We start from the raw sequence: 144,179 nt of genomic DNA on the forward strand, positions 1-144,179 counted from the left end.
CAGACACATAGACCAATCGAATAGAATAGAGAACCCAGAATTGGACCCACTAATGTATGGCCGACTAATCTTTGACAAAGCAGGAAAGAGCATCCAATGGAAAAGACAGTCTCTTTAGCAAATGGTGCTGAGAGAACTGGGCAGCAACATTCAGAAGAATGAAACTAGATCGCTTTCTTAAACCATACAAAAAATACTTAAAATGGATGAAAGACCTAAATTTGAGACCATCAAACCCTAGAGGAGAAAGCAGGCAAAAACCTCTTTGACCTCAGCCACAGCAATTTCTTGCTCAACACATCTACAAAAGCAAAGGAATTAAAAGCAAAAAGGAGCTATTGGGACCTCATCAAGATAAGAAGCTTATGCACTGCAATGAAAGCAATCAACAAAATTAAAAGGCAACCAATGGAATGGGAAAGATATTTGCAAATGACATATCAGATAAAGGGTTAGTAACCAAAATCTATAAAGAACTTACCAAACTCAACACCCAAAAGCAAATAATCCAGTGAAGAAATGGGCAGAAGGCATGAATAGACACTTTCCAAAGAAGACATCCAGATGGCCAAGAGACACATGAAAAGATGCTCAATATCACTCATCATCAGGGAAATAAAAATCAAAGCCACACTGAGATATCACCTCACACTGGTCAGTGTGGCTAAAATTAACAACCCAGGAAACAATAGATGCTCATGAAGATGTGGAGAGATGGAAACCCTCATGCACTGTTGGTGGGAATGCAAACTGGTGCAGCCACTCTGGAAAACAGTGTGGAGGTTTCTCAAAAATTTAAAAAGTAGAACGACCCTATGACCCAGCAATAGCACTCCTGGGAATTTATTCAAAGGTTACAGGAGTGCTGATTCATAGGGGCACATGTACCCCAATATTTACAGCAGCACTTTCAACAATAACCAAATTATGGAAAGAGCCTAAATGTTCGCCAACTGATGAATGGAAAAAGAGGATGTGGTTTATATATACAATGGAATACTACCTGGCAATAAGAAAGAATGAAATCATGACATTTGCAACAGCATGGATGGAAGTGGAAGGTATTATGCTAAGTGAAATAAGTCAGAGAAAGAGATCATATGTTTTCACTCATATGTGGAACTTGAGAAACTTAACAGAAGACCTCGGGGGAAGGGAAAAAATGGTTAAAAACAGACAGGGTGAGAGGAAAACCATCAGAGAGTCTTAAATACAGATAACAGACTGAGGGTTGATGGGGGGATGGGAGAGAGGAGAAAATGGGTGATGAAAATTGAGGAGGGCACTTGTTAGGATGAGCACTGGATGTTGTATGTAAGTGATGAACCACAGGAGTCTACCCCCAGAACCAAGAGCACATTGTATGCACTATATGTTAGCCAATTTGACAATAAATTATATTTAAAAAAATAATAAAATAAATAAATAAATGAATAAATAATAAAATAAAATAAAATAAAATAAAATATACAAAGTCATCTTCATATTTAGTGCAATCCCTATCAAAATACCAAGATCATTTTCTACAGAATTAGTACAAATAATGCTAAAATTTGTGTGGAGCCACAAAAGACTGAATCACTACCTAATCTTGTAAAAGAAGAACAGAACTGGAGGTATCACAATCCCAGATTTCAACATATACCACGAAGCTATAGTAATGAAAACAGTGTGGTACTGGCACAAAACCAACATGTAGATAAATTCAACAGAATTGAGAGACAAGAAATAAACCCATGATTTTATGGCCAAATAATCTATGACAAAGGAGGCAAGATTATGCAATGGGAAAAAGACAGTATCTTTAAGAAATGATGTTGGGAATACTGGACAGCCATATTCAGAAGAATTAAATTGGACCACATTCTTGCATGATACACAAAAATAAACTCAAAATGGATTAAAGCCCTAAGTGGGATACCTGAAACCATAACATTTCTAGAAGAACACATGGGCAGTATTCTCTTTGACATCAGCCATAAAAACATTTTTCTAGATATGCTTCCTTTGGCAAGGAAAACAAAAGCAAAATTAAGTTATTGGGACTATAGCAAAATAAAAGGCTTTTGCATTATGAAGAAAACTATCAAAAAAAAAAAAAAACAAAAACAAAAACAAAAGACAACCTACCAAATGGGAGAAGATAATTGCAAATGATACATCTGGTAAGAGGTTAATATCCAAAATATATAAGAATTTATACAACTCAACACCCAAAAAACAAATACTCCAATTAAAAAATAGACACGGGACATGAATATTCTCCAAAGACAATTCTCCAAAGACATATAAATGGCCAACAGACACATGAAAAGACATATAAATGGCCAATACTCAATGTCACCATTTACCAGAGAAATGCAAACTAAACCTCAGTAATGTCACCTCACAGCCATCAGAATTGTTAAAATCAAAAAGACAACAAAATAAAAAGTGTTGGCATGGATAGTGAGGGGGAACACTTGTGCACTATTGGTGGGAATGTAGGCTGATGTAAGCACTGTGGAAAACAGTATGGAGGTTCCCCTAAAAATTAAAAATAGAATTATCATATGACCTATCTATTCCACTATCAGTTATTTACACAAAGAAAACAAAAACACTAACTTGAAAAGATGCATCCACCCCTATATTTATTGAAGCATTAATTACAACAGACAAATTATGGAAGCAAACTAAGTGTCTATTGACAGATGAATAGAGAAAGAAGTGGTGGGTGTATGTACAATGGAGTATTACTCAGCCATAAAAAAGAATAAAATCTTGATATTTGCAACAACATTGATAGAGTTAGAGTATATAGGCTGAATAAGTCTGACAGAGAAAAATAAATACCATGATTTTACTCTTTTGAGGAATTTAAGAAACAAAAAAAAACTAACAAAGAAACAAAGACAAGCAAAAAACCAGACTCTTAATTGTAGAGAACAAATTGGTGGTTGCTGATGGGAAGGTTTGAAGAGATGGGTGAAACAGGTGAAGAATACACTTATGATGATGAGCACTAAGTAATGTATAGAATTTCTGAATCATTTTATTGTGCACCTAAAAACTAATATAGCAATTTATGTTAATTATACTTCAATAAAGAAGTTAGCAAATAAAACTCAACAATACATTAAAAAAGGTCATACACAATGATCAAGTAAAACCTATTTCAGAGATATAGGAATGGTTCAACTTCCCAAAATCAATCAATGGGATATACCACATTAACAAAATGAAGGATAATAATCATATGGCCATCTCAATAGATACAGAAAAGTCATGGACAAAATTCAATATCCATTTATGATAGAAAGTGGTCCTAGGGGGAATATAATAATAATGACTATAATGACAATCTCACAGCTAACATCACACTCTAAGATTAAGAGAAGGCAAGGATGTATACTTCTGCCTCTTTATTCAACATAGCATTAGACACCCTAGCCAGAGCATTTAAGCAAGAAAAAAAAAAAAGACATCCTAATTGAAAAGGTAGAGGTAAAACCATCACTCTTTGCTAAACACGTTATACATCCAAAAACCCACAAGATTTCACTAAAAAAAAGTTAGAACTATTAAATAAATTCATTAAATGCAGGATACAAAATAAATATACAAAAATATGTTGTGTTTATGCACACCAATAATTATCTGTAAGAGATAATATGAAACAATTATAATTACAATTCCATCAAAAATAACAAAATGTCTAGGAATAAATTTAGCTAAGCAGATGAAAGACCTATATGCTAGAAATCATAAGACATTAGGGAAAGAAATGGAAGAAGACATGAATCAATAGAAAGATATTCCATACTCATGATTGAAATAATTACTATTGTTAAAATTTCCATATTATATATAAAATGTCCATATAATCTAGATTCAATGCAGTCCCCATCACAACACCATCAACATTTTTCATAGAAATAGCATCTGAAATTGTGAGGAACCACAAAATCCTCCAAATAGCAAAATAATTTTGAGAATAAAGACAAAGCAGGATGATCATGCTGCCAGATTTCAAACTATATTACAAAGCTGTAATAACCAAAAGAGTATGGTATTGGCATAAAAACAGATGCACAGATCAATAGAACAAAATAGAGACCCCAGATGATGCAAACATGTTTGATTAATGTACAACAAAGTTGCCATTATACAGTATTTTACACCATACATAAAAATTCACTCAAAATGGATTAAAAACTTGAACATAAGACCTGAAACCATAAAACTCCAAGAATAAAACAGGTAATAAGCTACTTGACATCACTCTTGACGATGATTTTTTGGATCTGACATGTAAAGGAAAAACAACAATGGCAAAAATAAACAAGTGAGACTATATCAAAATAAAAAGTTTCTGCACAGAAGAGGAAACAAACAAATTAAAAGGCAATCCAATGAATGGGAGAAAATATTTGAAATCAGGTATTTTATAATGGTTAATATTCAAAAGATATAAAGAACTTATACAACTCAACAGAAAAGAAATAATTCCATTAAAAATGGGTAGAATATTTGAAAGACAATTTTCCAAAGAAAACATGGCAAACAGACATGTGAAAAGATATTTAAAGTCTCTAATCTGATCAGAGAAGTACAAATCAAAACTACAACAGGATATGACATCACACCTGTTAAAATGGCCTTATTAAAAAGACAACAAATAAGTGTTGGCCAAAAATGTGGAGAAAAGGGAGCACTTGTGCACTTTTGGTGGAAATGTAAATAAATGCAAGTCACTATGAAAAACAGAATGGAATTTCCAAAAATTTTAGAAATGGAACTACCATATGATCCAGCAATTCCATTTATGGGTGTTTGTTTGAAGAAAATGAAAACACTAACTCAAAAAGATGCACAACTCACATGCTAACTGCAACAATACTTACAATAGCCAAGATATGGAAACTATCTAAGTGTCCATCAATATATGAATGGGGGAAAAACGTTTTGCATGTGACACAACTTTTTTTGTATATACACACACACACAGACACATGTATACACACACACACACACACACACACACACACAATAGAATATTATTTAACCATAAAAAATGAAATATTGCCATTTGTGACACCACAGTTGGAACTTGAGGACATTATGTTTAGTGAGATAAATCAGAAAAAGATAAATGCTCTAGGATTTCACTTCCATGTGTAATCTAGAAAATTAAAACAAGGCTCATAGATAGAATGAGCTTATTGGTGGTTGCTAGAGACAGGGGATGGGAGTGAGTAAAATGGATAAAGGGTTTAAAAAGAAAAAAAACTTCCAGGTATAAAATAAATTAAGTCATAAGGTTGTTATATACAGCACAATATCTATAGTTAATAATACTGTATTGCATATTTGAAAATTGCTAGAAGAGTAAATCCTAAAAGTTCCAGTCACAAGAAAAAATAGTGTACCTCTGTATGGTGATGGGTACTAACTAGACTTATTGTGGTGATCATATTACAATATATGCAAATATCAAATTATTATGATTTACATCTAAAACAATTATAATGCTATATGTGAATTATACCTCAATAAAATGTTAACAACAATGTCTGGTATCTAGCCAAAATGTAAGAAGCATAAAAAGTCAAGAAAATATGATTCATAACTACAGGAAAAACCTATCAATATTAGTAGAAACAAATTATAGAAATGATAAAATTAGCAGATAAGGAGTATAAGACCACTATTATAAACTTTATAAATATGCTCGAGGAGAAATGAACCTCAAAAAAAAATTAAAAATTATGAGAAAAGGGGTACCTGAGTGGCTCAGTCCATTAAGAATCTGACTCTTGATTTTGGCCCAGGTCATGATCTCATGGTAGGTAGGATTGAGCCCTGTATCTGGGTCTGCATTGTGCAGTGCAGAGCCTGCTTGGGATTCTTTGTCTCCCTATCTCTCTGCCCCTCCCCCACTTGTTCTCAAAGAAATTTTTTTAAATGATTAGAAAACATTCTTAAAAATCAATATCAGACTTGGATTTACAGAACAGACATAGAAGAAAAGACCAGAGACCTTGAAGACATAGCAATGACTTAAAAAATATAAAGGAAAGACAAAATTGATAGAATAAAGTAACAAATGAAGCAATATTAAGTGGTATAATATACATTTAATTGAAATATGAAAAAGAGGAGTGGGAGAAACAAAAACTTATAGAAACAATGGAAAATATTTTCCAAATTTGATAAAAATGATAAACTCACAGATCCAAGAAATTCTTATGTATTTAAACAGAAGAAATATAAAGAAAAACACACTAAGACACACATAATAACCAAATTGTCAAAATCCAACAATAAAGATGAAAATCTCAAAAGAACCATAGGAGAAAAAGATATATACAGAACAATAAAAAAAAATGACAATAGATTCTCATCTAAAATTCTCCTGACCAAGACACAAGGGGAAAAAAACCTATGGAGTGTGCACATCCATCCATAGTTAGCAAAAATTTGTTTCAAAAAGCTTAATAAAATCAAGATACTTTTCAGACCAGTAGAAACTCAAAGAATTCATCACTAGGAGGAATAAATTATAAAATATTTTAAAGAAAGTTATTTAGCTAGAGGAATAATTATACTAGGTAAAAATCAATTTATGCAACAGATTATATACTGACCAAAAATAGTACTATGAGCAATTTTTTACTCAGCTAATATATTTTAAAAATAAGCTTATATTTTAATAATAAGCTTAGCATAACATATAGAGTTGTCAAACCAGTATTTTGTACACCTGAACTAAGGTAATATTCTCTATCAACTATATTTCAATTAAATACATAATAATCAATAGTGGAGATAAAATGGAATCTTAAACAAAATGAAATTTATCCAAACGAAGACAAGCAACGAGAGAAGGGGAAACAAAATATAAAATACATAGCAAAATGTTGATTGAAATTAATCATAGTAGTTATATTAATGTAAATTGACTAAATATTACATTAACAGAAAGATATTATCAGGTAGGAAATCTACTTCAAATATAAAGAAACGTTAAAAATAAAAAGATAATAAAAAGTATACAAAAACTAAACATAAGACAACCAGAATGACATCATTCATTTCAGAAATTTACTTTAAGTTAAAGAATATTAACAGTCATAAAGAGAAAGTTTCCATAATGATATAATGGTTGTTTTATAAAGAAGACATAATAATTATAAATATGAATGCATGTAATAACAGAGCTATAAAATGTATAAATTATAAATACTATATAACTGAAAGGGGAAATCCAGCAATGCAGAATCATAGTTGGAGGTTTTAATACTCCTCTCTCCATGAGGTAGAGAAAAAGTAGACTTAAAAAAAAATTAAGTAATGAGACCAAAAATTACTTAAAAACCTTATCAACTGACTTGACCTTAGTGACATTTATATAGTACATGTTCCTTTCTAGAGCACATATATTCAACAAGATAGACATTATTATAATCCATAAAATGAGTCTCAATATATTTAAATGATTTAAATGATATAAAACACAGGCATACCTTGGGGGATATTATGGGTTTGATTCAGACCATCATAAACAAGCAAATATCTCAAAAAAGCAAGTCAAATGATTTTTTGTGTTTTCCCAATGAATATAAGAGCTATTTTTACACTGTATTGCAATTGAATAAGTGTGAAACTTTATTATGTCTGAAAATACAATGTACATACCTTAATTAAAAATTACTTTCTTGCTAAACAATGCTAACCATCATCTGTGCTTTTAGCAAGTCATAGTCTTCATACTGATGGAAGGTTTTGCCTCAATGTTGATGGCTGCTGGCTGATTAGAGTTGAGTTGCTCAAGTTGGGGTGGCTGTGACAATTTATTAAAATAAGACAACAATGTAGTTTGTTGAATTAATTAACTCTTCCTTTCATGAATGATTCTCTGTAGCATGCAATGCCAATTAATGGTGTTTTATCCATAGTAGAACTTCTCTAAATATTGGAGGCAATCCTCTCAAACCCTGCTTCTATTTTATCAGCTAAGTTTATGCAATTTTCTAAATCTTTTATTGTCATTTCAACAATCTTCACAAAATCTTCACCGGGAATAGATTCCATCTCAAGAAACTGCTGTCTTTGCCCATCCATAAATAGGAACTCCTTGTTCATTCAAGTTTTATTATGACATTGCAGCAACTCAGTACCATTTTCAGGCTCCATGTCTATCTAATTCTAGTTCTCTTGACATTTATACAACACCTGAGTTACTTCAGTACTGAAGTATTAAATCCCTCACAGTCATCCATGAGGGTTGGAATCAACTTTTTCCAAATTCTTATTAATGTTTATATTTGGACTTCTTCCCATGAAAAACACATGTACTTTTTTTTTTTTTTTGAGAGAGAGAGAGAGCACAAGCAGGAAAGAGACAGAGAGAGAAGGAGAGAAAGGATACCAAGCAGGCTCCATGCTGCCAGCGCAGAGCCCAACATGGGGCTCGAACCCACAAACCATGAGATCATGACCTGAACTGAAATCAAGAGTCAGATACTTTACCAAACGAGCCACCCAGGCACCCTAAGTCACACATGTTCTGAATGGTCTCTAGAATGGTGAATCCTTTCTAGAAGTTTTCCAAAATGCTTTGCCCAGATCCATCAGAGGAATCATCTATGGCAGCTAGAGCCTTACAAAATGTGTTTCTTTTTTTTTTTTAATTTTTTTTAATGTTTATTTTTGAGACAGAGAGAGACAGAACATGAACGGGGGAGGGGCAGAGAGAGAGGGAGACACAGAATCGGAAGCAGGCTCCAGGCTCTGAGCCATCAGCCCAGAGCCCGATGCGGGGCTCGAACTCACGGACTGCGAGATCGTGACCTGAGCTGAAGTCAGACGCTTAACCGACTGAGCCACCCAGGTGCCCCAAAATGTGTTTCTTAAATAATGACTTGAGAGTTGAAATTACCTCTTGATCCATGGCTGCAGAATGAATGTTGTGTTAGCAGGCATGAAAACAACATTCATCTCATTATATCTCTAACAGAGCTCTTGGGTACTAGGTTCATGGTCAGCGAACAATAGAATTTTGAAATAAATCTTTTTTTTCTGAGTAGTAGATCTCAATTGTGGGCTTAAAATATTCAGTAAACCATATTGTAAATGGATGTGCTGTCATCCAGACTTTATAGTTCCATTTATTGAGCACAGGCAGAGTAGATTTAGCATAATTCTTAAGAGCCCTACGACTTTCAGAATGGTAAATGATCAGTCTTCAACTTAAAGTCACCAGCCGCATTATCCCCTAACAAGCAAATCAGCCTGTCCCTTGAAGCTCTGAAGCCAGACAGTGAATTTTCCTCCCTAGCTATGAAAGCCCTAGATGGCATCTCCTTCTAAGGAAAACTGTTTCATCTACATTGAAAATATGTTGTTTAGTGTAGCCATTTTCATTAATTATCTTAACTAGGTCTGGATAACTTACTGCAGCTTCTACATCCGTACTCGCTGCTTCACTTTGAACTTCTGTATTATGGAGATGGCTTTTTTTTCTTAAACTTCATGAACAAACCTCTGCCAGTTGCAAACATTTCTTCTACACCTACCTTACCTCTTTCAAGTTTTGCAGAACTGAAGAGAGTTACGTTGTTATCTGGTTTAGACCATGGCTTAAGGGAGTTTTGTGGCTGGTTTGATCTTCTATCCAATCTTCTAAAAGTTTCTTCCTATCAATAATAAGACTATTTTGCTTTCTTGTCACTTATTTGTTCACTGGAATAACACTTTTAATTTACTTCAAGAACTTTTTCTTTGCATTTCCAATTTGGCTAACTGGTGCAAGAGGACTGGCTTTTGGATGACCTTCCTTACTAAGCTTAATTATTTCTAGCTTTGGCTTGAAGTGAGAGATGTGAGACTCATCTTTTCACTTGAACACTGAGAGTCCATTGTAGACTTATTAATGGGCGTAATTCCAATACTGATATGTATCATGGAATAGAGAGGCCCAAAGAGAAGAGAAATGGGGGAAAGGCTGGTCGGTGGAATATTCAGAACACACACATTTATCAACTAAGCTAACTGTCTCATATGGGTATAGTTGTGGGGTCTCAAAACACAATAATCACATCCAGGATCACCAATTGTAAGTAAGCATAATAAATATAATAATAATGAAAAGTAAACTATTGCATAATTTACCAAAATGTGATACAGAGACACAAAGTGATCAACTACTTTTGGAAAAATGATGCCGATAGACTTGCTTGACACACAGTTGCCATAAACTTTCAATTTTTAAAAAATTAGTATCTTCAAAGCTCAATAAAGTAAAATAGAATAAAATGAAGTAACCCCGCATTAAAGTATAAATCAAAACCAGAAATATATATGGAAAATACGTATGGAAAACAAATATTTGCAATTTAAATAACATACCTCTAAATAATTTGTTTCCAAAAAAGTCTAAGGAAATTTAGAAGATATTTTAAAATAAGTTAAAATAAAGATAGAACATATCAAAAGGTGGGTGAATAAATAATCATGCTTAGAGAAATCTATACCAATTAATACTTATATTAAAAAACAAGAAAGCTAAAACTCAATGATCTCAATATCTACCTTGAAAAACTAGAAAAAGAAGAGCAATTATACAAAAAGTGAACAGATGGAAGGAAATAATAAAATAAGGAGCAGAAATTAGTGGAATAGAGAAAAATCAATGGAGAAAATTCAATGAAACTGAAAGCTATTTGTTTGAAAAGATTAGTAAAATTGATAAGCTTCTAGACAGTCTTATCAAACATACAAAAGTTTTCCCAGTAGTGTCACCTGAATGTAGTTAGTTGACTGAAGGTCATATATGTTATTTGATTTTACATAAATTGACAAGGTAACTTATTAAGTACATCTTTCATCCAGCATATCACATTTTGTGAAGGAAATGTCAAGAACAGGTTTGAGGAGATATAAAATCCAGCAACAACCAAATAGTTGCTGAAATTGGTGGTTTTGAGCATTACAAACAACAGGTGTTGGGTGGAAATAGTAGTCCTCCCTAGACACATTCAAGCTGGCTGAGTTGCAGATGTATTAGACCTGCTGTATGACTACTGAGAGCATGAATAATACAAGTGCATGAAAACTGGGTGTTGTATGTAAGTGATGAATCACTGAACTCTACTCCTGAGACCAATATTGTACTGTATGTTAACTAATTAAATAAATTTAAATAAAAAAACAAGTGCATAAAAACTAGAAAGAACAAATATGAGCCCCCAAATAAGAGAATTCAGAGTCTTCTGAATTCTTATTGCACACTATTTGATAGTCTTTTGTGGTAGTATTGCACTTACAGCACAATAGCTTGTATACATAACATCATCGTGAGGGGAGAACAATTATTTATTTTATATTTCCCAGAGCATCCATATCTAACAAAGGTTTACAGTTTGTTACTAAAGATTTATTAAACAATGAATCATTATTAGAAGGAAAAAAAGAGAGGTAAGAAGAGAAATAACGAGAACAGGAGAAAGGGAAGGAAGAAAAAAATAGGATAATTTGACGGTTAGTTATCCTCAACAGAAAAGCTCAGGCAAAGCTGGATGATGTTTCTTTTGATTTGTCATTAAGGTCATAGAAGGAGTGAATGGAATGTTACAAGACTATGGTTCACAAATTGTACTGTGGAAAGTGTTGCTACTTAAAAACTGACCCTTGCAACATTGCCAGTTGACACCTGTGTGTTTTTGGAATATGATGAGATGAAGTTCAAAAAAGGAGAGTAAGCATGTAGGAATATTGATATTAATTGAGTAGGTTAATTTTATGTCTTTTGAATCTAAATATAAAAACTGGGAACCAGGTTCCTGGGTGGCTCAGTCTGTTAAGCGTCCAACTTGATTCTAGCTGAAGTTAAGATCTCACGGTTATTGACATTGAGCCCCATGTGGAGCTCTGCACTGACAGTGCAGAGCCTACTTGGAATTTTTTCTTTCTCCCTCTCTCTCTGCCCCTCCCCCTGCTCGCTCGCTCTCTCTCTCTCTCTCTCTCTCAAAATAAACTTTTAAACAAATTCTGAACTCATATTTTATATGTCTTTATTTATATTGTATTTTACGAGAGTATCAGTTTATACAAAATAGATTTTTTTCTGTTATTATAGAAATAATAGTCTCCCCAAAATATTTTGTCCTGTAAGTATTCCATGATAAAATGAGTTTAGGAAATATTTCGTTGTATTTTTCTTACATTTTTACAGGGCACTTTGAAAGGTTAAAACCTATAAAAAATAAAGCTGCCTCTTTAGTTTTGTCAACCCATTATTTTTTAAGTCTTTTTGAACTCAGAATTATTTTCATAATAGTACTATTGAGGTCCTGGGGAAAGAGGGCTTTGAGAAAGACACTGAGAATTATATGATATGAGAGCTATGAGGAAGTTTCCAAATTTGTGACATTTTAATGATCATGTCGAAATGTTAACTTCCAAATTTCTAACCACACTGAAAAAAGTTTCAGTTATTTATGAGAACTCAGTTGATGTGTAATTAACTGGTGATTTTATCAAATTTTCTATTGCCAGAAATCAAGTGATTCTCCTTTCAAACAATAAAGTCGCATATCATATATAGTTAAATTACATGTCATACATTTTGAATGACAAGTGTAAAGTGAAGTAATAGGTTTAAATAATAATCACCTTAAAAATTAAAAATTGAAAATGAAGTTGATGCCTGAATAGCACCAGAGTTTGGAGTGTCTAACACTAATTCATGTGTAACATTTGACTCCCCAAAAATTTAACTGCTAATAGCCTACTGTGGACTGGAATCCTTACCAATAACATAAACAGTCATTTTAACACGTCTTGTGTCTTACTTGTATTAAATACTATATTCTAACAATAAAGTAAGCTAGAGAAAAGTAAATGTTATTAGGAAAATCATAAAGAAGAGAAAATACATTTACAGTACTATACTGTATTTATTGAAAAAAATCCACATATATGTGGATCTGTGTAGTTCAAACCCATGTTGTTCAAGGATCAGCTATAGCTTATTGACTTTTTTTTTTCTCTTTTTGAGAGAGAGAAAGAGAGAGACAGAGAGCAAGGGAGCATGAATAGGGGAGGGACAGAGAGAGAGGAGAGAGAGAGAATCTTACGCAGGCTCCATGCCTAGTGGGGAGCTTGATGTAGCGCTCAATCTCAGGAGATCATGACCTGAGCTGAAATCAAGAGTCAGACGCTTAACCAACTAAGCAATGCAGGTGCCCCAGTTATTGCTTCTTAAATAAATTTTTATCTGGATAATAAGTTTAAAATACAAACTTTCTACTAATAATCTGTATTCTATCATTTATAATTTAAAATATAATTTTATTTATTCATATTTAAATATTTTATTATATTTTATATTTTAAAATAATTTTAAATAGTCATCACTCAGCTTTCATCTGAAATAATTTTTTTAATTTCCTTTGAACAAACCATTTTAAGATCCTTAATACCTACGCTAGCAATAATTAACATCCCTGAGGATAGCATCTTTATTTATTTGATGATTTTTACCCTATATGTTCCAGACAGTTAATTACTAGAAAATCATTTCAATGCCCATTTTCTTTTTAGATCAAATATATATACAGTTAGAGAGGAGTAAATTTAGTCAAAGGTATGACATAATCTTCCATAACTTCTGAAACATCCAAAATGTAGAACTATCAGAAATCTTTTTTACCCTCACAATTTTCTTTTCTTTCATGAGATAAACTTTAAAATAAGAGTTATAACGCCTGTTGGAAAATTGCCAAATACAATTAATTAGCAATGGTAGATGTCACATAATTGAAAACAATATTTTAATTTGACCCACTAACCAAACAAAAATCAGTTTCTTCCTCTCATTTTTTTATTTTATCCATATGATTATTATCCTTTGTGGAGAGATTTTATTTCTTTTCATATTTGCTTGAATTTGGTAATGGCATTAGAAAAGAGAACTCACTCTCATCATAAAATGTGTTATGTTTATAAAATATTCTGTGGTCATTTATGAATTTTAAGATCCATTAAAGTCAGCTTAGGTTCCTGTATATGATATTCCAATTTCAGATACAATGACTTATGCCTAAATGGATTAAGCAATTCTGGTAAAATTTTGAAATTTGCCCAAGGAACGGAAAGATTTCAGAAACTTGGGAGTAAAAATAGCTTTAACATTATCAATTCAGTCTTTTGAAGAAGAAAAAGTAAAAATAAGAATTATTCTCCTTACTACCTTCTTTGGCCACCCTTGAAAGAGGATACTGACAAATAGGCAGATGTCTATGTAGTATCCAAGTGCAAGAACAAGAAAAAGCAGACACAATTGTTTTCAAATATTTGAAGTGTTAGATTTATCCTATATAGTTATAAATCTAAGACCAATGAATACATACTAAAGAATAGATCCCATGATTTTATTAAATACTGTCAAAGCTCTAATAAATTCTTGAGAATTGGAAGTGTTTTTCACATCATAATAGAAAATGTAATATCTAAGTAAATTGATACCTACAGTCAATCTGGCAACAAATAACTCAAATGTACATTTTATGTTCTTAATTTATTAAAAGCAAAATTTTCTTACAAACCTATAGTAAAAAAAAAAAAAAAGAATTTTTGCAACTACTTCCAGTTCTTTTTTTTTTTAATTTTTTTTTAACGTTTATTTATTTTTGAGACAGAGAGAGACAGAGCATGAACGGGGGAGGGGCAGAGAGAGAGGGAGACACAGAATCGGAAGCAGGCTCCAGGCTCTGAGCCATCAGCCCAGAGCCCGACGCGGGGCTCGAACTCACGGACTCACGGACTCACAGACCGTGAGATCATGACCTGAGCTGAAGTCGGATGCTTAACTGACTGAGCCACCCAGGCGCCCCAACTACTTCCAGTTCTTAAGGAGCTGTTTATTTAAGTCATTATTCTTTGGCCTCTGGATTTGATAGAAGAGATGCTATCAGAGATTTGATATTCTGAAAGACTGATTGACTATAATGTATATATTATTGCTTCATAATTGAAGGAAAGGTTTTTTTTTTTCCTTTTCCCTGGGATCCAAATTACCAAAAGTAGTGTTTTCCCCCACTTCTGCAGTAGAAACATAGTTTTGCCTGTGAGAAATACAAGATGTGGATACATTTTTTTTCTTTTTCAAATCTCAGAAAACAAATTCCATTTTATATAATTATGTCATGAGCCACAATTTGCATTAATATATATTTAGAAACTGTAGGCCATGATGACATGTGCAGAATTTGGACTAAGACTTAATCAAATCCTGGTTCCATGAGCCATTATTAAAAGTGTTAAAGTCATATACAATAATTATACATAGAAATTACAAAGTTCATACCAGTTACAGATATTTGACATCTTTATTGACAATCCTAATATGGAGATCAAGTAAGATAATGTATAACAAAACTGTACAAATCATAGTGTATTATATGAAGTTTTTTGTACTATTGTTTTGCCATTAATATTGCCAATATTTATCAATGTTGTGCTAAAGGCCTTATATGTGCTTATCATTTCAGCACCTTGTTATTTTACACAGAATTTCCATATTATGTGATATATATACATACATATGTAATCTTGTTATCTCTTATATAGAAGAATGCATTTGAGGATTGAGGGCCTGCTGCATTTTAATATTAATTATTTTGCTTTATTTGCATTTCCCATAGTTGTATACTGCTGGGCTTGAAATAGAGTTAATTCAATATTAGCTATTGTTTCAATAAAGAATTGTTTTAATAAAGAATATTTAATAAAGTATTGAGTATAAAGTGTAAGTATGTAAGTATTGAGTATAATGTGACAACTATCAAGTTGATTAACACATCCATCACTTCAAATAGTTACCATGTGTGTGTTTACATGTGTGTGCTGAGAAAGATCTACTTTTAGCAAGTTTCTTGTATACAGTATTATTAACTATAATCACCACTCTGCTCTAATAGAGCCCCAGAAGTTACTCATTTTACAGCTGAAATTTGTACCCTTTGGCAAACATATCCTCAACCCCAACTCTGGGCAACTACTATTCTATTATCTGATTCTATAAATTTTACTTTTTTAGATTCTACATATAAATGACCATTTACATATGAGTATTTGTTTTTCTCTGTTTGGTATATTTCACTTAATATAATATCCTCTAGGTTCAATGGAAATGGCAGAATTTCCTTCCTTTTTAACACTGAATAATATTCCATCATATATGACATTGTCTTATCCATTCATTTATCAATGAACATTTAGGTTGTTTCCATATCTTGGCTACTGTGAATAATGCTGTAAGGTATATGGGAATACAGACTTTTTTGATACTGATTTCACTTTCTTTGTATATACCCGCAAGTGGGATTGTTGGAAATATATGGGAGTTTTATTTTTAATTTTTTGATGAATCTCCATACATTTCCATAATGGCTGTACCCATTTACATTTCCACCAATAGTGTACAAGAGTTTTCTTTTTCAGTGGAGAAGCTTTTTAGTTTAATGTGTTCCCACTTGTTTATTTTTATTTTTGTTGCTTTATGCTTTGGGTGTCAAATTCAATAACTGCCAAAACTAATGTCAAGGAGTTTTTCCCCTATGTTTTCTTCTAGAAGTTTTAGGGCTTCAGGTCTTACATTTAAGCCTTTAATCCATTTTGAGTATGGTATAATTCATTTTTTGTATGGAATAAGGTATTTAATTTCATTCTCTGCACGTGGATATTCAGTTATCCTTGAACCATTTATTGAAGAGACTATCATTGCTTTATTGGGTATTCTTAGCATCCTTTTCAAAGATTAACTGAATATGAATAGATTTATTTCTGGGTTCTTAATTCTGTTTCCCTGATCTCTATGTGTCTGTTTTTATGCCAGTACCATGCAGTTTTGACTACTATAGCTTTGTAATAGTTTGAAAATCAGGAAGTATAATGTCTCCAGTTTTTTTCATGTTTATCAAGATTGCTTTGGCTACTTGAGATTTTTTTGTGTGTGTGGTTCCATATTGATTTTAGGATTTTTTTCTATTTACATGAAAAATGCCATTTAAATTTTGATAGGGATTGCATTGAATGTGTAGATTGCTTTGGGTCGTGTGAATGTTTTACCAACACTAATACTTTCAATCCATGAACACAGAATATTTTCTCATTTGTTTGAGTCTTTCAACTTGTTTCATCAATATTTAAAAATTTTCAGTGAAGAGATCTTTCACATTCTTGGTTAAATCTCTCCCTCAGTATTTTATTATTTTTAGTGCAATTGTAAAAGGGGTTATTTTCCTAATTTCTTTTTTAATTGTTCGTTGTATATAGAAATGCAACTGATTTTATATATTGATTTTATATCCTGAAACTTTGACAAATTTATTTTCATTTTGACCATTCTTTAGTGGTGCCTTTAGTGTTTTTTATATATGAGAACATATCATCTACAAAAGGAGACAAATTTAACTTCTTCCTTTCTAATTAGGTACCTTTTATTTCTTTTCTTGTGAAATTTCTCTGGCTATGACTTCCAAATTTCTATTGAATGGAAATGGTGAAATTAGGCACCTTTGTCTTGTTCTTGATCTTACAGGAAAAACTTTCAGCTTTTTACCATTGATTATGATGTTAGCTGTGGGTTCATCATATATAGAATTGATTATGTTGAGGTACATCCCTTATATACTAATTTGTTTACAGTTTTTATCATGAGTGGATATTGATTTTTGTGAAATGTTTTTTTTTCTGTATCTATTGAGATGACTATATGTTTTTATCCTTTATTCCGTTAATGTGGCACATCATGTTTATTGTTTTGTATATATTTAACCATCCTTGCATCCCAGGGATAAATCCTATTTGATCACTGTGTATGATTCGTTTAATATGCTGTTGAATTTGGTTTAATAGCATTTTGTTGAGAATTTTTTTTATCTGCGTTCACCAGTGATACTAGCCTGTAATGTCCTTTTTTTTTTTTTTTTTTTTTTTTTGCAATACCCTTCTCTGGCTTTCATATGAGGGTAATGCTGGCCTGATAAAATGAATTTTTGAGTATTTATACATCTTCAATTTTTTTGGAAAAGTTTGAAAAGTATAGACAAATTTTCTTTAAGTGATTAGGGGAACTCACTCAAGAAGGCAACTTGTTCTGGGTTTTTCTTTGTTGGGAGGTTTTTGATTACTGCTTCAATATTCTTACTCATTACTGGTCTGTTAAGGTTTTCTATTTCTTCATGATTCAGTTATAGAAGGTTGTAGGTTTCTGGGAATGCATCAATATCTTTTAGGTTTTCTAATTTGTTGGCATATAATTGTCATAGTAGTCTCTTATAATCCTTTGTATTTCTGTAGTTTCAGTTACAATATCTCCTCTCTCATTTATCATCCTGTCCTTTTATTTGTTGTAAGTCTTGCTAAAGATCTGTTGATATGTTTATGTTTTCAAGCAACCAATTCTGAATTTTGTTCATCTTTTCTACTGTCTTGCTAGTATCTATTTCATATATTTATGCTCTAATTTTTGCATTTCTTCCTTCTGCTAAGTTTGGGCTTAGTGTGTTATTCTTTTCTAGATCCTTGGGATGAGTTAGTTTTTTTATTTGAGGTTTTTCATTTTTGTTAATATAGGCATTTATCACTATAAAGTTCCTTCATAAATCTGCTTTTTTCTGAATCATAAGATCTGGTGTTTGTATTTTTATTTTTGTTTACCTCAAAACTTTTTATTTCCCTTTGGATTTCTTCCTTGATACATTGGTTATTTAGAAGTGTGGTGTTCAATTTGCCCTTATTTGTGAATTTTCCTGTTACTGATTTATAGCTTTATACCATAGTGGACAGAGAAGATACTTGTATGATTTCCAACTTAAATTTGTTAAGACTTTTTCTATGGCCCAATATATAGTCTATCTTGCAGGATGTTTGGTATGTACTTGAGAAGAATGTGTAGTCCACTGTGTTGAATAGACTGTTCTGTATATGTCTGATAGGTCCATTTGGTCTGTAGAGTCATTGAAGTCCAATGTTTCCTTACTGATTTTCTGTTGGGAAGATCCAATCATTTATGAAAGTGGGATATTGAAGGTACCTCTTATTGTACTGCAATATATTTCTCTCTTTAGTTCTCATAATGGTTTAATATATTTAGGTGCTTTAATGGTGTATGCATCTATATTTATAATTGTTCTATCCCCTTGATAAATTAATCTATTTATCATTATATAATTACCTTCTTTGTCTTATTAATTTTGACTGAACATCTATTTCATTTGATATAAGTGTAGCCACCCTTGCTCTCTTTTCATTACCATATTCATCCCTTGATTTTCAGCCTATACATGTTCTTAAAGTTTATATGAGTCTCTTGTATTGTTGTAACAAAAAGAAATTGTAACAAAAGAATATTGTTATATACGTTTTTTTAATCCATTAATCCAATCTGTGGATTTTAATAGCCTGCATGTAACCAGATTTGCCAGTTAGGTGTGGCTCTCCCTAGGTCCCTAGAAGAGCTCAAAACTGGGGGAAAACTGGATAGGCAGCATTAATCCCAGACTGCAGTTTAGAGGGGCTAGAACCAAGTCACAGGGCTGCTTTATAATCTGCATTCAGACCCAAGCCAGCAGTCCTACCTCCAAAGGCTCAGATGAGTGTGTCTCCTTGTGAATTTCTGACTAGGCAAGACCACTTCAGAACTACAACTGGGTGGGAATAGAGCTGAGTTACAGGCCCACTTCAGAATCTGCAATTGGATTGAACCAAGGTCAGAGGCTTGCCTCAGAGCTTGGATAGGTGTGTCTCCTGCCTGGACTTGGACTGGCAGAACCAGAAGTTAAGAACGGTTGGAGCTGGGTAACAGGTCAGCTTAGGGTCCACAGCCAAGAACCAGATCTTGGCCTGTTACCCAGGGCATGGGTGGACGCTTCCTCAGTCCCTTGGTGAACGGCACCAGTGGCAGGACCAAAGCCAAATGGGGCTGTAGCCTAGTCCACAGAGTGACAGAGCTGTGTCTGTATCTGGGCCTACAGTCAGTGTGTCTGTCACCTGGGCACAGGTCTCCTTCCTCAAAATACTGCCACTTCACTGTTGTCACTGTCTCAAATGTTTTCTAAGTATTGTCTTCAAGCTTATAATAAAAACTAGAAAAATTTACAGTGTAATCTAAGCCAATACGTAATAAGTTCCAAATGTCTGCAGTTATAATTAATTAGGTTTTAGGGTTATTTTTTTTAATTTTTTTAATGTTTATTTATTTTTGAGACAGAGAGAGACAGACTGCGAGCTGGGAGGGGCAGAGAAAGAGGGAGACATGAATCTGAAGCAGGCTCCAGGCTGTGAGCTGTCAGCACAGAGCCCGATGTCAGTCTCAAACTCACAAACCACGAGATCATGACCTGAGCTGATGTTGGCTACTCAACTGACTGAACCATCCAGGTGCCCTAGTTTTAAGTAAGTAAAATATTCATGGACAAAATGGAACTTTACTCTCTGAATGAAATATTTAGTTTGTATAATGAAATTCCTTTTCTTTTTTATTTCTCATCTTATTCTTATAGTCTCTTTAGATAACTAAAATTATGTCAGCAGCAGATATAAATTTTAGCCATAAAATCAGATTTTTTTTTTTGCAAAAGGTAAACAGATATTTCAAATTTGTGGCTTTAGCAGCCACACATAGCATTCAAAAAATCTGTGTTCTTTAGATGTGAACAGATTCAAGTAAGCATATGCTTCCCTGAATAGCCCTGCGAGGGAGTCTGGGTCTTCTACTAAAATGGGATTACCATTTGGAGCAGGTGGAGACTGCTATCATTTTAGGCTCCTTTCCTTTCCAGCACCTTTCAGTAATAAGAAATAGGTGAGACCAATATACCTTCCTTATATAAGCGTCTCAATTCTAATTTGAAGGTCCTTGACCAAGTAAGACAAACCATCTTAATATGTGCTCATTTCTTAGAGAACGTCCTTAATCTGCATTTTCAATGAAATGAAAACATCTACTAAAAAATAACCAGCCATCGAGGGAGGGGTCTAAGATGGTGCAGTAGGTAGACCCTGAACTTACCTCCTTCTATGGACATACCAAATCTATGCCTACACACAGAGCAATTCCTCCTGAATTAGAACTTGGGGATGATTGAATGCCTTCTGTTTAACAAAGGATACGGGGACCACACAGAACAGCAGGAGAGATGGAGACACAGTAACAATAGAAACCCCAACCCAATGCTGCAAATGCAGTAGGGAGAGTTATCACTGAGTGTTATCTAGGCAGATTTGCCTGCCTTGAGGCACAGGAAAGGAAAAAAAAAGGAGCCAGAGTTTAAAAGGAAACTAAACTATAAGTGAACTAACCCTAAAGCATCCACCAAACAGTTTCATGTTTGACACCTGGAACTCTCTCCAAAGTCAAAAGTGTTGGTGAATATTATTGTTTACATCTCCTCTATACCTTGATAGTACAGATGGAAGCAGGATCTGGTGCTCTAGCTGGTCTATTGCCTCAGCAAGCCTTGGGTCCCTAGCCTATACTAGCTTCAGCTATCCACCCAAAGAAGCACATCTGTCCACACCCACCTTAGCTGGAGCCATCCCACCAGGCAGCCCAAATGTGGTGCACACAAGGACACACCAAAGCCTATGCCAACTACAAATCCAGCCATCTAACCAAGGTTGCTGAGGCCAAAAGCACCCATGACACCCCCGCTGTACCCACTTCTGCTCCAGCTGTCTTGCTAGGGAACTGCTGCACAGAGAGCCCCAGGAGCACCTGGCTGGGTCCTGCCACTCTACCATGGTGCTACCTGTGTGAAGTGCCCCAGAACCCTAATCCCATGTAAGCAAGCCTCAGATGGCCAACTAAATCTATCAGGTATACACAGTCTACATAGAGGATGTTCATACAAAATGCTACTCCTTCAAAACTAGGAGAATACTCATGGTAACAGACACAGAAATCAAAAAAAGTGAGAAGACAAGAATATGCTTTAAATAAAAGAAAAAACAAACATCAGAAAAGGAAGTAAATAACATGGAGATAAGCATTATACCTGATAAAGAGTTCAAAGTAATGTGAAAAAGATGCCCATTGGACTAGAAAGAAAAATGAATAAAATCAGTGAGGACTTCAACAAAAACACAGAAAGCATAAAAAAGAGCCAATCAGTTTTGAATAATACAATAGCTGGAAAGGAAGAATACACTACAGGGAATCAACAGCAGATTAGAGGATGTAGAAGGAAGGATAACCAATCTAGAAGATAGGGTAATGGAAATCACCTAACTGAACAGCAAAATAATAATAAAAATAATAATAATAATAATAAACAATTTTTTAAATATGAAGATAGATTAAGGAACCACTGATAAATAAATAATACTAACATTTGAACTGTGGGGGTCCCAGAAGGAAAAGAGATAAAGGGTAGAAAACTTATTTGAGGAAATAACAGCTGAAAACTTCCCTAGCCTTAGGAAAGAAGCAGACAACTGGGTCCAGGAATCACAGATATACCCAAACAAGATAAATCCAAGGTCTACACAAAGACAAATAGTAATTAAAATGTCAAAATTAAAGGTAAAGGGAGAAATTCAAAAGTAGCAAGAGAAAAGCAACTAAATTGCAAGACCAGTAGCTGATTTTTCAGCAAATTTTTCAGGCCAGAAAGGAGTAAAATGATATATTCAAAGTATTAAAAAGAAAAAATTGCAACCAAGAATACTCTACCCAGCAAAGTCATCGTGCAGAATTGAATGAGAGAGAGTTCACCTGACAAAATATAAAGCAGTTTATCACCCCTAAACTGGCCATATAAAAAATATAAAAGGGACTTACTGAAATAGAAAAATAAAAGGCCATACCAGAAGAAAATTATGAAAGAAAAATATTTCATGGGTAAAAGCAAACATATAGTAAAGGTAATATATCAATCACTTTAAAAGATAATATGAAGGTTAAAAGACAAAAGTAAAATAAAAAATGTTAAAAATTAGAGAACTTACAAATAAAGAGACTAAAACACATTACATCATATATACATATACATATAACTTAGGCGGGGGAGTAAAAAGGTAGTGCTTTTAGAATGTATCTGAACTTAAGTGACTGTCAACTTAATATAGACTCCTATATTCTTAGGATGTTTTATGTGAACCTCATGGCAACCACAAACCAAAGAGCTTTAATAGATACACACACAAAAAATAAATAAAGAGAAAAGAATCCAAGAATAACACTAAAGAAAATTATCAAACCACATAGGAATGGAACAAGAAAAGAATAAACCAAGACAAACCACAAAAACAACCAGGAAACAACAAAATGGCAAGAAGTACATACCTATCAATAATTAGTTTAAATGTAAGTAGTCTTTGTTCCAATCAAAAGACTTAGGATGACTGAATGGATAAAAAGAAGACCCATCTTTACAACCTAACAGAGACCTAAGTTCAGACATAAAGATACATACAGATTAGAAAATGAAGTGATAAAAAATCATTCCATGCAAATAGAAATGGAAAATAAAAGCTGGCAAAGAATTACTTATATCAAACAACATAGATGTTAAAACAAAGATTATAGCGAGAGCCAAAAAAGTGCACTATATAATGATCAAAGTATCAATTCAGTAAGAGGATAAAGCAATTTCAAATATCTATGCACCCAACAGGGAAGTACTTAGATATATAAAGCAAATATTAAGAAACATAAAGGGAGAAAATGACTTTGATACAATAATAGGGGATTTTAACACTCCACTTGTATCAAGCAAATGATTCTCCAGACAAAAAATTCAATAAGGAAACATTGGCCTTAAATGACACATTAAACCAGATGAACATAACAGATATATACAGAACTTTCCATGCAAAACAGAAGAACCCACATTCTTCTCAAGTACACATGGAACATTCTCTAGGATAGGTCACATGTTAATTCACAAAACAAATCTCACCAAATTTAAGAAGACTGAAAGCATATCAAGCATAATTCCTTACCACAACAAAGAAAGATAGAAAGAAAGAAAGAAAGAAAGAAAGAAAGAAAGAAAGAAAACATACACAAATATGTGAGAAGTTAAACAATATGTTACTAAATGACTAAAGTGTCAATGAAGAAGGCAAAGAGGAAATCAAAATACTTGGAGAAATATGAAAGTGGAAAAACATTGGCTTAAAATTGGGAGGACACAGGAAAAAAAGTTCTAAGAGGGAAGTTTATAGTGATACACACCTACCTCAAGAGACAAAAAAAGTCAGATAAATAATCTAATTCTAAACCTAAAGGAAGTAGATAAGAACAATCAAAGCCCAAAGCTAATAGAGGAAGGATAATAGTAAAAGTCAGAGTGGAACTAAATGGAATAGAGAAAGAATAAGAGAAAAAAATTCAATGAAACCAAAAACTGCCACTCTGAAGAAAAACAAAATTGGTAAATCTTTACCTAGACTCATGAAGGGAAAAAAATACACAAATAAATAAGGTCAGAAATAAAACAGAAGTAATAACTGACATCACAGAAATAGAAAAAATTATAAGAGTCTCACATGAGTAATTATATGCCAACAAATTAGACAACCTAAAAGAATGGATAAACTCTTAGAAACATAATTTTCCAAAACTTAGTCAGGAAGAAATAGAAAATTTGAATGGATGGGTTACTAGTAATTAAACTGAATTGACAATCAAAAAATTCCCAGCAATCAAAAGTCCAGGCCCACATGGCTTCACAGGTGAATTATACAAAACATTTAAGAAGAACAAGTATCTACCCTTCTCGAATTATTCTTATAATAAAAGAGGAAGGAAAGCTTTCAAACTCATTCTACAAAACCCAGTATTACCCTGTTACCAAAGTCAGACAAAGTCACTACAAAAAGAAAATTACCAGCCAATATCTCTACTGATTATAGACAGTAAAAATCCTCAACAAAATATTAGCAAACTAATTTAACAATATATTAAAATGTTCATTCATTATAATCAAGTGGGATTTATTCCAGGATGCAAGGATAGTTCAATAACCACAAATCAGTCAATGTGATAAGCCACATTGACAAAATGAATGTTAAAAACCATATGTTCATTTCAATAGATTCAGAAAAAGCATTTGACAAAATACAACATCTATTTATGATTTTAAAAATCTCAACAAGAAACAGACACCTTCTTGTACTGTTGGTGGGAATGCCAACTGGTGCAGCTGCTCTGGAAAACAGTGTGGAGTTTCCTCAAAAAATTAAGAATAGAATTACCCTATGACCAAGCAATACACTACTAGGAATTTATCCAATGGATACAGGAGTGCTGATTCATAGGGGCATATGTACCCCAATGTTTATAACAGCACTATCAATAATAACCAAATTATGGAAAGCCCAAATGTCCATCAACTGATAAATGGAAAAAGAAGACATCATTTATATATACAATGAAAAACTACTTGGCAATGAGAAAGAATGAAATCTTGCCATTTGCAACAACATGGATGGAACTGGAGCATATTATGCTAAGTGAAGTAAGTCAGTCAGAGAAAGACAGATTTCATATGTTTTCACTTACAGTGGGAACTAGAGAAACTTAACAGAAGACCATGGAGGAAGGGAAGGAGAAAAAATAGTTTCAGAGAGGGAGACAAACCATAAGAAACTCTTAAATATAGAGAACAAACTGATGGTTAAAGGAAGGGGGGGGGGGGGGGGGGGGAAATGGGTGATGAGCATTGAGGAGGGCACTAGTTGGGATGAACATATGTTGTATGTAAGTGATGAATCACGGGAATCTACTCCTGAAGCCAAGAGCACACTGTATACACTGTATGTTAGCTAACTTAACAACAAATTATATAATAAATAAATAAATAAATAAATAAATAAATAAATAAAAAACAGAATATTGGAGTATGGGGAAAAATTAATAAAATATAATAAAATAAAATAAAATAAAAATCTCAAAGTGGATTTAGAGAAATCATACCTAAGAATAATAAAGGCCAAATATGAGAAACCCACAACTAATATCAGACTCAAAAGTGGAAAACTGAAAGCTCCTCCTCTAAATTCAGGAGAAAGACAAGGATGTCCACTTGAGCCACTTTTATTCGACATAATTCCAGAAGTTCCAGCCTCAGCAATCAGACAAGAAATAAAAGGCATCCATATTGGTAAATAAGAAGTAAAACTGTCACTATTTGAAGGTTACATAATAAAAAACCTGTTAGAACTAATAAATGAGTTCAGTAAAGTTGGAGGATACAAAATTAACATACAGAAATCCATTGCATTTGTACATTAATAAAATAACAGAAAAAGAAATTAAGAAAATCTCATTAACAATTGCATCAAAAGGAGGCATAAGTCTTATACTCTGAAACTGTTAAACTTTAAGAAATTGAAGATAACACAAACAAATGGAAAGATATACCATACTCATGAAGAATATTGTTAAAATATGCATACTTTCCAAAACAACCTACAGATTCAGTGTAACCCTTATGAAAATACCAATGGCATTTTTCATAGAACTAGAACAAATAAGCCTAAAATTTGTATGGAACTACAAAAGACCCCAAATAGCCAAAGCAATCTTGAGAAAGAAAAAGAAAGGTGGAGGTATCACAATCCCCAATTTCAAATATATTACAAAGCTATAGTAATGAAAACTATATGGTACTGTTACAAAAATAGACTCATAGATAATTAGAACAGGATAGAGAGCCAAGAAATAAACACCTACATGGTTAATTAATCTATGACAAAGGAGGCAAGAATGTACAATAAGGAAAAGATAATCTCTTCAACAAACAGTGCTGGGAAAATTGGACAGTTACATGCATGAGAACAAAATTGGACCACTTTCTTATGTCATAGACAAAAATAAGTTTAAATTGGATTAAAGACCTAAGTTTGAGACCTGAAACCGTAAAATTCCTAGAAGAAAACATAGGCAGTAATCTCTTAGACACTAACTTTAGCAATACTTCTGGTATGTCTACTCAGGCAAAGCCAACAAAAGCAAAAATAAACAACTGGAACTATATCAGACTGAAAAGCTTTTGCATAGTAAAGAAAACCATCAACAAAACAAAAAGACAACCTGCTAAATGGGAGAAGATATTTGCAAATGATAACAGATAAAGAATTAATATCCAAAGTATATAAAGAATTCATACAACCTAACACTCAAAAAAACTCAAGTAATCTAATTAAAAATGGGCAGAGGACCTGAATAGATATTTTTCCAAAGAAGACATACAGATGACCAACAGACACATGAAAAGACGCTCAACATCGCTTATCAGTGGGGAAATGCAAATCAATACCATAGTGAAATATCACCTCACATCAGTTATAATGACTAGTGTCAAAAGAAAAGAAATAACAAGAATTTAAAAAAAAAAAAAGAAATAAGATTTAGCAATGATGTGGAGAAAAGGGAACCTTCATATGCTGTTGGTAAAATGTAAATCGGTACAGCTACTATGGAAAAGAACATGAAAGCACCACAAAGAATTAAAAATGGAAATACTATATTAATCGGTCATTTTACTGCTGGGTTCTTATCTGAAGAAAATAAAAAAAAATAATTCTAAACTATATGTGGACTCCTATGATTATTGCAACATAATTAACAATAGCCAAGATACATTGGTGACCTAAGTGTCTATTGATAGATGAATGGATAAGTCAGGATGTGTATGCATGATAAATTTTACTCAGCCACAAAGAAAAGAATGAACTTTTGCCATTTATGACAATATGGATGGACCTACAGATTATTATGCTAAGTGAAATAAGTCAGAGAAGGACAAATATCGCATGATTTAACTTACTTTTTGGATAAAAGCAACCAAACAGAAATAGACTAATAAATACAGAGATCAAAACTAGTAGTGGTGGTTGGGATCTGTGAAATAGATGAAGGGTATTAAGAGGTGCAAACTTTCAGTTATAAAATAAGTAAGTCATGCCGATGAATATATAGCATAGGAAACATAGTTAGTAATATGTTAATAAGAGTACAGAGTGACAGAGAGTAACTACACTTATCATGGTGAGCATGCCTAATGTGCAGAATTATCAAATCACTATCTTGTACTCCTGAAACAAACATTGTATATCAATGATACATCAATAAGATAAAAATTAAAAATCATGCAAACAGTATTTAAAAATAAAAAAACAGCCACAGCTAAAATAAAAACTGGAATAGAACTCTGCACAGACAGAAAATATCTGAAATATCTGCTTATTCTTAGAACAAACTGTTCATTTTTTCTTAAGAGGGATGTTAGTAATGCAGATAACTAGCTAGATAAGTTATGGGTTGTCTGTAGCATTTGTCAGTGGCCCCTTTAATGGTCACTGTAGATGAATTCAGTCACATGGCTACAGAACACAACATTAATTTCTGCTGCCTTGAGGGTCAGCTTCAGATAAAGTTACAAAATTGGTAGTTTATCTTTAGCCCCTGTGCATGTAAGTGCCTCTTTTTTCCCTTCCGTTATTCTGGAAGATCTCCCTATTCCTTTCCTATGTACTCTTACACATAATTTTCAGTAACTACTAAAAAGTAAACAAAACAAATAATTTCTGCCAACGTAATCATCGATGAGGCTTATGTTCCTATCCCTTTCAAAGTGTATTTGTTTATTACTTGTAAAATGTAAGTAAAATACTTTTTAAGACTAAAGTCTATTTCTTTCAAATAAATATATTAATAACATTTTTATTATCAATTTCTGAGATTTGAGGAAACAGTTTTGGGCACAAAAACATTCTGAATATGCACAAAACCACACTCCATATTTCTTCTATTCATAAATCAAGGCCTAACTATAAATTGCTCTCTATGTCTCCAAACAGACTATTTATAGTTTAAAAAAAATTCAAATTCAGAGGATATGGAATCCCCTAAATGGTAAACATCTTTTAAAATTGGTATCTTTGTGAACAAATTATTTTCCTTTGTAATTTATATTTCGTAATACACACCTCATACAACTGGAGGAGATTAGGGTGACTTACAGACTGAGCTAAGTCCATGAGCTGACGTGAGAAAGGAATGATACCGGAAATTGACATATGTTAGTGAAGTCCAAGAGGCATTTAGCTTTCAGAGCATTCTGGAAGTGGTTAGCAGAGACTGAGCATAGGACCATCGACTAGACAAAAAGCAGTCTCCTTCCTATCTCTGAAGTAGTTAGAGTACAAAGGAGGAACTTTGGCCTGAAGGGACAGAACTGAAATTAGCTGAGGGATAGAGTATGGGCTTGTTCATAAGAAATAAGGTAAGAGCCAAATACTAAGAACTTTGGTCAGAATCAATAGGTTCTAAATTTCCACTCCTGTCCATGATGTGATGCTGGGGAGCCAGATTTACGTTTCAGTCTTAAACAATAATATATAGGACGAATATAGGAAGCAACAGCTTTCAGATATTAGACAAGTAGCACAAGAAAATTGTCCCTGAGAGAAGCTGCAGGGCTTGATGTCTCATGATTCACTAATTTCTGTTCACTTATATGTGTGCTTTAATATATTTATGTTTTATGTTTAAAGTCTGTTGTTTGCTATAGTAATCTCTTTTGTGGTATTTTAGCTGCTGATAGTCCCACCCAGTATATTTTACATCTAATGCAGTGTACTGGGCATCTCTAGAAGTTTAATTTGAGCCTTTCTTCTATCTTCCATATATATTTGTCATGCTTAAGATTTATGCTTCCTTCTTGATATAAGGATATTCATACATATTTAACATCCATGTGTACTAATCCTATCAAGTGTGTTATTCTGGGTCTGTTTTTATTATATATCTTCCTCTTTGTTGTGTGTTATATTTTCCTCCTTTCTTGAACGTCTATAATTTTGTATTGCCTGTCAGACATTGCAATTATTATACTTCTGAGTGATAGACTATTTAATTTTGGAAAAAAATAAGTTGGAGGAATTATAATAACGAATTTTAAGATAATATAAAAGTACAATACTCAACAGAATACAGTATTTGTTTAAAAATAGACATATAGAGGGGCTCCTGGGTGGCTCAGTAGGTTAAGCATCTGACTTCAGTTCAGGTCATGATCTTGTGGTTTGTGAGTTCAAGCCCATCATCAGGTTTTGTGCTGACAGCTGAGAGCCTGAAGCCTGCTTCATGTTCTGTGTCTGCCTCTCTCTCTACTCCTCCCCCACTCGTGCTCTGTCACTGTCTCGCTCAAAAATAAATAAACCTCAAAAAAATAGACATACAGAAAAATGGGACAAGATCACAAGTCTGAAAATTGATACATAGACAACTGGTACAATAACTTTTTAAAGGTAGCAAAGACAAATTTTAATAAATTATGTCCAAAAAGGACCATATTATAAGAAAAAGAGGGAAATTGGAAATCTAATGTTAAACAAAGAACCTCAACTCTTTACTTACATATTGTGTAATAAACTTCTTATGTATCACAGACTTAATATAAGTGCTAAAACTATTAAACTTCTAAAAGAAAATATGAAAAAACTTGGTGATTTTAGGCAAACATTTCTTTTTTCTTAAATTTTTTAATGTTTATTCATTTTGAGAGAGAGAGAGAAAGAGAGAGAGAGAGAAACAGAGCATGAGTGGAGAACGGGCAGAGAGAGGGAGACACAGAATATAAAGCAGGCCACAGCCTCTCTACTGTCAGCACAGAGCCTGACGCAGGCCCAAACTCATGAACCACAAGATCATGACCTGAGCTGAAGCTGGATGCTCAACCAACTGAGCCACCTAGGTGCCCCTAGGCAAAACATTTCTGATACAATAGCACATATATAAAGCACAAAAGGAAATTTTATGAACTGATCTTGATCAAAATTAAAAATTTCTGCTCTTCAAATGCTAAGTTAATGAAAAATAAAAGTTAAAACATAAAATTAGACAAAATATTTTCAAGACCTATCTGATAAACAACTTATATCCTGAATATAAAGAAGGCTTATAACTCAGTTATCAAATGACAGCCTAATTTCAAAATGAACAAAAGATTTGAAAAAAAAATTCCCAAAGATCTGAGGATGGCAAGTATGCAAATGGAGAGAGCTACTCACCATTTGTCATTAGGGAAATAAAAATAAAATGCAAATGAGGACTACAATGAAAAGCCACCGTATACCCACCAGAATGCATAAATTTCAAAGATTGACCGTGCAAAGTGCTGACAAAGAGGTGGAGGAACTGAAACTGTCATAGAGGAAATATAATATGTTACAATCCCCTTGAAAAAATTTAATAGTTTCTTTAAACATTACCACATGAGGAAAAAAGTAACTGTGTAGTACAGGAACCTGACAAACACTGCCTCAGTCATTTGACCAAACTTAACATTATTAGTGCTAAAGTGAATTGAGAGCTGATATGAATATGATGAGAATGGACCTTTAGTGATGTGGTATTTTACCCAAGCCATAGCTCCTGTGTAATCACAAGCAAAACACTAGACAAATCCAAATTAAAAGACATTCTACAAAATACCTGACCAATAAGCCTCAAGACTGTGAAGAACATGAAAAACAAAAAGTCCAAAAAACTGTCACATTCTAGAAAAGATTAAGGAGAGTGATAACTAAATGTAATGTGGTAGCCTGGATAGAATTCTGGAACAGAATAAGACATTAGATAAAAACCAAGGAAATTAGAGTAAAGCCTTTACTTTAGTAAATAACAACATATATTCCTTTTCATTCTTTGTGACAAGTGTACCATAGTTATGTATTACATGAGCAATAAAGAAAACTAAATCAAGTGAACACAGGAATCCTCTCTACTTTGTCATATTTTCCAGAAATCTAAACTATTCTAAAATAAAAACTATTAAATATAAAAGTTAGTATATGACCTAGCATATGACTCCTAGGTAGTTACCCAAGAGAAATAAAAGCATATATCTAAGGAATGCCATTAGGTGAATATTCATAGCATCCTTACTTCCAATAGGCAAAAATTGGAAACAAACCAAATATTAATTTAAAAATGAAATATAAAAATATTGTTTTATGTTTATATAATAGAATACTACTCAGTGATACAAAGGAATGAAACATTGATATACACAACATGAATCCAGATCTTCCAAAAAAGAACATGCATTGCATAATTCCATTTTTTAAAAATTCTGGAAAATTCAAAATAATCTATAATGACATCAAACTATTCAATTTGAACAGGGCATGTCGGATACATTACACAAGGGAAACAACAAAACTTTTCAGGGTGATGCAAATGTTTATTGCCTTGATAGTGGTAATGTTTTCATTGATGTATAAATATGTCAAAACTCATCAAACTATATACAATATATGAGCAGATTATATTTCAATTATACCTCCATAAAGATATGAACAATAAAAGACACAATAAGTGTTCTTTATTTTATCCAGGTCTTTTACACTCATTCTTTGGCCATTTGTGGCAGACTAATGACTCCCCAAATGATATTAAGTCCTGGAAATGTTAGTTTATTTGTAAAAGTGTCTTTGCAGATGTTAAGGTCTACTATCTTAAGATGGGAAGTTATCTTGTTTTATTATTTTGAGCCCTAAATACAATCATATATACCCATCTGTAAGGGAGGCAGAGGGAGATTTGAGAGAGACAAAAAAAGATGAGGCAATGTGACCATGGAGGCAGACATCTAAATGATGGAGCCTCAGGCAAAGCATGAGAAGCTGAAAGAAACAAGGAACGAAGCATCCACTAGCCTCCAGAGAGAAAGCTTGCTCTGATATAGATTCAGAAACTGATGTTGGAATTCTGGTATCCAGAACTGTGAGAGAATAATTTTCTGTTATTTAAAGCCATCAAGTTTGTGATAATATATTACAGCAGCCACAGGAAACACATATAGTTAAACATTTTCAAAGATTTCGATACGCTTTATGTTCAGAAATGTTTATTGCTTCTGTTATTTTTTCTTGTCGGTTCTTTTTAAAAAGTCACCTTCCCAGCCTTCTCTTTTGAATTTAAACTTTGAAATTTAAACTATGAAGCCTACTGCCCCACAGTTTTCCCATCTCAGTTGATACCAAATCCGTCAATACAATTACTTATGCCAAAATTTTACCAGCATCCTACGCTCTTCTCTTCTCCTCACAACCAACACCCAGTGTGTAGGGGAATCTAGTTAGCTCTACCTTCAAAGTATAACCACAATCCAACCATATATTACTATATCTACCACTACTATAGATAGAACTATATCTACCACTGTATCTACTGAAACTAATTCTGGTCTCAGTAGAATTATAAAATAACCTCCAGCTTTTCTTTCTTCTATCCTTACTCTTCTCTAGTAAGCCAGAAATAATTATTATCTTCTTAAAACATGAGCAAGATCAGGGGCACCTGGGTGGCTCAGTCAGTTAAACATCCAACTTCAGCTCAGGTCATGATCTCACAGTTTGTGGGTTCAAGCCCCACGTTGGGCTCTGTGCTGACAGCTCAGAGCCTGGAGCCTGCTTCAGATTCTGGGTCTCCCTCTCTCTCCGCCCCTTCCCCACTCATGCTCTGTCTCTCTCTGTGTCAAAAATAAATGAAGCATTAAAAAATAAAAAATACAAAACCATGAACAAGATCAAGTCAGTCATTTGCTTAAAATGTTTCTCAATTTCCCTTAAAGTAAAAGCAATGTCTTTAACATGGCTTACCTAGAAGGCCCTATTTGATCTGGCTTTCCTTTCTTTTTTCTAACCTCCTCCCTATTGTTCTTCCATCCCTCCTTTATTAAATCCCAGCCACAATGATCACCTAGCTGAACTAAAATACCCTGCTTGATGCTTTTGCTCTATTTTGTTGTTGTTGTTTTTAAATTTTTTTTAATTTTTATTCATTTTTGAGAGACAGAGCATGAGCAGGGGAGGGGCAGAGAGATACAGAATCCGAAGCAGGCTCAAGTCTCCAAGTTGTTGGGGAGACACAGAATCCAAAGCAGGCTTAAGGCTCCAGGCTGTCAGCACAGAGCCCAACACGGGGATAGAACCCACGATCCAAGAGATCATGACCTGAGCCAAAGTTGGGTGCTTAACTGACTGAGCCATCCAGGCACTACTCTATTTGTTTTATCTGGAATGCTCTGGGCCTTCATGGAGTTCCAAGTTTGTGCTAAAGTTTCAAATTTACAATGCAGTCTATCCAGACCACTCTATTTAATAAAACAAACATCCCCACAGCTGCCATGCCTTATTCCCCTTACCTTACTCTTCTTGTTCTTTTCCCATAACACTTAGAACCTTTTTATAAGTTTCCTAATTTTACTTATTCAGTACATGTATTGCTCATTCTCACTGATACTGGAAGGTAAGATCCTTGAATATAACATTTTTTGGTCTCTTTTTCACTGATGTATCTCAAGTGTGCAGAACAATGAATGCATCAGAATGGGCACTCAAATACTTATTGGGTAGCTTAACAAATATGTTAATTACCATTAAAGTTAAACTGGTTTGCCGTAATTTATTCTCCTTTGAATAAAGTATTATGACAAATGAAGGATCTGACAATATTTCTTGAGTGTGAATTTGTAAAAAATTAATTTTCCTATAGTTCTGGTCAATTTATATACAAATGAACTATCTTATTACTGAACACAATGCTATTTGTATGGATGTCATTTCAAATTATGTGAAAGAAGAAAAGATTTCGTTATTCTGTTGTTTGAATATTTGAACCCAAATTCTCTTCAAACTTTCTAAAATATGTCACATTAGCAAAATTGTTCATACTTTCAAGTCGAAGGACTAGAGCAGCAACTTGCTAAACAATAGTGTGAAGATGTGAAACAACCAATAAACTTCCAAAAAGTTTTTCTTCACTAAAGGAAATATCCTAAAATATTGGAAAACCTGCTGACCTCACTTTCTTACACTATTTACAAAAATGAATTCAAAGTGGATTAAGGACCCGAATGTGAGACCTGAAACCACAAAAATCCAGAAGAAAGCACAGAAAGTAAATAATTTCTCTGATACTGGCCATTGTAATATTTTTCTTGATGTGTCTTCTGAGGCAAGAGAAACAAAGGAAAAATAAACTATTGGGACTACATCAAAATTAAAAGTTACTGCACAGAAAAGCAAATAATCAACAAAAAAAAGGCAACCGACAGAATGGCAGAAGATATTTACAAATGACACATCACATGGACATCTATAAAGAACTTGTAAAACTCAACACACAAAAACAAACCATTCAGTTAAGAAATGGGCAGAAGACATGAATAGACATTTTTCCAAAGAAGACACACAGATGACTAATGAACACATGAAAGATGCTCAACACCACTCATCATCAGGGAGATACAAATCAAAACCATGATGAGATACCAACTCACACCTGTCAGAATGGCTAAAATTAACAATATAGGAAACAACAGATGTTGGCAAGGATGCTTACACTTTTGGTGGGAATAAAATCTGGTATAGCCACTCCAAAAAACAGTAAGGAGGTTACTCAAAAGGTAAAAATAGAACTACTCTAAACCAGCAATTACACTGCTAGGCATTTACCCAAAGGATACAAAAATATTGACTAAGAAGAATACAAGCACCCTGATATTTATAACAGCATTACCAACAATAGCCATATTATAAAAAGAGCCAAAACATCCATGGACTGATGAATGGATAAATAAGATGTGGTGTATATATCTACTATGGAATATTTTTCAGCCATCAAAAAGAACAAAATCTTGCCATTTGCAACAACATAGATCGAGCTAGACTGTATTATGATAAAATAAGTCAGAGAAAGACAAATACCTGATGGTTTCACTCATGTGGAATTTAAGAAACAAAACAGATGAACACAGGGGGAGGGAAAAAAAAGAGAGGGAAGAAAACCATAAGAGACTTTTAACTATAGAGAATAAACTAAGGGTTCCTGGAGAGGAGATGGACATTAAGGAGGGCACTGGTTGTGATATGCAGTGGGTGTTAACTGTAAGTGATGAATCACTAAATTCTACTCTTGAAACCAATATTACACTATATGTTAATTAACTAGGATTTAAATAAAAACGTAATATTTATATACATATATAAATAACTTATATAAATAAACACACAAAAAAATAATCCAATTAAAAAATGGGCAGAAGACATAAACATACATTTCTCTAAAGACAGATGGTCAATAACACATGGAAAGATTCTTAAAAATACTAATCTTCACGGGAAAGCAAATTAAAAACACAATAAGCTATCACCTCACACCTGTCAGAATGGCTAAAATAAAAAACACAAGAAACGATAGGTGTTGGCACGATATGGAGAAAACGGAATTCTCGTGCACTGTTGGTGGGAATGCAAACTGGTGCAACCACTGTGGAAAACAAGTATAGAGTTTCCTCAAAAAGTTAAAAATAGAGGGGCACCTGGGTGGCTCAGTCAGTTAAGTGTTCGACTTCGGCTCAGGTCATGATCTCATGGTTTGTGAGTTGGAGCCCTGCATCAGGCTCTGTGCTGACAGCTCGGATTTTCTGTCTCCTTTGCCCTCTGCCCCTCCCCCATGCATTCTCTCTCTCTCTCTCTCTCTCTCTCTCTCTCTCTCTCTCAAAAATAAACATTTATTTTTTTAAAAAAGTTAAAAATAGAATTACCATTGCCCTACTGAGTATTTACCCAAAGAATACAAAAACACTAATTCAAAAAATATATGCAGCCCTATGTTTAGGCAGCATTAATTACAATAGCCAAATTCTGGAAGCATCCCAAGTATCCATCAATAGATGAATGGCTAAAGAAGATGTGACACACACACACACACACACACACACACACACACTGAAACATTTCTTGGCCATAAAAAAATAATGAAATTTTGCCATTTGCAACAACATAGATGGATCTAGATAGTATAATGCTAAGTGAAAAAAGTTAATCATAGAAAGAAAAATACAATATGATTTAACTCATATGTGGCATTTAAAAAACAAATGAACAAAGAAGAAAAGAGACAAACCTACAACAGACTCTTAACTCTAGAGATCAAACTGACGGTTACCAGAGGGAGGTCAGTGGAGGAATGGATGAAGTAAGTGATGGAGATTAAGACTACACTTATGACGATGAGCACTGAGTAACCTATAGAATTGCTGAATCACTATATTGTACACCTGAAGCTAATATAACACTATAGGTTAACTATACTGGAATTAACATAAAATAAAAATTTTTAATTAAAAAAATAAAATAAAGGAAATCTGCTGACCTCTTAAACAATTGCATGACCACTTAGTTGACACAAATACAGACTGAAATTTAAACTCCCCCAGGGAGAACTATTGGAATTAAACAGCAAGTGTATTTTCATGACAGTGAGAAATTGCTCTCAACGTTCTGACAAGTATATTTGGAACAAAGACAGAAGAACACAGTACAGTGCACTTCAAAATTTTATAGTAATTCAATATGAAATTATTAGGCATTTATAAATATTATTCTGCTTGTGAACTAACAGACCTAATTAAAAGTTGTGGGATTGAATGACATGCTACTTTCCATTGAGTTTTTATATTTTAGGTTTTCATATACAATTCATAAGGTATGATTTTAAAATGTTTCAAAAAGGACTATGGAGGCATTATAATCCTTTATAAGTCAGGTTGCTATCACTGGAAATTCCAGGCTACAAAAGTTTCCTCAAGGTTTTGGACTGGAAATATAAATCATATTTTTACTTCCTTCTGTACTGCATAGTACCTATATGGAGCCAAATATATAGTTGATACTTAATAAATATTTATTAAATAATGAAAGAGTAATGATAGTTACCTTGACATATAACTGAATTTCTTAACCTTAATAATACCTTGCATGAATTCTTGAAAAATGAGATTTTTTTTCCAAATAGCTGCTTTTTAAGTGCCTATTGCTTTAGGGCAGTTCTACTTAAGCTACCATTCACATCAGCACACTGATTAATCCCATTAACACTCCATCTATCCTTTTGCTGAAATGGTATTTCTCTTTTATCAAACATATAAAGGCAATTACAGTAAATGGCTCTATCCATTTATATCAGTGATTTTACACATTGTTCAAACCGTATTAAATAAGGTGCCATCTCAATATTTAACATTTCAATAAATTTTAGGACAAATAGACTTACTGTAACTTGAAAGCAGAGGTGAAATCTCTTGATATTTAATCTTCAATGTCTTTTTCCTAAGAATGAGAGTTATAAAAAAAATGATAAACATTGTTTAGTGCTGGATTGAGCCATATGCACCAAAACTTCATATTTTTCCTGGAATCTCAGAATAAAACCTTATTGGAAATCAAGCCATTGCATATGTAATTATTTCAGTTAACATGAGGTTTCTACTGGAGTAAGGTGGGCCATTACCAATATGACTGCTGTCTGCTATTGTTCTAAGGAGAAAAAAGACACAAAGACACATGCACAATGGAGACAACTATGTGAAGACAGAGGGAGTGTGGAGTGATGCATCTACAAGCCAAAAAAAGAGCAAGAATTGCCTGCAACTATCAGAAGGTAGGATGAGACAAGAAATCATCCTCCTCCAAAGCTTCAGAAAGTGACAGCACCTTCATTCTGGACTTTCAGCCTCCAGAACCAAGAGAATAAATTTCCTTTGTTCTAAACAAACCCAGTTTGTGGTACTTTGTTAGGGAAACCCCAGGAGACTAACACACTTAGTTTTTGCTTAATCAATTTATGTGCAATATAAAAATCTATAATTTACATGACCACCTCACCCCCTCCTACAACCCCCAAGTCAATGAGAGACTGGATGTTTTAACTCTCTCTATTTCAAGAAACATGGCATACATTTTGGAAATGTCTGTGACTACATTTCAGTGATTAGTCACTTCAAATCTGTGACACTAAGGAAATTTATTTTATTTAAGAAAACAGATAATCTTTAAATGTTTGTATAGAAATGCTTTCATATAAGAATATTCATATATATAAAACAATTCAAATTTTAATTAAAAAATATTTGAAAAACTTTTCCTTTTAGCATTTATTAGTCACAGAGACTGAGACACTCTGAAGGTAATGAATTGTCAATAAGTGGCTTAAAAATTGAAAATTCCAATTCTGGATTTAGGGTTTTAATGCAATATTTTACACAATAGGCTCTTATGTTAAGAAGTGGGCATATATCTGTACACTATTTTCATATTTTTCTAATATTTATTTCATCCCTCCCCAAATAATGTAGTCATCCCACCTATAAGTCACTTTCCTCCCCTCAAAAACTATGTTTCAGCCTAGAAAGCTAGCTTTGAAAAAAATGGATAAAATATGTTGCCAGACATTATCCTAGTCATGAAAATGTCTTTTTTAATATATCCTAGTCATGAAAATGTCTTTTTTTTATGGAGTGAGTAACTCCATAAAAATAGAGAGAAAATGAATTCTACTTTAATAAGATAAACTGGTTGTGTGTGTGTGTGTGTGTGTGTGTGTGTGTTTAAGAAACACTGAACAAAAGAGTTTGCTCCCTGCTCTGAACAGAACAGAAATATTGATTTTCCATCACTCAACCCAGAAGATCCAACAGTGCTGGAGAATTTATAGGCTATAGAGGGGAAACTAGATGATTATAGCTATACTACAACTTGCATTGTGTTATTAACTAGTAATTACTAATTTTCCAGTAATGTACAAATCTGGGGATTTGTACATTAAAACATCATCTATGTGTCCTTATGTTTATTTTTGTCCTATCAATACACATCTCTGCTACTTCTCAAAGTCTGGACAAAAGAGGCAGTACAATATGCTAAGAAATATGATGAGAGAGTGAATTAGTGAGGACTGGAACTAGAATCCCTGTGGGCTTAAAGACGAAAAACATCCAGGTTGTCATCTTGTAGTCATTTTTCTTTTTTATATTTTATCCATGGATAGTATTCATCCAATACTCCAAAAAGTTTAAAAAACTTTATTATAGTGTTTAAAAAACACTATAATACGTTATTTCTGTTCACAATCTTATATCCTTAACTCATTTTTAAGCAATTTTAAATCAGGTTGAGTAACAAGTTATACTTAGCTACATATTTGGTTGTTCATATTTGGCACAATGACTTTAGACAAGTAGTGAGGAACTCAGAGTCACATAATTCATGCTTTTCTAGTTTATCTCTGATTGATTATGACTTGTACTTTTCTTGGATCTCTTTTAAAATAACACTGAAATTAAACTAATGCTGTGTACAATTCCTTCCCTTAGGATACTATCTATAACCAGAACAAAAAAGATTGAGCTGAATTATGATTTTATTTTAGGTACGAAATTGAAATTAGATATAAGTTAAGTAATATATGAGAAAGTGCTATGTGTAAAATTATAAAGTGGTATTTTAGAATTCCCCTAGAAAGCCATCCGGCCCTGGACTCTTGTTTGTTGGGAGAATTTTGATTACTAATTCAATTTCTTTACTGGTTATGGGTTTGTTCAAATTTTCTATTTCTTCATAAGGTGCTAACTGTAAAAGTTCATTTTAGTAATGATTTCAAATACAAAATATATTAAACCTGTAGTTAAAAAAAATAGTCTTTGGAATGTGTTGGTTTATCAGCAATTTTCAGGATCTGATATTCATAACCATTAATTAATGAGTTTGTTGATATATGTTATAATTGTCAAATTAATAAAACCTTGTCTATTAAATATGTATGTGCTTTTATAAACTTTATTTTAGTTGATGCAAAACACTTCATTGGATATACTCTCTTGGTAAAGCCTACTAGAATCTGAAGCAATTCTTTCTACAGAAATGTTTGCTTTTGTTTTTAATCTTGAACCAATACCTCTGCTGTACAATAGAACTTAAGTCTCTACATATTAAGAAAATTTTACCAAGGAAATTTGGAAAGTGGTAATATAGTATTCTGTATTTTGATTCTGTTGCTATTAAACACATACTTGCTTTAACAGTGCCTTTCTTTTATGCTGGACGCATAGAGTAAATATAGGTTGAAGTTTTTACCTAGTGAAAAGTCACATTTCTCCTAATACAATTGTCTCTATATAGTGCAAGTGTACCTCAGTCTAGGAGTCTTAAAACTCAGTGACTTGAGGGAGGGGCCAAGATGGCAGAGCAGCATGGAAGGTTTTTTTGCCTCTCTCTTTCCTGAAATGCAGCTAGATCAACACCAAACCATCTTGCACACCTAGGAAACTTACCTGAGGATTAACACAATAATCTGCACAACCTGAACCACAGAACTCGGCAGGTACGTGGCACGGAGAGATGAATTGGGAGTGAGAAAAGCCCTGGAGAGAGAAAAGTGAGAGGGCGGAGAGCACAGGAAAAGCACTCCCCATTGAAAGCAGCTGAAGAAAAAGAGATAGAGTGGAAACAGATGCAAAGGGACTGAATGAAAAAGGGAGAAAGGAGAGGGTTTAAATTCCATTAAGATTCTAAATAACAGGGGAGCACAGCTCAGTACCTGGTGGTGCTCTGCTGGGAAGGGCAAATCTCTAGGAGCAGACAGCAAGGTCTGAAGTGTCCCCAGGCCACATGGGGAGTGGCAGTTACCCCTCGCCATAGGTCAAGATCCCAGCAGACCCCCCAGAGAAGAGCCACTTTCACTGGTGCTGAAACAAGGACATTAAGGGTGAAGCCTCGTGCCAGATGTGTGTCGTGATTTACCATAATCTCTGAAACAATGCTGCTACACGATCACACAACTTTTTAGGGGTGGGTTGGCACCCGACCTGCAGTCTCCGGGCATCCACAGCAGCAAAGTCACAGGAACATTCCTGGGGGCAGACAAGCACCCAGCCACTGCTCAGCGAGACCCTCCCCCAGGAGGGTCTGAGTGGGTCAAAGCTGCAGAGCCCTCAGAAGAGAGGGGTTTCAAAACACAACCCCATGTCAGATAAAACTCGGAAGAAGGTGCCACCTGGCAGGCTGATAGCTTGGTCAGTGACAGTTTGGTAGCAGGAAATGGACGGAAGTTGGAGACAAAGGAGGGGTGCTTGGTTGCTGGTCTTCAAGAGCACAGAGTTCTGATTCCAGGGACGAGGTAGTTGGGTGACGCCATTTCACTTCTCCCGCCCAAGAGCATACGTGCCCACAGGCACCACAAAGGATCCTTCACAGTGAACTAAGCAACGCCATCTAGTGGAGAATAGAGCGGTTACACCAAGCCCTGCTCAACTGAGCGGACTGCACTCTAGAGGAGCACCGTAAGTCTCTCCACCTGCTAGTTTACGAACTATAAAGTGCTTCACAGTTTGACTCCTAGGAGGAAACTGGATGTAATTTCAATCATATTTCATTCTCTTCACTGGTCTATCTAATCAACTTTTTTCTTTTTCTTTCCTTTTCTTATTCTTCAATACAGAAAGAGAAAAAATTATTTTTATTTTGTTTATATAAAAAAAGATTTTTCTTTAATTTTTTCTACTCTACTTTCTACTTTTTTGTACTTTTTTTCAATTTTACTTTACTTTCATCATTTCATTTCATCCTATTTTGTTGCATTCATTTTTTTTAATTTGCAAACATTTCCCCTTACTCCCCCCCCCTTTTTTTCTTTGTGTTTCTTTCCCTTTTTTTCTCTATTCTGTCAAGATTCTTTCAACAACCAGACCAAAACACACCCAGGATCTAGCATCCTTTACTTGATTTTTTTGTGTTGTTTTTAATTTTTTAAATTTTTACTATTTTTTTATTTTATTAAGTATATTTTTCCTTTCAAATGAAATGAAGGAATTCATCCTAAAAGAAAGAATAGGAAGAAATGACAGTCAGGGCTTACTCAACACAGACACAAGCAGGATATCTGGACAAGAATATAGAATCATGATAATAAAAATACTAGATGGGGTTGAGAAAAGCATAGAATCCTTTTCTGCAGAGTTAAAAGAAGAAAAATCTAGTCAGGACAAAATTAAAAATGCTATAACTGTGATGCAATCTTGAATGGATGCTATGGAGGTAAGGATGGATGTAGCAGAGCAGTAAAGCAGATATAGAGGACAGATTTATGGAGAATAATGAAGCAGGAAAAAAGAGGGAACCTAAGGCAAAAGAGCTTGATATAAGAATTAGAGAACTCAGTGACTCAGTAAAAGGGAATAACATCTGAATCATAGAGGTCCCAGAAAAGGAAGAGAGAACAAGGGGTAGAAGGGTTATGTGAGCAAATCATAGCTGAAAACTTTCCTAACCTGGGGAAAGACACAGACATCAAAATTCAGAAAGCACAGAGAACCCCCATTAGATTCAACAAAAACAGACCATCAACAAGGTAAATATCATAGTCAAATCCACAAAAGACACAAGCCCACAGGGAAAGGATCGTGAAAGCAACCAAGGAAAAAAAAAAAGTCCTTAACCTACAAGGGAAGACAGGTCAGGTTCGCAGCAGACCTGTCCACAGAAACTTGGCAGCCAGAAAGGAATGGCAGGGTATATTCAATGTGCTACATCAGAAAAATATGCAGCTAAGAATTCTTTATCCAGCAAGGCTGTCATTCAAAATAAAAGGAGAGAGAAAAAGTTTCCCAAACAGAAATTAAAGGAGTTCATGACTACTAAACCAGCAATGCAAGAAATTTTAAGTGGGACTCTCTGAGAGGAGAAAAGATGAAACAAAACAAAAAGACCAAAAACAACAATGACTAGAAAGTACCAGAGAATGCCACCAGAAATTCCAACTCTACAGGCGACATAATGGCAATAAATTCATATCTTTCAGTGCTCACTCTAAATGTCAATGGACTAAATGCTCCAAATCAAAAGATGTAGGGTAACAGAATGCATAAGAAAACAAAATCCATCTATATGCTATTGACAAGAGACCCATTTTAGACCTAAAGACACCTTCAGATTGAAAGTAAGGGGATGGGGAACCATCTATCATACTAATGGTTGCCAAAAGAAAGCTGGAGTAGCCATACTTATATCAGACAATCTAGATTTTAAAATAAAGACTGTAACAAGAGATAAAGAAGAGCATTATATCATAATTTAGGGGTCTATCCACCAAGAAGATCTAACTATTATAAAATTTATGCTCCCAAAGTGGAAGCACATAAATATGTAAATCAATTAATCACAAACATAAATAAACTCATTGATAATAATACCACAATAGTAGGAAACTTCAATACCCCACTTATAGCAATAGACATATCATTTAAACAGAAAATCAATAAGGAAACAGAGGCTTTGAATGGCACACTGGACCAGATGGACTTAACAGATATATTCAGAAAATTTCATCATAAAACAGCAGCATACACATTGTTCTCGACTGCACATGGAAAATTCTCCATAATAGATCACATACTGGGACACAAATCATCCCTCAACAAGTACAGAAAGATGGAGATCATACCGTGCCTATTTTCAGACCACAACACTATGTAACTCGAAATCAACTACAAGAAAAAATTTGGAAAGACAACAAATACTTGGAGACTAAAGAACATCCAACTGAAGAATGAATGGGCTAACTAAGAAAGCAAAGAGTAAATTAAAAAGTATGTGGAAGCCAATGAAAATGAAAACACAACCCAAAACCTCTGGTGTGCAGCAAAGACATCATAAGAGGGAAGTAGATAGTAACCAAGGCCTTCCTAAATAAGGAAGAAAGATCTCAGATACAGAACCTAACCTTACACCTTAAAGAGCTGGGAAAAGAACAGTAAATAAACCAAAACCAGAATAAGAGGGGAAATAATAAAGATTAGAGCAGAAATCAATGCTATAAACAACAACAACAACAACAACAAAACAGTAGAACAGATCCATGAAACCAGGAGCTGGTTCTTTGAAAGAATTAACAAAACTGATAAACTCCTAGCCAATTTGATCAAAAAGAAAATGGAAAGGACACAAATAAATAAAATCAAGAATTAAAGAGAGGAGATCAGAAACAACACTGCATAAATAAAAACAATAATAAGAGAATATTATGAGCAATTATATGCCAATAAATTGGGCAACCTGGAAGAAATGGACAAATTCCTAGAAACATATAAATGACCAAAACTGAAACAGGAAGAAATAGAAAATTTGAACAGATCCATAACCAGTAAAGAAATCAAATTAAAATAAAAAATCTGCCAACAAAAAAGAGTCCAGAGTTGGGATGGCTTTCCAGGGGAATTCTACCAAACATATAAAGAAGAGTAAACACCTATTCTTTTGAAGCTGTTCCAAAAAATAGAAATGGAAGGAAAACTTCCAAACTCATTCTATGAAGCCAGCATTACCTTGATTCCAAAACCAGATAAAGATCCCAATAAAAGGAGAAATACAGATCAATTTCCCTGATGAACAAGGACACAAAAATCCGCAACAAGATATTAGCCAATCGGATCCAAAAATGCATTTAAAGAATATTCACCACAACCAAGTGGATTTATACCTGGGATTCAGGGCTGGTTCAATGTCTGCAAAAAAATCAGTGCGATACATCACACCAATGAAAGAAAGGACAAGAATCATATGATCCTCTCAATAGATGCAGAGAAAGCATTTGACAAAATATAGCAAACTTTCTTGAAAAAAACCCTCAAGAAAGTAGGGATAGAAGGATCATATCTCAAGATAACAAAGGCCATATATGAAAGACACACCACTCATATCATCCTCAATGGGGAAAAACTGAGAGTTTTCCTCCTAAGGTCAGGAACATGACAGGAACATGACAGGGATGTCCACTGTCGCCACCTTTATTCAACATAGTATTGGGAAGCCCTAGCCTCAGCAATCAGACAACACAAAGGAATAAAAGGAATCAGCAAGGAGGAAATCAAACTTTCACTCTTCACAGATGACATGATACTCTACATGGAAAACCCAAAAGGTTCCACCAAATAACTGCTAGAACTGATTCATGAATTCAGCAAAGTTGGAGGATATAAAATCAATGCACATAAATTTGTTGCATTCCTATACACCAATAATGAAGCAACAAAAAGAGAAATCAAGGAATCTATCCCATTTACAATTACACCAAAAACCATAAAATACCTAGGATAAACCCAACCAAAGAGGTAAAAAATCTATACACTGAAAACTATAGAAAGCTTATAAAAGAAATTGAAGAAGACACAAAAAGATGGAAAAACATTACATGCCCATGGCTTGGAAGAACAAATATTGTTAAAATGTTTATACTACCCAAAGCAATCTACATATTCAATGCAAACCCTATCAAAATAATACCAGCATTCTTCACAGAGCTAGAACAAACAATCCTAAAAATTGTATGGAACCAGAAAAGACCCTGAATAGTCCAAGTAATCATGAAAAAGAAAACCAAAGCTGGAGGTATCACAATCCCAGACTTCAAGCTATGCTACAAAGCTGTAACTATCAAGACAGTATGGTACTGGCACAAGAACAGACACTCAGATCAAGGGAACAGAATAGAAAGCCCAGAAATGGACCCACAAACGTATGGCCAACTAATCTTTGAAAAAAGCAGGAAAGAATATCTAATGGAATAAAGACAGTCTCTAGCAAATGGTGGGAGAACTGGTCAGCGACATGTGGCAAAATGAACCTGGACCACTTTCTTACACCATACACAAAAATAAACTCAAAACGGATGAAAGACCTAAACATAAGACAGGTAGCCATCATAATCCTAGAGAAGAAAGCAGGTAAAAACCTCTTTGACCTCAGTTGCAGCAACTTCTTAACACATCTCTGGAGGCAAGGGAAACAAAAGCAAAAATGAACTAGTGGGACCTCATCAAAATGAAAAACTTCTGACAGCAAAGGAAACAATCAGAAAAACTAAAAGGCAACCAGCGGAATGGGAGAAGATATTTGCAAAGGTCATATCAGATAAAGGTCATATCAGATAATATCCAAGATCTATAAAGAACTTATCAAACTCAACACCCAAAAAACAAATAATCCAGTGAAGAAATGGGCAAAAGACATGAATAGACACTTCTTCAAAGAATACATCCAGATGACTAACAGACCCATGAGAAAATGCTCAACATCACCCATCATCTGGGAAATACAAATCAAAAGCACAATGAATTACCATCTCACACCAGTCAGAAGGGCTAAACTGAACAACTCAGGCAACAACAGATGTTGGCAAAGATGCAGAGAGAGAGGATCTCTTTTACACCACTGGTGGGAATGCAAACTGGTGCAGCCACTTTGAAAAACAGTGTGGAGTTCCTCAAAAAATTAAAAATAGAACTACCCTACAAGCCAGCAATGGCACTGCTAGGTATGTATCCAAGAAACACAAGTGTGCTGTGTTGAACGGGCACATGTACCCCAATGTTTGTAGAAGTGCTATCAACGATAGCCAAAATATGGAAAGAGCCCAGATGTCCATCAACAGATGAATGGATAAAGAAGATGTGGTATATATACAATGGAGTATTACTTGGCAATCAAAAAAAATTAAATCTTGCCATTTGCAACTATGTGGATGGAACTAGAGGGTATTATGCTAAGTGAAATTAGTTAGACAGAGAAAGACAAATATCACACGATTTCACTCATATGTGGAATTTAAGATCCAAACAGATGCACGTAATGGAAGAAAAGCAAAAATTATATAAAAACAAGGAGGGCAAGAAAACATAAGAGACTCTTAAATACAATGAACAAACTGAGGGTTGCTGGAGAAGTGTTGGGTGGTGGTATTGGCCAAATGGATGAGGTGATTAAGGAAGACACTTGTTTGGATGAGCAATAGGGTTATACATAGGGGACAAATCACTGGACTCTACTCCTGAAATCATTGCACTATATGCTAACTTGCATGTGAATTAAAAAATAAAAATAATAAATAAATAAATAAATAAATAAATAATTGTTTTAAATCGGTGACATATATATTATATATAATATGACAATACATTTCTAACCATTTCCAGTTGTTCATAACTTTAGAATACAAAAGGATAGTATATTATTGAAGAAATATCCAATTGTGTTATAACTGGAAGTCCCAAACATATTATTTACTTATCCATGTGGTTTCTAAAAGATGTAAATATACTTTCAGTAGCCATGGTCAGTACTAGAGTAACCATGAGAAGTTCGATTATTCCATTTTAAGTAAGGAATCTTCAAAGGATGTTTCAGGAGATAAACTTTATGTGTTTAAAATTTTAGCCTTTGAAGGAGACTTGATCCCTGTCCTTGGAAAGGATAACACAGTATTTTGTAAAGTGTGCAGTAAAATTTCTCTCGATTTAACAGATCACTTTTTGCCTTAAACAGTCCACGAATTAACTCTTTTAGAATACTCATCATGTTTGTTTAGATAGAATCAAACTCAATAGATTATTTTTTGGCAATGGTAAACATAAAGCAAGCAACTATCATAAAATTAGAAACTTCCAGGCAATAGTTTTAAAATTTTGAGAAAAATATATTTATGCAAATTTGATTACTAAAGAACATATTTTAAGTGCATATATATATATTTACTTCAAGACCATACAATTTAGGACTTAATTAAGACATAATTAGATTCAGTTTGTTTGCAGGTTTATTTGATAGAAAACTCAGTGTTATAAACTTTTTTAGTTTTCACAAACTAAGAGATTTGACTATTTAGTAAGAAGTTGGGATTCCTTCAAGGAAAAAGTAGTGTCTAGAACAAGCCCATTTTTATACATTAGGTTCTAGCCATTAATCTCCTACAAAGCTGACTGTAGCAATTCTCATTAGATTTCCTCCCTATCCCATGGACTTGATAATTTGCAAAGGTTAAATTGAATCACAATCCCTTGCCCATAGTTTCATCCAATCTACTCTTTTTCTGTCATAACAGTGCTTTTCCAACTAATTAGGTCATTACTCTGCTTCCTATTTTTAATTTGTGGATAATATTCTGCCTTTCCTTGGCAAGTTACACCTGTTTCCCATTATCAGTGCCTTCTCTCCCTATACCTAGAGTAATATTACCTCCACTGGCTGACCCAGAATCCTCCATGGATTTCTTACCTGATGTCAACTCTATATTTAGACATGGACTTACTGTATACCTTTATACTTGCTCTTACTCTACATTTTAAATATCAGTGCTTATACCTCAGAACTCTAAAGTTGCTTTGCATTGGACCAATGACATCCCTACCGAATTTTCATTTACCAGGGCATGTCCAACATAGTGCTGACATAAGATCTGCAAGATCTTGAATGAGAGGCTATTCTTATGGCTGTCTATAAATTGATATTTCTTTAAATTTATCTGTCATTAACGTTGATCATAAACCAACTCTACCTATTGTATCAGGAACTTTGTCAGGAGAATGATTTTTTATTAATATTGTGTTCCCAGAAATGCCTACTACAGGGGTTATAAACATTCAAACCAGCAAAATATAGAAAGTGACTACTGTATGTTAGATGTCTGGGGAGCTGTCCTATGGAGTGAGACTACTGGGTGGATACAGGAGTCTATTAAATTGTTAAGGTTCTTAATCATATGACAATGTAACAATAAGCAATAGGGAACTACATAAATATTTTTAAAAATATATAAATAATGTCACAGAGTTTATGATTTAGAAATTATCTGTGAAGAATGGATTGGAAATGGAAGAATGAAATAGAAGAGGCTCTTGGAGAAAAGGCTGGAAAACACCTAAGAAGGTTGACAATAATAGATGACCACTTTTGTAGACCAAGACCAACAGACAGGGATTAACAGAAAATCATAAGTATAGGGATGACTATGTCATTAAATCACAGATTTGAGAAATCAACTTAATTTGGACTTCCTAAATATGTTTCCTAAGGCTACTGATTGTTTCCTTGCCTTAATTAGAATTAGTTTACAAAGAAGAATATGGCTGAATTTGCAGGTGGGAGGAGACAGTAACTCTAGTTCTAGCAAGAGAGGACTGGGAAGGGCAATGAACCAGGCAGAGGCTAACAAATTTTATCTTTAAATGCAGAAGAATATAAAAGGTGGAAAAGATGTAAGGGTGAGAAATTATGATGGAAACAGGCTATCATATAGTTGTTTTGATATTCTGTTGAATTTAAAATATTCTAAGACTTTCAGTTAAAGGGCTAGTGGAAAATTGACATCTTGAATATGGAACCTTGAATAAAAGTGTGGATTAGAGACAATGTGTCACTAAAACAACAGACAATTTCAAGAAGAGAGAGGCACCATTATCTCTTGAGCTGGAAAGATTAAGTAAGATGAATACTGAAAATATGCCACTGATTTGGCAATTAGGAGGTCATTAGTGATCTTAAATGCTATTTCAATGATGTGCTAGGGTAGATAGTAGACTGCATTGAATAATGGTAAGTGATGAAGTGGATATAGTTGACTCATTCAAGTAGTTTGGCAATGAATACATAGAAAATAGTTTTATATCTGCTTCCCCAAAGAAATAAAGTTTGCAGATTTTTTAAACTGTCTTTTAAACTTAGGAAACTCAAGAAAGTTAATGTGCTAATATAAAAAGTAAGTGAAAGGCAGTTTATTTTCACATTTAATGAGCTTGGAAGTTGCCCCTCTATAATAAGAAAAAGTAAAAAGCTGAACAGACAAAAATCGGCAACTCTTCTTGCAACAATAAGACAGGGAAGGACACAGGGCAAACCACTGAACCCCACAAAACTGGAGAGACAAGCAAATACAAGGAGTTGTGGCTTGCCAGAGCAGAGACTCATGAGACCACTGTGGAATTCAGTGGTATTGTAGGAAAACCTGAACTGTAATTGACAAAGTGCTGGAGATTCAATATGGACAATGCTTGAGAGTTAAAAAAAAAAAAAAAAAAGCAAACAAGCAACAACAACAACAACAACAAAATTAGAGAATCCAGTCACATGGTTGCTCTATAATACTGAGATATACTTTCAGGAGGTCAACCAGATTCCTGCAGCATATGTTAGATTTAAAAAATTCCCTCATTCTTCTAGCAGGAGGAGGGGGAAAGGAATCATTTTGAAATATGCCAGAGCACTCTGTTCTTGACAAACCTATCTCAATGGAAACTAGTTAACCACAGCCTAACCTGTTGGGGTATTATCAGAATCTAACTGACCTGTGGAAAGGAAATACCCAACTTCAGCCAGTTCTAGTCATCTCACTCACCTAAGTGGGAAGGAAAAAACTGAGAAACACTTGTGAAGTTTACAAACCAGAGGCATAGGACACTAAAAGATTGAAACCATAATAGAGAACTAAGGAATGCTTCACCTCTCTTCACATCTCACATCTACATTACTAGAGACCCACGTATAACAATTCCTTTCACCCACTAGATCATGTCTGGCTATCAAGAAAAAATGACAAGGCATACCAAAAGGCAAAAAAAAAAAAAAAATTAAAAGACAGAACAATTATCAGAATGAGACATGGCAGGGATGCTGTGCTGGGTTTGATCCACAAACACTTGGGTGGCGGATGACCGATTACTCACAGAAAGGAGAGGGCAAGGGGGCCGAGTGGTGATGGCCCCGAGCAAAACTCATCTCCAGTTTTTATTGAGGATCTTATCAGTACATATCAAGGGGTGCAGAGGAAAGGAATGTGTGGTTTCAAATACAGGAACGAAGCACCCTCATAGATTATCAGGGGAACAATACAATCAGGGTAGTGACGCACAGGCATACATGACAGTGGCAGTGTATATGTCATAGGAAGGGGATTGTTTTACTACTTTAAATTAAGCATTTACATAGGGGGAAAACATGCTGATCCACAGGCAAGTTCAGGCTATCTTCAGTCTTGACATTTCAAAGGAGACCTGCTTTTCCTGTTCTGTTTTGCTGCTTCTCAACCAAAACATTTCTTTCTTAAATCTCAGCCAGCCAAGCTCTAGGAGCTCCCACAATGTTGGAATTTAAAACCACTATGATTAATATGCTAAAGGCTCTAAAGGAGAAAGTAGTCAGCATGTAAGAACAGATTTACAATGTAAGCAGAGAGATGAAAATCCCAAAGGTGGAGGGGGGACTGTTGGAGAGAAAGAAAACACTATAACCTAACAAAAAAAATGCCTTTGATAGATCCATTAGTAGACTAGACACACCTGAAGAAAGAATCTCTAAAGTAGAGAAGAGATCATTAGAATCCTTGAAAATTAAAAGTCAAAGAGAACAAAAATTAGAAAAAAAAAAAAGAAGAAAAGAATATCCAGGGACTATGGGACAACTAATAAAGATGTAATATACATGGATTGAATGCCAAAGGAGAAGAGATAATGAAGCAATTATGACTGAGAATTTTCCCAAATGAACGTCCAACACCAAATCTCAGACTCAGGAATCTCAAAGAACACCAAGCAGGATAAATACAAAAACACTGTACTGAGGCATCTCATCTTTAAACTATATAAAATCAGAAATAAAGAAAATTCTTGAAAGAGGCCAGAGGGAAAAAATACCTTACCTGTGTAGGAACAAAGATAAGAATTACACCTGACTTTTCCTCGGAAACCAAACAAGCAAGAAAAGAGTAAAGTGAAATATTTAAAGTCTTGAAAGAAAAAAATAAGAACACCAACCTAGTATTATGTCCCCTATAAAATTATACTTCAAAATGAAGGAGAAACAAAAACTTTCTCAAACAAAAATTGAGGGACTTTATTCCCAGTAGATCTGCCTTGCAAGAAACAGAAGTTCTTCAGAGAAATAATATATAATAATGATACAGATCAGAAACTTACATTTTAATAAAGAACATTGAAGAAGGAATAAGTAAAGGTAAATTAAAAACTTGTATTTTTCTTATTCATAATTGAACAAGAAAGTATTCAAAACAATAATAGCAACATTTTTATCAGGTATGCTTATGTATGTATCTTGTATATTTGTGTTTACTAACAGGCTCATGCATGTTGACACATAAGTGAAATGAATGATAGCAATTACACAAGAGATAGGAGACAGGAATTAGGATCATTTTGTTATTATAAGAGACTCAAACTACACATGAAGTGGTACAATGTTATTTAAAAGGCGACTTGGATTAGTTGTAAATCTATACTGCAAATTCTAAGGCAACCACTAAAAAAACATCTAAGAAATACAAGAGGCAAAACCGATATGCTAAGAAACAAGAAAAAATTGAATCATTTAAAACATTCAATTAAAACCATAAAAGGTAGAAAAAATAGCAGAAGACAAAAATAGTAACAAAGAACAAAAGCAACAAAAAGAAAACACTAATAAATATGGTACATATTAACCCAGCTATATCAGTAATCACGTTGAATGTCAGTGGTTTAAATGCACCAATTAAAAGACAGGGATAGAGTGGATCAGAAATACCCCAACTATATGTTATTTACAAAAAAAAATAATTTAAATATAAAAGCCCATATAGAGTAAAGTAAATAAATTGAGAAAAACATATCATGCTAACATTATTCAAAAGAAAACAGGAGTAGCTTTATTAATTTCAGACAGAGCAGACCTCAAAGTAAAGAAAGTTATCAGGGATAATGTAGGGCATTACAAAATGATAAAGACGTTAATTCTCCAAGAAGATATAATAATTTTTAACATGTAAACACCTAACAGCAGAGCATCAAATAATGTGACAAAAATACTGAAAGAACCACAAAGATAAATAGATGAATGAACAATCATAGATGGAGACTTCAACACCTCTCTATCAGAAATGGATAGATCCAGCAGGCAGAAAACCAGTAAGCACATAATTGGACTCAACATCACCATCAATTAACTGGATTGAATTGACATCTATAGACTATTTTATCCCAGAAAAGCAGAATACACATTCTTTTGAAGCTCTCATGAAATATTCAAAATAGACCACAGACTGAAATATTCCTTAACAAATTTAAAATAATATAAATCCCATAATGCCTGTTCTCAGACCACAATGGAATTACTAGAAATCAATAGCAGAATGTTAAATGGAAAATCTCCAAACACATAAGGATTAAACGGTATAATTCTAAAAACAAATGAATTGAAGAAGAAATCCCAAGTTAAATTTTAAAATGTTTTTAACTAAATGAAAATGAAAACAACTTATCAAAATGTGTGGAATGTAGTGAATACAGGACTTAGAGGAAAATGTATAGGATTGAATGCAAATATTAGAAGTGAACTTCTAAAATCAATATTTTACTTTTACACCTTAGGAAACTAGAAAATGAAAGGCAAAGAAACAATAAGAATTAAAGTAGAAATCAATGAAATTGAAAACAGGAAATCAATAGAGAGAAATCAACAAAACCAAGAGCTAGTTCTTTGAAAAGATCAATAAAATCAGTAAGCCTCTATCCAGGTTAAATAAGAAAAAAAAAAAGAGAAAACACAAATTAGCAATATCAAAAATGAAAGAGAAAACAACTGAAAACTCCATGGAAATTAAAAGAACAAAAAGGAATACTATGAACAACTCTATGCCCACAAGATTTGATACCCTAAGTAAAACAGACCAATTTCTTAAAAAAACCAAAACTGCCAAAACTCAGAAAAGAATAGATGATCTTAATAGTCCTATATATGTTAAAGAATTTATTCAATAATTAAAACCCTTTTAAAAGAGAAAGTACCATCCACTGATGGGTTCACTAATTCTACCAAATATTTAAGAAAGAATTGTACCAATTCTCTACATAATCTTTTTTGAAGATAGAAACTGAGGGAATGCTTCCTAACCCAATTTTTGAGACCAGCATTACCTTCTATCAAAACTAGATAAAGATAAGAAAACTATATACCAATATCTCACGATTATAGAAAAAAATATCAATAAAATATTAGCAAATCAAATCTCAGCAAGTATAAAAACAATTATGCACCATGGCCAAGTGGGACTTAGATACGCAAGACTGGTTTCACATGAGAAAGCAATTAATGTAACTCATAATATTAACAGACTAAAAAATAAAACTTATATGACTCTATCATTGGATGCAGGAAAGTCCTTTGACAATATCCATCACAGAGCTTTCATGACAAAAGCTCTCAGGATACTCAAAATAGAGGGGAACCTCCTTGAATTGATAAAGCGTATCTACAAAACCCTACAGCTAACATTATATTTAATGGTGAGAAACTTGAAGATTTCCCAGTAAGATCAGGAACAAAACAAGAACATCCCCTCTCACCACTCCTTTTCAACGTCATACTGTAAGTCCTTGTTAATGCAATAAGACATTAAAAGGAATTAGAAAAGGAATTAAAAGGAATACAAAGTGGGAAAAAAGACATAAAGTTGTTTTTGTTCACAGAAGACGTGAACATCTACAGAAAAATCTAAAAGAAAAAAAACAGCTAAAACTGAGGAGACATTATAGCAACGTTTCAGGAAACAAGGTTAATATACAGGAGTTAACTGCTTTCCTATTTACCAGCAATTAATAAGTGAAATATGAAAATAAAAGCAAAATACAATTTACAATTGCATCGAAAAACCTGAAGTACTTAGGCATAAATCTACCAAGATATGTAGAGAGCTACGCAAAGAAAATTATGAAACTCTGGTGAATGAAATCAAAGAACTGAATAAATGGAGAGAAAAATCCATGTTTATCGATTGGAAGACCATATATTGTCAAGATATCAGTTCCTCCCAACTTAATCTATAGATTTAATGTAATCCCAATTAAATCACAGCAAGCCAGTTTGTGGTTTTAAGCAAACTGATCCAGAAGTTCATGATGAGAGGCAAAAGACCCAGAATAGCCAACACAATATTGAGGAAGCACGGAATTGGAAGACCGACACCACCTGACTTCAAGGTTTAGTATAAACTACAGCAATAGAGTTATTATGGTATTGGTGAAATACCATATCAGTGGAATCCAGAAATGGACCTCGATAAGCATAGTCAACTGATCTTTGACAAGAAACAGAAACAAAACAATAAAAATAGTCTCTTCTACAAATGGTGCTAGAACAACTGGACATCCACATGCAAGAAAATAAGTCTAAACATACATCTTTGACCCTTCAAAAAAATTATCTGTAAGTAGATCAGAGATATAGATGTAAAAGGCAAACTATAAAAATGCTAGAAAATAACAGGAGAAAGTGTAGATAATATTGGGTATGGTGATGCCTTTTTAGATATAATACTAAAGACACAACCCATGAAGAAACAATTAATAATATGGACTTGATTAATTAAAAACTTCTGTTCTGTGAATAATGACACCAAGATAATTAACAGACAAACCACATAGTGGAAGAAAATATTTCCAAAGACACATTTGATGAAAACTGTTATCCAAAAATACAAAGACCTTTTAAAGAACTCAATAATAAGAAAACAAATAACCCAAATACAAAATGAGCCAAATACCTTAGCAGATACCAAAAAAACATTTTTGGATGGCAAATAAGCATACACAAATTGTTCCACATAATATGTTTTTAGGGAAATAAAAATTAAAACAATGACATACCACTGTACATTTTAGTAGAATGGCAAAAATTCAGAACACTGACAATACCAAAACAGGGAAGCAATTAAAATGTCCTCCAGTAGGTGAATGGATAAAGAAAATAACACATCCAGACAATGGAATATTAATAAGAACTAAAAAGAAATGAAATATCAAGTCATGAAAATACATGAAGGAAACTTCAATTTATATTACTAAGTGAAGGAAATCAAGATGACAATTCTATATACTGTATTTTATCTATACAACTTTTTACACTAGGGAAACATGGAGACAGTAAAAAGATCAGTGGTTTCCTGAAGTTATGGGTGAGATAATAAATAAATAATAATAACAACAACAACAACAACAACAACAATAATAATAATAGGTGGAGTACAGAGGCTTGTTATATAGCAGAGAAAATACTCTATGATTATATAATGGTGGATATATATCCTTACACATAGTCCAAATCCACAGAATATACAAACCTAGAATAAATCCTAGGGTAAACTATGGACTTGAGTCAGTGCAGGTTCCTGGTAAAAAATGTACCATTATGGTGAATGATGTTAATAATGTCTATGCAGGTATGGAGACAGGAAGTATATGGGACATCACTATAGGTCCCTCTGAATTTTGTTGTAAGTCTACAATTGGTCTTAAAAAATAAAGGCTTATTTAGAAAAATAGTGAAAAAATGAGACTAAAGGAAATCAAAATATAATGGGCAAGGTTTAAAATGTAGGAGAGAAAAATCAAGAGTACAGAAGATACCTATACATTGTAGGTAGGGATACAAACTGGTACAATTTTTCAAAAAAGAAATTATCAATAAGAATCAGAAATACATTCTTAACCGATGTAGAAATCATGAAATTTATATTATACTATACTAAGTAAATTTTATATGTTATAGGATTCTCTCATAAATATATAATCAGATATGATAAAAGAAATATATATATATATATAAACATATATGTATACTCATTTTGCAAATGTTGATAAATCGGTAACAATTTAAGAGTGTCATAATTAAATAAGTATATATGTAGTATATAAATATATATGGTGTAATAAGTATATATCAGAAAAAAGAAAAGATGGTGGTGCAGTAGAAGGTCTCTAGCCTCCCCTTGTCCTATGAATACAACTAGATAACTACCAAAATTATCCCAAATACCCCCAAAGTCTATGTGAAGACTTTCAGAACAAACTCCACAACTAAAGGTAGAGAAGAGGCCACATAGAAGAAGATAGGAAGTGCAGAGATGTGGTTTGAGAGAGAAATCGATCATGGCCACTGTGGTGGGAAGGGACTCATGGTCACAGAGACGTGCAGGAAACATACTAGCACACAGGGGATCACACAGGGAAGACATTCCCCATAGAAATTGGGTTGGGAAGCAAGAGTGGCTGAATTTCATGAGTTTTTGCAACCAGTGGGGCTTAAAGCCTGGAGTTCTAAAGGTTGCTGAGTGTGGCTCAGGAAGAGTCCAAAGGCATCGTGACTACTCTAGGAGAGAAGGTAGTGCAAACATGCCACAGGCATATAGTGTGGGAACAACAATATGAAAAGCACCTGAGGTAAAAAGTGGGAGGTTATTTTCTCATCTTGGAGCATGTCCTGGAGAGGCAGCATTCATGGAGAGACACCTCTAGGAACATAGAAATTGGCAGGTGCCATTTCCCTCCCCTGCCCCTCAGTGTAAACACAGGACCATCTGTGGGAAACAGTGCAGCACTGACACTCATTACCTAATTTGCTTACAGCAAGCCCTGTCCCCTCTTCCCAGTCACACTTGCCTCAGTCCCAGTGCAGTGCGCACCCTCCCACAGAAGATTGGCCCAAATCCCTACTCACACAACATCTCCAATCCAGGAGTTTAGTAGTAAGTTGCAGCACCAATGGCAAGAAGCCTCATTTCACAAGCAGACCAGTGCACAGGTAGTTAAAACTCACCACATTCATGGGGCACCTGGTGGCTCAGTTGGTTAAGCGTCCAACTTTGGCTCAGGTCATGATCTCATGGATCGTGAGTTTGAGCCCCATGTTGGGCTCTGTGCTGACAGTACAGAGCCTGGAACCTGCTTTGAATTCGGTATCTCCAGCTTTCTCTGCCCCTCTCCTGCTTGTGCTCTCTCTCTCTCTCTCTCTCTCTCTCAAAAATAAGTAAACATTTTTAAAAAATCTTTAAAAACTCACCACATTCAGGCCAGGGACCAAACATTGCCCACAACTGGCAAAGAGAGTCTCAGCATACAAGTAATCTGAAAGGAAAAATGGCCAGGACCTCAATAGCAGAACAGCAGCAGGCCCTAGGGAAGAGGGACACTACACTGTAGGACTTCTGTTTCATAAGGCCATTACCCTCATGAACAGGAGAAATAGCTGACTTTCCTAACACACAGAAGCAGGCATAGAGACTTAGAAAAAATTAAAGACAAAGGAATTTTTCCCAGATAAAAGAATAGGACAAGGACAATGCCAGATATCTAAAGGAAACAAATATAAGTAAAATTCCTAACAGAGAATTTAAAGTAATGATCATAAAGATACTTGCTGGACTTGAAAAAAGAGTGAAAGACATGAGTGAGACAAATAACACAAAGATGAGGTATAAAATAGCATAGAAAAGGGCTCAATAAACAAACTAAGAAATACACTAAGTGAAATGATCAGTAGGCTGGAAGAAGCAGAATGAATTAATGACCTGAAAGACAGAGTAATGAAAAGATGGGGCACCTGGATAGCTCAGTTGGTTAAGTGTCCGACTTTGGCTCAGGTCATGATCTCACAGTTCTTGAGTTTGAGACCCTAATCAGACTCTGTGCTGACAGCTCAGAGCCTGGAGCCTGCTTGAATTCTGTGTGTGTGTGTCTCTCTCTCTGCCCCTTCCCTGCTCATGTTCTCTCTCTCTCTCAAAAATAAACAAACATTTAAAAAAAAATTTAAAAAACACAGTGATGGAAAGAAATAAAGCTAAACAAAAGAAAGAAAAAAGAACTATAAAAAAGGATTAGACTTAGAGAACTCAGTAACTTCATCAAACATGATAACATATATAATACAAGAGTTCCAAAAGAAAAAAAGAGAAAAAGGAAAGAAAATTTACTTGAAGAAAAAAATTGCAGCACTTCCCAAATCTAGAGAAGGAAACAAATATCCAGACAATTGCAAACAAAATCAACAAAAGCAGAGCCACACCTAGACATACAGTAATTAAAATGGCAAAATATAACAATAAAAGAAAATATTTTAAAGCAAAACCACAGAAGAAGACAGATACATAAAAGGGAAACCCCTTAAGGTTATCAGGGTACTTTTTAGCAGAAACTTTCCAAGCCAGAAAAGATGGGCATAACATATTCAAAGTGCTAAATGGGAAAAAATCTGCAGCCAAGAATAATCTATCCAGCAAGACTATCATTCAGAATAGAAGGAGAAATAAAGAGTGTCCCAGACAAAGACAAACTAAAGGAGTTCATGACCAATAAACTAGCTCTGCAAGAAATACTAAAGGGCAATCTGTGTGCTAAGGAGAGACCAAAAGTGACAGTATGAAGGCAGAAAATGCAAAAACAGTAACAATGAGTAATTTTGGGAAAGTGTAAATCAAGTAACTCACAAAATAGAAGGACATAAAATATGACACCATATATGTAATATGTGGGGAGGAGAGGAGTAAATAACGGATTCAAACTGAAATGAACAACAACTTAACATAGACTGCCATATACAGAAGATGGTACATACAAACTTAATGGTAGCCACAAATCAAAAAACACTAATAAATATGCAAACAATAAAGAGAAAGAAATCCAAATATATCAATTAAAAAAAAACAGAAAAACATGAAAGAGTGAAAGACAAGAAAGGAGCAGCAAAAATCTTGAGAAACAACTACAAAACAGGTAATAAAATGGCAATATCTATCTATAATTACTTTGAATGTAAATGCACTAAACATTATAATCAAAAGACATATAGTGAAAGAATGAATAAAAAACAAGACCCATCTATACGCTGCCTACAAGAGACTCATTTTACATCTAAAGACACCTGCAGATTGAAAGTGAGGGAATGGTTAAGCATTTATCATGTAAATGGATGTCAAAAGAAAGCCAGAGTAGCAATACTTACATTGGACAAAATAGACCTTAAAACAAAGACTGTAACAAGAGACAAAGAGGGATAGTATATAATAAAGGACAATCCAACAAGAAGATATAACCATAGCAAATATTTATGCACCCAACATGGTAGTACCCGAATACATAAAAGAGTTAATAACAAACATAAAGGAACTGATCAATAATAATACAATAATAGTAGGGGATGTCAACACCTTACTTACATCAAGAGACAGATCATCCAAACAGAAAAACAATAAGGACACTACGGCTTTGAATGACACACTGGACCAGATGGAGTTAACAGTTATATTCAGAACATTCTATCCTAAAACAGCAGAATATACATTCTTTTCAAGTGCACATGGGACATTCTGCAGAATAGATGACATATTAGACCTTAAAACGAGCCTCAACAATTTCAAAAATATTGAGACCATATACCATGCATCTTTTCTGACCACAACACTATGAAACTAGAAGTCAACCACCAGAAAAAGTCTGGAAACATCATAAATGCATAGAGGTTAAATAGCATGCTACTAAACAATGAATGGGTCATTTAGGAAATAAAATAAGAAATAAAAAAGTTCATGGAATATAGTGAAAATGAAAACGCAATGGCCCAAAACCTTTGGGATGCAGAGAAAGCAGTTCTAGGAGGGAAGTTTATACCAATTCAGGCCTACATAAAGAAGCAAGAAAAATCTCAAATAAGCAAACTAACTTTACACCTAAAGGAGCTAGAAAAATAACAACAAAACCTAAAATCAGCAGAGAAAGGAAATAATAAAGATTGGAGCAGAAAAAAAATGATATCAAAACTAAAAAAGACAGATCAATAAAACCAGATTATCAATGGAATAGATAGACTCTAGACAAACTTATGAAGTAAAAAAGAGAAATGACTCAAATAAAATTACAATTAACAAAAATAACAACCACCATCACAGAAATACAAACAATTATAAAAGCATACTGTGAAAAACTATATGCCAACAAATTGGACAGCCTAGAAGAAATAGAAAAATTCCTCAAAACATAACCAATGAAACTGAAACAGGAAGAAATAGAAAATGTGAAGAAACGGATTACCACCAAAGAAATTGAATCAGTAATTTAAAAACTCCCAACGAAGAAAAGTCTAGGGCCAGATGGCTTTATAGATGATTTCTACCAAACATTTAAGAAAGAGCTAATGCCTATTCTTCTCAAACTATTCCAAAAAGATAGAAAAGGAAAACCTCCAATTCATTCCATGAGGACAACATTATACAGACTCCAAAAACAGATAAAGACAGCACCAAAAAAGAAAACTACAGGCCAATATCTCTAATGAATATACATCCAAAAATTCTTAAAATATTAGCAAACTGAATCCAACAATGCATTAAAAAATCATTCACCATGATCAAGTCGACTTATTCCTGGATTGCAAGTGCAGTTCAATATTCACAAATCAATTAATGTGATATTTCTCTCACATCAGTAAGAGAAAGGATAAAACCATATGATAATTTCAATAGGTGCAGAAAAAGCATTAGACAAGGTACAACATTAATTCATGATTAAAATCCTCAACAACATATCTCAATGTAATAAAGTCCATTTATGAAAAATACACAGCTAACATCATTCTCAATGGGGAAAAACTGAGACCTCTTCCCCTAAGGTCAGGAATAAGACAAGGATGCCACTCTCACCACTTTTATTCAAAATAGTACTGGAAGTCGTAGCCACAGGAGGCAGACAAGAAGTAATAAAAGGCATCCAAGTCAGTAAAGAAGAAGCAAAACTTTCAATATTTGCAGATGACATGATATAATATGTGGAAAACCCTAAAGACTCCACCCAGAAACTACTAGAATGTATAAATGAATTCAGTAAAGTCACAGAATACAAAATCAATATACAGAAATCTGTTGCATTCCTATATACTAATAATGAAGCAGAAGAAAAATAAATTAAGAAAACAATTCCATTTATAATTGTATCAAAAATAATAAAAGAATAAATCTAATCAAAGAGGTAGAAGACCTGTCCTCTGAAAACTTAAATGCTGATGAAAGAAATTAAAGGTAACACAAAGAAATGGAAAGATATTCCTTGTTCATGGAATGGAAGAACAAATATTAAAATGTCTATAGTATCCAAAGCAATCTGTATATCCAATGCAACCCCTATCAAAACACAAGCAGCAGTTTTCACAGACCTAGAACAAATAATCCTAAAATTTGTATGGAAACACAAATGATCCTGAATAGCCATAGCACTCCTGTAAAAGAAGAACAAAACTGGAGGTATCACAATCCCAGATTTCAAGATACACTACACAACTGTAGTAATGAAAACAGCATGGTGCTGACACAAAAATAGACACATACACAATGGAACAGAATAAAGAGCACAGAAATAAAACATGGTTATATGGTCAATTAATATTCTAAGAAGGAGGCACAAATATGCAATGGGAAAAAGACCATCTCTTTGACAAATGGTGTTTGGAAAACTGGACAGCTACATGGAAAAGAAGCATACTGGACGATTTTATAACCGCCTTCACAAAATAAACTCAAAATGGATTAAAGACCTAAATGTGATACCTGAAACCATAAAAGCCCTAGAAGAAAGCACAGGCAGTAATTTCTGACATTAACCATAGCAACCCTTTTTAGACATGTCTTCTGAGGCAAGGAATACAAAAGTAAAAATAAACTATTGGGACTACATCATAATAAAAAGCTTCTGTGTAGCTAAGGGAAGAATCAACAAAACTAAAAGGCTACCTACTGAATGTGAGAAGATTTTTGCAAATAATATATCTGATAAAGGACAAGCATCCAAAAAATATAAAGAAGTTATGTAATTTATATAATCCCAAAACAAATAATCCAGTTTTAAAAAAAAGGCAGAAGACATGAACAGACTTCTCTAAAGAAAACCTACAGATGGCCAACAGATACATGAAAGTATGCTCAATGTCACAAACCATGAGTGTAATGCAAATCAAAACTGCAGTGATATATCACTTCATACCTCTTAGAATGACTAAAATCAAAAGCACAGTAAACAAGTTTTGGCAAGTATATGGATTAAAGGAATACTCGTGAATTGTTGGTGGTAATGGAAACTGGTGCAGCAACTGTGGAAAACAGTATTGAGGTTCCTCAGAAAATAATAAATAGAATTAACATATGATCCAATAATTCCACTATGGGGTATTCACCCAAAGAATATGGAAATACTAATTTGAAGATATATGTACCCCTGTGTTTACTGCAGCATTATTTACAATAATATGAAAGCAGCCCAAGCATCCATCAATAAATGGATAAAGAAATATATACATATAACTGAGCCATAATAAAACTGAAATCTTGCCATTTACAACAACATAAATGGATCTGGAGAGTTTAATGCTAAGTGAAATAAATCAGTCAGTGAAAGACAAATACCATATGATTTCACTCATATGTGGAATTTAAGAAACATAACACAGGAATGAAGAAAAAAGAGACAAACCAAAAAAAAAAAAAAAACAGGCTCAAGTATAAAAGAACAAATTAATGGTTACCAGAGGGGAGGTGGGGGGGTGAAATTGGCGAAGGGGATTAAGAGTACACTTGTCTTGAGCACTGAGTAATGCATAGAATTGCTGAATCACTGTATTATGTATCTGGAACTAACATACCACTGTACCTTAATTCTACTGGAATCAAAATATTTTTAAAATAAATATACAAAAAAAATCTATGCAAAAAATATACAAAAAATCTGGAGGTTTGGTATAATTTTAAAAACATAAATAAAAAGTAGAATATAAAATTCTAGAATGCTATTTCTATAATTTTGTAAAAGGGAAATATTTAGAATAATTATAACCATGCAGATAATTTACCAATGCAAATATGACTGGAAAGCAACATATCAGAATTATTACACTGAATCAACCTGGGAGTAGTAAGTGAATAAAAAGTGCATTTGATTTTGAAAGGATTACTTTGGATGTAGTATGGATAGAGCTTAAAAAGATATAACCACACACACAAATAGAATAGTTAAGAGGCTATTACACAAATATTGGAGGTTGCTAGGAATAGTATGCTGGTCGTGATAATGGAGAAAAGATCCTCAAAATATTTGAAAGTTAAATCAGTGGGATTTTAAGTGGGGGTGAGTGAGTTCAGGCTGTCAATTTCAACTCATAAGCATTTTTCTCCCTTGAATAACAAGAACATTGGAGCCAGTAGTGTTGCTTCCCCCCGTGCCGCCCACCTTTTTTAACCCATGTGTCTTACTTAAGCACTCAGCATTGGTCAAAATGTTTGCCACGTTGTCCATGGTAGGACTTGAGGACAGCACCTCTTCAATATCTGCTTTTCTTCTCCATCAGTCTGACTGGCTTTTCTCTTGCTGAACTTATAAATATTGCAGTTTTTATTATCATAATGCTAAGCCTCCCTCTTTTTATGCAATACACTCTAATCAACAGCTTTAAAAGTTTTTGACTGTGGTTCAGTGTAAAAACTAAATTTTGCATTGTGACTTAGCATACATGTATGATTTATATTAAATTGAAACAAAAGTATTTTTGAAATGTTTACCTGAACTACGTGCAATGCTGATATTTTGCATTTTGTACTATTTTATTTCATTGTTTTCAAATGAAGTTTTGATTCCTCTAAATTTATTCATGGACCACAAAGAGGTCTTTGCCCATGATTTCATATTACTATTTGACATGTGCTTATCCACAACAATGACTTCAGTTTTATCTATTAGCTGATTAAACACATATGAATCTACTGTAAAAATCTCTTTTCAAAATACAAAATCATAAATTCTTTTTTTAACTCCCCTGGAACATTTTTAATTATCCTAAAACATACATTTCAAACTCAAAGTGACTGAAATTGAGCCTATGAAATTTCCCTTCAGATCTACTCCACCTCCAGAAATTCTTATCTATGAAAATGCAGTAACATATACACATTGTGCAAGCCAGGGACTGAGGTACATTCTTATGGCATCTCTCTCACTCTTCTCTATATTTCAACCAATTTCCAGTCCCTGTCTATTCTATTTAATATTTCTGAAGTCACGTTCAAGAAGGATATCCACTGAGGATAACTTTAGCCCTATAAATTTTCTCTGAATTACTGCTATGATATCTTGTCTTCTTGATTAAACCAGAGCAATCTTTTTACCATACCACATCTAGACCCATTTTTTGAAACGTAAAATATTTTTGGTGTTTTTCCATTTTTATAAGTCTTAAATAGTTCCATATTCCTAGTAGAATTTCATTAAAATGGGGATAATACCCTTTGTGATCCTATATATATATTTGTCTTTCCTGACACTTACACTTTGCCTTAAATTATTCTTCCATCCATGGCAGAATTCTAAAGATGTTAATGTCTCACTTAAAATGCTATGTCTTCCAATCCTCAAATAGTGATCCTTTAGATTTAGGGTAAAAGCAACTGGTTTTAAAAGACTTTCCCATTCCCTGTAGAGTGGGTGAGAGATCATTCTAAAAGTTGCCATCTTGCACTTATTTCTAACATAAAATTAATTATATAGAAAATTAATTGCTTGTTTAATCATCTCTTACTTAATACATAGACCCACTGAAGTAAGGGATATTTCTTGTTCATCACTGAAACTTCAGTACATGGCAATGAATTGCTGACACAAAAAGAAGAAAACAATCTTTAAAAGTTTGATGATTGAGGGGTGCCTGGGTGGCTCAGTTCGTTGGGTGTCCGACTTGAGCTCAGGTCATGATCTCACAGAACATGAGTTTGAGCCCCACGTCAGGCTCCGTGCTGACAGTTCAGAGCCTGGAGCCTGCTTCGGACTCTGTGTCTCCTTCTCTTTCTGCCCCACCCTCCCCCCCACCCCCCGGCCATACTCTGTCTCTCCGAAATATAAATAAACATTTAAAAAAAATTTAAGGTTTGATGATTGAATGAATTAACACATATTCAAATTTAAGATGCAGATGGAATCAGTGCCTACTTTTTTTCCCTACTTTTCATTAAAATACTCATGATGTATTGATTCAGTATGGCATCTAATTGAAATATCATTTAGATGCCCACTTACACAATCAAAGGATGAAAAAACAGGGAAATATATGTACATTAAGTATGTATATATAGAGGTATATAGCTATACTCACACATATAATAAAATTGATCAGTTCATATAAGATACAGTGCAAATGAGATTGCATTTTAAAAAATAATAAGAACACCTGGGGTCAGCTCACAAAAGATTATGTACATGAAAATAAAGACAGAATTTACTATAATCGTAGAACATTACCCCATCTGAGAGGGCACATATTGGAGGGTGGGTCAAGCATCCATATTAAAGGCATCATGTTCTTTCTTAATTTTGGTTATTGTGGTTTTCAGTTATAGAATTTCTATTTGGTTCTTATTATACTCTAATTATCTGCTGAAAATCTCAATGTTGCTTGTATTTCATTGTGCATATTAAGCACAATTATTTTAATGTCTTTCTGAAAACTTCATTATCTGGATCCCCTGTGGTTCTGTTTCAATTATCTATTGTTTGCTATGGTTTAGAATCACATTGCCTTATCTCTTGATGTGTCTGGTTAGTTTTGATTGAGTGGTGGCTATTGTACATAAAAATTGCAGAAATAATTTCAGGCCTTGGATAATGTTATTTTCTTTCACAGAGAACTTGCTTTGCATTTGCCACGTGCCTGGGGAGAATCAATCTGAGGAAAATACAATCCAATTCAGGGATTCAGATGATCTTAAATTGAGCTATAGTCTCTGTTAGATTATTTTTACTTCTGATTCATCCTTACTCGTAGGTGAAACTTCTGTCTCCACTCACAGAAAGTATGTTCATTCACATATATCACTTGACAGGTCTTAAACTTTAATAACATCTGACCACTAGTAATTTGGGATTGTCAGAACTGTTCACCAAATTTTCAGATTGTCAGTACAGTCCCTTTCAAAATGGACAAACGTCTCCAGAGTAAAAGACCCAAATGATGTGTTCATGTCCCTGGGTCTCTAACATCTGCTAGATTTTGATCCAGTATTTCTTCACTATCTTGGTATCTTCCCATACTTTCAGGCAGCTATGACCATAGTCTAAGTCTTGGTTTAGATCTATATTTATGCCACTTTGTCACTTGTTCTGAGAAAATGAGTAGTCTACTTATTACAGTTAACCAATACTTGGAATACAGTTACCAATACAAGGTATTGTATATACCAATTGTATATACCAGTACAAGGTATTACAGTTAACCAATACAAGGAATAGTAATCCTTGATCTAAACTTAAGTAAAAATTTCCTATGGACATCCTCTAAGAATTGAGTTGACACTACTTTCCTATAGAGCATCTTTACATTTGCTTTTACCAGATGCTTCTTGACTTGGAATGTATTTTCATCTCAACTTCTCAGCTTGGGGCTTTCTGTCTCATTCAGATAAATTTGCAATCTAAACATATTTAAGATTTAGGCTCTTGGTTACAAATCCATAGGTGAAATATTTTTTTCTGACCTAGAGTCTAAACAGAAATATAGAAAAGTCTTACAGCTCTACCAGTGGTAAATTCCTACTGTTTTAAGGTTTTGGTTCCCTTCCATTACCTTCTATACAACCAAACAAGGTCTTGTTTTGTCTCTCAAAGATGTTATAAACCAAACTCCTTAGATATCAAACTGAAAACCCTCTGGAATGGCCTTAGGATCACTTTAGGTATTCAACCACTCATACTTTGATTTCACCTATTATTATTATTTGTTTTTAGACTCAGAGTTTTGTTTAGTTTCTGGGATGCTCAAGTGGTCACTTAAAAATACATGAGATAAATTTTATTCAGAGTCTATCTATATTTTGTAACAGCAGCCTTTTCATATTAATTTGTCTGATTCATTATTAGAACTAGAAGTCTATTAAAAATGTTTATGTATAGTACCAGTTTTAGTATAAAATAGAAGTCAACTGTTAATATGAATAGCCACAAAGAACCACAAGTTAAAAAAATCAAAATAGCACTGAAATATCAGAACATAAGACAACAGTCTTTCAATGAGAAATCATATTGAAAAGTTAATACTGATCAATGGATGCTTTGACTGATCAACAATATTAACAGAGTCAAACATGAAACCTGTTATAATAGATTTACCCCAACTCTCTTAAGATTCACCACGATAAAATCTTAGAGTTTATCAATTTAGAAACTTCATATTCATTCTTTTGTGGAAATTTCTGAGAGGAGTCCATTATTCTGCCCCCTAATCCCACACTGTTGCTGCTAGTTCTAGTTCTCACACTATCCAATTATCATAGGTACATTTATCCCTCCATCCATTTAGCGGGACATCTCCAGGGTTTTCACTAACCCATCACTAAGTAAGCCTATCAGACAAGTTCTCTTTTTCTTTAGTTTCTCAGAATAAAAAGGTGGTATTAGAAGTGAAGTCTGAGAGTGTCCTTGACACTGTCTACTTAAATTGTGGTGTTTTAATGCATTCTTCCTGATCAGAGAAGGACCAATTGCATTTTATTATACAGGAATACATTTTTCTCCACAGAGATAACCAGTCAATGGGAGCAGGAAAAAGTTTCTTCTTAGCCACTAAAGTTTTTTTATGCAAATGCTGTAAGGTCATGAGAATTTGTTGTTGTTTGTGTATATACATCTAGGCAGTACAGTTGTAAACTACAAAGGACTCTGCCCATGCCTATCTAAGCATTAACATGAATGCAAAATAATTCATATCTCTCTCTTAGTAAACATCAATCTTATAAGAACCACTCTAATTTAAGATGAATAAATCATTACCAATAACAGAGAAAAGGAGAGAACATTCTGTAATATAATAATAAAAGGGAGAATTTCTTTAAAGATTGACAGAAAATTATACATTTTTAAATTTTTTTCTAGGAAGCTAAATATTTGGAATGCATCTACTTTGTACAGCTATAATACAAATACAAGATGTAGCTGCTGTGAAACATGAGATTAAAGATTAGATTAAAAGACAATGGACTGAGTGACTCAGGGTACAGAAGTAAAAAAGGATTCCAATAAAGACAGAAAACAAAATAAAAAGTATCTAAAATATTAGAATAAAATTCCCCAGTAAGAGTCCCTAGAAAGGAGACTCAACATTGCAGAGAAATGAGTGACAAAAGCTTCCTCAGAATCCAGAGAAAATGAAATATAGATGAAAGTAAAATAGATGATAAATAAGAAGGGCTGAGAATGGAGACCCAACCCATGATTTATAGGTACTGCTGGGGAAGATAGGCAAACAGAAGTAATGAGCATGAGTATAATCATTAAACACACACACACACACACACACACACATACACACACACTGTTCCTGTGAAAGAAAATCTGTCTGCAGATCTTTTTGCTCTTAATATTATGAGAGAGAAACAAATTTAACCCATGATAGGTTTACATAAAAATAGAGATGTCTTAGGAGTGACTAATTGGATTAAGATTCCAACTCTTGATTTTGGCTCAGGTCATAATCTCATGGTTTTTGAGATCAAGACCCACACCAGGCTCTAAACTGACAGAAGGAAGCCTGCTTGGTATTCTCTCCCTCTCTCTCTGCCCCTCACCCCACACTCTCTCAAAATAAATATATAAGCTTTAAATAAAATAAATAGAAATGCCATTAGCATATTTTTAAATAGAAAAAAGATCTCTTTATCATAGAAAATATGCATACTTAATTCATTGATAAAGAAAATTAAAATAGAATTTCAAACCTCAGCTAACATGTATATTATATGTCTCATTGTTTTCTAAGCACTTTGTAGTTATCGATTCTTATTAAGGTTACATACAAAGCTGACCCTTGAACAACATGGGTTTGAACTCCATGAGTCTATTTAAATGAGTATTTATTTTTTTATTCTAATTCAGTATACTTAATATACAGTGTTATATTAGTTTCAGGTGTGCAATATAGTAATTCAACAATTCTATGCCTTAGTGCTCATCATGATAAATGTACTCTTAATCTCCCTTACCTATGTCACCCATTCCCCCCACCCACCTTTTCTCTGGTAACCACCAGTTTGTTCTTAAGAGTCTGTTTTTTTGTTGTTTCTTTGTTTTATTTCTTAAAATCCACATATGAGTTAAATCATATGTTATCTGTATTTCTTGGACTAATTTTACTTAGCACTTAGCATTATACTCTCTAAATCCATCCATGCTGCTGTACATGGTAAGATTTATTCTTTTTTATGGCTCAGTAATATTCCATTGTATATAAATATCACTTCTTATCTATTTATGCATCAGTGGATACTGGGGCTGCTTCCATAATTTGGCTACTTTAAATAATGCTGCAATAAACAAAGTGGTACATATATCCTTTTGAACTAGCATTTTGTATTCTTTACGTAAATAGCCAGTGATTGAATACTGGATCATATAGTAGTTATATTTTTAATTTTTTGAGGAATGCCCATACTGTTTTTCACAGAGGTTGCACCAGTTTCCATTGCCACCAATAGTGCACAAGGGTTCCTTTTAATTCATATCCTCACCACACTTGTTTCTTTCATTTTTTTTTATTTTAGCCATTCTGATAGGTATGAGGTGATATCTCATTGTGGTTTTGATTGCATTTCCCTAATCATGAGTGATACTGAGCATCTTTTGATGTGTCTGTTGGCTATCTGTATGTCTTTTTTAGAGAAATGTCTGTTTATTCATGCCTTCTGCCATTTTTAACTTGGATTATTTTATTTTTGTGGTATTGTAGAAGTTCTTTATATATTTTGGATGCTAACACTTTATTGGATATGTCACTTGCAGATATGTTCTCTCATTCAGTGGCTGTCTTTTAGTTTTATGATTCTTTCCTTTGCTATGCAGAAGTATTTTTTGTTATGATGTCGTCCCAATAGTTTATTTTGCTTTTGCTTCCTTTGCCTCAGAATACATATCTAACAACAGGTTGCTATGGTCAATGTCAGAGAAATTACTGCCTGTGTTTTCTTCTAGGATTTTTATGTTTCAGGTCTCACATTTAGGTCTTTAATCCACTTGGAGTTTGTTTTTGTGAATGGTGTCATAAAGTTGTCCAGTATGCTTCTTTTGCATGTAGCTGTCCAGATTTCCAAACACCACTTGTTGAAGAGATGGTCTTTTTCCCATTGCATATTCTTGCTTCTTTTGTTAAAGATTAAAATTGACCATACAATCATGGGTTTATTTTAGGGCTTTCTATTCTGTTCCATTAATCTGTGTGTGTATTTTGTACCAGTACCATGTTGTTTTCATTACTACAGCTTTGTAGTATTTGTTGAAATTGGGGATTGTGATACCTCCAGTTTTGTTCTTCTTTTTCAAGAGTGCTTTGGCTATTTGGGGTCTCTTGTGTTTCCATACAAATTTTAGGATTATTTTAGGATAATTTTAGGATTATTTTAGATCTGTGAAAAATGCTGTTGGCATTTTGATAGGGATTGCATTAAATCTGTAGATTACTTTGGGTAGGTGGACATTTTAACAATATTTGTTTTTCCAATCCATGAGCATGGAGTATCTTTCTATTTGTTTGTTTCATCTTCCATTTCTGTCATCAATGTTTTATAGTTTTCGGAATACAGGCCTTTAACCTGCTTGGTTAAGATTATTCTTGGAGCGCCTGGGTGGCTCAGTTGGTTGAGCATCCGACTTCAGCTCGGGTCATGATCTCACAGTCTGTGAGTTTGAGCCCCATGTCGGGCTCTGTGCTGACAGCTCAGAGCCTGGGGCCTGTTTCAGATTCTGTGTCTCCCTCTCTCTCTGACCCTCCCCTGTTCATGCTCTGTCTCTCTCTGTCTCTAAAATAAATAAAACGTTAAAAAATTTTAAAAAAAAAGATTATTCTTGTGTATTTTATTATTTTTGGTGAAATTATAAATGGGATTTCTTTCTTAATTTCTCCTTCTGCTTCTTCATTATTAGTGTGTAGAAATTCAATGGAGTTCTCTATTGATTTTGTATCCTGAAACCTTACTGAATCCATTAATCAGTTCTACTAGTTTCTTGGTGGAATACTATCTTTATGGTTTTCTATATACACTATATATCATTTGAGAATAGTTAAAATTTTACTTCTTCCTTACCAATGCTTTTTCTTGTTTTTTTTTTTTTTTCTTGTCAGATTGCCATGGCTATGACTTCCATTACCCTGTTGAACAAAAATGGTGAGAGTGGATATTCCTGTCTGCTCTTGATCTTGGAGGAAAAGCTCTCAATTTTTCCCCATTAAGAATAATGTTAGCTGTGGGTTTTTCACATATGGTCTTTATCACATTGAGATATGTTCCTTGTGAATCTACTTTGTTGACAGTTTTTATTATGAATGAATGTTGTACTTTGTCAAATGCTTTTTCTGCATCTACTGAAATAATCACATAGTTTTTATCTTTCTCTTGTTGATGTGATATATCACATTGATAGATTTTTCAGTATTGATCCACTTGTGCATCCCAGTGAATTTTTTAAGAGAGAGAGCATGAGCAGGGGAGAGATGCAGAGGGAGGGGGAGAGAGAGAGAGAGAGAGAGAGAGAGAGAGAGAGAGAGAGAATCTCAAGCAGGGTCCATGGTTGGCGCAGAACCCAGTGCTGGGCTTAATCCAGCGGTTCTGGGAGCTGAAATCAAAAGTCCCATGGGCAATGAACTGAGCCACTCAGGTATCCCATGGTGAATAGTTTTTTTAAGATAACCTCAGATTTGGTTTGCTACTATTTTGTTAAGGATTTTTGCATCTAAATGTAGGGATAGTGGCCTGTAGTTCTCTTGTTTGTAGTGTCTTTTTCTGGTTTTGGAATCAGAGTAATGCTGGCCTGATAGAGTAAATTTGGAAGCTTTCCTTCATCTTCTATTTTTTGGACTAGTTTGTGAAGAATAGGTTTTAAATGCTTATTTTTTAAAATGAAAGTATTGGAAATATTTGAAGTTTTGTAACAATGTAAAAAAACCTGACAGATGTACTAATAGACTAGAAATACTGAGAAATTTAAGAAAAAGGTATGTCATGAATATATATTGTACATAAATACTAGTCTATTTTATCATTTATTATCCTGAAACATACACAAATCCATTACAAAAAGTTAAAATATATCAAAACTTATGCACACAAACACAAACTGTACACGGCACCACTTGCAGTCAAGAGAAATATAAACAAAGACGCAGTATTAAATAACTGCATAAAATTAACTGTAGTACATAGTGTACTACTATAATAATTCCATAGCTACATCTTGTTGCTATTATAGTAAGCTCAAGTGTTGCAAGTTTCTGCTTAAAACACCGTGTGATGCTAATCATTTCCATGTGAGCAGTTCATCTCCTCCACAAATTGCATATCACAGTAAAAAGTTATCTCTCCTGGTTCTTGTGTATTTTTCATCACGTTTAGTGCAATCCCTTAAACCTTGGAAAATACCATGAGACCCATACAAAGCATCACTAGTGATGTTGGAAGTGCTCCCACGAAATAGAGAAAAGTCATGTCACTACAAGAAAAAGCTGAATTGCTTCTTATGTACTGTAGACTGAAGTGTGTCACTGTGGTTGCCCATCATTTCAAGATAAATGAATCTAGCATAAGGACAACTGTATAAAACAAAAAGAAAATTTATGGAGCCATCATTGGAGCTACACCAGCAGGCCTGAAAACCATGCACTTTTTGCAAAATACATTTTTATGTCATATTTAAAAAAGCAGAGTTTATGTAAGCACAAGACTGTTATAAGAAAGACATACCTATAGATTCTAAATGATTCAAAAAAAAAATAAAGAAAGCAAGATGAAGGTAAAAGATCTAAACTGGAGAACTGAATGCCAACAAAGGATGTTTTGATAATTTTAGAAAGAGGGTTGGCTTAAAAAAAAGTCAAAATAACAGAAGAAGCAACTTCTGCCCACCAAGAGGCAACAGATGTTAGTTCCCAGACACCATTAAGAAAATCATTGAGAATAAAGGATATGTCTGCCTAAACAATTTTTAATGCAGATAAAAGTGCACTATTCTGGAAAGAAAATGCCACAAAGAACATTTATTAGTAAGAAAAAGCAGCAAGCACCAAGATTTAAGGCAGTAAGGGATAGGCTAACTCCACTGAAAAGTGCAAATGTGATGAAGTTTATGATTCGGACTGCCCTTATCTATAAAGTTGCTAACCTCCAATCTTGAAAGGAAAAGATAAATACCACCTGCCAGTGTTTGGTTGTACAAGGCCTGAACAATAAAAACACTTTTTCTGAGTTGGTTCCATCAGTGCTTTGTCCTTGAAGTCAGGAAGTACTTTGTCATTAAGGGATTGTCTTTGGAACTTCTTTTGACGTTGAGCAGTGTCCCTGGCCACCCAGAACCCCATGAGTTTAATACCAAAGGTACCAACATGGCCTCCTTGCCAACAAACACAAGGTCTCTAATTCAGTCTATAAACTAGGGAGTCATAAGGACTTTTAATGCTCATTAGACATGGTATTCTATGGAAAGGAAGATCAATGCTATGAAGGAACCCTGATGGAGAAAACATTGTGAAAGTCAGGAAAGATTATACCATCACAGATACCATCATTGTTATAGAAAAAGCCATAATAGCCATTACACCTAAAACAAGAAATTCCTACTGGAGAAAATCTGTGTCTAGATATTGTACATGATTTCACAGGATTTACAACAGAGTCAATCAGGGAAATCATGAAAGAGATTGTGTATATGTCAAAAAAAAAGTTAGGGGGTGAGGGTTTCAAGATATTGATCTTGAAGAAAGTCAAGAGCTAAAAGATACCATACCAGAGGAATTAACTGAAGACAACTTGCTGGAGTTGAGTGCTTTTGAGCCAATGCCAGATGATGGATGAAGAAGAAGACCTAGAAGTGTGTCAGAAAACAAATTGATATTATTCAAGCAGAAGGTTCTGATTATTTAAGCCTTATGAGGTGAACCATTCTATGGGACAGACACTGAAACTAAAGCAAACAGCAGAAGAATTGGTATTGTACAGAAACATTTTAGAGAAATGAAAAAGCAAAAAAGCCAGATAGAAATTACAATGTTTTTTTTTTAGAAAGTTACACAGAGTGTGTCTTCCTTTCCTGCCTGCCCTTCCACCTCCTTTATGACTGCAGTCTCTGTGCTCCTGCCACCCCTGAGACAGCAAAACCAACCCCTCCTTTCCTTCCTCCTCAACCTATGAGGAGGTCAATGTGAAGATGCCAAGGATGAAGACCTTTATGGTGATCCACTTGCAAGTAATGAACAGTAATTTTCCTACGGATTCGTCATGTGGAATCATGGCAGAACTTCTATGGAAGTGGGTAGCCTATCCTTATGTAGGCATATTTAATATGAAAGTATAGTATATTCATCTTACCATTTTATAACTTTGCTTTCAAAGAATTACCTTATACAGTTTGTCTGTCATGTAACTAGAGAATCTGCCTGACTCTCAACACAGTCGACTGATTTGTTTAATGTAATAACGTTTCCGACACTGTATTATGAATATGACTAGTACTACATGCCATAAAACTTTTTTAACAATTCATGTATTAGGCTAGACTACCGTGATGCAAGAGTATTGATTACGCTAAGGTATAATAAAGCAATTATATTCCTGTTTCTTCATTATCAATGCATGAGTCATTATGCCTGAAAATAAATACGAATTTCTTTTTCACATTACATTTTCATTTTTGATGTCTATTTTTAGTAATACATATAACATCTACAGTGCTTTATATCCTATAACACAATAACACAATATTGATATAGGTACTGACAATGTATCTTATAACCAGATTATGTAAATTTAGTTTTGATCAATACAATACAGTATTATAAGTGTATTTTCTCTTCCTTATGAGTTCTTAATATTTTATTTTCTCTAGATTGCTTTATTGTAAGAATACAGTATATAGTACATGTAACATACATAGTATGTATCAGTTGACTATGTTATTGGTAAGGCTTATCGTCAATGATAGCTATTAATAGTTAAGTTTTGGGGGAGTCAAAAGTTGTATGTGGATTTTACACTGTCCAAAATGTTTGCATTCTTATTCCCTGAAGTGTTCAAGAGTCAGCTATAATTTTATTTCTCACAAGAACCCTACAAAGTGGGTGTTATTATTCCCTTATTGTACAGAAATGGATTAACTAAGTATCCATTTTCACACAGCCAGGAAGCCAGAATTGGAAGTAAGCAAAATATTTCCAGAAACTGTGTACTTAACTACTGTTGTATATCATCTAAATTTTTTAAATATGTTGAGATATATATAAAATAAATTTTAATGACAAGATATTAAAATGAATATGTTTGTTTAAAGAGTAAACATAAAAAAGATTTTAGTTTCCTAATAAGCAGACCCAGATTGAGATAAATATATAGGTAGATAAATATATATATAATAGATAGATAGATAGATAGATAGATGATATAGACATAGATATAGATATAAATGATACAGATATAGGTATAGGTATAGGTATAGATATAAAACTTTCTATTTATATTTTAGTAAGGTCTCTTATCTTCTAAAGCAAAAATATAACTCGGCATATGAAATTTATTGGCATATTAATAATGTATTCATTCTTCACACTGCTTTATAACTTATCTTTCAAAGAATTATTTTACCATACTTAATGTCTCTCATGTAATTGGAAAATCTGCATATCAGCCTACCATCACAGGTAAGTGATTTTTAATGTGATGATGTTACATTTTTTAATGTTTATTTATTTTTGAGAGAGAGAGAGTGTGTGTGTGTGTATGGGGCAGGGGCAGAGAGAGAGGGAGACAGAGGATCTGAAGAGGCCTCTGTGCTAGGAGTGGAGAGCCCAACGCAGGGCTTCAACCCATGAACTGTGAGATCATGATCTGAGCGGAAATCAAGAGTCAGACGCTGAACCAACTGAGCCACCAAGGCGCCTCCTTTTAAAGTCTATAGTTATGACTTGTTTACATCTTGGTCACAACATGGAGAGAGCTTTTTAGTGGATGGAGTCAGAACTAGAAAATGAAGTGAAAGATGGAGAGCCCTGGAGTCCCAAGGCTGCTTTTGAAACAGTGGATTCTGTCATATCTGAAATCAGTTGCATCTTTGTACTTCCAAATTGATACATTTAAAATGTAACATAGTTGGGCACCTGAGTGGCTCAGTTGGTTAAGCATCTGACTTCAGCTCAGGTCATGATCTCACAGTCGTGGGATCAAGTAGGCTCTGCGCTGATAGCTGGAGCCTGCTTGAGATTCTCTCTCTCTCTCTCTCTCTCTCTCTCTCTCTCTCTCAATAAATATATAAACATTTAAAAAATATTAGTAATGAGTGGTTCACAGAGAAAGAAATGACTCTGACTGGCCCACCTACAGCTACAAATACTTTTCTGAACCAATCGCTATCCTGGTGTGTGGGAATCACAGAGCCACCCCTGTGGCAGCAAAGATAGACTATACAGTAAGCCCCACAAGTAAAGCAGGAAGCTTTCACAAAGGGAAGGAAAGAACAGCCAACAGAAACAGTAAAAGATGTCCACAACTGCTCATAAGTACCAAAATGGTATAAAAGTTTTTAAATAGAAATAATGAGCAAAACTCATGAAAAAATAAAGTAAAATTGGAATATTAACATGAAAAAGGAATTCAAATAAAAAGCACAAATGTAAGTAACATTTATTCCGATGAAGGTTAAATTTATAATGAAAACATAAACTGTATAAGCCTCAGTTAAATAATATAGCAAGAAATATAGACTGGACTATTAAAAAAATGGATAGAAATGCAATTAGAATGTAAAAACTAGGGGTGCCTGGGTAGCTCAGTCAGTTAAGTATCCAATTTTGTCTCAGGTCACAATTTCAAGGTTCTTGAGTTTGAGATCCATATCCGACTCTGTGCTGACACTATGGAGCCTGTTTGGGATTCTCTATCTCTCTCCCTTTCTCTCTCCACCCCTCCCCCACGTGTGCACACTATCTCTCAGGGGCTCTCAAAATAAATAAATACTTAAAAAAATAAAAGAATGTAAAAACTAAAAACACAGTAATCACTTTATGGCACATCATGTACCAACATAAAGACCAGGAGGATTGTATAAAATAAACAATAAGGAAACATGCTAATATGTATTTTGAGCTTCTTTACCTAACATACAATATATGTTTTTAATTTTCCATAAGACATTTTTAGAAATTGGTCATAACCTGAAACACACAAAAGCAATCTCCAAATTTCCAAAACAAATTTTACTGGCTAGAATTACACATTAATGACAAATATTTACATTTGAAAAGTTTCAAACACTTGAAGATGTAAAAATCCTCCCAAATTAATTAGTGGGCAAAATAAGATACTAAGGTTACTTCTAACTCCTGGTTTCTAGGCTTTGATGGTTTGAAAAATAGTCGTATAGGTATATTAAGTGAATAAGGCACATTATTTTTAAATTAAGTGAAAGCATTGTTTATTCATGTTTAAAACTGATGGCCAAATCAGTAGATAAAAATGTTAAACAGTTGTTTTAAACTTAATCTACTCTAATGAACTTAATTGTGCATTTTAAAGCTCCAACTCATTTTATTCCATATCATGACTTCCAATATGTAAAATAACCTACTTCTTCATATTTAGCTCTTTCAAAAAAATTGATGTTCATTAAAAAGTATCATGTGTAATGAAAAGGTCAGTAAAGCTTGATTCAAAAGGTTGTATTCGTTAGGACTATATTCTAATTGAATTTTATGGTAACAACATAAAAATGGAAACATTTTTATCTTACCCTATTTCTAACTTTAACACACTTAAGTTAATCTTTACTCTTAGATACTGATACTATTTTTCTCTCAGATAACTCTAACTTCCTAAATACACTTCATTTCCCAAATGAATTTGACAAACTCTGTAACTACTAGAGGGCAGTAAAGTCTTTTATATGCCCAGGAGATTACCAGTACAATTAGTCCCTTGGGAAACCACATGGGGTAAGTGTATGATGCAACTTGCAGCTTTATTTATGCTCAGTAGTAAAATCTATTCAAGGAATCAATTTGGTTCTAATATTTGCACTTTAAACAAAACCCAATCACTTGATCCATCCAATCAATAAACACTAATTAGCAAGCCAACCATTGTAATTAGGTTACAAATTATTTAAAGTAGTGTATTCCTTTTTAAGTATCAGATATTAACTCTCTTCCTGTGACACTCTACTCAAATTGTTTTAGGACTTTCTTTGAAATTGTCATTGGAAAGTAAACAATTGCCTCATTTAAGATGACATGACAAATATTTACTATAAAATTATGTATCTAGCAAACTTTTTAACATTTAATTACTCATGGGAGAGAAATACCAAAAATAGAATTTTGGTGCTCTGAGGAATATATATAAAAATGATTTAGTTGCCTAGCAACAACGCCCCCCCCCCAAAAAAAAATAGAAGAGGAGAAACTTTGTATACTGTTTAGCTATTTTTTTTTTAAATGTTATTCCTGTCGTGCAGCGTATTAGATCAGCGTGCCTTGTGAACAGGATTTTAACAGTCAGGAGATGTGACTGTGTTTAAGATTCCTTTTTCCAGTCACTAGTTCATTGTCAGCGGCAGCTACAGAGCAGCTTTATGTGCATTCAGAGACCGCCAGGAAATTAGTTCTGCATGACTGAGTCAGCACTGTAGCTCAGAGAACGGAGATCACCCATTTCCTTAAGCAATTGTTTATTCCTTGTTGTGATAACAATATTAAATATTATAATTCCTGTGAAAAAAATAGTTACTCCATTATAAATCATGTACAAAGCAAGTCACCCCTAAAAAAGTGACCCACACTATAGACCTAAGGTTTAAACGTAATTTGCTAGGCTTTTCTTTGCTTTTTGTTGCATTCCAAAGTGCTTGATAGCTGTTGATAGCTTATTTAGTGTCTTCAAACCTTCTTCTAAACTACATGAGGCAATGAAGTAAAATGTCAGTGAAATAAATTCAGAGAAAATGAACATTTAGAACAAGCAGTAGCTAAAATTAAATTGATCTTTAAAATTAAGGCAAATGTTTTTGTTTCTATGGTTTTCAAAGAAAAAAAATAGCATGGCATTAAAATTTTCCTCTCTGTACTAATTAGTCAGTAGGCTATATCCCAGAGTAAGTTCACTTCTTCCACTGTGCTTCACTACTAGCCCATTCCTGTCTACATGTACCCTGCACATTCCCAAATCACTCATTTTTGTCCGCTCTGTAACAATGCAAGATAAAATATTCCTATACTTAGTCCTGTAGATTAGATCCTGTTTCCAGATGAAACTCCAATTTACGTATCTAAAGAATGCTTTTGCATATTCTTTCAGATTGAGAAGGATTCTTTTTCCCGTTACCACACACTATACATGCAAATGAAAGCCTGCAAATAGTTTTAGGGCTTTTAAACTACATTTCTTAATCCCATATCAAAATATTATATATATATTAAATATATGTAATATGTATATACAATATATATTACATATAATACACATAAAATATATAACATATAATATGTATATATGTGTAATTATATTCTACATAATATATATATATATATATATAACCCCAAAATATTATACACTTCTGATTGTGCATGCACATGACTTTGAATTTGGATAAAATATCCTTGCTTGAACTCAAAGGTGTAGCTCATTTAGAATTTAAGGCCTAGGAGTTTTCTGGGGGGGAATTTCTAGGTATTGTAAAGCAGGATTCCTATTTTAGCTTCCTCAGTGTACACTAAATATATATTTATGTTTCTTTTTAGAATTTCAACAAAATTATTAGCTGTCACTTTTCAGACCTAGGAAACTAGTCTGAAACTATAATCTAGAAAATGGCCAAGAAATTCAATTCAACAGAAACTTATTAAGCACTTACTCAATGGCTAGAACTTTGCAATGGTAAAAATACAGAAGTGCATGACACAGTTCTTATCCTGAACCTTGTTCCTTTAACAGCATGAAAGATACCAATTTTCCCATCTGTCATAATTTTTTAGTTGAAAAATATAAGAACATGTCAAGCAAAACCAATTTGAAAAATTTTGTAATAGCATGAAGAATAGAACAGACTTCTGCATAACCATATTTTTCAAATTGATCCAATTCTATCTTTTTTTATTTTTTTTTAGTCAAGTTCTATTTTATGATGGAACAACAGGTTCCTAAATCAAGGGAATCAAGAGATGTAATATATTGATTTTGCCTAGTCATGAGTACTCACAAGTAACGGGGAATATGGTTTACTGCAAACTGTTTGCTCTAATGTTAGAAATAAAGTACTTTAAGAAATAAATTTTAAATAATATATGAGCCCAAGGAAGAGAGAAAAATCCTGGTAAGACCAGTTGTTTAATTTGAGCTTGATAAGTGACAAAGTTGCATGAAGCTACTGGGTAGCAATCACAAGACAAGTTGCAGCCAATACCCAACTAATGAACTGGAAGAGATTAGTGAGTAACAATCAAAATCAGAAAAGGAGATATGGTTATGTAATAAAGGAGTAAAATTCAGAGCCAATAGAGTTTTGCAATTTGTGCCACTTGCTAAAGAGCTGAGTCCTAATTTTTGGTTCATGCTCTGAGAGCATCTAAAGGACGCCCCCCTGAATATATCAGAAATGAAGTTAAATTTTGAACAACTAAAGGACATCACAATTCACTTAGTAAAAAATATTACACTTTTTCAAAAATATTAGGGCCAGGCCACAAAAGAATGCAAAAAAAAAAAAAAAATGCCTGACAAGTCAAATTACCCAAGTTTGTAACGATAGTGTTGGGATGTGCAAAAAGAAATGATACCATCAAGCATATTCCACATTTTACCTAGAATACCTGCTTATACATATAAAGCCTGAATGTGAAGGTAGGAAGGGAATACTTCTGATATTCTTTAACTCCTAACACATGCACAGTGGTGATCTACAAATATCATCAGGGATGTCCTTAGTAGGTATGCAGGTCATGTCCTGCACGAGGACACTTGTCTGAGTGGGCTGAAATCCGCCTTTATTCTGCTCTTGAAGGTATAGGTCCTGGCACTGGGCTAGATCGGCCTGGAAAGAAAGGGTAACTTTTTTAGACCTATTTTGTTTCACTCTATGATCAGGGAGGATGGCAAAAGCCTGTGCTCACTCATAAAAATTTTTCTATTCACTTGTGTTTTCTTGACCCCTCCTGCCATTATGTAATAAACAGATATTAGCACATTGTACTAAGATAATTTTTTTGGTATTTATTATAAGAAGAGGCATTGATACATAATCTGTCCTTTCATAACTTGTTCAATTTTATATTTTTTACACTGAAATTATTTAAAAAAATTTTTAAAGCAAAACCTCTGTTTAGGTAGCTCTAACATAATAATTTATACATAAAAATAATTGTTTTTTCTAATAATAAAAAGTTGGTTCTACTTTATATCTTTAATAGATATGAAAATAAATACTTTTATTTTTACTTTGTTTTAAAGTTAATATTTTATTTGTTTAAAAAAAACTAGTCAAATTGTAAGAATGAGGATTTCCATATTAGCTACAAAGTTTTATTTTCTGGGGAAGACTTGCATAAGTCTTAGAAAAGGGAAAGAAAAATATCAATTAATGCATATGCAATGTAATGCAGTGTTATTTCATATCACCAACCAGTTGATGTACTGAATAGAGGCATTATGCTAAGAACTGCTCACAATTTCAACTTTAAAATGGCTCTAAGCTCATTAGAAACTGACAATCTGTTGTCATAAGTAATCTCTGCAAGGCAACTGTTTGACAAGACTTGCAAACATATTTACTTCCAAAAACATAATCCAAATTCTAAGATTTTAGAGCTCTGCTTGACAATGTAAAGATTCTAGGGATAATAAGATGGGAATTTTATTGAAAGAAAGGTAAAATAATGGGTCAGGGTGTCTGCAGCAAGTGGAGGTTGACTAAGAGTTGGATTATTAAAGAAATAAGAGACCATAAAAGATGGAAAAATAAAGAGAAAAGGTATCTTCACCTACAGGAGTGGACCAAAAAAAAGCCCCCTTTTCTCACTTGAGTGCTATCTTAATTGTGTTTCATCTCTAGTCATTACTCTCCACCAGCATCTGTTACAAGAAAGCTCAGCAGATAATGATGACTTATAATTCTACCCTGATCTTTTGCTATGCTTTGGTTGTTAACAAAAATACAACCCATACTTAGGGACTCACTCATGTACCTCTTGTCTCTCTAGGAGTGAGAATTGTTAATAAGATAATCCCTTGTTAGGTGTTACTCCCTGATTCCTACCACAGTCATTCTAGTCTTCTGATGACTTCTTTTAGAGAATGGGATCAGGAAGTTCACAAAAGATAGTGAAAGCAATGAAAATTCAGTGACCAAGCTCAAATGTGCTAAGATCTCCAGGAAACTTACTATCTGTAGGAGCCTATGTTTTGGCCCAGAATCATTCCTATGGCCATTTGAGTTTATTACAATATTGCACAAAGCAACAACTGCTACATAGTAACGACACATGCATTTCATTTACAGCAAAGGGAACACATAACACCTTGGGAGAACATACACAAATACAGCAAGTAGAAAATGAGCACAATATTGAAGTTATGAAAAAAGGAAGGATGCCTTCATCTCTGACTCCAAAAAAGAAAATAAGGAATATACTGATGTTACTATGCTTATTCATGAAAGAAAAAACTAAATGGACATTTGTCATTGAAGGTATGTTGGACGTGTTTGGAAGTATTGTTTGAATTTGGTCAAATAGAAATCAGTGGATTCAGTTATATAATTTGCATATCTGTAGGATTACACTTTTGGTAGATCAGCTATGTAATGGGGTGCTTCATGGATGGATATTTACTTCCTTGATTTATATTTGTAAAGATCTACTGTTATTCCAAATTAGAGATTTGGTTTTACAGATGTGTAATCGTGGAAGTCAATACAATAATATTAAACAAATGAAGTGAGACTTGCAATAGACCTTCAAGTGTATAAGATTCTTAAAGTTTTTTGGTAACCATCTCCATTTTGAAAGACCATATCTCATATAGTTTGTTCATATTTTTTAGAACTAAAAATACTAACAGAATCATATATTACCCAGTTATTTTGCTGTCCATTAGGTTCCTAGATGTTCAAACTCAAAAATTTTTCTTCCCCTAGCAGATTCTTAATACTCCATCTGGAAATTCTTGTAAGTTTTCATCCACTATCTGACTGAACTGTGGAAATAATTCCTTGTTTTGTCTTTGGTAGGTGCAATAATGGACATGTGATAGACTCATAACCCTTGAAGGTAATGGTGTGAAACTGCTCCAAAACTGGCTAGAGAAATAGAGACCCCATTTCAGCTCTGATCTCTTGATGGTTGCAAATCATATACTTTCCCTATCAGAGTGAAACAGACCCACAAAGAATATTCCTTAGTTTTTACTCTAAGGAAAAATTTGAAATATATTTAAACAGTAACTTTCTAGCCAAATAAATATTTTTTGCATGCAAAACTGCTCAAATCTAAATAATGAGTGATCATGAACACATCAGAATTTTTATTCGAATCATAAACTTATAATAGCAATAGCTTACCTAACTCTCTCTCTCTCTCTCTCTCTCTCTCTCTCTCTCTAAATCTCACTAAGCACTATGCAATGTGTTTTACATATATTTCAAGGCCCTGCCAGACAAGCCAGCAAGGTTGGTGTCCCTATTGTATCTTTATTTTAGATACATATAAAATTACTATCTTGCTAAGTAGCTTTCTCAGATTCAGTCAGAGTATATGTATGCTCCATCTTGAGGAAACCTTATTTTTTGAATTGCATAGTGACTTCATATCATATTTTTGCCTTAGTTGAAATTTTATAGAGTTCAAAGTAAGTCTGATTGTTAGCATGGACTGATTCTTAGAAAAGAATAATAAATTGCTGTCATTCAATCACAAAATTCTTAGATATATGAACATTTGAATCATTTTTCCTTTGTGAGAGGTTAGTTGAAGAAAACTTATATGGCAGATTCCAGTGTATGTTGTCTGCATATCCAGGGGAAATCTGATTTCTTTCTCACCCTAGCAATTATAACTTAATGTTTTATTTTCAAGTTATTATATCCAATAACTGCTACATTTCTTGTTTTCAAACAGCTACATTTCACTTTTAACTATTTGTTTTCTAAGGGCCATGCAGGAAGTTACAATATCTGTGATCTAACTACTTTTTCACTCTCTCATGAGATGGACTGAAGGAGCACATATACATCAAAAAACTGCCAACCAACAGAACATAAGAGATAGTATTTTTCTATATGCCAGAAAGATTTCAAGTGAGTGAAGATATTATAGTGCATCTCTATTTTCTTAGAGGCACTCTCATTTATCCTCATAACACTAACCTTTACAGAGTTAAAAATATGAAGGCATTGAAAAATTATTGGAATAAATGATAAAAAAGATGATTTAGAAAGCCCTTTGGAGAAACAAAATTTTATACTGTGCATAAGAAACAGAAATATGAATTGAAAAGTGGAGGGCCGTGAATAAGTCTACAGAAGAATAGGTGCACGAGACAAGATAAAAACTCTTGGAAGTGGATAAATTATTAGGAAGAGCTTTCATAGCACATCTCCAACTCCACATGAAGATCCAAAAAAGAAAAAGTGGAGAAAAAAAGTCATGAGATATTGTTGGATACCTAAGGACCCTTTGTATGAAGCCTGTATTTTTCAGCTATTAATTTCAGCTCTGTCAGGAGAATAAGCAACTCAAAATTTTGAATCAGAAACATTTAGGGAATCAATTATATAATAATAAATTGTTTCCATGTATAATGGTTAAAAGGGCCTGTTTTTGAGTGACACAAATATGGGTTTGAATCTCGGTAACACTCTTAAATTACTTAAGCCTTCTGAACCCAGTTTTCTTATCTTAACATGGAGGCAATAACATTTACCTCATGAATGATGTTACAGATTGAATAATTAACTAGAAAATGCCAAGGGAATTATAGCACAAAAGAATAATGAAGAGCAAAGCTAGCATCCCACACCATCTTGGCTCCATGTGGCACAGCCAATCCATCCTTTTTTCAATATTTTTCTCCCTTGTGAAGTCCTATGATAAGACATCAACTGTGATTCATGCTGCCTTCTCATGAGGACTTCATGGGCAACCAGTATCCATGAATATGCACAGACTGACTAAAAGTAGGTAGGGGAGAGGTTTTGGAGAGAATAAGTAGGCCTGATAGACCAGTCATTTGTAGCTATTTGGCACCCAGAGAAATCTACTAACATGACATGCAATGATGGCACAAGTAGGTGGCCAAAGGGAGTGAAGCAAAGGTGCCAGACAAGAGTTTTGAGATACTGCTGAGTGGATAACTTGGTGAAAAGTTGAGGAGCTATAGTAGAAGTGAAGGCAGAACAGGAAGGATTGTCACAAGTAGTCTGAAATTTTAGAAATAAATCTAGGAATGAACATTTTATTTTTACGGTTAAATATATAGCAACACTGCAATTACAAAACTGTATATAACACTACCCCCCTCCAAAAATGGATATTGTTTGTTGTGGGGATTTATTAGCAGAGACCATGGTGCTGGACAAATGTCCATCATTGCTCCCATTCCAAAAAAATGGAATATATTCATATATGAATTATTTCTACACTCAGAACAAGGTCGTCCACATCTATAGTTACAGACACTAGAGCATAAAAATGACAAGTTGGGCAGAAATGAAAAAATGTATATAAAGGAGAATAAAAGTTAAATTATAATTTTAAAAGGGAGAGAAGTGAAAACAGAAATTCTGCATTAAAACTAAAGTGGTTATTTAAGAGACTTGAGTGACCCATCATTTCTATAATATTAATATAAAGATGAATTTTCATCTCAGCAACACAACTTGGAACTCTTTATCCTGCTTTAGACTATGCAAAATTATGAAGTGCACAAACCGACTTTTCACTCCCAACTTAGAGTCTTCACCTTCATCTGGGTAATCAGTGTTTTTATTTCCTACCAAAGTTTCTAATCAGTATTGAAAACCACCTAAAATGTCACTTCTTATAAGCTTTAAATTAAGTAACAGAAATCAAAGTCTGTTTTAGGTCAAGTTCCCTAGAAGAGCCTGAAACAGAGATTTTTACACCTGTGATGTATAGAAGGCTTATTCTCAGAAGCAGTCGGTGAGAGAGTGAATGGTGCCGCATCAGGAAAGGGGAGACGTGAAGGAAGGATGTAGTTTCGGTGGAAGTCTAGCCTCAGTCTGATCCCATGGGAGCTCTAGAATATAAATTGCATTACTGAGTCTTTCCCATGAGGCAAGGGCTTTTGTAGCCTAGTGCCAGTCAGTCATTTTCTGGCCTCCCAGTGAGTGAGGCAGCTCCAAAAACTAAAGGGAATGCCCCAGGGAAGGCTGCTGAAAGTTAAACTCTGACCAAAGCCTGCAGCTGCATTAAAAAGGATCTGCAGGAATCTGGGTGAGAATCCAATAGTGTCAGCTAGAGCCATTACCAAAATAATCTTAAAAATTATCAAAAGTGATTCTTTTAAAATTAAAATGAAATAATTTTTGTGTGGCTTAGAAAGGGAGGGGCAATGGGTGAAGGGAAAGAAGCAGCTTTTCAGTATCCTTAACGTTATTTTTCCAGGTTCTAACCTTGACTTCTCAATAGTATGACTTGACACTGTTTGATAAACATTTGGTAATCCAAGCAAAGACAAGGGGTCTATTCCTCAGATTTTCTGGCTTATCTGGCCCTTGTCTATGTGAATTATTTTTCAGGTTTCTGCATATAGACATAGATGTTATATCTTTTAATAATACATATTATTCTTGAATCTTCTAACTATCCTGAAGAATATGTGGGGCAAGTATTTATTATTATTTTACAAACACACAAACCAAGGTCTAGGAAAGCTATTGTGTAGTGGTATTCACACAAGTCCCACATGGAAATTCCAAAACCTGAAGCCAGATCCTTGCAACGTAATTAATTCAGTACTCTTCTTGCATTGCTACAACCTCCATTTCAAAGATGTTTCAACTTTCCAAACCAAGTATTTTTTAAGAAACTTCTGTTGTTTAAATATGTCAAAAACTGATCCTTTTAGCAGAGAGAGTTAAGATGGTGGAGTAGTAGGGGCACCCTGAGCTTGTCTTGTCCATTGAACATAACTACATAAGCATCAAATCATTTTGAACGCCTAGGAAATCCATCTGAGGTTTCAGAGAACAATCTGCATAATTAGAGAGAGAGAATGCAACAGGTACAAGATGCAGAGATGAGAATTGGGGGAGAGAAACACCACAGGGCCACAGAGGGGAGCGAGACCTTTTCATGTAGAGAGGACAAAGAGAGAAAGAAAGAAGGAGAGAGAGGGTACTCACCGCGTTCCTGCAATAAAAGCACTACCCCAAAACCATTGACTGGAGAATCTAGAGAAACTATCACAAGTTTTTACAAACAGTGAAGCTCAAATTCTGAGGTTTTAGAAGTCCATGACATTCGCTGGAGTCAAGCCAGACAGGCAGTGGTGCTCCTGTGGAAAAGGAGGTTGCAGCTGACAGTGTGGTGTAGGGATCCCCTGGGTTGCACTTAGAACATCACCCTTCTTGTGGTACATTTGGAAGAAAGTATATTGCCTCTCCAAGGACAAAAGACCTGGTGGGGTCATTGAACAGCCCTTCAACAACAAGAGATGGAAGCATGCCCAGAGGGCAGATAACCTGGTCTCAACTTTTCTCTGTGCCTCAACTTAAACTCCAAGTACCTTCAAGACCGTGCAACTGCTTTTCTGGGACAACATGGCACCAGACACAGCACCGCAAGCCTCTCTGGAGATGGGGAACAGGTCCACATTGTGCAGGGTCCTTTAAGATTTGGAGCTTTGAATCCCAGCTGTGCACCAGAGATACAACACAGGAGAACTGTGGTGTCAGGCAGGTTGAGGGGAGGAATCTGATGGAAGCCTGGGACACAAGAGGGGAGATTGTTTGCTTTTCTATGAGGGTTTTGCAAACAGCAGCAGTGCAAACTCCCCATCCCGGGGAGGAGAGAGTGGAGTGATGCCACCTTCCCCCACCCACCAGCACAGTAAGAGTTCAGTGAGCAACATAGCGCCCCAGTGAAGGCTCAAACAGCTTACACCAAACCACCTGCACCCTTCAGGGGCATCTTTACTAGGGAGGTTTGACTGTAAGCTAGCACAGAGGATCTCTCCCAAAGGATCAGCACAGGCCCCCTGCATGCACCAAGTCCACTAATCATAGAGTGGTCCAAAACATCAACTTCAGTTCTGGTAGAAATAGGCCCAGGCTTTCCTTTTTTTCCCCTTAGAATCAAGCTTATGGATTTTTTTCTTTGTTTTTTTTTCATTTTCTTTTCTGTTTTTTTTAGATCCATCTTCTTTTTTTCTTTCTTTTTCTTTGGAATCAGGCTTTTATACTTTTTTGTTTGTCTGTTATGTTGTTTTGTTCCTTTTTCTCTTACTGGGATCAAGCTATTTTTTTAATCAGGCTTATTTTAACAAATGTATCAAAGCATACCTTGTTAAAAAGGTCAAACACTCCCCACTACAAACAAGGAGAAACTCTGCAGAACACTGACCTGTGGAAAGAACAGCCAAAACCCAACAGCAGATTCACACAGCATACACCAAAAACACTTCCTGAAGTGCCAGGCCCTGCACAGTGTATCACCTCTTATTGTTTTTTCCTTTATAAGTTTTATGTATTTATTTGAGAAAGGAGGGAGGGGCAGAGAGAGACTTCCAAGAGACTTCCCAATGTGGGGAACTCATGAACCATGAGATGAAGACTTGAGCCAAAACCAAAAGTAAGTAAGTAAAACCAACCAGCTGAGCCACCTAGGCACTCCTGACTTCTTCTTAATTTAGCTATTATTCTCAGGAGCAAGAAACATGATAAGGCTTCATAAGATGCAAAAGACAGAAACCTAGACAAAATGATAAATGGAGGAATTCTCCCCAGAAGAATGATCAAAAAGAAATCACAGCCAGGGATGTACTCAAAAGACATATAAGCAATATATCAGTACAAGAATTTATAACTACAGTCATAAAAATACTACCCGAACTTGAGTAAAGCATAAAAAACAACAGAGAAACCCTTGCTGCAGAGATAAAAGACCCAAAAATGAATTAGGCTAAAACAAAAAATTTTGTAACTGAGATGCAAAACTGACTGGATGTAATCACAATGAGGATGGAGGAGCAGAGGAATGAATAGGTGATATAGAAGATGAAATTATGGAAAATAATGAAATTGAAGAGTGAAAGAAAACTATTAGATCATGAATATACACTTGGGTAACTCAGTTATTCCATTAAGCGAAACAATATCCATATTATAGGAGTCCCAGAAGAAGAAAAGCAGGAAAAAGGTGCAGAAGGCTTATTTGAATAAATTATAGCTGAACATCCCTAATATGGGGAAGGAAACAGGCATTCAAGTCCAAAAGGCACAGAGAACTCACCTCAAAATCAACAAAAACAGGTCAACACCAAGACATGAGATGGTGAAACTGGGAAAATACAAGGATAGAGAGAATTCCAAAAGCACTAGGGACAAAAGTCCTTAACCTGCAAGGGTACACATATAGGTTTAGCAACAGACCTGTCCAAAGAAACTTGGTAGGCCAGAAGGGAGAGGCATGATATATTCAATGTGCTAAATGGGAAGAATATGCAGCCAAGAATCTTATATCCAACAAAGATGTCATACAGAATAAAAGGAGAGAAAAAGAATTTTTAGTGAAAACTAAAAGGAGTTTGAAACCATCAAACAAGCCCTGCAAGAAATATTAAAGGGGGCTTTTACAGCAGGAAAGAGAGACCAAATGCAACAAATACTAGAAAGGAATACAGACAATCTGCAGGAACAGTGGCTTTACATGTAATACAATGGCATCAAATTCAGATCCCTCCCTAATCACTCTGAATGTAATTGGACTAAATGCTCCAATCAAAATACATAGGGAATCAGAATGGATATTAAAAAAAAAGGCAAGACCCATCTCTTGCCTACAGGAGACTCTTTTTAGACCTAAAGACACCTGCAGATTGAAAGTGATGAGATAGAGAAACATCTGTCAGGTTCAGGGATTCCAGAAGAAAGCTGGAGTATCCATGCTTATGCCAGACAAACTAGCGTTTAAACCAAAGACTGTAACAAGACATGAAAAGGGCATTAAATTCCAATTAAGGGGTCTATACATCAAAAATATCTTGGGGTGCCTGGGTGGCTCAGTTGGTTGACCATTCAATTTTGGCTCAGGTCATGATCTTGCAGTCTCTGAGTTTGAGCCCCACATCCGGTTCTGTTCTGACAGCTCAGAGCCTGGAGCCTGCTTCAGATTCTGTGACTCCCCCTCTCTCTGCCCCTCCCCTGCCACTCTCTGTCTCTTTCTCTCTAAGAAATAAACATTATATATATATATAGGGCACCTGGGTGGCTCAGTCAGTTGAGCATCTTTCTCTTTCTCTCTAATAAATAAGCATTATATATATACATGTGTATATATATACATGTATATATATATATGTGTGTATATATATATATATATATATATATATATGTATATATATATATATATATATGGGGCACCTGGGTGGCTCAGTCAGTTGAGCATCAGACTTCGGCTCAGGTCATGATCTCACAGTTCGTGAGTTCCAGTCCCAGCTCTGCTGACAGCTCAGAGCCTGAAGCTGCTTTGGATTCTGTGTCTCCCTCTCTTCCTGCCTCCCCTTCTCTCTTCTCTCTCTCTCAAAAATAAATAAATGATAAAAAAATTTAAAAAAGAAGATCTAACAACTATAAATATTTATGCCCCCAACTGGAGAGAGCACTTAAATATATACATCATTAAAAATAGAAAAAGAAACTCATTAGTAATAATACAATAATAGTAGAGGACTTTACCATCCCACTTACATCAAAGGACAGATCATCTAGGCAGAAAATCAATAAGGAAGCAAGGCTTTGAAAGATACACTGGACAAGATGGATTTAAAAGATACCTTCAGAACATCTCATCCTAAAGCAGCAGAATATACATTCTTCTCAAGTGCACATTGAACATTCTCCAAAATAGATCACATACTGGGTCACAAATCAGGCCTCAACAAGTACAAAAAGATTGAGATCATACAATGCATATTTTTGGACCACAACACTATGAAACTTGAAGTCAACTAATGGAAAAAAATTGGAAACACCAAAATCTAACCAAAAAGGAAAAGATCTATACTCTGAAATACATGGAAAATAAAGAACATCCCATGAAAGAATGATGGCTTAACCAGGAAATTAAAGAGGAAAGAAAAAAATTACATGGAAGCAAATGAAAATGAAAACAAGACAGTCTAAAACTTTTGGGATGCAGCAACACCAGTCCTAATAAATAAGTATGTAGGAATACAGGTCCTCCTCAAGAAGCAAGAAAAGTCTCAAATACACAACCTAAGTTCATGCCGAAAGGATCTGGAAAATTAATAGCAAATAAAGCCTAAAGCCAGCTGAAAAAGGGAAATAATAAATATTAGAGAAGAAATAAATGATATATAATTTTAAAAAAACAGAACAACAGATCAATGATACTAGGAGCTCATTCTTTGAAAGAATGAATAAAATTGATAACCCCCTAGCCAGACTTATCAAAAAGGAAAGAGAGGATGCAAATAGATAAAACCATGAATGAAAGAGGAGAGATCTCAACCAACTCCACAGAAATACAAAAAAATTATAATAGAATACTATGAAAAGTTATATGAAACAAATTGGGTAACCTGAAAGAAATGGATAAATTACTAGAAACATTCAACCTACCAAAACTGAAACCTGAAGAAATAGAAAATGTGAACTGATCCATAATCAACAAAAGTCTGGACAAAAGTCCAGAGCCAGATGGCTTCCCAGGGGAATTCTACCAAACATTTAAAGAAGAGTTAATACTTATACTTCTCAAACTGTTCCAAAAACTAGAAGTAGAAACAACTTCGAAACTCATTCCATGTAGCCAGCATTACCCTGATTCCAAAACCAGTCAAAGATCCCACCAAAAAGGGTAATTACAGACCAATATTCCTGATGAATATGGATGCAAAGACTCTCAACAAGATTCTAGCAAATCGGCTCCCACAGTACCTTAATAGAATTATTCACCACAATTAAGTGGGATTATTTCTAGGCTTCAGAGGTGGCTCAATATTTGCAAATCAATCAGTGTGATACATGACATAATGAAAGGAAGGTTAATCATAAGATCCTTTTAATAGATGCAAAAAAAAAAACCCATTTTGACAACATATAGTATTCTGCCTTGATATAAACCTTCAAGAAAGTAGGGATAGAAGGAACATACCTCAATATCATAAAGGCCGTATATGAAAGACTCACAGCTAATATCATCCACAATGGGGAAAGTTGGAGAGCTTTTCCCCCAAGGTCAGGAAAATGACAAGGATGTCAACTCTAACCACTGTTGTTCAACATAGTACTGGAAGTCCTAGCCTCATAAATCAGAAAATAAAAAATAAAAAATAAATAAATAAATAAATAAATAAATAAGATAGATAGATGATAGATAGATAGATAGATAAAAGGCATCCAAATTGTCAAGAAGTCAAACCTTCACTATTTGCAGCTGACATGATACTCCATGTAGAAAACCAGAAAGTCTCCACCAAAAAATTACAAAAACTGATACATGAATTTAACAAAGTCACAGAATATAAAATCAATGTACAGAAATCAGTTGCATTTCTATACACCAATACTAAAGCAGCAGAAAAATAAATCAAAGAATTGGTCCCATTTACAATTCCACCAAAAACTATAAGATACCAAGAAATAAATCTAACCAAAAAGGAAAAGATCTATACTCTGAAAATTATAGATCACTTATGAAAGAAATTGAAGAGGACACAAAGAAATGGAAAAACATTCCACGCTCATGAATTGGAAAAGCATATATTTTTAAAATGTTGATAGACCCAAAGCAAACTACACATTCAGTGCAATCCCTATCAAAATAGCACCACCATTTTTCACAGAGCCAGAACAAACAATCCTAAAATTTGTATGGAACCAGAAAAGACCCAGAATAGTCAAAGTAATGTTGAAAAGAAAACCAAAGCTAGAGGCATCACAATTCCCAACTTCAAACTGTATCTCAAAGCTGTAATCATCAGGAAAGTATGATGATGGCACAAAAACAGACGCATAGATCAATGGAACAGAATAGAGACCCCAGAAATAGACCCACAACTATATGGTCAACTCATCCTTAACAAAGTAGGAAAGAATATCCAAGGGAACAAAGACAGTCACTTCAACAAATGGTGTCAGGAAAATTGGACAGAAGAATGAATCTGGAAGACTTTATTACACAATAACAAAAATAAATTCAAAAAGGATGAAGACCTAAATGTGAGATATGAAATTGTCAAAATCCTAGAGGAGAATACAGTCAACAACTTCTTTGACCCCAGCTAGATCAACTTCTTAACTGCATGCATTATCAAAGGTAAGGGAAGCAAAAGCAAAAATGAACTATTGGGACTTCATCATGAAAAAAACCTCCTGCACAGCAAAAGAAATAATCAGCAAAACTAAAAGCAACCTATTTAATGGCAGAAGATATTTACAAGTGACATATTGTATGGATAAAAGGGCTAGTGTCCAAAATCTATAAAGAACTTATTAAACTCACTCCCCAAAAATAAATAATCCACTTAAGAAATGGGCATAAGAAATGAGTAGACATTTTTCCAAAGAAGACATACAAATGGCTAACACACACATGAAAAATGCTCAACATTACTCATCATCAGGGAAATGGAAATCAAAACCATGATGAGATACCTAATCACACCTGTCAGAATGGCTAAAATTAACAAGTCAGGAATCAACAGATGTTGGTATGGATGCGAAGAAAGAGGAAAATTCTTACACTGTTAATGAGAATACAAACTGGTGCAAACACTCTGGAAAACAGTATGAGTTTCCCCAAAAAGTTAAAAATAGAACTACTCTATGAGTTAGCAATTGCACTACTAGGTATTTACCCAAAGGATATAAACATATTGATTCGAAGGGGCACATGCACACCGATGTTTATAGCAGTACTATCAACAACAAAAGCCAAACTATAGAAAGAGTCCAAATGCTCATCAACTGACGAATGGATAAATATATGGTAACAATATATACAATGGAATATTACTCAGCCATAAAAATAAGGAAATCTTGCCATTTGCAATGACATGGATGGAATTAGAGTGTGTTATGCTAAGTGAAATAAGTCAGAGAGACAAATATATTATTTTACTCATATGTGGAATGTTTTTTAAATTTTTAAGGTTTACTTATTTTCAGAGAGTGAAAGAGAGAGAGCACCAGCAGAGGAAGGGCAGAGAGAGAGGGAGACACAGAATCTGAAGCAGGCTCTAGGCTCCGAGCTGTCAGCACAGAGCCTGAGGTAGGGCTCAAATTCATGAACCACGAGATCATGACCTGAGCTGAAGTTGCTTAACCAACTGAGCCACCCAGACACCCTTCATATGTGGAATTTAAGAAACAAAGCAGATGAACACAGGGAGAGGCAAACCATAAGGGACTCTTAACAATAGAAAACAAATCGAAGGTTGCTGGAGGGGAGTTGGTTGGGACATGGGCTAAATGGGTGATGGGAATTAAGGAGGGCACTTGTTGTAATGAGCACTGGGTGTTATACGTAAGTGATGAATCACTAAATTCTATTCCTGAAATGAATTTTTAAAAATAATGATTGTTTTAAATAACACCTAGTTAACTCTAGATAGATAACTCTAGTGAAATAAAAAGACAAAGTACCTAGAATCAAATCAACATTTAAAATCTACATTTATTATTTGTTATCTACATGACCATTAGTTAATGCTCAGCTTTAGTTTTTTCCACTGAAAAATTAGAGGTAGAAATAACATATACACCCTAAGGTTGGTTGAAGTATATTGGCAAGAGATAAAATATTTGCATATTGTAAAATACTATAAAGTACTATCATTATCATCAACATTATATGGAAAAGACTAGATATTCTTGTCAGACACAGTTATTTCCAGATAACCATTACACCGAGCCTTTAGATCTTGCATTATTCAGAACATTTTAAGATTCAAGATAATAATACTCCAGATCTAGGTTTATCATCAGACAATGTCTTGTCCATCTTAATTATAGACAAACAGGACTCTTCTTTCATCATCTGGGGCTTAAGGCCACTTTGATGCCACTCAACCCACTGAGACTCAAAGTATGTGCTGAACTTTCTTGATGAATTTTCCTTATTTATTTATTTATTTATTTATTGAGGTAAGTGCATCATTTGCTGCCTAATGAGCATAGTTTGGTGGTGCCATTTAACTCCATTTTTTCTGAAGAAAATGTTCACATTCTGCTGTTTCATTTTTCCTGTGACCTCAATTAAAACTGAAAATAGAACTCATAACCATAGTTTTTGGTTGTAAAGTATGGATATCTGTAAGAATTTTTCTTCAAATCAAAGCAATAAATTTTGAGGTTTTTAAAATGCAAACACCACCATATTTGCAATGCAAGCCTAGTATAAATTATTTTCCCCCATGATAGTGAGTTAGAGGTTTTAAAAACTAGATTAGTGTGACATTTCTGCCCTTTTCTCTCCACCAGCAGCTCTAGAGATTAGTAAATAGTTATTCCAGCATTCTGAACTGTTACTAATCATTATCACAAGCCATTATTGGCTCGAAAAATCCTTAGGTGTGGTAATATATTTAAAATACAGAAATATAGGGGTGCCTGGGTGGCAGTCAGTCAAGCAACCAACTCTTGATTTCAGCTCAGGTCATGATCTCATGGTTCGTGAATTTGAGCCCCACACCGGGCTGTGCGCTGTCAGCACAGAGTCTGCTTCAGATCTTCTGTCTCCCTCTCTCTCTGCCCCTTCCCCACTGGCATTCTCTCTCTCTCTCTCTCTCTCTCTCTCTCTCTCAAAAATAAACAAACATTAAAAGATAATAATATAATAGAATACAGAAATATATTTTGACAAATTGTCATATTCATAAAGTATTTGAATTCAAACACAGTGTTAAAAAGTAATCTAAAACAATCAATCTCAAATTATTTTAACCAAAATAAAATGTACGTTTTGGCTTAAAGAAAGTAACTAGAATAGTCAAATATCTGAATAGTAGAGGAAATATTTTACCCCCACATATATAAAAATAGCCATTTGAAATAGACATAATCTCTCTATTGTTTCCCTATTTGTCTGAAGTGGACTCAGCAGTGGGTGGCTGTGTAATAATGTAAATGACTAAAGATGGCTTAAGTGCCTGCCATCTTAAATGTTATGATTGATAATTCAAACTGCAGTGTAACACATAACTCAGCTTTAGTGAAACAGAGACACAGAGAGAGAGAGATGGAGAAACGGAGCAGGACACACACACACACACACACACACACACACACAGAAGGAGATGTGCAGGCAGACACGGAGACATAGGCTCCCATGCACGTTCTCACACACATGGCAGAGAGAGACACACAGAGAGAGAGAGAGGGAGACAGAGACTTTCAATGAGATCAAATAATAATTTTGTCATAATATTTTAGTCACTTGAATTTCTGCTGGAATAATTCTAAATATTGCAGCAAAGAGACTAATTCTGTGAAGGATAACTCTGTAAGAACTTTTAAATATTTCAAGTTGATGCTTAGAATCTAGCTTTTATCTGCCCTCCTCATCCATACTCGAGGAGATGATTTAAGAGTGCATTTATATTAGTTTCTTAAATCCTAAGAACAACACAAAGATATCCTAGTGATCTTAGAATCTCCTCTTCTGCTACTAGTTTTTCAGGCTTCCATGATTATCGTATCTTGAGGGGAAGAATATTACTTCCCCTATAGCCTAAACTAAGTCCTTTGTTTTAGTTTGAAATCAGCAAACACAAAACAAGAATTCTATATGAGATTAGGCTTATACTGGTATAGTAGCATTTTTTTAAGTACCATGTCAAACCATAAGATAAAAAATAGTACATTAGGTTAAGCAGAGAATTTTCCTCTCTATCCAATTATTTGCAGTGCTGACTCTTATCAACCTATAGTCACAGAATAGGGTAATTATTCTTTTTGTTTTTCTAACATGCGATGATCACACATTCAGGTGTATTTTGGACTTGCCAAAGTCCAAATTGACTCTTAATAAGGACAGTATACTAGAACAATTATTTAATGATGTAGTTGTTTCCATCATCAAGACATGCTATTAAATCTGTAAAATCCCTAGTGGATATTTCTAATTGGTTTGCAGGTCTCAAACAAATACCATTGTATATTTTGATTATTTCCATAAATCAGTAGAAAGAAAAGTTTCAAATGAGGTGACAACTATTAACTCCGCTAGTTTCCTGGAATAAAATAACCAAAACATTAATTCTTCTAAATTAAAAGCTAAATGAATATGAATATAATGGCATCACAGGTGGAATACCTAGACAGGAAGAGACAAGCTTCTTGGTACTCAGTTATTTTCTATGGGTCCAAGAAATTATTACTAACATTCCCCCATCCTAATCTCTTTCAATCAGTGTTTATCCAATAAAGGAAAATTTTCTTATCTATTAGTGGATATTGTATATTCTGGGAGGTAGTCCCCCCTTTACTTAGGCAATAATACTACTATTCATACAAATGGCACATGAAAGTTAAAAAGAATATTTTCACTACAGTGTGCTCAACATGGAGATACCACTCCATTTTGTTCAGACTTCTATTTGGAGAACTGCACTTTCATGTCAATTATAAACCCATGCTTTATCTTCCAATGGGAGATCAAATCCCACACCCAGAAAGTGTATCTCAATTGGCTTTGGGCAACGCATTTTCCACCATGAATTTTGGAAACTTATGTTACATTTGTAGTATTGTTTGTGTCTTTTTAAAACATAGATTATAAACATTTTGACAGATCATGGCTTCGTTTACAATTCTACCAAACAGAATAACTCAATTCCTCTTTTTTTTATTAATTCCTCATATTTAAGGCTCCATTCTGTTTTATAAAATCTATAAGATAATCACCTATTCAGAGTAATTTAAGGATTGCATTTATACCACATTTTGTTATTGAAACATCAAAAGAGTTATCTCTTACTTGGTGATTCTTGATCAATCATTAAGTTTCAATGTATATCACACAGTTGATATAGGGGTTTGTTATTTTCCCTTTTTATTTTTTAAGTTTTTTTTTTTTTTTTTGGAGAAAGAGAGAGAGGGAGTGGAAGAGAGAGACAGAAGAAAAGAGAGAATCTCACGCAGGCTCCACACTGTTAGCATAGGGCCCAACGCAGCACTTGAACCCACGAACCATGAGATCATGACCTGAGCTTAAATCAAGAGTTGGACACTTAACTGACTAAGCCACCCAAGTGCCCCAATTTTCTCTTAATTTTTTAAAATTTATTTATTACATTCTATCCTTTGTTCTTCTTCAAATTCTCTGCATCGGCAAACATTTAATCTTATGTCTACATGTGGTTTTTCAAAACATGGATTATTGTTTTGTATGTTTGTATTTTTAATTTTCATAAAGACTAGTGTGTTATATAGTTAATTCTCAGATTTTTCACGAAGCACTATGTTTTTAAGATTTGCCTATGTTCCCACATGGACTTCAAATCAGTTGCTTCTAACCGTAGTACAATATGGCATGCACATTTATTATTTATTCCTGTGTAATGGACATCCAAAATGCTTCCAACTTCTCACTTCTACAAATAACTTCCTGAAAGTAACAGACACATACATAATTCCCTATGGATCTGTATAAAAGTTAATCTGGGACTTTTATTGAGGAAGGCAATCTACAGTTCCACCAGAGACACCTCACCATTCTTGAATCCAATACAATCACCAATTCTTTCCACTTTGGGTTAGGTTAAGAGAGGTATAGTGCAATCATAGGTTTTTTAAAGTTTTTATTTAAATTCCAGTTAGTTAACATACAGTGTAGTATTAGTTTCAGGTGTAAAATATAGTGATTCAACACTTCCATACAACATCCAGTGCTCATCACAAGTACCTTAATCTTCATCACTTATTGACCCCAGCCCAAATTACTCAAATTACCATAAACTTGGCAGATTTGACAGCACAAATCTATTACTTTACCTTTCTGGAGGTCAGAACTCTGACAGATGTCTTACTGAGCTACAATCAAGTCATCATCAGGACTGTGAGCAGGGCTGAATTCCTTTTTAAAGGCTTTTGATAGGTATGTTTCCTTACCTTTTCTAGCTTCTAGAGGCTGCCTACATTCCTTGGTCCGTGGTCCCCCTTCCACTATTTTCAAAACCCACAAAGGTGAATAGAGTTTTTGTCACATGCAATTACTCCAACCTCCTTCAGAGTCACATCTTCTCTGACTTGGCTGCCTCCTTCTTCCACTTTCAAGTACCCTTCTGCTGCATTGGGCAAATGTTATAATTGAAGCTAATCTTTCCATTGCAAATTAATCTGATGAGCATCCTTAATTCCACTGTAGCCTAAAATATTCATGGGGTCTGGGGATTAGGACATGGGCATCTTTGGGATGTCATTATTCTGACTATCATACCTGTTACATACCTGAAGCTGATATTTCACAGAGTTTATAGCATGTGCTGCAAAATATTGTTGATCCCCATCAATATTCATTAATTCAGCAAGTTTTATTTTAGACTATTACATGATGAGTACTTGATATGCAGCACAAAGCAAAATAAACATGTTATTTTCCCACCCTCTTGAATCTATTGCCTACAACAATTCTCTGCTAAAACAAAACAAAACAAAACAACAAAATTGTATAAATGATTAATTATTGACTGATTGTTCTCTCTGGTATATATCTTTGTGTTTAACTTCAAAGAATGCTTGATATTAAGTTTATAATTGGTAAATAGTATTTAAAGCAAATCTTTTTTACTAAACTATATTTCTCCATATAACTGAGAATACAAACTACAAATAATAAAAGTTTTTCTCTATGTCTCAACCAAGAAGATCAAAAGATACCTGATAGATTATAAATGGACACTATATTTTGTTAGAAATGCTACATCTCCTTGATCTCTCTGAATTCTCTTTTAGATTCTTAAGCTTTAGCACTTCTTTTAGTAAATTGGAAATAAACTGTAAAATTTAGTACTTGGAAACAACCTGTAGTCTTGTTCTGAAATTTAAAGGTAGCATTTAATTTCATTCAACTATGAGTTTCCACAGAGATCCCTTTCCTCATCACAATACAAATAAATGACAAATTCTTTCAATGAAGCTTCTAAACTAAGAATTTGTTTTAATATATATAGGCTATTAGACTAGGTAGTTAGGGGACAAAGATAAATATAACAAAAATAATTTAAATTGCTTCAAAATGAAAGGGTATGGGGCCCCTGGTGGCTCAGTCGGTTAGGCCTCTGACTGTGGCTTAGGTCATGATCTCAGTTCATGAGTTCAAGCCCCACATTGGGCTTTGTGCTGAAAGCTCAGAGCCTGGAGCCTGCTTTGGATTCTGTGTCTCCCTCTCTCTCTACTCCTCCCTGACTCATGCTCTGTCTCTCAAAAACAAACATTAAAAAAATGGAAGGGTATATTATTAGGTAGCTATTATATATACAACCACGAAATCTCAATGACATACAAAAACAAGTATTTATTTCTCATACATCTGGGGATCCATTTTAAGCTATGATTCCAGATGGGTTGGCTCCTCACAGTCTATCCATCTCTGGTCTGCTTAATATGTTTTCAAGCGGAGGCCTGAAATGAAGGGACAGCAACTACCTAGGGGATGCTCTTCTCATGGCAATGACAGAAAAACAAGATGCAAGTCCCACTGTGTATGCACATTCCAAATTTTGCTTGCATCATGACTGCTATAATCCATTGGTCACAGCAAATCACATGGTCAAACCCAGAGTCAAGGGCTATATTCAACCTATCCTGGACCAAAAGGACTCATGGCCAAATCCAACATATGTTGAAACAGGACCACATTCCACCTAAAGGGGGAGTAGGAGAAAAGTAAATAGTGAAAAAAAAACTATTAAAGATTTTGAAACAAATACTCAGAAACATCATTCTTACATGTTTTATTAGGCATAGGGAAATGAAAACATGTATTTATCCCTGGAAATATATAAGGTCTGTGACATCATTCTTTAACATAAGATAAGGAACTTCTTGATTATTCAGAATTCCTTGTTTAAATTTGTTTGATTGCCAAAACAAAATATCATAAACTGAAATTACTGGATTATATGATATTTTTTTTTAATTCTTTGAGGAACATCTATATTGTCTTCCAGTGTCTGCACCACTTTGCATTCCCAGCAATTGGGCATGAGGGTTCCTCCACATCATTGCCAACATTTGTTATTTTGAGTGTTTGTTTTTTTGTGTTTTTTCTCAAATCTTTATTTAAATTATAAGTAAAGTTAACATATAGTGTAATATTGTTTTCTGGAGTGGAATTTAGTGATTCATCTCTTACATATAATACCCTGTGCTCAACAGAACAAGTACCCTTCCTAATACCCTTTCACCCATTTGGCCCACCCCCCACCCACCTCCCTCCATCAACCCTCAGTTTGTTCTCTATTATAAAGAGTCTCTTAAGGTCTGTTTCCCTCTCTCTCTTTTTTCCCCCTTCCCATATGTTCATCTGTTTTCTTTCTTAAATTCCACATATGAATGAAATCATATGGTATTTGTCTTTCTCCTACTGACATCTTTCACTTAGCATAATACACTCTAGCTCCCACCATATAGTTGCAAATGGCAAGATTTCATTCCTTTTGATGGCTGAGTAATATTTCATCGTAAATATATACCACATCTTCTTTATCCATTAATCAGCCAATGGACATTTGGTCTCTTTCCATACTTCAGCTATTATTGAGATGCTGCTATCAACAGCAGGGTACGTGTATCCCTTGAACTCTGTATTTTTGTATCCTTTGGGTAAATACCTAGTAGTGCAATTCCTGGTTCATAGGGTAGTTCTATTTTTAATTTTTTGAGGAACCTCATACTGTTTTCCAGAATGGCTGCACTAGTTTGCGTTCCCACCAAAAGTGTAAGAGGGTTCCTCTTTCTCTGCATCATCACCAACACCTGTTGTTTCTTGTGTTGTTAATTTTAGCCAGTCTGACAGCTGTGAGGTAGTATCTGATCATGGTTTTGATTTGTATTTCCCTGATGATGAGTAATGTTGAACATTTTTTTCATGTGTCTGTTAGCCATCTTGATGTCTTCTTTGGAAAAATGTCTACTCAAGTCTTCTGTCCATTCCTTTTTTTTAATGTTTATTTATTTTTGAGAGACAGAGAGACAAAGTGTGAGCATCGGAGGGGCAGAAAGAGAGGGAGATATAGAATCCGAGGCAGGATCCAGGCTCTGAGCTGTCAGCATGGAGCCTGACACGAGGCTCAAACCCACAAAGAGCGAGATCATGACTTGAGGTGAAGTCGGACGCTTAACCGGCTGAGCCACCCAGGCGCCCCTATTCTGTCCATTTCTTAACTGGATTATTTATTTTTGAACTGTTGAGTGTGGTAAGTTCTTTATACATTTTGGATACTAGCCCTTTATCCATCCAATAGGTCATTTTCAAATATCTTCTGCCATACTTTATGTTGCCTTTTAGTTTTGCTGATTGTTTCCTTCACTCTGAAGAAGGTTTTTATCTTGATGAAGCTCCAATACTTCATTTTTGCTTTTTCTTCCCTTGCTTCTGGTGACATGTCTGGTAAGAAGTTGCTTTGGCCAAGATCAAAGAGATTGCTGCCTGTGTTCTCCTGCAGGAGAGTTCTTGAGAGTTTTTATCAAGAAAGGATGCTGTATGTTGTTAAATGATTTTTCTGTATCTGTTGAGAGAATCATATGGTTCTTATCCTTTCTTTATTAATGTGGTGTATCAGATTGATTGCTTTGCTAATATTGAACAAACCCTGCAGCCTAGGAGTAATCCCACTTGATTGTGGTCAATAATTCTTTTAATGTACTGTGGTATTCGATTTGCTAGTATCTTGTTCAGAATATTTGCATTCATGTTCATCAGGAATACTGGCCTGTAATTTTTCTTTTTAGTGAGATCTTTGTTTGCTTTTGGAATCAAAGTAATACTGGACACATAGAATGAGTTTGGGAGTTTTCCTTCCATTTCCACTTTTTGAAACAGTTTGAGAAGTATAGGTATTAGCTCTTCTTTAAAAGTTTGGTAGAATTCCCCTGGGAAGGCATCTGGCCATGGACTTTTGTTTTTTGGGAGATTTTTGATTACTGCTTCAATCTGTTTGCTGGTTATGGGTCTGTTTAAATTTTCTAATTCTTTCAGTTTTGGTAATTTATGTGTTTCTAGAAATTTTTCCATTTCTTCCAGATTGCCCCATTTGTTGAATATAATTTTTCATAATATTCTCTTATAATTGTATTTCTATGGTGTTGGTTGTTATGTCTCCTCTTTCATTCATGATTTTATTTATTTACTTGCTTTCTCTTTTCTTTTTGATACATCTGGCTAGGGGGTTGTCAATTTTATTAATGTTTTCAAAGAACCAGCTCCTAGTTTTGTTGATCTGTTCTGATTTTTTTGTTTCTATATTGTTTACTTATTCTCTAATCTTTCTTATTTCCCTTATTCTGCTGTCTTTAGGCTTTATTTGCTTTTCCTTTTCTAGCTCCTTTAGGTTTAAGGTTACATTGCAGATTTGAGACTTTTCTTGCTTCTTGAGGAAGACCTGTATTCTTGTATGCTTTCTTCTTAGGACTGGCTCTGCTGCATCTAAAGTTTTGGACTGTTATGTTTTCATTTTCATTTACTTACATGTACTTTCTTAGTTTTTCTTTAATTTCCTGGCTAAACCATTCATTCTTTAGTAGGATGTTCTTTAACCTCCATGTATTTGTGATCTTTCCAAAATTTTTCTTGTGGGTTGACTTCAAGTTTCATGGTGTTGTGGTCTGAAGATAGGCATGGTGTGGTCTCAATTTTTACGTACTTGCTGAGGGTGATTTGCAACCCAGTATGTGACCTAGTCTGGAGAATGTTCCATGTGCACTAAAGAAGAATGTTTAATTCTGCTGCTTTAGGATGAAATGTTCTGAATATATCTGTTAAGTCCATCTAGCCCAGTGTGTCATTCAAAGCCATCGTTTCCTGGTTGATTTTTTGCTTAGCTGATCTGTCCATTGATATAAATGCGATGTTAAAGTCTTTGACTATTGTATTATTATCAGTGAGTTTCTTTCTGTTTGTTATTAATGATTTATATTTTGGTGCTGCCTTCCAGTTGGGGGCATAAATATTTACAATTGTTAGATCTTATTGATGGATAGACCACTTAATTTTAATTTAATGCCCTTTTTCATGTCCTGTCATAATCTTTGGTTTAAAATCTAGTTTGTTTGCATAAGCATGGATACTCCGGCTTTCTTCTGGAATCCCTTTGCATGCTAGATGGTTCTCCACCCCCTCACTTTCAATCTGCAGGCGTCTTTAGGCCTATAATTAGTCTATCATAGACAGCATATTGATGGGTCTTTTTTTATCCATTCTGATACCTTTTGTCCTTTGATTGGAGTATTTAGTCGCTTTACATTCATAGTGATTATTGATAAATATGAATTTAATGCTTTTGTGTTGCCTATAGAGTTGGTATTTCTTGTGATTCTCTCTATTCTTTTCTAGTCTTTGTTGCTTTTGGTCCTTTTTTCCCCAAAGAGTCTCCTTTAGTATTTCATGTATGGAGGGTTTAGTGGTCATGAACCCCTTTAGTATTTGTTTGTCTGAGAAACGATTTCTCCTTTCATTCTGAATGACAGCATTTCTGGATAAAGTTTTCTTACCTGCATATTTTTTCCCATTCAGCACATTGAATATATAATGCCACTACCTCCTGGCTTGCCAACTTTCTGTGTACAGTTTTTCTGCATACCTGATGTCTTTTCTTTTAGGTTAAAGACTTTTCTCCCCAGCTGCTTTCATGATTCTTTCCTTGTCGTGTATTTTGTGATTTTGATGATGATATATTTTGTTGATGGCCAGCTTTTATTGAATTTAATGGGAATTCTCTTTGCTTCTTGGAATTTGACATCTGTTTCCTTCCCCAGATCAAATAAACTTTCTGCCCCTTTTTCTCTCTCTTCATCTTCTGGTACTCCTATGATATGAATGTTATTATGCTTTAAAGGGTCATTGAGTTCCCTATGTCTACATTTATGATCAATCAATACCTTTCACTCTTCTTTTCAGCTTCATTATTTTCCATAATTTTATCTTCTATATCACTGATTTGCTTCTCTGCTTCAAACATTCTCTTTGTCATGGCATCCATTTGGTTTAACATCTAGGTTATAGTTTTTTAATTTTAGCCTATTTTATAGTTCTCTTATCTCTACAATAAGGGATTCTTTAGTGTTTTCTATGTTTCTTTTTCAAGACCAGCTAGTATCCTTATAGTTGTTGGTTTAAATTCTAGTTCAGACATGTTACTTATATCTGTATTGATTAAATCCATGGCCATTACTTCTTTCTATTCTTTTATTCAGGGTGAATTCCTCCATTTTGTCATATTGCCAAGATCAAAATAAAAAGGAAACTACATCTTAGGTATGTTTTGGCCTGCTTTTTAAATGAAGCCATGTATATATAATAAAAAAATTCCCTTTTCTGTATCATAAGAAGAAAAAAAAAAGAAAGCTAGATCCTATTTCCCCTAGCGCTGAAGCTTTGAAGTACTCTATGATTAGTAGACTTTGTGTGCATAAGGGGTTTGTACTGGTCTTCTTGGGGTGGGGCCTGTTGCACTGATTCTCAGGACTGACTTGCCTAATGGAGATGCACCTACAGGTCACAGGGCAGCATGACTTGGTATAAGTGGCTCTGGCCTCCACTGGTTGGCACTGTTTTGCTCACTAAAGTGTGTCAGTGCTGATGGGGAGGGCAAAAATGGCATCACCCCACTCTCTCTTTCCAGGATGTTGGAGTTCATGCCCACCACTCTTCAGGAAGCCCTCACAGAAAAGCAAGCAATCACCTCTCCTGTGTGCCCAGCTTCCGCCATATCCTTGCCTTCATCCTGCTTACATCTGAGCTGTCTGCTTGCCAGGTGGCACAGCACTCTTGTGTTTTATCTCAGGCATGGGCTGGGTTTCAAAACTCCAAATTTTAGAGATCCACATGGCACGCTCCACACTGATCCTCTGGTAGAGGATCTCACTGTGCTGTGGCTGGAGCCATGTTGTCCCAGAAATTAGTTGTGTAATCATGCAGCAGTTCATAGTTTATGGTAAAGTGCAGCAGAAAGCCAGTACCAAGGTTCACTGCCCTCAGCAAGCATCCTCATTTCTATGTTAATGAATGGGGCAACTCAATGGTACCCACTGGGTCTTTTGCCCCCAGAGAAGCCACGCCACCTCTCCCCAATTCACTCTTAGAAGAACTGCTTCTCCCCATACAAGCCAGGGGATCTTCAGACCACACTGACAGCTCCCAGGTCTTCACCCTCTTTCCTCCCTGGACCATCATTAAGCCTGCTAAGTGTGACCCTAGTGATGGGACAGACCTCTGAAATGTCAGAGTCTGTGCTCTGCAGTTTATAAAAGCTTGCAGTATTCATTCCCTCTCCTTTACCTAGTCAATGGTTTGGGGAAAGAGTTTTTCTTGTACAATTTCCCATGTGCACTTTCACTCTCTCTTTCTTTCTCTCTTGCTCTTCTCTCTGCGATCAGGGTTCCCTCCCCATTGCAGCACCCACAGGTTTTCTTATCCCAAATCAACTCTCAGCAGCTCCTACCTTCCATGATGTGGCAGTTTGTTCACCTGTAGTTGTGCATTTTTGCTAAGTTCTCAAATCGATTTCTTGGGTGTTCAGAGTGATTTGATGTTTATCTAGCTGTGTTTGAGAGACAAGGCAAGCCTAGAGTCTCCCTATTCCTCCACCACCTTAAATCCTCCTCCCTTATGTTTTTTTTTTAATTTTACCCAAAGAAAACAAAACACTAATTTGAAAAGATATATGCATCCCTATATTTATTGAAGCATTATTTATAATAGCCAATATATGGAATCAACCCAAATGGCTATCCATAGATGAATGGATAAAGAAGATGTGATAAACAGGGACACCTGACTGGTTCAATCAGTAAAGCATACCATTCTTGATTTCAGGGTTTTAAGTTCAAACCCCATGCTGGATGTAGAGATTACTTAAAAATAAAAATATTTGTAAAAAGGAAGATGTGGGGCATCTGTGTGGCTCACTCCGTTAAGCATCAGACTATTGGTTTTGGTTCAGATCATTGTCTCACAGTTTGTGAGTTAGAGCCCCATATCAGGATCCATGCTGCCAGTGCAGAGCCTGCTTAAGATTCTCTCTCTCCCTCTTTCTCTGCCCCTCCTCCACTCACTCTCTCTGTCTCTCTCTCAAAATTAAGTAAACTTAAAAAATTTTTAAAAAGGAAGTTGTGATATACAGATATAGATATATAATGGAATATTACTCAACCATTAAAAAGAATGAGATCTTGTCATTTGCAACATAGATGGACTTAGAGAATATAATGCCAAGTGCAATAAATCAGTCAGAGAAAGACAAACACTATATAATTTTACCCATATGCCGATTTTAAGACACAAAACAAATACAAAAGAAGAAGGAAGAAACTAAAAAATGGACTCTTAAAATCAGAGAACTGATGGTTGCAGAAAGAAGGTGAGTTAGGGGATGGGTGAAATAGATAAAGGGGATTTAGGGTACACTTGTATTGATCACTGAGTAATGTATAGAATTGCTGTATCATATAGTACATCTGAAACTAATATAACACTGTGTGTTAATTATACTTCAATTAAAAAAAGAGTGAAAAATTACGTGTCATAAGCTGGGTTGCTTAAACAACAGAAATTTATTTTCTCACAGTTCTGCAGGCTGGAAGTCTGAGAACAGAGCCCAGAATGGCCAGGTTCTGGTGAGGGATCTCTCCCTGCTTTGCAGATGGCTATTTTCTTGCTGTGTCCTCACATGAAGGAGAAAACCAAGCTCTGGTTTCCTTCTCTCCTTATAAGGACACTAATTTGATTATGAGGAGCCCAAGGTCATTACTTCATCCAAATCTAGTTATTCTCAGGTTGCCTGGGTGGCTCAGTAGATTAAGTGTCTGACTTTGGCTCAGGTCATGATCTCATGGTTCGTGGGTTTGAGCCCCAAATTGGGCTTTTTGCTGACAGCTCAGAGCCTGAAGCCTGCTTCGGACTCTGTGTCTCCCTCTCTCTCTGCTCCTCCCCCACTCATGCTCTGTCTGTCTCTCTCTCTCTCTCTCTCTCTCTCAAAAATAAACATTAAAAAAATTTAACCTAGTTATTCTCAAAGGCTTCATTCCAAATACTGTCACATTGGGGTTAGGGATTCAAAATATAAACCTGGTGGAGGGGAATATAAATATGGTGGAGGGGACACAAACATTCAGTCTATAGCAATCCCTTAGAGAAATCTAGAGAAATAGGTATCCCCTGCTTTCCAAAAGTTGATATTAGGCCATTCCACTGTTAAGAAAGATTTTCATTAGTTTTTTGCTAGCAAAAATAAATATGCAGAGGATTTTCACCTATATGAAAAAAAAGTTACCATACTAATGTAAGCCTTTTGTAAAAGCAAAATGTCATAATGGAGAAAACTGTACTTAAGAAAACTACATATGCCTTACTCCTTTGACCCAGCAATCCCACTTCTAACCATTTATCCATGGAAATATATCTCTACCTATGGTATGAAAAGTCACAACAGAAGATTATTTATTGTGGCATTATTTGTGTTACCAATATTGGAAATAATCTCAATGCCTACACATAGCTAATTAATTAAATAAACTGATATTCATGCAACCAGGTACTATGTAGGTAGATGTTTTAAAAAAGAATGAGTAATAGTCCATTGTATGTGTGTGTATATATCACATCTTTTTTAATCTATTTATAAAAAAGAAAGCAAGGACATGGATGGAGCTAGAAAGTATTATGCTAAGCAAAAGAAGTCAGTCAAAGAAAGACAAATATCGTATGATTTAACTCATATGTGAAATTTAAGAAACAAAACAGATAAATATAGGGGGAAAGAGAGAAAAGAGGGGCAAACCAGAAAACAGACTCTTAACTCTAAAGAACAAACTGAGGGTTACACGAAGGTGGGGGCAATGGGTTAAATGGGTGATGGGTATTAAGGAGGGCACTTACTGTGATGAGCACTGGGTTTTTTATGTAAGTGATGAATCACTAAATTCTACCCCTGAAGCTAACATTACCCTATATGTTAACTAACTGGAATTTAAATAAAAACTTGAAAAAGGAAAACAAAGAATGAGCAAGAGCTCTATGAAGTGATGTAGAATGATATCCAGGATACATCACTAATTTTTTAAAAAAAACAAATTCAAAAAAGTTTACATGACATGTTACTTTTTGTGTAACAAAGAAAGAGAAATTAGATTATATGTGCACATTTGCTTAATTTTGAAAAAGGAAATACAGGAAGGATAAATCAGAAATTAGTGTAATTGGTTATGATGTAGGCAGTTTGTGAGAATGAAATGGAAGGGACGGGAAAAAGAATGAAATATCTTTGATTCATTCATTATATAGCGAATTTTTAACCATGTTGAAATTTTATATGTTAAAAACATTAAATCAACAAAGAATTTGGGTAAAAGGATAAACATTTAAAATGTAATAGAAACAAAGCCAAATAAACTTAACTACATATAAATTGACATCATACATAGAAGTAACTTTGTACACAGTACAGATTTTTTTCAATTTTCAATGGGGTTACATCCTGATAAACCCATTGTAAATTGAAGATTCATTTAGTATACCTAGCCTACTGCATATCACCGTTTAGCACAACCTACCTTAAATGTGCTCAGAACATTTACATTAGCCTACAGTTGGGAAAAGTAATCTAACACAAAACCTATTTTATAATAAAGTGTTGAATAATTAATGTAATTTATTGAGTGCTATAATGAAAGTGAAAAACAGAGGATTGTATGGACACAGAATGGTTCTAATTGTATTGGTTGTTTACCCTTATGGTCACATGCCTGACTGGGAGTTGTGGGTCACTGCTGCTGAACCCCATCATGAAAAATATCTCACTGTATGTTACTAACCTTGGAAGAGTTCAAAACTGAAAATTCAACATGAAGCTCCTATTGAATATATATTGTTTTTGCAGCATCATTATGTTGAAAACTTATAAGTTTAACCATCATAAGTCAGGTACCATCTGTAATGTGCACAAATACTTTTGGCCACATTTCTCTTACTATACAAGTTTAAGGAAACTAGTCTAAGGGCAAAATGAACTACAGAAATATTTGAACCATACTTAGTGAGTGGGCAGTTGTGTTTTAATTCTAAAACCACTTTGTAAAGAAACTAGAGTGAACAAATAAATATATAATATTGTTTAGAAAAAAAGGTTCTCAATATGAAAGAAGAGAGATATAAAAATGAAAAGTAGTAAGGAGAGAAAGAACACAGTAAATGGCCTTGGACTTGGAAATATCAACATGAATAATGACTTTGCCCACTCTGATCACTAAAATGGTATATAAGTAATGATACATCAATAGCAATAAACACATTTAGTGCTCATATTTTGCTCACGAAATGCCTTTCACCAAAAAAAGGGGTGTAGGGACAGAGAAGAATTACTGGATCAATGGCAGATTTCAGGACTGGGTTGTGAAAACTGCAAGGTAAGGTAAGCCTGGAATAACTTGTTGCTATGAAAAGAGTAAGGAAGTACTCAAAACTTGAAGAGGATATATCACAAGATAGAAGCTAGTTTGGAAGTGTTTCTGTTTGGAATACTTTGAGCATCAAAAATAATAATGTCAGTAATGGAGTATCACACACCAAATGTGTGTGTGTGTGTGTGTGTGTGTGTGTGTGTGTTGAGTTTTCAGAGATACTCAAAAAATACAATGGAGGGGTAAGAAGAAGCTGTTCTTTTTTAAAAATTTTTGTAAATGTTTATTTATTTTTGAAAGACAAAGAGACAGAGCATCAGTGTGGGAGAGGCAGAAAGAGAGGAAGACACAGAATCTGAAGCAGGCTCCAAGCTTCGAGCCATCAGCACAGAGCCCGATGTGGGGCTTGAACCCATGAACCATGAGATCATGACCTGAGCCAAAGTCAGATGCTTAACTGACTGAGCCACTCAGGTACCCTGAGAAGCTGTTTTTTACAGAAAAATGATGAAAATTAGAAGGATGACAGATTAAAATTACCTTTAGAAACATTAAAATAATAAATGATATAGAAAGGAGTCACCAGTTGATACTAAAACCATTAGGTGAATGATTGTTGGGAAATAGGATATTCACATCATTTCAAAGATTTAATATTAATATATAACTTATTAATTAAAAAGAGAAAAGGATACCTTAGCAATGGAAAACTCTGTCAGACACCTCAATCAAGACTTTGAAATTAAAACTTCCAATAATAAAACCTCCTGACCTTATGTGCCTCCTGCTGTGATCTACTGAAAAGAACACATTGCCTATTTAATGTTATTTCCAGAGAATATTTAATCTGAATATCATAAGGTATTCATTAGACAAATTCATATTGAGAGACATTCTGTAAAACAGTTTGTCTGTTGTGTGTGTGTTTTTTTTAATACCAACATCATGAAAGGCACAAAAGGAAAGGAATTGCTCTTCTAGATAAAAAGAGATTTTACGACTAAACTCAGTGCTTTAAATTGCCTTAAATTCTGGATATTTTTTATTATTAGAAATATGGAATTATTAAAAAATAGAATATATGTTAGATTTCTGTATCTCTCTGTTTAATATTTTCTTCTGGCAATGAGGTGATATTATATGATTATATATTCCATCATTATTAAGCATTGTATATTACATATAATATAATATTTATAAATAATTGAAGTCTTAATAATGTCTGCATGTGATCAATAAAAGGCATTTATTTAGGGTCTATTATATACTAAGTCAATAATTTCCACAAGGGAATTTGGTGGCATGTGAAAACCTCTATGCTTGAAAGTTAAGAAATTAGCTCATCAGGAAACAACAGGTAATAATATAGATAATATTTTAAAATGTCAAAATCCATGGTACAAATCAGTGCTTCTTAAAAAACGTTATATACCTGGGGTGCTTGGGTGGCTCAGTCGGTTAAGTGTCCGACTTCAGCCCAGGTCATGATCCTGTCATTTGTGGGTTCGAGCCCTGCATCAGGCTCTGTGCTGACAGCTTGGAACCTGGAGCCTGCTTCAGATTCTGTATGTGTGTGTGTGTCTTTCTCTGTCCCTCCCCTGCTTGCACTCTGTCTCTCTGTCTCTAAAAAATAAATAAATATTAAAACAATTTTTATGTATCTGTGAATCACCAAAAATCTTATTAAAAGGCAGCCTCCGATTAGTTAGGTCTAGAGTGGGATCTGAGGTCTCTAATAAACTCTGGTCTTTGGATCACAATTTAAGAAGTGAGTATACACTGTAAGAGCTATAGAAGACAGAAAGCATTAAGAATTAGAGAAAGTAAGAGAAATAAATTTTGATATCTTAACTCTTTATCAAGAAATGAAGGGTGAAGAGAAATAAAGTTGTTTATAATAGCACTATTCATTTGTTCACTCCTTACCCTGGGTATTTTCTCAGCATCTAGCATATAAAAGACAGTGTACAACAGTGAGGGCAGTGTTTGGATCATTTAACATACAGTTTCTTATATACAGGAGGAGCTCAGTGAATATATTTGCTAAACTCATTTTAATTTATGGCTAGAAAAGACCCTGAAAAAAGAATTATAGAGAGAAATTATCATGATCATGATGAAGTTGTGGGTTGGTAAAATAAGTAGTCCTGACTCAAGAGGCGCATAACTGTACCCGGATGATACAGTGAAGAAATATTATGGATCATCTTAAAAGACCAGCAAAAAAGGGTACATTTGATATAGTTAAAATTTCCTGAATAGGAAAATGACATTCTAAAACTAATGTTTTACAACAATTACTTTGACAACAAAAAGTACTCTTGATTGGAGAAGGGCAACGTGGAAGCCAGTTGAAAGCTGTTGCATAATCCGAAGCAATCATTTCTCCTTCTAATTTCTCAATCTTCTCCTGACTTCAATCATTTTCCTTGCCATTTTCTCTTTTGTCTATATCATAAGTTCTGGAAACAAAGTTATTCTAACTCCAGGACAGTAGGGCATTGGTAAATGTGAGAACCTGGTTATCTTTTAATTTCCCATGTCAAAGTTCTTATATTCACAAGTGAGTTTTTTTAACCTTTAAGATTTCTTTTCAAGTTGACTTTTAGAAAACTTTATCTAAGCTAAGGCACTATGTTAATCATTTTAATCTAGTTCTTTCTTGAATCATTGATAAACTTTAATTAGCTAGACAATTATTGATGTTAGCTTGCTAGGCACAAACATTTAAAAGTCTCTGTGTACTACATTTAAAACTATTAGTAAATATTCACATGCATATTGTGAATAATTTCTCTCTGTCCATGCCTTTCATTTTCATTTTCTTACTGCTATCTTTTGATAAATAAAATTTATCATTTTTTATGAATGATGATCCACTTTTCATCTATATCTAATAAACTTGAAATTTGCCTAGAAAAGTTTGGAAAATAAATGAAAAAGGTGAAATTTTAATTACCAGATAAAAACTATATTATAAAGTTAAACAATTTAAACATGTTGGTTTCTCCAAGAGATTCAAGAATATATAAATATTTAGAAATAGAAATGTAGCATTTTAGATATCTTTTCAGAATACACACACAGTCCTGGAAATAAGTAATAAGGAATATTAGTTATTTATTACTACATAACAAATTATCACAAATTTCGCACTTTAAAAAACACAAATAAATTATTTCATAGTTTCTATGAGTGAAGAGGCTGGGTACGTGTTATTGGGTTCTGTGTTCAGGATTTCAAAAAAGCTAACTCAAACTGTAGCCTGCTGCATTAACTATCTTACTGTTAATGGCCATCTTCCAAGTTCACTGGTTGTTGTAGAATTCAATGCCTTGCAGTTACTGGACTGAGGTTGTTCAGTTGTTGTTCCTGATATATTGGTCCTCTTCACAAGATGGCAAATTGTTAACTCAAGGACAATAGGATAATATTTCTCCTCTTTGAGTCTTTCTGCCTTCTTCTACTTCTCACCTCTAGACTTTTTCAAAGGGCTCACTTGAGTCACAAACATCCAGAATGATCTTTTTGATTAACTTAATTGATTAGGAACCCTAATTATGGCCACAAAATACCATCACCTGCTTATGACCTACCATAATCATTGGAGTACTTTCTCATCATATTCATAGAGGTCACTCACAATCAAGGGTTGGGATTGTATAGGACATGTATATGAGGAAGTTGTGTGGGGAGGAGGGGAAATCAAATAATTAAAGAGTTAGAAGAAAATAATGGTGAATATTTAGTCCACCTCATTCTGGGGGGAAAAAAAGGAAAAATCATTTAAAAAGAGGACAATATATTTGTTTACAAAATACTTCTTAATTATCTTAATTTAAATGATAAAAATATTTTTACATTTATCATCTAAATTGTTCATATGCAAATATCCCTAAGAAAAATAATTTCAATGGGAAAATGGAATGATTATATGTATAAGAATCTTAAAACATCAGACAAGCCCATATTCATATTGATTTAATTCTGCTATATTCTGTGTAAATACATGCTATCAATTAATATCCACAATGAGTTTGTGATGAGATAATATTATACCAGCTATGAATTGAATTGTGTCCCCTCCAAAAAGGTATGTTGGAGTTCTAACCCCCCAGTACTTCAGAATGTACACTTGTTTGGAGATAGTGTTTTTATATAGTTAATCAAGCTAAAATTAAATCATTAGAGTGGGCCTTAATCCAATGTGACCAGTAGACTTATAAAAAGGGGAAATTTGACACAGATACACACACACACACACACACACACACATACACACACACACACACACAGATGTGAATAGACACAGTGAAAACAACCATCTATAAACCAAAGAGAGAGGTTTCAAACAGATCCTTCCCTCTTGGCCCCTTGAAAGGAACCAATTCTGCTGGCATCTAGATTTCAAATTTCTAGCCTTCAAAACTATAAGAAGATAAACTTCTGTTTGTAAGCTAACCATTTGTAGTGTTTTGCCACAACACTCATAGCAACCTTTTATGCATAAAACAAAATGATTCCTTAGATCAATCAACTTGTCCAAGGGAATACATCAAATGATATCAGAGCTTGTTCTCAAACTCAGCTTTCTGTGATGAAGGCCATGTCCTCAACCATTCTACTACACTAAAGATATATAAAGAGTCAATGCATGAAAATAGTTCTACATAGAAATCAAAAGAAACAGTACTTAAATAAGCAATATATCTTGATGAGGGAACATAAGGCAGGCTGAAGTCAAAGTACAAGCTAGCACCCCTCCCAACTCCCAGGTGGGATATGTGTAATATTCCTCAGACACTCCTCACTACCCAAAAACAAGGGAAAAGAAAGAAACAAATGGTTAACTGATGGAGGTCACAGTCATGCAGGACATTAGTCTACATTGGTTTACAAATGTCTCGGTAAATTACAAGAAAAAGGCAATCTTATCAATAGCCTAATATCCAGAAACCTGTAGACTCAGTTTCCTGGAGCCTCAACATCACCCCTCCATAGTGATATGGGGAACAAAGGCAAGAAGAAAATGGCAGGTAAAATTAAATTTCCTTGTAACCTGCTGCCCATTGACAGCTACTTGAGACTGGCAGGAACTCCCTATTGTCTTACTCTTAATGCTTTGCTAGAGGGAAAAACAACATTAGCTTGACAATAGCTTGGACTCAAGTACCCTATTAGTCTTCTTTAGTATATGAAAATCTCTTTGAAAATTTCCCCTTGAATTTACCTCTCCCAACTCCCAAGTCTATAACCAGTCTCTCCACAGGGTCCAGGGCAGCTCTTCCTGACCATGGGTCCTATCCCTGTGCTTTAATAAAATCACCTTTTTGCACCAAAGTATTCTTTCTTGGCCATTGGCTATGGACACCACCCCACCATCACCCCAAAACTTCATTATATCTTACTTGCTTATCAATACAAAAATATTTTTAATAATAAGTACTGCAGTGGGAGATGGTTTACTGAGTTTCTCACTCTTGCCTGTTGTTATTTGGTGTGTGAATTAACACAAGCTCATTCATGACCTTTGATAACTTGGCAAAATAAATATACAGAAACTCTTAAAAATTGTTATCATTTTTACTAATAAATAATTTATCCACAATTTAATTAGAAATATTATCCACAATTTAATTAGAATTGCAGAAAGTTTGATCCTTACAATATGTCTTATAGTACAAAAATATTAGAAACATTCAAAATGATGAATAGGAGAATGTTTAAATAGTCTATAAATCTTTCATATGATGGATTTTACATAGTCATTAAAAGTAATGATGGAAAAAAGTGATGATTAACAAAATGTTTTTTAAACATTTTTAAAAGTTTTTGTTGAAAAGTTTCAAATATCATGGCAAAGATTGAGAAAGGGATATCAGCAAGAAGGCAGAATAAGAGTTTTCAATGGACATCCCACCACAACCAGGGCATCAATTTTAACAATCACCACAGATGATATATGGGAGTCCAGGAATCTAGCAAAGTAGTTCTAGCATATCATTAGAGCAAAATTTGAGAATTTATACATTGAATAGAGTAAGAATAGTTTCAGTTTACCCACATCATGTCATCCAAGGTAGCAGAGCTAAGTGCCAGGAGAGATTTTTCCCCGCCCATGATTTTTCTCATGGGTAAAAAATGAGACTGAGTGTATGGCCAGATTCCTCACCTGTGCAGGATGTTGCCCACAGGCCTACATATTCCTCACCCCACCCAGAATACTGAGATGACCTACAAAGATAAGTCTCATGGCTTCCATGCTTACACAACTCATCCACAATCTTCTACCCCATCATGGCCAGATCCCAGCATATACTTCTACAGACAGAAAGTATGAGCTCTTGCAGTCGACTATCAAGTAAACACAGAAAGCTTCCCAATTCTGTGGGATTGAGAAAAGATGCACAAACTTGAGGACTTCAAGGAACTCTTCTAGGGAGAACAAATGGAAGGTTTTCACACTCATTTGTTTAACAGGATTGAGGGAAAGCATACAATAGTAAAAATCACCCCCCATACAAGAGGAAACAAGAAGTACAGAGAAAGCACAGCCATAGGAAATGTCTGAAAATGCTTAAGAATCCCTAACTAAACTAACTGGTGAAAATATTTCTCCCCTAAGCCAGTCAGTAAAATTTGAAGGAAATGAATGCTTCTTCAAATGCAAACACAACAATGCAAAACTTCAACAAATATTAAAAACCAAGGAAATATGTTACCACCAAAGGAACAAAATAATTTTCAGGTAATTAACACACAAAAATCGGAGATCTACTAATTGCCTGACAAAGAATTCAAAATAATTGTTTTAGGGGCACCTGGGTAGCTCAGTCAGTTAAGTGTCTGACTTAGGCCCAGATCATGATCTCACAGTTCATGAGTTCAAGCCCCTCATCAGGCTTTGTTCTGACAGCTCAGAGCCGGGAGCCTACTTCAGATTCTGTGTCTCCCTCTCTCTCTGCCCCTCCCCCATTCATGTTTTGTCTCTCTCTGTCTCTCAAAAATAAATAAAACTATTAATTTTTTTAAAAACTAAAATAATAGTTTTAAAGATCAGTGAGCTTCAAGAGGACAAAGGCAACTCAATAAATTTAGAAAAATAATACATAAACAATGAGTTTCAACAGAGAGATAGAAATCATAAAAAATAACCAAACAGAAATTCTAGAGCTAAAGAATATAGTGTAACTAATACAAAATGCAATAGATAATCATAGAAAACTTTATCAGGCAGAAGAAAGAATATGTAGACTCAATGACAGATTATTTGAAATAATCCAATCAAAGGAGAAAAAAGTGAAGAACTACATGAGTTATGTGAACAAGCAAGTGAACAATATACACATTATGAGAGTCCCAGGAGGAGGAGAGAGAGAGAAAAGGGGGCAGAAAACTCATTTAAGAAAATGATGGCTGAGAAGACTCCTGGGGAAGAGGACAGAGTAGGAGGATCCTAAACTCACTCATTCCGTAGATACAACTAGATAATACCCACATCAGTATAAATAACCCAGAAAATGAAGATTGGCAGAACAGACTCTCCACAGCTAAATGTAGAGAAGAAGCCACATTGAATAGGGTAGGAAAGGTGACATACAGTTGGGAGTACAACAGACCTATGGATTATCCATGGGAGGGAGGAATGCCACAGGCACAGAGAGGACAGAGGAGAAGACACACCCAAGCCAGACACCACAGACAGAAGCAACCTGCACAGGGAAGATGAATCCCAACAATGTTTGGCTTTGAAAACCAGAACAGCCCAACAGCCAGCCCAACTTTAATAATCAGCAGTTCCATGGGGCACCTGGGTGGCTCAGTCGGTTGAGCGTCCGACTTCGACTCAGGTCATGATCTCACTGGGTTTGTGAGTTCGAGCCCCGCATCGGGCTCTGTGCTGACAGCTCAGAGCCTGGAGCCTGTTTCAGATTCTGTGTCTCCTTCTCTCTCTGACCCTCCCCATTCATGCTCTGTCTCTCTCTGTCCCCAAAATAAATAAACTTTAAAAAAATAAAAATAAAAATCAGCAGTTCCAGCTCTGGGAGAGCCAGGAGATATTAGTCCCAGCCCTTAAAGAGACAGCTGTATCAGTCTCATTGAGAAACAGCATAGAAGCAGCAGATTGAAAAAACACCCAGGGTACACTAGAAAGACATTTATTTACTAATTTCAGAGCATATGCTAGAAAGGCAGGGATCTTTGAGAAACATCTCCAAGAACAAAAGAGTTGGTTTTGGCAGATACCATTTCCCTCCCCCCCAGCCCCCAGCCTAGATACACAGACAACTTCTGGAACCAGCTCAGGACAACACTCTCCACCTAGCTAACTAACCATTTGTGCCACACCCTCATGCTTCTACACATCAGCCCTGTACAACCCAGCAGGCCTCCCCAGGAGTTTTGGGCCAATGTAGCTCTCCTCCCAGTGACCTTCGCAGATCAGGCTGGCACTGAGTGCCCACCCCTGCATTTTACTATGGATCCACTCCCCGCAAACCAACAGGCCTCTGCAGGATTTTTCCAGACATCTGCAAGTCCTCTTCCATAGCAGACCAGCAGAGACCCTGCCAGCACTACACACCCTGCCCCTATATTCTCCTGCAGACCTGCCCACTCCAATAGGTTCTTGGAGTATTGGTTACATCCAAAGCTGTGCCACAAGGTTGGCAGCATACAAACAGCCCTGACAGGGGTCAACACCACTCCAAAGTGACCCCTTCCCTGGAGAGGAGAAGATAACCACACTTACCAGTGCAATTGCTGCATCACCAATAGGCTGGGGTCAGACAACTGGTCTGACTGCAGGCCCTGCCCACCAAGGAAAGATGCTCAGGGGAGAACACAGGGAAAGTGCCCTGGAACTCAGTGCTACTGCATTTCTAGCAAATGCCCAGTCTGACTCAACTCAAGCCCCAGGAGGCCCAAGACAGGCCCACTAATACCACAGGGAACAAATCCTGCCCACAACAAGCAGATGGTCATTGCAGATGATGGGACTGAGGGAAAGAAGCAGCCCAGCCACAATAGCAGGCTACACACAAAAACATAAGACATCCCTGAAGGTTCAGTTTCTGGTGAACAGGGGATACTGCACTGCAGGGCACTACAGGACCTGTTTGTTGTAAGACCACTACTTTCAAGTGCAGGAGATGTAGAAGTCTTTATTACCACATAGAAACAGGCACATAGAATTACACAAAATGAGGAGACACAAAAATATGTCCCAAACGAAAGAACAGGACAAACCACAGAAAAGACACAAATGAAATGGAGATAAGTAATATGCCTGATAAATAACTTAAAACAATGGACATAAAGATCCTCACTGGACTTGAGAAAAGAGTGGAGAACCTTAGTGAGACCCTTAACAAAGAGATAGAAAATATATATATAAAAAAAAAAAGAAAACAAATCACAAATAAAAACTAAGTGACTGAAATAAAAAATGTGCTAGATGGAATAAATAATAGATAAGAAAAGAAAAACAAAAGAATGGATCTGAAGAGGACAAAGGGGCTGAATTTCATGAGTTGTAACAACCAGCAGGACTTAAAATCTATAATTAAAAAAAATCAATGGGCTCTTCTCTGGGAGAGTCAGAGGAAACTGAGTCTCTTTCTTTAAAGAGATAGCACAATAAACAGCCAGTGGAGATATAGCATAGGGGCAGCAATTTGAAAGGCACCTGGGGCATATGGGAGGGAGAGTTATTTACTAATCTCAGAGTTGCCCATTTGGACAGAAATTGCTGGGTAACTCCTCCAGGAAAAAGGAACTGAGAAGCACCATTTCCCTCTTTCATAGCCCTCCTGCCCCCCAGCTTAAACACAGGACCAGCTGTGGGACTGAATACCTAACTTGCTAGCACTGCCCCTCTGCTGTCCATGCTGTGCTTTTGCCAATACACCCCTTTAGACAACCTGTCTCAGTTCAGGCACTGCAGGGCCCCTCTGGCAGAGATACCATGGTACAAATCTTGCTAGCATTACCACCACACTGCACCATACCCATCAATTCCCCCAGCTCTGCTTCTCTAATATACTATTGACCAAGAGTCCACACTGGTCCATGCCATAGGCCTGGCACTGTGCAAGGAGACCCTACAGGGTTCATATCCACTCCAAAGTGACTCTTGTCCTGGAGAGAGGGAAGGATAACCACACATACCAGTCCAACTGCTCCATCAGCAGTGGGCTGGGGACAGACAACTGGTATGACTACAGGTCCTTCCCACTAAGGAAAGCTACTCGGGAAAACACAGGGAAAGTTTTCTGCAGTTTAGTGCTACTGCATTTCTGGCAAATACCTGGTCTGACTCAACTCAAGCCCAAGTTACCCTAGACTGACCGATTAACATCACAGGGAACAAATCCTACCACAAAAGGCAATGAGAGCCATTGAAGATGACTGAACTGAGGGAAAAAGCAGGTCAGCCTATGGACCACACATAGGAGGCACCCCTGAAGGGCCAGGTTCTGATGACCAGGGTATGGTGTACTACAGGGCTCCTTTTGTCATATGACCACTACTTTTAAGTGCAGGAGATGTCTTTCCTACCACATAGAAAGAGACCTATAGAGTTACACAAGATGAGACATAGAAGTATGTCCCAAATGAAAGAATAACACAAAATCACAGCAAAGACATAAGTGACATGGAGGTAAGTAATATGCCTGATAGAGAATTTAAAGTAATGGTGATAAAGACACTGGACTTGACAAAAGAGTGGAGGACATTAGTAATATCCTTAATAATAAAATAAAGAAGAACCAATCAGAGACGAAGAACACAATAAGTAAAAATATACTACATGGAATAAATAGTATACTGGACGAAGTAGAAGAAAAAAATCAGTGACCTGGAGGATGAACAATGGAAAGAAATCAATCTGAGGAGGTGAGAGAAAAAAAAAATATGCAAAATGTGACTCCACTTAGGGAAAGCAGCAACACCATGAAGTGTAATAACATTTACATTGTAGGGATCCCAGATGGAGAAGAAAGAGAAAAGGGGGCAGAAAATTTATTTGATGAAATAATAGCTGAAGACTTCCTGAATCTGGGGAAGGAAACAAAAATCCAGATCCAGGAGACAGAGATCCCCCAACAAAATCAAGCAGAGGAGGTTCACACCAAAACATCTAGTAATAAAGATGTGAAAAGTAGTGATAGCAACAGAATTTTAAAAGCAGCAAGAGAAAAGAAAGCAGTTACATATAAGGGAAATCTCATAAGGCTATGACCAGATTTTTCAGCAGAAATTTTGCAGGCCAGAAGGAAGTGGCATGATATATTCAAAGTGATGAAAGAAAAAAAACATAGCAGCAAAGAATATCTTATCCAGCAAATACTCTATTGATTCAAACTAGAAGGAGAGATAAAGAGTTTCCCAGACAAACAAAAGTTAAAGGAATTCATGATCACTAAACTAGACCTACAGAAATGTTAAAGTGGACTACTTGAGTCGAAAGACTTTAAACAATAGTAATGAAAGAAGGAAGCACAAAGTAGTACAAACACATATATCTGTAAAATCAGTCAAGGGACTCTCAAAATAAAAGAATGCAAAGTATGATACCATATACCTAAAACATGGAAAGGAGAGGAGTAAAAAACAGGTTCAAACTTAAGTGACCATCAACTTAATATAGATGCCTATATACAGAAGATGTTATATACAAACCTAATTGTAGCCACAAATCAACAACCAATAATATATATGCAAATATAAAGAAAAAGGAGTCTAAATATGTCACTATAGAAAGCCAATTGTTGATAAGAAAGGAGAGAAACATAAAGATCAAAGAAAAACTACAAAAAAACTATAAAACAAGTGACAAAATGACAATAAATTCATAACTATCAACAATTACTTTGCATGTAAATGGACTAAACATCCCAATCAAAAGACATAGGGTGACAAAATGGACTTAAAAAAAGGCAAGACCCACCTATATGTTGCCTACAAGAGACTCATTTCAAACCTAAAGTCACATGAAGATTGAAAGTGAAGGAATGGAGAAGCATTTATCACGCAAATGTATGTAAAAAGAAATCTGGGGTAGCACCACTTATATTGGACGAAACAGACTTTAAGACAAAGACTTAACAACAGACAAGGAAGGATGTAATATAATCATAAAGAGGACAATCCAACAAGAAGATGCAATAATTGTAAAAACTTAAACACTCAACGTGGTGGCTTAAATACCTAAATACTTATAGGTGTTAGTAACAAACATAAAGAAAGTAATCAATAGTAATACAGTAATAGTAGAGGAATTTATCATCCTGCTTATATATCAACAGACAGATCATCCAAACAGAAAATCAATAAGGAAGTAGTGGCTTTGAATGACATATTGGATCAGATGGATTTAACAGATCTATTCAGAACATTCCATCCTAAAACAGCAGAATATACATTCTTTACAAGTGCACATGGAACATTGTCCACAAAAGATCACATGTTGGGCCACAAGTCTCAACAAGTCTCAACAAGTTCAAAAATAATGAAACCATCCTATGCATATTTTCTGACCACAATGTTATGAAACTAGAAATCAATCACAAGAAAAAATCTGGAAACAGCACAAATACATGGAAGTTAGATAACATGCTACTAAACAATAAATGGGTCAATCACAAAAGAGGAAATCAAAAAAATACATGGAGATAGGGGCACCTATATGGCACAGCTGGTTAAGCGTCTGAGTCTTGGTTTTGGCTCAGGTCATGATATCATGGCTCATGAGTTCAAGCCCTGCATCAGGCTCTGTGCTGACAGTGCAGAGCCTGCTTATGATTCTCTCTCTTGTTCTCTCTCTCTCTCTCTCTCTCTCTCTCTTTCTCTCTCTTTCTGCCCCTCCCTGGCTCTCTGTCTCAAAATAAAGAAATAAACTAATACATGGAGATAAATGAAAATGAACACACAATAGTCCAGTATTTTGGGGATGCAGAAAAAAGTGGTTCTAAGAGGAAAGTTTATAGCAATACAGCCTACATCAAGAAGCAAGAAAAATTTCAAATAAATAACCTAACCTTACACATAAAGAACTAGAAAAAAAAAGAACAAACAAAGATCAATGAAACCAGGAGCTGGTTCATTGAAAAGATCAATAAAATTGATAAACCTTTAGCCAGACTTGTCAAAAAAAAAAAAAATCAAAAGGGTAAAATATACAAAAGCAGAAATGAAAGAAGAGAAAAAACAACTGACACAACAGAAATATAAAAGATTATAAGATAGTACTATGAAAAATTATATGCTAACAAATTGAACAACCTAGAAGAAGTGGATAAATTACTAGAAACACAACCTTCCAAAACTGAACCAGGAAGAAATACAAAATGTGAACATTCTGTCCAATAAGGTTGCATCAGTAATCAAAAACCTCACAACAAAGAAAAGTCCAAGAGCAGATGGCTTCACAAGTAAATTCTAACAAACACTTAGAGAGGAATTAAAACATATTTTCAAACTATTCCAAAACAACAATATAAGAAGGAAAACTTCCAAATTTATTCTATGAGGCCTGCATTCCTTGATACTCAAACTGGATAATAACACTACAAAAAAAAAGAGAGAGAGAGAAAAATGGGCCAATATCTCTCATGAACATAGATGTAAAAATCCTCAAAAAAATATTAGCAAACCAAATCCAACATTACATTAAAAATCATCAAGGCACCTGTGTGGTTCAGTTAAGCATCTGACTCCGGCTCAGGTCATGATCCTGTGGTTTGTGGATTCGAGCCCCACATTGGTCTCTGTGCTGAAAGCTCAGAGCCTTGAGCCTGCTTCAGAATCTGTGTCTCCCTTGCTCTCTGCTCCTCCCCCACTAATGCTATGTCTCTCTCAAAAATAAACACTAAAATTTTTTTAAAAAATTCACCACAATAAAGTGAGATTTGCTCTTAAGATGCCAGCCAGGGTGGTTCAATATTTGTAAATCAATCACTGTGATAGTTCACATCAATAAGAAAAAGCATAAAAGGCATATGATAATTTCATAAGGTGCAGAAAAATCTTTTGATAAAGGACAACATTCGTTCATGATAAAAAAAAAACCCTCAACAAAGTAGGTTTACAAGGAACACACCTCAACATAATGAAGGCCATATATGAAAAAACCCACAGATAACATCATACTCAATGAGAAAAAACTGAGAGCTTTCCCTCTAAGATCAGGAACAGGACAAGGATGTCCACTCTTATGACTTTTATTCACCATAGTCCTGAAGTCCTAGTCACAGAAATCAGACATAAAAAATGAACAAAAAGCATCCAAATGGGTAAAAGAAGAATAAAATTTCACTATTTGCAAATAACATGATACTATTTGTAGAAAACACTTAAACATTGCAAGAAAAAAACAACTGCTAGAGCTGATCAAATGAACTCTGTAATGTTGCAGGGTACAAAAATCAATCCACAGAAATCTGTTGCATTTCTACACACTATTAATAAAGCATCAGGAGAAATTAAGAAAAGAATCTCATTTATAACTACACCAAAAATAATAAAATATCTAGGAATAAACTTAAGCAAGAAGGTGAAAGACTTCTTTCTAAAAACTATAAAGCATTGATAAAAGAAACTGAAGATTACAAAAACAAATAGAAAGATATTCCATGCTTATGGACTGGAAGAACCAAATGTCCATACTACCGAAAGCAATCTACAGATTTAATGCAATTTCTATCAAAATACCAACAGCATTTTTCACACAATTAGAATAAAAATCCTGACATTCAGGAGAGTTGAGTTAAGATGGCAGAGAGGCATGGAGACCTCGAGTTTGTCTAGTCCCTGAAACACAGCTAGATCAGCGCCAAACAATTTTGAACACCTAGGAAACTGACCTGAGGATTAACACAACAATCTGCCATAACTTAACCCACAGAACTCAGCAGGTACATGGTGCGGAGAGGTGAACTGGGGGAGTGAAAAGTCACAGTAGGCAGGGAGCTGGTTTTGCAGAGAGAGGACAGAGAAAGAGAAAGGGTGAGATTGCAGTGTAGTGGGATCATGCAAGAAAAGCACCCCTCCCCCACAAAGTAGCTAGAGAGAAAGAGAAAAAGTGAAAAAACTTGAAGGGGACAGAACAAGAAATCTGTTTCCTCAAACCACTGACTGGAAGAAAGGAGAGGGTTTCAATACCACCAAGATTCTATAAACAGTGGAGCGCACAGTCTGAAGTTCCAGAGCTCAGTGACTGGCGGTGCTCTGGTGAGGAAGTAGGGTGAATCCCCAGAGGCAGACAGCAGGGTCTCAGGGGTCCATGTGACAAGGGGAGAAGTAGTTCCCCTTCTTGGAGTGCATTTGGTAGAGGTCATAGGCTTCCCCACAGGCAAAGGTCCCAGCGGACCCCAGAGAGCAGCCATATTTACTGTTATTGGGACGAAGATGCCAGAGAGTGGTGAAACCTGGATCTGCTTGTGTTGTGTGTTGTGGTTTGCCATAACCTTGGAACCTCTGCCACTATGTGATTGCATGAACATTTTCTGGGGCAAGCTGGCACCCAGCCATTTCTCTGTGAGACCCTTCCCCAGAGAGTCTGGGGTTGTGAAACACAATCCATCTGAGATAAAACTCTGGAGAGAGGTGCCGCCTGGCAGGTGGACAGCTTGGACATGGACATGGTAGAGGTGGTGAGTGAATAGAGGCTGAGACAAAGGAGGAGTGCTTGATCGTGGGTTGGGGAGAGTGCAAGTTTCCTATGACAAAGACTCAGAAGCTAGGTGAAGTCATTTCCACCTCTCATGAGCACCACACTGATCCACCCCAGTAAGATAAGTAGTGTCACCTACTGGTGACAAGCCCTGCCCAACTGCACCCTACAAGCACATCCCCTATAAGACCAACACAAGTCACCCCACCTGCTTAGTGTCCAAGCTATAGAAAGCTTCACAGTTTCAGTTCAAGGGGAAGCTGGATATAACTTCATTCAGGTTTCATTGTTTGCTGGTTCACTTATTAGTTCATCTTCTTCACTTCTGTTTTTGTTTAAACTGTTTTTTTTTTCTTTCTTTCTTTTCTCCCTCATTCTTGGATACAGAAAGAGAAAAATTTGTTTTTATGTTTTTACTTTATTTTTTATTTTTAAAATTTTTAATTCTATTTAATTTTATTTATTTCATTTTATTCTATTTTATTACATGTATATTTTTTTAATTTTTAAATTTTTCTTACCTTTTTTTTCCTTTCCCCCCCTCCTTTTTCTCTGTCAAACTCCTTTCAACAAGCTGACCAAAACACACCTAGGATCTAGCTTCCTTTATTTGATTTTTTGTTTTGTTTTTAATTTTTTTAATTTTTATTCTTTACTTTATTATTTTTTCTGCCTAAAAAATGAAAAATGAAGGAATTCACCCCAAAAGAAAAAAACAGGAAGAAGTGAAAGCCTGGGGCTTAATCAACACAGACATAAGCAAGATGCCTGCACTAGCATTTAGAACCATGATAATAAGAATACTAACTGGGATTGAAAAAAGGATCAAGGAAATAAAATCTAGTCAGGATGAAATTAAAAATGCTATAACCTAAATGCAATGTTGAATGGATGCCATGACAGCAAGGATGGATGAAGCAGAAAAGCGAATCAGCAATTTAGAAGATAAAATTATGGAAAATAATGAAACAGAAAAAAAAGAGGAAAACAAAGGCAAAAGATCATGATACAAGACTTAGAGAACTAATTGACTTTTAAAAAGGAATAGCATATGAATCATAGGAGTCCCAGAAGATGAAAAGAGAGAAAAAGGGAAGAAGGTTTATGTGAGCAAATTATAGTGGAAAACTTTCCTAATCTGGGGAAGGACACAGACTTTCAAATCCAAGAAGCATAGAGAACTCCCATTATATTCAACAAAACTCAATTACCAACAGGCATATCATAGTCAAATTCACAAAATATGCAGACAAGGAAAGAATTACAAAAGCTTCAAGGAAAAAAATCCTTAACCTATAAGGAAAGACAGACCAGGTTTGCAGCAGACCTATCCACAGAAAATTGGCAGGACAGAAAGGAATGGCAGGATATATTCAACATGCTAAACGGGAAACATATGCCACAAAGAATTCTTTATCTAGCAAGGCTGTCATTTTAAAAAGAAGGAGAGTTAAAGTTTCCCAGACAAACAAAGACTAAAGGAATTCCTGACCACTAAACCAGCGCTACAAGTAATTTTAAGGGGGAATCCTTTGAGTTGAGAAAAGACAAAGCAAAACGAAAAGACCAAAAGCAACAAAGACTACAAAAGACCAGAGAACATCATCAGAAACAGCAATGCAACAGGCAACACAATGACACTAAATTCATATCTTTTAGTACTCACTCTAAATGTCAATGGACTAAATGCTCCAATCAAGAGACATAGGGTATAAGAATGGATAAGAAAACAAGACCCACTTATATGTTGCTTACAAGAGACTCATTTTAGACCTAAACACACCTGTACATTGAAAGTAAAGGGATGGAGTACAATCTGTAATGTTAATGGTCATCAAAAGAAAGTTGGTGTAGCCATACTTATATCACACAATCTATTTTTTAAAATAAAGACTGTAACAAGAGGAGCACATGAATGGTTCAGTCAGTTGAGCATCAGACTTCAGCTCAGGTCATGATCTCATGGTTCATGAGTTCCAGCCCCACATTGGGCTCACTGCTTTCAGCCTGTCAGCACGGAGCCCACTTCAGATCCTCTCTCCCCCTCTCTCTGCCCTTCCCCTGCTTGTGCTCTCCCAAAAATAAATAAATATTCAAAAAAGAAAAAAAATACTGTAACAAGAGATGAAGAAGGGCATTCTATCATAATTAAGGGGTCTATCTACCAAGATCTAACAATTATAACTATAGATTACAACTATTGTTGTTAGATAACTAACAATTATAACTATTAGATTGATGAAAGATCTAAATGTAAGACAGGAAGCCATCCAAATCCTAGAGGATAAAACAGACAACAACCTCTTTGACCTCAGCCACAGCAACTTCTTACTTGACATGTCTCTGGAGACAAGGGAAGCAAAAGCAAAAATGAACTACTGGGACCTCATCAAGATAAAAAGTTTCTGCACAGTGAAAGAACAATCAGCAAAACTAAAAGGCAACTGACAGAATGGGAGAAGATATTTGCAAATGACATATCAGATAAAGGGTTAGTATCCAAAATCTATAACGAACTTATCAAACTCAACACCCAAAAAACAAATAATCTAGTGAAGAAATGGGCAGAAGACATAAATACACACTTTCCCCAAGAAGATACCCAGAGCGGACACATGAAAATGCTCAACCTCACTCATCATCAGGGAAATACAAATCAAAACCACAATGAGATACCACCTCACACCTGTCAGAATGACTAACATTAATAACTCAGGAAACGACGATGTTGGCGAGGATATGAAGAAAGAGGATCTCTTTTGTACTGCTGGTGGGAATGCAAACTGGTGCAGCTATTCTGGAAAACCTATGGAGGTTTCTCAAAAAATTAAAAATTAAAAATTAAAATAGAACTACCCTACAACCACCAGTTGCACTACTAGGTATTTATCCAAAGGATACAGGAGTGCCGTTTTAAAGAAGCACATGTACCCCAATGTTTATAGCAGTGCTATTGGCAATAGCCAAACTATGGAAAGAGCCCAATGTCTACTGACTGATGAATGGAAAAATAAGTGGTAATATAGATATAAATATACATAATAAATATATATAGGTAAATGTATTTATATATATGTATATGTGTGTGTATATATACAGGAATATTACTCAGCCATCAAAAAGAATGAAATCTTGCCATTTGCAACAACATGGATGGAACTAGAATGTATTATACTAAGCTAAATAAGTCAGCTAGAGAAAGGCAAATACCACATGATTTCATCCATGTAGAATTTAAGATACAAAACAGATGAACATAAAGGAAGGGAGAAGGAAGCAAAAATAATATAAAAACAGAGAGGGAGGCAAACCATATGAGAACAGAGAACAAACCGAGAGTTGCTGGCTGGTGTTGGGTGGGGGGATGGGCTAAAGGGGTGAGCGGCATTAAGGAGGACACTTGTTTGGATGAGCACACTTATATGTAAGTGATGAATTGACAAATTTTATTCTGAAATTATTATTACACTATATGTTAACTAACTTGGATTTTAACAAAAGCAAAGAAAGAAACAAAGAGGAAAAAGAAAAAACAAATGATCCTAATATTTGTATGGAATCACAAAACACATCTGAATAGTCAAAGCAGTCTAGGAAAGGAAAAATGAAACTGGAGGTATCACAGTCCCAAATATCAAGATATACTACAAGCTGTAGCAATGAAAACAGTTATGGTACTGTCAGAAAAATAGACAGACCAATAGGACAGAATAGAGGCCAGAAATAAACTCACAATTATATGGTCAATTAATATTTGGAAAAGGGGGCAAGTATATGCAATGGGAAAGAGTCTCTTCAACAAATGGTTTTGGGAAAACTGAAAAAAAGAATAAAATTGGACCACTTTCTTACACCATACACAAAAATAAACTCAAAATTGATTGAGGATCTAAATATGAGACCTGAAACCATAAAAATCCTAGAGGAGAGCACAGGCAGTAATTTCTCTGTTATTGACCAAAGAAACATTTTTCTAGATATGTCCCCTGAAGCAAGAGAAATAAAAGCAGAAATTAATTATTGAGGCTACAGCCAAATAAAAAGCTTCTGCACGGAAAAAAACAACAAAAAACAAAAAAACCATCAACAAAACGAATAGACAACATACTCAATGGGAGAAGATACTTGCAAATGGGATATCTGATAAAGAGTTGGTATGCAAAATATATAACAAATTTATACAACTCAACACCCCCCCCAAAAAACCAAATAATTCAATTTAAAAATGAGCAGAAGACATGAACAGACATTTCTCGAAAGAAACATACAGATGGCCAGCACACACATGAAAAGATGTTCAACATCAACCAACACCTGGGAAATGAAAATCAAAATACAATGAGATATCACCTCACATCTGTCAGAATGGCTGAAATCAAAAATACAGTAAACAACAGGTATTGACGAGAATATGGAAAAAAAGGAACTCTTATGTACTATTTGTGGAAATGCAAACTGGTACAGGCACTGTGAAAAACAGTAGGGAATTTCCTTAAATACTAAATAGAGAATTACTATATGATGTAGTAATCCACTACTGGGTATTTATCCAAAGAGTATGAAAACATTAGTTCACAAAGATATGTGCACCCCTATGTTTATTGAAGCATTATTTACAATAGTCAAATTATGGAAGCAAACAATGTGTCTTTCTATAGGTGAATGGATAAAGAAATGGTATATATATATTCAATTGCCTCTTACTCAGCCATAAGAAAGAATATCCCAGACAAACAAAAGCCTAGGGGTTTGTCACCACTAGACCTACCTTACAAAGTTGCTAAAGGGAATTCTTCAAGGTGAAATAAAAGGGCACTAGTTTCATGAAAATGTGAAAACATAAAATTCACTAGTAAAAGTAAATGTATGTTGAAAATAGATCCCTCTAATGATGTAATGGTAGTATCTAAACTCTAAACTCTTGGCTAAAGGTTAAAAGGTAAAAGTATTACAAATAATTATAGTTACATTAATTTCTTAATTGATGCATAATATAAAACTGTAAATGTGACATCAACACCAAAATGGAATAGGGTAAGTAAAACAGTAGAGATTTTGTATACAATTAAAATGAAATAATTATCTTAAAATAAACTACTATAACTATAAGATGCTTTATGTAGGCCTCATTGTGACCACAAAGAAAAAGCTAATAGTAGATTTACAAGTAGAAAAAAGTCAACACACACTACTATAGAAAATTATCAAATCACAAAGAAAGGCAGCAAAAGAGGAAAAAAGAAACTAAAAAACAACTAGAAAACAATTAACAAGAGAGCAGTAGGAAGTCCTTATCTTTCAATAATGCTTTAAATTTAAATGCATTAAATTCTCCAAAAACAACAACAGCAACAACAGTGACTGGGGCATCTGAGTGGCTCAGTCAGTTGAGCATCTGGCTCTTGATTTCGGCTCAGGTCATGATCTCAGGGTCGTGGGACGGATCCCTGTGTGGGCTCCATGCTGAGTGTAGAGCCCACTTAGGATTCTCTATCTCCCTCTCCACCTCTCCCCCACTCAAATGTTCTCTCTCTCTTTCTAAAGAAAAAAGATTAAGTGACTGAATAACATGTAAAAAAATAAATAAATAAAAAACATGATCCAACAGTATGCTGCCTACAAGAAACTTATTTTAGCTTTAAGAACACACAAACTGAAAGTGAAGAGATGGAAAAAGATATTCCATGCAAATGGAAACCAAAAGAGGGCAGCTGTAACTACTTATATCAAACTGAATAAACTTTGAGTTTAAAGCTCTAACAAGACACACATAAGGTCATTATACAATAAAGGGTTTAATTCACCAAGAGGATATAACAATTATAAATATATGTGTACCCTACACTGCAACACTTAAATATATTAAAGATCATTAACATTTATGAAGGAAGAAATAGACAACAATGTAATCACAGTAGGGGACTTCAATACGCCATATTCAACAATTGATAGATAATCTAGACAGAAAATCAATTAGGAATATTGGACTTGAATTATTCTTTTAAAAAAACTTTTTTACATTTATTTATTTTTGAGAGACAGAGTGAGACAGAGCATGAGTGGAGGAGGGTCAGAGAGAGAAGGAGACACAGAATCTGAAGCAGGCTTCAGGCTCTGAGCAAGCGTTCAGCACAGAGCCCAATGCGGGGCTCGAACCTACGAACAGTAAAATTATGACCTGAGTCAAAGTCAGACACTTAACCGACAGAGTCACCCAGGAGCCCTGGACCTGAATTATTATTTAGAACAAATGGACTTAACAGACAAATACAGAATATCGCATTCAACAACAGAAAAATACACATTTTTCTCAAGTGAACACAAAACATTCTCCAGGACAGACCATGTTAGGTCACAAAACAAATCTTAATAAATTTAAGAAGATTGAATTCAGATCTTGCATCTTTTCCAACCACACTGATATAAAACTAGGCATTTCTATACCTAATGATGATGTGTCAGAATGAGAAACTAAGAGAACGATCTCCTTTACAATAGCATTAAAAACAATAAAATACTGACTAATAAATTTGACCAATAAGCTGCAAGACCTGTACACTGAAAATTATAAAACATTAAGGAAGACAATTGAAGAAGACATTAATAAATTGAAAGATAGACCATATTCATGTATTGAAAGAATTAAAATTGTTAAAATGTCTGTACTACCTAAAAGGATCTACAAATTCAATGTAATTCCTATGAAAATTCCAAAGATACATTTTTACAGAAATAGAAAAGGGAATCCTAAAATTCACATGCAACCAAATAGTCAAAACAATCTTGAGAAAGGATAAAGCTGGAGGCATCACACTTCTTGACTTCAAACTATATTATAAAGCTATAGTAATCAAAGCATTATGGTACTAGTATAAAAACAGAATGATATAGTCAAACTTAGCAAATGTTAAATTTTGCAACCCATTTCAGATTATTTTACAAAGAAATAAAATTTAACAGATGCAGTTTTAAAACACTTTTACCACTATCCTTTCTTCTTTACTCCTTACCCACGTTAACCCCTATCTTGAAACTTTTTTGTTTGTTTTCTTATGTGTTGTTTTTTCTTATTATTCTGTGATTACTATATGATTTTTAATTTTTTAAAGTTTACATAAATGGTTTCATACAGTAGCATTAGTTTTCCCTTGATTTAAAAAACCATGCTAAAAATGTTATATACGTGATGACACAATTGTGTATACATACTTAAATGGACTTATGCACATCAACAATGTGGATAATTTTAAATACAAATTTTATTGTGTTATGAGTATTTTCTTCCTCAAGCTATTAACATTTTTAAAAAATGCTATATTCCTTATGAAATTATATATATATATATATATATATATATAATTGCATATTTACATGTAATCTGTAGGTGTCTTTAAGTCTAAAATGAGTCTTGTAGCAGCATATTGATGAGTCTTGCTTTTTTATCCATTCTGACACCCTATGTCTTTTGATTAAAGTGTTTAGTCCATTTACATCCAAAGTAATTGTTGACAGATATGTATTTGCTGCCATTTTATTAGTTGTTGTTTCTGGAGATTTTCTCTGATCTTTTCTTGTCTCTGTCACTTTTGCTCTTTGCACTCAAAGAGTGCAAATAATTTCATATGCAAATAATGTGTATAATTTCATAAGAAGCATTCATAAATCAATGAAAATATATAAGCTGAGAGACTTATTCAACTATTAGTATTATGTAGGTGAGAGTGGGGTCTAAAACTTTTAGTCTCTACAAAGTGTTTAATATATAAGCCAAAGTTATTTAAACATGTATGCAATCTGTATGGACATATGTTAGATCATAATTCATGTGAAGGAAAAAATTAAAATAAAGCACATTAGTCCACTAGAGATATAAAAAATTACAAAGAAAGAAAATATCAGCATAAATATAAAGAAGCAAAGGATGAACATAAAATAAAATTTATGTTCAGGAAAAAAATGACATTGAAATACCTGACCTTTGTTAACAAGGCAGTAAAATTCTTTGAAATTGTCAAGCCATGAACAGAGATTGGAATAATAAAATAAAATGTGCTTAATTATCATGGTATTTGTTAAAATGACATAGTGAGTCCTATGATAAAAACTCAGATGACTATTAGTAAAGTAAAACCTACAGCAATGACCAAGGACAGCTTCAAGAACTCAAGAAGTCCAGAAAGCAGCTATTAGAGCAGAGGACATGTCCTGGAAATCCTGGATATTTTTATTTGTTTCTTTGGAACCTCAATTTTGGTTCATATAGTTCCCACTGACTTTATATTTCATCAACAATCCCTCTCACCTAAACTTTCTTCTTTGTTCCTGAGTTTTGGCTTCCAATACATTGCATATTTCTATGGCAAAAGTTGATCAACCTTGAACTGCTGCTTCTCAGGATTGATATACAGGCTATGAAACATAATGCCTCATGCTTTAATTTTACTTGTAGATTTCAGGTAATTAAGTAGTTGTACACTGAAAGGGCATCGATACAATCATATCAAATAAAAATAGACTGTAAGGGGGGCGCCTGGGTGGCTCAGTCGGTTAGGCGGCTGACTTCGGCTCAGGTCACGATCTCCAGGTCCGTGAGTTCGAGCCCCGCGTCGGGCTCTGTGCTGACAGCTCGGAGCCTGGAGCCTGTTTCAGATTCTGTGTCTCCCTCTCTCTGACCCTCCCCCGTTCATGTTCTGTCTCTCTCTGTCTCAAAAATAAATAAACGTTAAAAAAAATAAAAAAAAATAGACTGTAAGGCTTTTCAGCATTGGAATAGGCGTTTGCTGCTAATATTTATGTGATGAGAAAGAGAAAATAAACCTGGACTTAGATTCAAAAGATTTCAATTTGCTTTTGAGTGATTCTATTTGTGCATTGGATTAGACATATTAATATGGAATATTAGTCAAACTTTCTGCATTTCAGTTTAGGTACTTATTTAAAAAAATTAATATTTACTTATTTTTGACAGAAAAAGAGAGAGAGTGGGGGAGAGACAGAGAGAGAGGGAGACACAGAATCTGAAGCAGGTTTCAGGCTCCAAGCTATAAGCACAGAGCCCAACATGCGGCTCCAACCAACGAACTACAAGATCATGACCGGAGCTGCAAAGTCAAATGCTTAACCTACTAAACCAGTCAGGCGCCCCTCAGTTTAGACATTTGTAACAGGGTTGGACAAACTTCTCTAAAGAATCAGATAGTAAATATTTTAGGTTTTCTGAGTTATACTTCTCTTTCAGAACAAACACTTAACTCTGCCCTTGTACTCCAAAGAAGCCATAAATAATACATAAATGACTGACATGGCTATGATCCAATAAAATTTTATTTACACAAGCAAGTCGTTGGCCAGATTTAGCCCAGAGGCCATTGTTTGCCAAATCCAGACCTATGAAGCAGGCAGAATAACGCCAGTCCTAGCTCTTTCACAGGTTTGATATACGTGATCAAGTACACAACGATGGACTCCTTTGTAAACTATAAATTGCTATTCTCTTGCATGATGTTATTATTGGTAATTTTTTATAAACTTAGAATTCATTCTGTGAGATACTTTTATGTTAAAATATAATATGATCTTTCAATACCACAGCAAATAATTTCATTCACATCCATGAACAATTTGATTATAAAATCTGCTCTATATTATTGAAATACAAAATCCTAGAATTTTAAATATGTCTTTATGTGTAACATTTTGATTCTTCATCTATGAAAAGTGTATGGCATAAACACACTGCTATATTTTGATTAATGAACATATATGAAAATGTAGGATTAAATTATAAAGGCAAATAAAATTGATGATACCAACTTAAAAGTATATAACATGACACACTTTTTTATGGTGCTACCTTAAAAAGATAGAATATTCGGAACTGGATTTCCATCAAGAGTCCTAAGAGATGATGCTATACATTTAAATAGATTTTAATTCATTCTAAATTATAATTGAAATACAAAGCACATGAGATGACCACATTAAAGAGTCATTGTTGAGCAAGACGGAGCTTGATGGCAGTTTTGCTGTCTGCTTGGGAATGCTGAGCAGAGACAATGGCACTTCTGCTAGGAAATCTGGAAGAGCACATTTTATGGACGTCTCTGAGGAGCAATTAAATTAACTGAATTCAATTAAAAATTGGCTTGATATCAAGAGGATATGAACTTAGCCAGGAGAATAGAGATATGTAATATTTTTTTTTAACCCTAGACTTTGAGGTAGGAGGTAGAGCATTGCACTGATTCTTTGAGATGCTATCTAGAATGAGATTTTGTTGTTACTATGATTGCAAATCATGTTAATAAGCAAGGATCTTTAGGGATTATTTCCAGGTCACTATTTCAAAGGCTACACTAAGGAACTGAGTATGAACCTGGTCAAAGTATTTAATCAGAAATCTCTTAGACACCAGTGAAATTATTCTGATTACTATTTGTTTGACAGAAGCTGGATATGTCTTAAATGACCTATGTGATATGTTGAAAACCACATATACTTTTGTAAGTCAATCATTTTGATCTAGTTTATTATCATGATTTATGTATTTTTTCTGCTTTACTGCTCCCTGTATTAGCCTCATCCAAGAGCGTGCGCGCGCGCGCGCACACACACGAAACCATAATCTATGAAGACTTTGCCAAGAAGATTGTCATTCTATTATAAACATCTAAGTGAGTAGATTAAAAGGATTGCGGATTATCCATTTTTCTTAAATTGTTTAAACATTTTTTTATTTTATTTTTTGAGAGACAGAGAGAGACAGAACGTTAGCAGGGGAGGGGCAGAGAAAGAGGGAGACACAGAATCCAAAGCAGGCTCCAGGCTCTGAGCAGTCAGCAGAGCCAGATGCTGGGCTCAAACCCACAAACGCAAGATGGTGAACTGAGCTGCAGTTGGACGCTTAACTGACTGAGCCACCCATGTGCCCAGGGTTATCTATTTTTCTAATGCAAATTTTACTACTAAGTAATGGTTTGGACACCGAGGACTATCAAAGGGAGAGTATGTGTCTCTTCCTAGGCATTTTTATATTTATCTATTAAATACATGCTAATATTTGACTTTGATTTGTGGACTGAGTAGAAAGGCTTGCTTATAGTGTAGACAATAATAAACTATATGATTTAATAATATATGTTAAATATTATTAAAATAATATAGATGATAAATTATTATAATTAATTTCTGGATATATTAAATATATATTATGTATAGAAAAATGGTGTTGAGTTACCACTAAGACTGCAGCAACAAAATATATTTTTCACTACAGTTTGCCATGTGCTGTTTACTGTGCTAAACATTTTAGTTGCATTTTTTCACTTACCGCATCACAATAACTTTATGAAACAGGTATTATTACTATCTCCATATATTTGAGGAACTGGGGATAATAATCAGTACTTAACACTCCTTACTATTAATGAACAAGTCTATAAGGTGAACATTATTCTCCTCATTTTACTGATAAAAAAAAATAGATTCAGAAGTTAAGAAACTCAAATAGGTGGTAGTATTACAAATTAAACCCAGTATTCTTAATTCAGAATTAGCTCCCTTAGCCAATACAATATGCAAAATATAATTATCAATATCAGTATCATAGTTAATAACGATTTAGCTATATAAGACTGAAATTATTTTTACAGCTGGTACTGGAACATTGCTTGGGAAGGAAATATCTTTTTTTGGAAAAACACATTGGTGAGCTGCTTGGAGGTAAGATTTGAATACATGGGTACGGGGAAGTGATTGCAAACAAGATAATTTTTCAGTCATTGTTTCTGGAAAGGAGGAAAATAAAAGATGGAAAAGGAAGATGGCTATATAATTAAAAGGATTTTTTTAAATACAAATGTCTAATGTATAATGTCAGATTATGTATTGCGTAGTTTGTAATATAATGACTCCACAGATGTGAAATTAGGGTTTTAAAGCATTCTTATTAAGACTTGGGAGACAGAAAAGACTTCCAATAACATCAGAATGATCTATCTATCTATCTATGTATCTACTCTACCTAATTTACTAAGCAGATCGCCTACATTGACTGGCTCATTTTCATTACTAGGGGGTGCATTCAAATATTTCCTTATCGTATATAGGTTTTGAATTTTTTTAAATCTTATCTGGTAACAATATCTCTCATATAATTTTACAACTGAACAGGTTGAGAAAAGATGGAAATGAAATACCTGTGTTAAAAAGAAAGTAAATTAAAATACTAAAACTGTCAAATATAAGATGTAGGAATTTGATTAAAATTTAGATTTGTTAAATCTAAAATCTTGTTCCATTCCATATTCCAAAGGACATGAGGAGAATATACAAAGAATTGAAACTTCTTTTGATACATTATACCAGACTGAAATACTTTGCAGGTCTCAACATCAATTTTCTTTACGTAATGGGCGAGATAACCTGATTCTAAAAGTCTTATTGAATTTCAATGGAATTCTAAGATTTTGTGAACTCCATGGGTATTGATATGAGAATTTGATACCTTGGCTACACAGTGATTATTTCTGGAAGCTCAGAAGTGTAAGAAGAATTGCCTGACCATTTGTATAATGTTCTCTTCAAAAGTTTCCATGAGCCCTTTTCTTATTTTGCATTAAAGTAATTGATAAACTTAACAATTTTTTAAAAAAATAGAAATATTGGTTATTGTATCAGACTCTTATACCTAATAATTGCTTGGAAAGAGTAATGTAATTTAGTAGCACATAAGGACCACAAACCACCACTTAATACCTTTTAAAAGTGTCAATAACTAATAACAGCCAGAATTTAATATTAAATTAATATTATTATTTATTTAATTTATTAAATATAAACTCCTATGAATTGTTTTCAATGATTATTTCAATCTGTTTTTTACTGTAAACACATGGAAGAAATTTAATTTTCCAATTACTACAGTTTTATTATGGAAGCATTCAATTATACTACCAAAGGCATATTCTTTGAGTGTTTTTCAGGAGGTTATGAGTAATTTGACATTAGCTAGAAATATTCATCTCAGAATAAAAATTTACATTCAAAGTTTCTTATAGCAAAGTTTTTAATCACATGGATTGAAAAACATAAAAATTAGTAACATATCTTGGATCCATTCTTGTGCAACCCTTGAAAATAAGATAATCATTAAATAATCAAAGATGAACAATAAGTTTAAAGATTATAGTACCACTTTCTTAGATGCAGGAAAATTTAAACAGATATTTTGATAGTTTACTATTTCTTCCATTTTCACAGAAATAAGACTAAATTTAAATTTAAAATGCCAACATTGTTCCTGAAAATTTTGATTATATAAAAAATTTTGATTATATAAAATTATTCAACATAATTAGGAATATATCTGCATGGTGCATTATGTCACTAATAAATACATGCTATAGTCACAAATAAAATTTACAAATTTAGGTATATTTACTGCTTAAAAACATAATTCATACCTTATCATGTCAGTAATTTTTTGAAATGAATTTACATATGTTTAGAATGTACTGATAATCAGACTCCAAAGATTATGACCTAAATGTTACTATCTCTAGAAAACTGTTTAATATAAATATTTTTCTATAGAAAGTTTTTTGTTTGTTTGTATTTTTTGGCTCTTCATGGAAGGAAAAAAATATATAACCAAATAAGCTTAAATAATTATATCTTAGCAGTTAAACCATAACATAGTGTAGGTAGGTATATTAGCTCTTTTGAACTTTTCTCTGCAGACTGCTAGGAGTATTTGATCGGTCAAAACTTCCTTTGCCTTGACAGCAGGAAAGGCAAAACGGATTTGTACTCATCCTTATATCCCGAGTGCTTGGCTCATATTTATTACATAAATATGCTTGTAGAAGTGCCAAGAGTTACCATTCACCGAGGTCCTTCTCATTTTTTCCATCATATTTGGCACTTCTCATGTTACGCCTAATCTTCTGGACAATGATATAAAGTAAGTGGTATTGACTTAATAACTAATTTTTCAAAATATTAAGTCTGGGTGGCTCAGTCAGTTAAGCATCTGACTTTTGATTTTGGCTCAGGTCATGATCTCACTGTTCCTGGGTTTGAGCCCCACATCGGGCTTCGTTCTGTCAGTGCAGAGCCTGCTTGGGTTTCTCTCTCTTTCTCTCTCTCTCTGCCCCTCCTCTGCTCATATACATACTCTCTCTCAAAGTAAATAAACTTGAACATTTTTTAAAAAATAAAATACTGAGACTCAGATGTGAAGTGATTTGTCCATGTCTACCCAGTCATTAGGAGGCCAAGTCAGAATTCAAACTTTAGTTTGTCTCAAAATCTATGCTGCAGCACTAACACATTTTGGTTATCTTTGTACTGTGGGCCATGATAACCTTTGAATTATTTACAATACTTCATATTTGCTGTTGTAACAAAGATACAACAAACATTCTTCTTAAATAGATGCATTAATAAATTTTACTGGTTCTATGAATAGCCCTCTTTTACTTCCACGAATTTCCTCCAAAATTTTAATTAATTAATTTCAAAGTGCACCCATCAAAACTGTCAGCAGTTAAAGATGTTCAATATCTCTAAGCCTAGATAAGACAAGTCACCAGCATTAGTTCACATTGTGTGAAAGTTGCCCACTCTCAGCAGCTATAATGCCAGTCCCAGTGCAGGAAGATAAATAATTATCAAGCAAGAGAAGGTAATGCTATATATTTTGTGTTGATGCAATCTAATACAATAATAACATGTACTCTGGAGAATTAGATGAATAACTATGTCACTCAGGAATTAAGGTAAAAAATATCAAAATAAAAATCATTTTGGGAATGGTAAGCCTTGACCATAAAAACCTAGCTTCTTATCTCAGCTCTGCCATTGCCTAGCTAGGTAACATTGGATAATTCACTGTTGATGCCTGTGTCTCAGTTTCCTTATTTGTATAATGAGGACCTTGAACTACACCATTCTCTTCCAAACTTGTCTGATCGTAACAATCACTTGTGGTCATGATTACAAATATAGGTTGGAAAGCCAAGAGAATCAGAATCATTGAGGAATGGTCTCAGGAGTGTGTGTTTTAATGAACACCACCGTTGCCAATGATGACGGGGCAAGTTTCAGAAAGGTAGGAGTGAAGTGTTTCTAGTGTTGCTTACAGTTACGAAGATCCGTAATTCTATTTTATAATTCTGGGACAAAGTCTTATGTGGAAAATGTAGAGTAAATAAACCAAATGATTTATAATTGCCAATATTTGTGCTTAATCTAGATTTTTTCCAGTTTATAAGTTACTTTCTTGAAGAAAATAAAATGTAGCTTCATTTATATTCTGTTGTTACTGGAGACTCTAAATGAGAACCCTGAGAAGAATGAAATTTTGAGTAAAAGAAAGTTGCATGTGTGAAGCATGAAATTTTTCATATGTTTAATGTCTTTGTTTATTCAGAAGGTAATCATTGTTCAGTAAGGATGCTTCATTTTTAGCTATGGGGAAACTGAATGGTAGATTAACATTAAGTTTTTACTAGTTCTCATTCAGTTTGATTCAAAAGAGGCACAGAGGGAAAAGATTAATATAACCATGTTGAAGCCCCTCCTGCTTCCTATAAATAAACTATTTTCTCTTTCCTGTAAGGAAAATATGAAGATACATTTAGATAACTGATATCAAATTAGCAGTTTGTTTTTCTAAGTCACTCAATCATTTCTTTATAGTTGTAAGGATTCCAATGTCACCTAAGTATTGTGACTACAATCTGGATAGCATCAACTCCAAAGCAATACAGGGATGCAGAGAAATTGTTTCAGATGTTGACACCGAAAGAGTCAATTAAGGTTGTTAGGAGGCTTTAAAAAAAAAGAATATTGTGAGAATTGTTTACCAATTTTTCCCTTAGTAGAGCAACTAAGATCATGGAAAGACTGTCGATATGAAAATGGCAAATTTGCCAGAGATTTAACCTCCATAGCAAAATTAATAGATAACTTATTTTTTAAAAGGCTTCTATATAAATTGGAACTGTCAAATTCTTCATGATATTAAAAATCAGGATATATAAAGATAGTTTATCAAATTGCTTTCCAAACAACTTTGAAGGTTTTTTTTATAGATC

This window comes from Panthera uncia (assembly GCF_023721935.1).
Source record: "Panthera uncia isolate 11264 chromosome B2 unlocalized genomic scaffold, Puncia_PCG_1.0 HiC_scaffold_24, whole genome shotgun sequence".
In the NCBI taxonomy this organism is placed as follows: Eukaryota; Metazoa; Chordata; class Mammalia; order Carnivora; family Felidae; genus Panthera; species Panthera uncia.